This window comes from Myripristis murdjan, chromosome 10 (assembly GCF_902150065.1).
Source record: "Myripristis murdjan chromosome 10, fMyrMur1.1, whole genome shotgun sequence".
In the NCBI taxonomy this organism is placed as follows: domain Eukaryota; kingdom Metazoa; phylum Chordata; class Actinopteri; order Holocentriformes; family Holocentridae; genus Myripristis; species Myripristis murdjan.
This window is the reverse complement of record NC_043989.1, coordinates 7,113,786-7,217,745: the sequence shown is the minus strand read 5'-3', so window position 1 is coordinate 7,217,745 and position 103,960 is coordinate 7,113,786. Positions and strand designations below refer to the sequence as shown.

Sequence of the window (103,960 nt, the reverse complement as noted above, 5' to 3'; positions counted from 1 at the left end):
ACTCTGTTATAAGACAACACGACTGCCAGAATGGAGAAGAGAAAATTCAAAAATAAAGATGATGATGACATTCTTGAGGAGCAATGCTGTTAACAACAAACCCAGTAAAACTACTACTCATGTGAATTGGAGAAGCTGAAATGTTTACATTATTTTTGGGGCATTTCTGCTTTACACAACAGGCACAGTGGACAGAGACAGGAAAAGAGACAGGAAGCAAAGGCCTGGACCAGACTCAAACTGGATGGCTCTACACGGGGAGCCACCAGGTGCCTGAAGCATCGCTTTTAAAGGGGAAATACGTACGATTTCTGTTGCCCTGTGGCATAAAATGACCAAAATATTGTATGTATGTGTGGGAAGTGGGCAGGATTGTTGTTCAGTGCCAGTAACAGAATTCTAGTTTCCATAATTCACGTTGCAACCTGTGTTGTGTTTTGGGAGATATACCGCCTGCATACTGCAGTTGCAATAGTTCAGTGGTCCAAAAATAATCCAACAGACTATAATTCACTGTCGTCTTGCCATCTTGGACAGTGCCAGCTGAGACGGGATTGCAAAAATAGCGAAAAAAAAAGACTTCTGTTTGAACTTTTGCATCGATTCCAACTTTTCTCTCTGCAAGTCCAACAAGAGGCACAAAATGTCTCCTGATCTTGTCACGCACACTGAGGCCTGCGGACGGTTTGGACCTGAAGACCAAATGCACACTAGACACTAATAAGGCCAAATCACATTATTTTGCGTTTTGTCTGGCAGGATATTGCTATTTAAAGACATCGCGGCCTAATGCAATTACATCGCCATGCTTCTTTTTGACGTGCAGCAGCCTCCAGTGGCCTCATGCATGTCAAATTTCAAACATATATCACAGCGTTCAGTCCACTGTTCCATTACTCGTCCCAGCCCCCTCATTTGTTTGTGTGTGTGTGTGTGTGTGTGTGTGTGTGTGTGTGTGAATGATGCTTTGAGAGGAGATGGAAGGCAGCAGCTTCCCTCTTGTTGGTACAAATTATTATAGCATGTTTATTTCAGAATTTCAGCCCCATTGTCATCACTGTAACATAACATTTCAGACATAAAATCTAGGTAATACAGGCAAATAGGACATGAATAATAAATGATGTAATAAAAGAAAATAATCCATAAATAATAAATGATGTAATGATGTCTCTTGGGGTTTGCTCCATCACAATGTATGGGCCTGAAAGTGCGTGTGAAAGCCAGAAATCAGTAACTGTTTAGTGATTGTTATTGATCAAAAGCCTTTTTCAGCCCCTGCAGATTTAACATGGTCATTTTGTGCTGTGGGGTAAATAAAACATCACTTACCTTTAATTCAGATACAAAATTCTTTTTCCATTGCTGCAGCTGTGAGGGAGCAAAGGATGAAAACCAGGGTTACAGGTTTTCCCTCACAATGCTGCAGTGCCTATTGTTGTGTGCTTTCATCTCCATCCGAGTACTTTTGGTTCTGTGCAAATTATCAACTCTTCTTTATGCTTGAGCTTTACGGCGGCGGTTTTCATCACCGCTCTCTCTTTAAACTAAATCTCAAACTTAACTAAGTTTAATTAAAGCGAAACATGCCCTGATGAGTCATCAGGCTGGAAACGCTTCAGTAACAGCCTCTCAGCACAGCCCGGCCTCATTATACATGCACACTGCTTCATTTCATAATTTGGTGCTAATCTTGCACCGCACACCATAACTTTCCACTCGCCCGCTGATTGAAATCTCACAAGATGCTCTCAACTCTTTTGCAGCACAAGGTCACTGGAAGGCCTCTGGGTTGGAGTCTGAATTAAAGTGGAATTTGAAAAAAAGGAAAGAAAAAACAAAAAAGTCAATCAAATAAATAAATAAATACATAAGCTGTTATTCAACCGTGTATGGAAATTGCACTGTTGCAGCAGCAAATGTAACAGGATTCAGCAGGGAAACAGAAATCAAATGTATGCACTGAGGTGGAATATAACAATAGGCAATAAAAGCAGTAGGAAAAAATGAAATAATGCTAAAATAAAAGTAGGATATAAACAACAGTGAGGTTATTTAGTCATGCTGCTCAGGGTTTCAGCACATTAAGTCGACTGCAGAAAGCAAAGAATGGGAAAGAAATGGATTTCAGAACATTTTTACATTCACTGATGGATGTTACTAACAAACTTTACCGCTTAAACATGGAACATCTGAAGTACAGGTGAATATAAATAGATATGTGTATGTATAAACATATAAGTCTGCATAAACATAGGGTAATGAAAGCACTATGAAATATACATTTGTTTATGGTATAAAGTGATGCAACCATTATGAAAATTCACAATATGTAATACTGTATATAATTATAAATGAGTATACATTTGCTATACATAAATATGTTTAAGAGAATGATACGTGTCATAAAATATGAAAATAGACATAAAATGTGAAATATAGTGCACAAAATGGTGTAAAATGCATTCAGATGGAGTGAAAAAACAAATAATTTTCCATCTCATTACATGATGAAGCGGCCGATTGCAGCGACCGCGGCTCGGCGGATACGAGGCCATTAGCAGCCTCACACTCCAATTACACACACGATCTAATAGACTGCTAACATTAAGCTTTTTATCCAGCCAATCATCAGACCTGCCTACATATTTTACCCGCCGAGTATTTTCCAGAGGGAACGTGAAGTGTGATTCTGTGTCAGCGACCTTCGCCTGACCCCACAGATGAATTTTGCAGCGAGATGAGGGCACTAAGAAAGATTTGTGTCCTCAGAGGGAAAATGAACACCACACCCTCCAGGGGGAAAATAAATAAATAAATAATAAAACACTGCTACCCATCTTCCCGAAGTCAGTGTTTGAGGAAACATAAATGTTTTGACAACCATGCATTTTTAATCTAGGTTTTGAACAAAGCAATAATACCCGAGGGCGTTCTTGACTAGGATTAAGGGTGGAATTAGAAACGCACATATAATCAAATGTTTTTGTTTTTTTTTTCTATGCTATAAACAGACAACTGAAGTAAAAATCATCCTTAAAATAAAAGCTGCTGGTGACGTTTTCTAAGTCCATTGAGCTGTTTGTTTACTTGTTTATCTTCAAACTCCCATGGAAAACTGGCCAAACACAGACGATGTGATTTCTAAAGCAGCTTTTAATTGAAATTGATACACCATGAACTTGTGACTTAAAATATGCAGCTTCCTACTGAATAGCAGTGAGGATTTTGATGTAAAAATGAGAGAAATTAGTTGTCTTTTTTGCTATTTGTTCTTAAAGGTGCACTATACACAAGCGAGGGCTGACTGAGGTAAGGATTATTAGAGTCAGCTGATAAAAAAAATGGAATAAGCATGTCATGCAGTTTCACATCTTGTGCTATTATGTGAAAATTTCACATAAAAGGGCATTTTTGGGGGCAATTTTCATATTACAGTAATTTTAAGGGTGTGTTTACTCTTACATTCCTTTAAGTGCACTCCTATTCATTGTTTTCTGTGAATCAGTGGATTATCAGTGATCTATCCATCCATTTTTTCAAATACATCATAACTGAAGCTGCTTCTACTTTTGTGTGGGGAAAGTGGTGAGAATCGAGTAGTCTGCACTGATGTGACTGCAAAACAAAAAGCTTCATGATGTTCACCATGACCTAAACGATCACACTGGTCGTTTGTTCAGACCCTCTAATATGATCCTAAATTTGCGCCCCCTACCGACAGCAGGAGTTACGCCACAAGCTGTGGTGTACTTGCATTGAAAAGGTTGCAGTTTAGTTAAGTTTAGGCACGAAAAACATTTGGTTAAGGTTAGAGTAAGACGAAGGACCTTTGTTGTCATGGTAGCAATAATAAATATGCAGTAACGACACACCAGACTCGCTTCACATGGCAATCAAACTCCAGTCTCCTGGCTGAAAAACCTACTTAGGGGAGACCTAAACCAAAGTTACTATAGTGACCTAAAAGTAAACTAACTACTAAAACTAGGTGTGAAAAAAAACAAACATTTTAATTAACTAAAATAAAATTTTAAAAAACTCACCGGGACTATGTTGTGTTCTTACAAAACTAACTTTGAAATTAAAATATACACAAGGTGTCTTTAGTTTCAGTCTTTGGTCAAATTTACCAACAGCATGAGGAGGTGTTGCTGCTGATTTTTAGTGAGACACAGTGAAACTTAACTGAACTGAGCTCAAAAATTAAAAGTGAAATTTAAATAAAAACTACTGATGACAAATAGACAACTATAATAACTCTGTCCCAAACACTCCAAGTGCATGCGGACTTGTTATACTACGGCACGTCACTTCACTTTCCAACACGCCACATTGTTGTTATTTACACAAGCAGTAGAAGTCAAACATAACTATTGGTCATAATAATAAGCTGCTGGTATAAATGACCTGTGGGGTCATTTTTTGGATGGAGGAAAGTGTCGGGTTATCACAACCTGAATGTAAAAAGATGAGGCCGGCAGGTTGCCACCAGCAGTCCACACACTGCAGGGCTCCCCTCACATCTTTTGATGCCCCAGAGGAAACATCTGAGCCAAACAGCCGAGGGGAGCACCAGCTTCTCTGCACCGACGAGCGCGAAGATGAGACGCCGTATCAGCTGCTTTGTTGCATCATTCCTGCCTCAAAGCCAAACAGACAATTATTCTGGAGGTTCTCTACTCTCTTCTCTCCTTGCTGGGAGCTTACACATGCATATAGCGAGCATACAGGTGGCACTTTAAAAAAAAAAAAAAGAAAGAAAGAAAAAAGAAAAAGACATTGGGTTTACTGACGCCACCTCACAGGATTTCTGGGTAATGAAGTCCTCACGATTTAAGTTTCAAAGTAAAAGATTTGTTGCGTTCTTCCTCTGCATGTCATTGTTGCTGCTCTAAAATGCCTGTAATGCGCCTATTGCCTTGAATATTTCACTCTGGAGCAGAAGTTAAGATTGTTTTTGTCACGTTAAAGTTCGTTCAAGTGCAAACTGACCTCGCAGTGTTGTGAGCATGCCGGGCGGCTGTTTGGAGAATAAATGCAGCACCTGTCCTGTGTGTTTGCTCAGTGTATGTGTGTGTGTGTTCATGTGTTTGCTCAGTAATAAATGAGGCTGGTAATGACAGCTTAACAATGGCTGCATTAGTGTTACACCAGGCTTCATCAGAAACCCCCGGCTACACGACTCATTTGGTAAAAACACCATTAAGCATCTGAAGGACACAGACTGGCTGATACACCGCCATCTGCAAACAGCCACAGTACTTTTATTTATCACTACACACTCCCCTCTGATTGGCCAGCAAAGGCATCCTGATGCCGTTCATCTTTGCAGATCAAACTGCAAACTGTAGAATCAAAATTAACTATAGCTGTAGCTGTGGTTAGAAATGTACAATATTTGCAATAACGCTGCTTTATCGACTGAGAAAACCAAACTTGAGATTGTTGCTCAGAGGCTGGAGGCAAACTGGTTGAACTGGTTTCCACTTCTGCTCCGGTGTAGCCAGGGATGCTAACAGCAAACTTTTCTATTGCTATAGTTTTGCTTAAATATTGTTTATTGTAAGCTTGAATATGCTATAGTTTAAAACAAGAAAAAAAAAAAAGTTCTATAGGCTAATAATAAAACAAAGATGAAAGGTGTAAGTCAAAGCAACTTTATTTATTTGTAATGAGCAGAATAATGAATATCCTATGTGGGTTTAGACTGATCTATAGAAATTGAATTTAAAAAATCAGTTCAATTCTATGGATTCACTCTGTTTGGATTTATTAGGTGATGAAACCGAGTTTGCTGCACATTATGTATTCATAATGCACAGGAATAAATCAGCATGTCCTCGTCTAATCTTTCTAAAGTTGCTTAATGGATCATGTATAATACTATTAATATAGTATGAGTAAAATTTCTTCAGTTCTTCACTACACCACAGATACTGCATGGTACACACAGAAAGTGCTACAACAGCTCATTTGGCTCATTAACTGTTTTCTTTCTTTCTCTGAGGGTGTTTTTTTTTCAGCACCAGAAAGCTTGTTATGGTGCTGCTACCTGGAACCACGCTGATGGGAGATTTCCATTGGACCACACTTACAGATTTCCTGTGCTTATATAAAACGCTTTTTGTTTAGACTGTGTCGCCATGCTTGTCCTCCTTGCGTCTTGGAGGGGAAGGTAAGAGGAGCGGAGCGGCTGTGAGGTAATAGTGTGCAGGGGGGGCGGTAGAGAGACAAAGGGGGGAGAGAGAGAGAGAGAGAGAGAGAGAGAGAAAGAGAGAGAGAGTGTGTGTGAGAGAGAGAGAGAGAGACGGCGAGAGCATCAATCGGAGGTGGGCTGCAGACTGGTCGGGATCCGTTTCACCGCCTCGGTCGCTCCAGACGCATCAGGTCAGTAAAACCAAACGCACCATGCGCCAAAAGAAAAAAAAAAAAAAAAAAAAAAAAAAAAGACAGAAAACGCCTCGGGAAAAGGCGGCGGGGATGCTCGTTTTTGCCTGTTAGCCTGTCTTTTCTTGATCCTGAGGAGGGGAGGGTTGGTGGTGGTGTTGCTCGGATGGTGTGACTGGTGTGAAGATGGAGAGATGAGAGGAGGGAAGCGAGGATGAGGAAGATGAGGAGGGATGGGTGCGTACAGGTTGAGGCGTCAGCTGCGGGTTTCTGAGCAGGAGGAGACAAGAGAGATGCGGCTGCTGCTGAAGCTGCTGCTGCTGCTTTCCTCCAGCCAGCAGACGGTTCGCAGCCTGCAGGTATCAGTCAGCTCCACCTGGTAAAGTGGCTTAACGTGAGGAAGCGCGCAGGGGAGGGAAGGCACGGCTCCTCCAGCTCAGGGTTGCAGATTTTTTCCCCCCGTGGCTTCACGTGTCAAGGCAGACACCCCAATCCAAAATGAATGAGTGCAGATGCTTTTTCCCCCCCTCTCCACCTCACACAGGCCCACCTCTGTCCGTCCACTCCTCCGTTGCCTCTCCGTCCAGGTGATCAGCGCCTTGCCTGTTCCACCGCCATGGCGCGCTCCCGCCTGTAGGTGCGAAAGATGAGAGAAGCGTGTGAGCAGGAGGAGGAGGAGGAGGAGGAGGAGAGGAAGAGGAGGCAGTATATGTCGCGTTAGAAACCATTCACAGAAAGCAGCCCAGGGCTTTCAATGAAGTGCTGGATCACAATTATCCGGAACCCGTGTTTAATTTCTGTCTTATGCGGTGCCGCGCGTCCTTGTTGTGCATGTGTGTGTGTGTGTGTGTGTGTGTGTGTGTGTGTGTGTGTGTGTGCGTGCGCGTACGTGTTGCACGCGTGCTAAACAGGAGGATCTCACTGCCGATGGACGGCCTGAAATATTTATAGGTGCTAGTGCATTGATTAGCTTTATGGAGCCTAATACACGGGTGTGTATGTGTGTGCGCGTGCTTGTGCGTGAGAGTGTGTGTGCATGTGTCACAGAGCAGCAGTGTTTGAGACGTGATTGTGTGCGTGCGTGTATGTGTGTGTGTGTGTGTGTGTGTGTGTGATGCAAACAGCCCACTGTAGCCAATCCCATGCAGAGAAAAAGCTGTGCAGTTGTAACCTGTATAATAGTTAGACTAAAGGAAAATTCCCACTAAAACATTTTGTTCAGAACAGCTATTGGCAATGTGTATTGGGTTTCTGGGCCCATGTATCAGTGTATTTTTCTTGCCTTCCTGTGGCAAGCCGTAGGTAATGTTATGTCATGTCCACATATTGCCTGCAGTGGCGGTGCAGTTTGAGCTCAAAAAATGTTTCAGCGATCCAAAACAGCGATGTTAAATTTTACTGTCAATGCCCAGTGTTGTAGTGCTACTTTCAGAAGTGTGCGTGTGTGTGGTGGTGATGGTGTCGAGGTGCACTTCAGCTCATGTTTAATAATTCAAAATAAATGAGTATTTAATTATATTGTTGAACAACAATAGAGCACTACTTCATGACTTGCCTTTTTTGAGTTTCTTGAACCCTGCAGCTTTTCACTGGACAAAGCAAATATGAACATACTCTCATAAATTATCTACGACAGTGATGTCATACAGCACAATAATTTATGAAATCAGTTCAAGAAGAATAAAATGCAGTAGGTTAAGGAAAGCCTGTCGTATAAAAACTGACAAAGTGGGTCTGGGTTGTCTCGGCTATTCTAGTTTTTCTGCTTTCTGCTGAGCCAAGTTTTAACATACGGTTCAAAATGCCAGGACCTGAGTGCAGCTGTGTTACCTGATAAATATCGGACATGTGAAACATAAAGGTGTAAACGGAGGGACGTTGTGATGAGGTTTCACCGGGCTAAAGCCGCGCTCAAATTCTGCAGAGCTGCATGGAACGAGTAGATTACAGTTACAGTTGGCAAGCTGTCAATGTGTCAGCACATCAAATAAGCATTTTTTTTTTCTATTTCAACTTTTCTCTGCTCCCTTGCGCCCCCCTCCACCGACGTTCAACAAACATTCAGGGAGAAATCCAGCGCAGAAAATGCACAGAGATCAATTTGTTCGCCACAGGAGCGGCAGATAATCCAGAATGTAAAGCAGCAACAAGACAGGTTGGATAATTCGTAAGAAGACGGCTCGGTGTTTCTCGATTTGTTGAATTGTTGCCCTCTCGCTCTTACTACGCTCTTACTACGCTACTGCTGACTCACACCTGAATGCAACAAGTTCACACACCTCTGAGGTTGTTGAGAGCTGGGAAATCGGTAACTCAAGTAGAAGTGGACGAGGCAGGTTGTGTGAACGTAGCTACACACACACACACACACACACACACACACACACAAAAGTACAAGGTTATGAGAGCAGCAACCAGTGTTTGAGACATAGTGTGAAAAAAAAGACTGCTCACTAGACATTAACACCTGAAATACACTAGACATGGACACAGTGCATCACGTAGGCGGGGCAGAGTGTTTTTTTTTTTTTTTGTCTTGTTTTGTTTTGTTTTTTTATCTGCCACACCAACTGCATCTGTTTTGTGTGTGTGCTGTGTGCCAGCCGTTCTTTTCCCTGTCGGAGAGCCGCAAAGCCGCATGTAACTGCGCAAAAATGGCCATCCGCACTCTGTACTCAGTGTGTTCAGGGAACCCCTTCAACTCTGATTTTCCCTTAAACCTGCAACTAGCCGTTTCAAAATGTATTGACAATCCTGACACTAACCTGTGCTTTAAACCACTTCTAAGTTCATTTTTTGCTGTTTTCACTTCTTTTCTGTCTTTGCTGTCAAATTGTAGCCCCGCCCACTCCCCCCACCAACAAGATAGAACCAGCGCTCTCCCCCTCCCACTTTTGCCTCTTCAACTTCACTCAAAGCATCTCTGTAACCATACATTCTGCAGATAAACTCATCCAAATTTCACTTCTGATCATTCAAAGCGATCATTAACCTTGTCTCTGAAAGTTTGCTGCCTCACCGCATTTCCGAATTACAGGTCAGAGTCAAAATAATCCAAGTAAATGACCAAGACCGTTGTAAGAGTGAAACGTAGCCCCCAGTTCCATCCAAAAAATGTATTATTTTGCTTTTGTACAAGTGATCTACCTTGAACCTGGCCGCAGGACTAATGCTGCGTGTTTACAAACAGTTTGAGCTCTCAATACCCCCTAGTGGTCAGAAGTGATTACTGCAGCTTTAAATTTCTCCTTAAGGAGCAGCAAAGGTAGAAAAATACATTTATCCATGCTGTACCATAGTGACACTTATATAATCTATGTCTGCTTGATGCAACATTTCATTGAAGCTAAATCAAATACATGATAAGTTAAATATTCAGACCCAAGATGCCTTTGTTTTATGGCTCCACCATCAAACAGAAAATGATGTCTTGTCTACCACTTAATACACATTTCCCTGTTATTCAGCAGGACATATCTGATATCTTTCAAAACCTTGGGATCTCCACTAGATTTTAGAATAAACTGTTAGTTTGAGCAAAGCTTGCCCATGCAGCAATGGGAGTGGCAGAGTTGAAAAAGTTAGGACCACTTTAACTACAATTGCAATAATAAAGGTATATAGAATATACCATTATCAAGTGAATTTTGATAATGACTGCAGTTGCAGTTTTTCCAGCTTCTCTTATCTGCATTTTCATCACTTTCCTTCCCTGCAGCTTTACACCTGTGTCTTACCAGTCATCTGGAAAGACCCTCTGCGATCCTGAACAAATGCAGAAAGTCATTACATTTACATGCACACAAGAAATCAGACTGCTGAGAGGTATTGCAGGAAATCAACACATAAATACAGCACCAAAAGCCATTTACTCAAAACCCCGTATACATCTTCTTCCCAATGATCGTGTTTCCCCTCTGAGCCCCGATGATGCCCCTGCTGACAGAGAGAGAGCACCGGTCAGCCGGCCCCCGATGGGGACTTCCAGGAGCTTCGCTTCACTGCTCCAAAAGGTGGAGACAGGTGGCTGCAGATGTGGTTTTTGGTTTTTTTGGTATTCTTCAATGTATAGCATGTAGTTTTCACTCTCACCCCGATGTTGTACTGTGTGTACTTGTTTTGTTTATCCTGTCACTTTTCCTTATCCACTGACAAAACCTTTCAGAAATCGGTGTATCGGTTTACACGCCACAATAATCACGTTTCTCCCGGACAAATGTAGCTGCCTTACGCCCATTTCTATTAATCCTGTACCCTGATTATGGCAACCGTCTTTCTCGTTTACATGGCATTTGAGAAATCAGATAACTGCCGCATGAGGGCCAATAACCCAAATATTATGGTTCATGTAAACACAGTAAGTGAATCTCCAAACAGGATAACGGAAAAAGCACAAAGAAGGTCGGTACTGCCTGTGTGAGCAGCGCAACTGAGGTTAAAAGAGAGTTCAAAGTTCACGTCCTCTTCTGTTTAAAGTGTTGTTGACACAGAAGAGGCTGGTAAACATCAGCCGGCAGCGCTTATGGATGAAATTTTTGTTGACATTAAATCGACCCCCCCACTACGAGTCGAAGCCCTTTGCCTTTGTTTGCCTTCGTAAAGCAGAGATCACCGAGGCTCCTGTTATTATGGCGGAACTCGCAAAAAAAACGCTGTGATGTACCATTATAACTAATTACACTGCGATATTTCAACGTGCAAAAACCTGCACATCTTCACAGCAGATTATGAATATTATTAGGGTTGTGGCTGTCATCTCCGTATTGACTTCCTCCCATTGGTGCGAGAAAAAAAAAAAAATTAATTTCCATTGTCAGTGTTTATTCTCAGTAGAAAAATCTGGCATCTCTAAATGGATAAATGAATCCGCGGCATTGTGCTGGCGAACAATGAGCGTTTGAGTGACAGGAGCACAGAGAGACTCGGCCCATGTGTTGGCGTTCTCTGTCTGCCTGTCGCCCCACTGTTGCCACAAACAGACCGCTGTACTTGTGAGCAATCTCTCCACTGATATGCCATTAGTTCTCGTTAGTCATCCAATCTGCACACACTCACTCACAGCTGCTGTGTGTCAAGATGTTGCTCCCTGGCTCGCTCGTTATTCTGAAGAAATAAGTTGCAGGTTTGCAGGATCGGCGTGATGCAGGCCTTACCTCACAGTTTCTTGGGGCGGACTGAGGCCTGATGCAATGAAACGCAGGGTCATTCAAATTGACTGTAACTGTGCTGCATTTTGCTGAGCGGTTAGTCACATTTGGCCCCTTTTTTGTGTATCTGTCTGTGTACGCGTGTATTTGTTCGCAGCTAACCTCGCAGACCACTGGGCCTGTGAGACTGATATTTTTTGTGCATAGTTATGATTGTATGATTAAGGACCTCTCGTGCTTTTATATAGCAGCTGAGTGCTTTTGTGCTTTAGGAAACGCTCCTGTGGGTCGTATTAGAAGGTCGGAACAGACATAGATCTGCAGTGAGAATGTAATTCAATTCAGTTCAATTCAATTTTATTTATTTATATAGCCCAAAATCACAAATTACAAATTTGTCACAAAAGGCTTTACAAATGCATTATCCTCTGTCCTTAGACCCTCATATTGGATGAGGAACAACTTCCTAAAAAAACCCCTTTAACAGGGAGAAAAATAGGAGGAAACCTCAGGGGAGCAACAGAGGAGGGATCCCTCCCCAGGACGGATAGACGTGCAATGGATGTTGTAAGCACAGAAATCAAAACACAGACAACATAGGGCACGCACGGAAGCAGTATAACAAAAATTATAATATAAGAGAAGTAATGTAAACAACCAGCTAGGTGGGATTTGAACTGTTACTCATATACAGCTACTTCCTCAGGTGTTTTAAACCAGCATAAACACCAGAGAAGAAGAGACAGAATGCTAGTTTCAGTTACAGGAACTGGAATCAGATTTGTCTCATCTCCCCTGGTTCTCATCTCAGTTTTGGCTGGAGTGTATGACAGTAGCCTTGGTGTGTTGCTTGGCAAATGCATCCTGACGTTGTTATGAAGTAGCAGGCCTGCGTGGCGATAATATCGCACAAATTCAAACAACAGCAGCGCTGGAGGACACAGAGCTGCACACAAGCTCTGTTGTCTGCCAGTTAGGGAGGATGATGAATGGGCTCTCCAGTAGTTTGTTGAGACTGACAGGTGTGTGTGTGTGTGTGTGTGTGTGTTTGTGTTGGTGTGTATGTATGTTTGAAGGCCCCTCTCCCTGCATTTTGTTATGCTGCCACTCTGCAGGGACATGGCCACAGGGGCCGCCATACGCCAGAGAGAATTCATAAATTATGGATTATTTATAACTGCCTCTCCACCAGACGAACCTCAATCAAGCTGCTGGGAGACTTGCCCTTTCTATTTAGAATGAGTCCTGCTGTTTACATGCTGAGAGACTTCTTATTCTTATCACATTATTATTTTTTAAAGAGACTTACTCGGAGTCTTAGTTGGGGGGAAAACAACACGAGAAATGTCATTGTCTGTGTTGGAGGATTTATTCTGGTAGGCTCCTAGACTGCGCATGGCAATATAAAACATTCATAATCTCATAAATTATCTACAAATTGTGTCATGAGGAACTATAGGGTGCAGCGAGTTACTCAGGAAATGCTTAGCCTTATGGGAAAATGAGTCTAAGAAATCAAAGCAGGGTTCTTGTTTCTGAACATTTCAGTGCCAGTGTTTTGGCTGATGAGTATTTGATGATGAGGGTTGCTCAGGGTAACAGTGTCTACAGCAAAGCTGTCACCGTGTTAAATTTCACAGCTGTCAGGAAACACAAGAAGCTGCAGAGGGATTTTATATTCTACACAGCATGAGGACAGATGCAGAGGATCAGCAGACATAAAGGTGGGCGGTGCAGTTCAAAGATCTTGAAGAAATTATCACTGTTATCGATTATAGACTAGATCAGTATTGAGTATTGAGTCCAGAATAGAAATAACTACAAGACATACATAGTTTTCAGCTTAGCAGACACAGGCTGCAAGGCTGGGTGGTATTCAATGTGCAGAGTCAGAGTGACTTACACGAAATACAGGCAAAGCCCTGGGTTTCTTGTTTAACGCTGAGAAGCCACTCAGCTATGAAACAGTTTCTCAAAGTCCTTCAGAAAACTCAGACCTGTTGTTCCCCACCACTCACTGTGCAGAAGAGGAGGATGTAGCTGTTATGACAATACCCATTAATTTTCAAAGTTGCCTTCCTGAAGCCACGAGTTTCCCCGCATGGTCGTTACCACCTTGTAATTTCTTGACGCCGGAAAACATGCAGAAATCCCAAATTTGGACAGTAGGATGCAGGGATGGATAGATGTGTGTGTCTTTACTCTGCATGGTGCCATAATTTTCAAAATGAACATCAAAGAACATCTGAGAAGACCTGAAACTAGTTACTGAGACAATAATCACATTGGAAAAATGTTTATTGAGGGATTAAATAAAAAAGAAGTGTTCTTTTTTCCAGCCATGTAGACACCATATGGCGGCCGAATTGTACGTAAAGAGACTTTTGCATTGGCGACAACACTCTGCTCTGGTTTGTGACCAGCAAGTTGCAGCAACTAGATTGTAGTCCCATTCTTTCTTTCTTTTTTTTCCCCTTGAATTGACGTAAATACCACAACAGCGTCAGATTGGCAGCTTTGTAGCACCGAGACGCCTCTCTGTCATGTCTGCACCGCCGTGACCCTCGATCTGCTGCGGTTTCCTAAATCATGCTGTGTGACCTTATCAGCAGCGACTCTCAGACGACTTGCAGACATACTGACGGACTGAAAGACGCTTACAAAGACTGTGGCATTTGTGAATGTGCCGAAGCGTCGGTGGTCGGCACTTCCACTGATATTACAACATATCTCAATCTGCTGCAGATCCCAGAGCTTTTCGCTTCCATCCTTGGTGACATTAAAAAGTGACACTCGAAGGCCCTGTATCATTATTCATGTCTTGTGAATTTATTTTCAGATGTACTATGACTCAGGGTATGTGGATAAGTTTAGTTCAAAGTTGAACTGAAGTAGATAACAAATGTGAAGACGACCATCAATCCAATGGCCCATTTTCCCAAAAACAAATGCCAACTGCTCCCAAGTTAGGCTGAATTTTGCATCCCTGCTGAGAAATTTATTCCCCCCCGTTTACCCTAACCTTCACTTGAGGAAACCCCTGCCTAAACTTAACTAAATTTACAAAGCAGGCATTGGGGTTCCGTAATGATGGGCCTTTGGACCAATGAGCAGCCCCCGTTATAACAGGAAATACATTTCATGAGGCCTTCACGCACTCAAACGCAATCACAAATGTCTTCTCTGACCATGTATTTATATAAATGGAAGAAAATCTTAATTCCTCTGATGCAGGATCTTTGAAGACATCCAGTGACAGATTGATGGGCTGTGATTTCGGCTCCGTGGCATTTCTCAATCCGTGCTAGCCATGATGGACACTGGCTCCTCTGCTATATACCTCAATCTCTTCTCAGTAGCTTCTCCGGTCACACGGTGCGACCTTGCCGTCACTGACACTTGGGAAGACACGGAGACACACCGCCAGATCGAAAAGCTATTACAGAGCCTCGCTGCTAGCGGGGAATCAGTTCTGGCTACAACGGCTGTTACCTAATCCAGTGGCGCTGTTGTCAGAGGGGGCCGACAGTGGCCGGATGGAGTGTTTAATCTAGTTGAAATGCTATGCAGATAAAGCCGTGCGAGCTTCATGCCGGGCTGCGAGCAGGCTCAGCCCAGCCTTATCTACCCTCCGCAGACCGGCTCGGCTGGAACGGGCCTTAGCCGCCAGGAGTTGAGGCTGTTCAGGCTGAGCTCGCCCGCCCATGAGCGCGCACGAGGATGCTGTCACGTGAAGATCTGTGAGCATGAACATGTGATGCAAAAAGTGGAAAATATACTGTACATGCATATGCAGGGTAAAAAATGAAGACCAAGGGGGTATCTGTTGCCCCTTGATCTCTGTTTTAGGAGTTTTGGTCCTTTTCAGGGACAGTTATATTATATTATGAAAGACAACATTTGCTTTACATTTTGGCAAATAACTGTTCAGTTTGTACCTCTAAGATGTATTTTAACTTCTTTCTCACAGACCTAAGCTGGCCTGACAGAGGACTCAGTTCATCTTCACTGCTCCAATGTTCATTTTTTCCATTATTATTATTCTTTTTTAAACCATATTTGTGGCTCTTTTTTGTTGCTGCAGTGGTTTGTGCTGGTTGGCTTCTTGCCCTCCTTCTGTCTGTTTGGTGCCAACACTTCCTTCTGCTTCAGGCTGCACACTCGGTTGGTTTCTGATCACCAAACGCTGCATGTTTCTCAACCTCAACACACTGCAAAGACCTGGCCAGTTAGAGACTCCTGCACGTCACCTACGGTGCCCTGCAGGGCACAAGTAGTCACATTTACACAAATTACAACGTTACAACGTAGGGTAAAAAATGTGAACAGACTCAAAAGCAAAATTTTGCCTCAGATGACTTGAAAAAACAACAACTAAATTTGTGTAAATGGAATGACTCAACAGCTCAGTTTCAGGCTACAGGCACACACACACACACACACACACACATGCTTACAGTGCTGGGTGTTTAGGGTGAGGCTCCATAGTTATGACATAAGCTAATTAGGAGCCTGAGGAGAGAGGAGGAGGAGGAGGAGGAGGAGGAGGAGGAGGAGGAAGGGCAGAAAGGGCGTTCCAACTGACCTGCTGCTACTCAGTAAAATCATCAGCATGAAAAATCATTACAAATCAAAGAGCCTGAAAAATCTACACAACACCAGAGTCCCCATCAGTCTACAGGCATCACAGTTAAATTAGCACTTTTATCCAGTTTTGAGCAGCATGCAGCTCGGAGCCATTGCACTCTCCAATCAACACTGGTTGACTCCAAATAACTCTAAAATAAACACTTATGAACACTGGAAATTTTGCTGTGTGTATGACTTAGACTCACTGCAGCTGCAGTTTGGTATCATGATTGATTTTCAAGCTCGGGGAAAAAAAAAAAACCCACACTACTCAGCAGAAATTACCAGTGTTCACAAGTGTTGATTTAACACTAGAGTTAATTGGAGGGTTTGTTGTCCAATCATGGAGCTGAAATGGCTCTGAGGCAGCTGCTCCAAACTGTCGAAAAGTGTTAGAGGAGCTCTGATGGGTGTGGACCGACAGAAACACTGGTGTTGTGTTGATTTTAAACACTCGGTTAAATTGACGCTGCTGATTTTACTGTGTCGATTCACCCCAAAAGCATATATGTGCAAATGGAAGTAGTTGAAACAATGTTGTGGACAGTAAAGGCTGATTTATGTTACCAGCCTTTATGCTCCTTTTTTTGCTCCATTTTGTGTTCACGGTGCCGACGGTGTCTGCAAACAGAAGGCCATTCATGGTTCGTGCGGTTGAAATGACAACAAACCGCACATCAGCAGGTGCGTGGCGCGGCTACAGAGCCTTATTTTGACTACCGTGCAGACCTTAATTGTGTCCTTCTGCCGTTTGCACAGTTCACGCCTTGGACACCTAGGTCAGCGTAGTTCAGCCTTGGGAACGTTTGGTTGCTTTGCTGGATTCTGTCTGAATGAGCTCTAAGGGTGTCATGTGCAGGATGGGTGGAGAAATTTACCTTAAACTCCGATGAGCCAGGACGAAATTCCCAGCTCATAACAGCGCATGAAAATTCTTGCTGCAATCTTCCCATTATTCATGTCCATTCCTCTGCGTTTGAAAGGGTGAAGGGGTGTAATAAAAACCTCAGTAGTGTATGTTTATATGTAATTGCACTGAATAACTGAAATGTAGGTGCTGGATTTGTTACTCAACCCTTTGCTGAAAAAAGCAATCACACCTCTGTAAACCGTTACTACCCAAGGCTGATGACGGTTAACGAAGGCTGAGTGTTGTTTCCATCATGTTGAATGTGTAAAGACCAACAAGAAAACATTAGCAGCACCTTGAGCGGCCTGTGATTAATGCCATCTTTAACATCTTCAGAATTTTTTCCTCTGAAGAATTGCGCTCTGCCATTCAGTTTTATTTTCACCATTATTAGTGGGGTATCGTCTTATTTTTAAATTATTAATGGTTCATCTGTAGCACAGTTTGGCTTGAGAAAAATGTACAGTATTCATTTTTTTTTTCCAGTTTAAGAGGAGAAGGCAGTTGGCCTAAGCAGCATCATTCTGCACAAAAAAAAGAACCGATGAAAAAATACTGTCACTACAATTTAGTGACCTGATGATGCAGAGTCCTGTTACCCTTTTTAGTCAAGGGTAGCTGCCTTATGCTAATTAGCTTAAATGATGTACTGCGGCTTGCACTCTCTGACCTCTTAGAGAGTTTCGGTGCTGACTTCAAAAATTGCACTTTGTGCTTAAGGAAAACGCCTCCATGTGACCTCAGCCTAATGCAGCAGAAGCACCCTGATTTTTAATCTTCTCGCTTTTATCAAAGCTCTGATATCTCTATATATCTGTTCTGTGACTGATCCTTTACCCAGCACGACAGCCCCGATGCAGTCAACCCCGCCCGTCTGGTGCTCTCGGCGGAATAAAACAAACCTGTGTGTGACCCGGCTCTGCCCTCGGCTTGTGCCTTTACTAGTGAGCATGTTGTTGTTATTGCTGGTGTTGACGCTGAGACTTGAGCGCTCTCCTCCCCCAAGGCGTCTGCCTGCGTTATCGCTGCCACTGTAAGCACTCGACTGAGCCCCGAGAGAGAGAGAGAGGGAGAGAGAGAGAGAGAGAGAGAGAGAGAGAGAGGGCTTTTCTCATTTCTCTGTTTTGTGCCTCTTTGTCTCCTCTCTCCTCCTCCGTCCTCCTGCCTGTGACCCAGAAATCGATCTCAGCGCGACATCTTAAAAGGAAGTCTCCAATCCTAAAATGCATCTGGAGGAGAGAGGAGTGAGGAGTCATCAGTCATCTATCACTTTAATTTAAAAAAAAAAAAAAAAAAGATGACCGGTTCCAGACACTGGCCGATGTCTAGCCCTAATAGTAATAACTGTAATTGTACAGATTCGGTCAAACACAGTCATGCACACTTGTGAAATCTGATCAGAGTATTGAATTACAGTCAGGTTAAGGTCTTCCCATAAGCAAGCAATGTCATATTGATCCATTCTGCAATAGATATGTAATCAATCAAACAGCCTCATAGCCGTGATATTGAAGGTGGACAACGCTGATCTGATTTTGAATAAAAACAACATCTGGATGCCTGAGCAGCCTACATACCATGAACCTAATCGTCCTGTCCTTGTGCCGTCTCCTCTGCACAGCACACTGACACTAATTCCCACCAACTCTGCCTGATAAATCAATCGAGACTTGGATCCTGAGAGACAGAGAGGTGTGGAGTCGGGCAGAAATAGAGACCAAGAGGGAAAGGAAGGCGGAGTGAGAGAGAGAAAGCAATAGGGAGAGACAGCGAGGTGTCAAGGCAGATGCTGAGATCTAAATATATATATATATATATATATATATGTAGAGAGAGAGAGAGAAAGCGAGAGAGAGAGAGTGAGACAAGGTGAGAGGGATTGTAAGTGAGAGGCTGAAACTACGAGTGCAGAAGCCAGGGAGAGATAAATTAAGGGGAAAAAAAAAAAAAACTGAGAATGACAATATGTGACACACGTGTCCGAGAACGACACTTGGAGAAAATGTGGATGAGAAGCAGAAGTGAAGAAGCGACAGAGACGTGTCGCCCTCCACGAATGAGGCAGGCGCTCCTCAGCCCAGTCAGAAACACGATGCATCACAGACTGAACGTGCCATGCAACTCCGTGTGAGGTGAGCTTGGACAGGCGGCTTTCATTCGTTAGCATTTTGCTAGTGGAATCCAATGGAACCGCAGTTAGCATTATGTCGTAGCGTGAGAATACTATTTTCATGATGCAGCTAAAGAAATTGTCATGCACAGCGGAGCATTTTATATTCTCTGATAAGACTGAGTAACAGCAGTAATAGCTCAGTTTTGAAATTCAGTCAGACTCTTCCTATAAATGTTAAAGTGAACAGGCATTTGTCAATCAATATTTAATCCCTAATTGTTAATAAAAAAAAAAAAAATGGCAGCTTTAAGGGGGAAAAAAAGGGAATATGGTTCAATATTGAGCCACTACACTGGAGAACCCTATTTCTCTTCCTGTAGATAGGTAGATGCAAAAGTTTACAAGCGACGCACCGTGTAAGGACGTAGGAGCGACAATAAAAGGAGGAGTAAGAGAATGCCGGAGCAGAATAGAGGAGCTGTTTGCTGGCGTGCGAATAAGTGAGGGAACGACAGATAGAAAGAGCGAGAAAGAGAAGACAGATGTGCGGTGCTGAGTCATGGCATGTTGTCGCTGTCAGCGGGAAGCACGGAGCCGATGATGAAGCTGGAAGCAAGCCGGTCTGGAAGGAGGGACGGTGACGGAGACGTACAGCGCGTCTCCTGCCTTTTTCACATGGTTGTGTGTATTTATGTGTGTGTATGTGTGTGTAGGTTTGATCTGGAAACTGGCAGGGGATCTGAACGTCTCCATTGATATTTTCTAATCACGTCCTGCAATTCTACACAATACGACTGTAGTGTTTTTAGATATAATCAATGCATACATTTTTCTGGGTCATGCACCCTAATTTTGATGTCAACATTCATTCAGAAAACACATTTTGCTGACACTGTGCTGTTAGCCACACGAGCCTGAGATTTTGCTCGTTGCTTTCAGTGTCGTCACGTAAACTCCAGCACTGAACAGGAGGTTTCCCAAAACAGACAGTAGGTCCATTATTTTTGACTAAAATAATAAAGACTTGACTGAACCCAATTGTAATTTCTAAATGTTTCTCCTAACAGGCTGGGGTACCCACACTCTAACTCAGACTGGATTTGTCCTGATACAAGACAGGAGCAAGTTGCAGTACTGTAAAAAAATGAGTCTTGTTTAATTCCCTGTTAACCTCTTTAAATCAGTCGCTCTCCCGGGTGGGTTTATCATCAATGCATGGCTGAGTTTTGTTCAAACCCACAGAGAGGTAACACTTTACACTAAGAGTACAACAATTAGTTAGTTAATGCCATAATAAACATTAAGTAACAGGTAATAAACATTAAGTAACAGGTAATAAACATTAAGTAACAGTTAACTAACCGTTAACTAATGTGTCTAAGAATCATGTACTAATGCTGTTCATGCTAAGGTGTTATTTAAGGGTTATTGTAGATATTATTAACATTAGTAAATGCCATAATAATCATTAACTAATAGTTAGTTAACCATTGCGGCATTAACTAACGTTAACTAACGTTAATTGTTGTACTCTTATTGTAAAGTGTTACCGAACTTGATTTAAAGAGTGGCTCGACACTAGCAGAAAACTTGTGCCACATTGACTTCTAATGCTTTGCCATTCCAGCTGCTAAAAACACCCGCTGAAGCATCATCGTAAGGCTGTGGCCACAAGTGCAACATATGTGAAAGTTTCCACCCCTAGGGGACAGTGACAGATATGTGATTCAGTGATTTAGGGCTGAATCGCTTTTTAAATCCTAGTGGGTTCCAGAGAGGCCAAATATGACCTGCTGAATTACCGCGAAATGCGTATAAAATGATGCACAACACATCTAGATATTTTATGGCTGATGTAATGCTGCAGCCATAAAACAACGGTGTCATGGGTTTGAATATTTCACACAACATAAGTGTGATGTAGCTTCAGTATACTGAATATTTATATGTCATACAATATTGGAATAAAACATTCTCTAACCTTTAAGCTATGTAAGGGGAAAATTAAGGGAAATTCGAGTTCAAGGACTTACTTTCCTTAATCTCACCTTAGCCAGGCTGTTTTAGTCGGCTAACCTCAACCTTCGCTGCTTAAACACAGTTAATATGACGAGCGTTAATAATCGCCCTGGTTGCTCTTGGTTCTTGAATCAGTTCATGACAATAAAATGTCTAAAAGGACTGAGTTTGAAGAATCAGTCTTCCAACCTCTACAAACCTGTCTGTCTGCCTGTCTGTCTCTTGCCTCTCTTTTCCTGTTACCTACTATTTTTTAAATTTTTTCTGTCTACCTGCTCTTCACATAGTTCAACTATCTGTCTGTCTACCTATCAGTGCGTCTGTCTGCCGGTCCACCCGTCTCTCCATTGTTTCCGGCCGATGAGGCATCTCACGGATACGGCTGACGCAAAAGGTTCAACTCAGATTTTATGACCCATTACTCAAAATTACCCAGTCACCGACGCCGCATTAACTTATGATGCGTCTCCCTAACAGCAGTGTATTTCACTTTTGCTTCCCATTAGATGACTCACGGTGAAATGTTGTGACATTTATAGCGGTTGCATTGACTCCCTGGGCATTTAATGGACCGATAAAGGGCTAAAGTTCACCAGTGACGGAAAACACCTCAACCTGTTCACTCTCTGCTGCCTGTAGCCTGTAAAAACACAACTATCCATCCTGTTGCTTTCATTTTTAAACTAAAAGCTGCTTTTGGGTTTTAGATCCACAGACCACAGTGCAGCTCAAGCAATAATCAATATTAATTTTTAATCTTTTAAAGAAGTGCTACCAATTTCCATGAAACACAAAACCAGAATTGTAGCTCTCCTCATCTTCATTGTAGCGCCATTTGAGGGATTTACTTTACATCATTCAAAGACACGAATTTCACTCTTTGATAGATTAACACTCATCCAAAAAGGTTGTTCTCTACCGATAAATTAACTCCTTCAAGTGTGAATGTCAGTGTACCTTCGATGATCAATACACCTACCCAGTATCCAATTGGTTATATTGGAGCAAATTGTCCTCTGACCTCCCATTTGTCCTTCTCATTTATCCCTCAGTGCTTTAACAAATTGCTTAGAGCATAAATTGTCTCTTCAAGCTGCCATGCCAGTAGGGCGCAATCAATCACGTCGTTCATCACTGTCAGTGTAGTGGGGTATGAAAACTCTCAACAACCACCAGTAGAAACAGAAATGGCATTTTCAGGATTAATTTGTGCTTTTTCTCTTAAGAACATATGTTAGTTATATAATCCATCCAATGTTTTCATATCAGTGTATCTCATTATAGTTTATTTCAGCCTAAAAGCAATTCCTCAACTGTTTTCTGTACAAACAATCGTGAGTTCAGGTGGTTTTCCCCTTCGTAACATCCCTGCCGCCTCTGTTTATGAAATGCTCTTTCTCTCTCTCTTTTCTTGAGCTTTTCGGATGCAACACATTTGTGCTGTCGGCCCCGTCCTTCGCCTTTCTAAAGTCCTGCAGGGCCTCAGTTGCCACAGCAATGTCTTTTGGCACCAGTTGCCGCGGGTCAACAAGTTTGCGTCGGCCAACTGGACGCGGTTTGTCCGACTTTGGAGAGAAACAAGCCCGTGCAGCAGCAGGGATAGATGGAGCAGAGCTGAAAAGGAAACTGAAAGGGCATTTTATGAACAACATATTAACACTGCTATTCTGTATGGCCATATTTATTATTCATGTCCGGATTAGTGATGTGCTTTATACTTCTGGGTCCATTTAGTGGTTTGTTGCTGTGTTTTTCTTCTTTCTGTGTATAACTGGCCAAATGTAGACAAGGCTAGAAAATGTTTCTGCGATCTAAAACATTGAACAGGAAACAGGGTTTTGGTGTCTGTCCTCACAATCATCTCCCTTAAGCCGCCATTTTGCACCGGCATTCAACAAGCACACAGGGAGAAATCCGTCGTAGAGGAAGACGCACAGAGACCAATTTCTTCACCCCAGGAGCAGAAAATAGACCAGAATGCAATGCAGCATCAAGACAGGTTGGTTATGATTTGATGCTTCACGGGGAATTACGCCCGGACCCTGTGGCAAGAAAATGACCTCACCCCTACAGCATGTCCTTGTCTTGTCCTTTACATTATCCTGAACAAATGCCACTAATTTCTCGCAGCTTTGGTCAGTCTGAGATGCGGAGAAGGAGAGAGAGAATACACATGGTGAAGAGAGACAATATATAAGCAAAACAAATGAGATGGGAGATGCAAAAGAAAAAAGAAAGAACGCAAACAGACAGAAAAAGCCCAAGCACAGAAACTACACAGGAGATTTTATCTCGTGTTAGCAGTTTGCCTATACAATCCTATAACATTCTGAATTTTCATAAGCGTAAAAGTGAGACAGTGCTTCCATTTTGGCTTAATTACGTGTATCCTGCACAAATTGTAAGCTGTCTGAGTAACTGGGAGGTAAATAATTAGAGGGAACATAGCAGCAGTTGGTGTCCGGTCCTCTCAGCAGTGGGATCAGCAAGGCTAAATGAGATGACTCACATTTATTCAACTTCAAAATAGGTTAGTCTGTCAATAAGAGCAACAGCAACCTGCTCATTACTGAATCCAAACTGTCAGCTACATTAAAGTGTCTTCCCTCCCAGAAGCTCTTAGGCTCTTTGATTTAACCGCTGCCACGTGGCGTTTGCTTATCCAAGTCCTTGACAGCACTTAACAGTCTATATTTTAGCACGAGTGGCCGACACTAGGGGAACTGAACCTTTAACCCAGGTAGTGTTTGTACGTTGATTTACCCGTTGAGCTATGTAACACCATTTAAAATCAAAAGGATGCTGCCTTTAATGGTGCCTTGTTTGCTCCTGGGATTGAATGAATTTTTGTCAGAGTGGGACATAACGCAAGGAGGGACAAATCAAAAGTGTTAAACAATCAGAAAATCACTCATGCATAGTTTTAAGCTTCACAACTTCCTGATTCTTCAAAATGAATACATTGGTAACACTTTACAATAAGAGTACAACAATTAACGTTAGTTAATGCCGTAATCGTTAATTAACTTGTTAATGGTTATTATGGCATTTACTAATGTTAATAATATCTACAATAACCCTTAAATAACATATAAATTAATACCTTAACATGAACAGCATTAGTACATGATTCTTAGACACATTAGTTAACGGTTAGTTAACTGTTACTTAATGTTCATTACGGCATTAACGTTAATTGTTGTACTCTTATTGTAAAGTGTTACCAATACATTTAACTGCCTGGCCACATGTCTCCTGGTTTTCACCTCCACGCCATGACACAAAGCTGTGAAGTTTCAGGTTTTAGTAGATCGGCATGAAGCAACCACTAAAAAAAAACAAAAAAAAAAAACACTTTTCCAAGAATTTTGAAAAGTAGGATTTTGATATTGGCATTTATTGTTGAAGTGATGCTATATGTAATGACATGGAGAACAGGCCAACATGATCGCAAGAAAAAAATGACTTCCTTGTGACTCAAAGAGTCAATTAGTGCAGCATGTCAAACTGGAATAATAACAGCAATTAAGGGAAATTGTAGGGGACCAAAGACAGGTGAGCAATGTGATCTTTACCATCTGTTCCTAAACCTAAAAATATACACCTGTACGCAATATAGAAGTGTAATTTGTCCTTGTAATTCCATAACATGATGAAGCCGCGGTAGCCACACACAAAAAACACCCTCCTGAAAAAAGGCTTTGGCTGAGGCTCTTCACTTAGAGCCCGGCCTCACCAAGCCTCTTCATGTCACCCCCCAGAAAACACAGGGATTTATTGTTCAATCAGGCATGTAATGAATCCTACCATCCAGAATCTACAGCTAATTAACGGCACAGAAGGCTCCACAGCTAAGTTAAATAACTTGTGGCCGTTCCACACAATAGTTCCCCTTAAAGAGAGCCAATCCACTTAATTCCAGCTGAATACCTAAACATATTCAGAATTAAAAGAAAAAAAAAAAAAAAAAAAAGCAAAAAGCCAATTTCCGCTGAAACGGTACGTTAAGTTGTTCATTTGCGCAGTGAATTGGTAGGAGTCTCATCCCCTGCGCTCTTTTTCGCCGATGCATGTGTGGCTCTCTCTTTGTATGTCGCACAAAAGCACGAGTGCGGTCCGTTCAGGAACCAACGCTGCGTTGGTGCGCTGCCGCTGCAGCGAGGCCTGTGAAGTCCTGAGATTCACACCCAGCTGTCAAAGCGTTTCCCATCAGGCTCGTCAGGTTGTCGTTCAGTGACAGGAAATGGGGCAAATCTTGGCCTCGCTATACCGTTCTGCACAATGCTGGCAGTGTGCGTGAGTGTGACAGCGGCATCCCACTTCACTGTATGTGCCCTAAAACAGAAATGGGTCATGAAGTGGATTGCAGTCGGTAGTAGCTATATGTGTACATGAACTGTACAGCGGACTATTTACAGATGCAAGCATTGCATAAGACCCTCTTTTCAATGCGTGTTTGTTTGCATCACGGCTCTTCTTTGGCTTAATGCACAAGGATTGTTTGCATTATTTTATTTTTGGCTCTGTGGATGTTACAAGGAAAGGCCAGGCAGTTTGTTAACGGTATATTTAATTGGTTCTGTTGCACAAAACTGAAGAATTTTTGCTGTACAAATGAAAGGCAGGGCTTGGACAAAAACAAAGGAAATCTTATCCAGTCGCTCCCACTGGATTCATCCTCTAAAGTCATTTGTCAGGAGCTGAAAATCTAATAAACGACCGCAGACTGAAATGACTTGACTGTAGTACATTAGGAGTGACCAACATCTTTCGCTTGGTGCGTCCTCGGGTTCGCTCATAAACCAGGTTACTGGCTGTTCATGGGTGGTTCTGCCTACTGTCATTTGTTAGGTTGGCATGTTGCGGCCTTAAATGATGCAAAACAGTGTCACAGTGCCCGACACTAACACAGAGCAACAGCTTGTTGACTCTCAAGAGACTCCCAGAATTGCTGCCAGTGTAGAGTAGGTCTGACACTGTTGCAGATCCCAACTTTTTTCAGCATTTTACTTTCAAAACAATGTGAACAGATAACTCTTACTTTAACTTTTTAGACTAGTTTATATGATACTATCATGGGTAAAAGCTTCTCATGATAAATATAGCTACAATATTCAACTAATTTCCAGGAGGCAGTGAAGTGTATTGAAAGTCACTTCTCTCTCCTTCTCAATTACTCAAGTTTAGCCCCAACACTTTATTTTAATTATCTGACACTGCCATGTTACTGCATAGCTAAAACAAAAAGCTGGGTAGCACACTACCTGTGAACCAGCGAACAAACCACCTCTGCTGCCTCTCAGCCCTTTTGCCTCCTTTGTCTCAATGTTGATCTCCAGTGTTTTTGAGCAGTTCTCATGTATCGCACATTTAGATTTAAATGGTTATTTTCCTTCATTCTGGCTTGCCATGTCTTCGTGACACTCCTATTGCAAATGGAAAACAGCTACACGCCACAGACATCATTGAAAAGCCAGTTTCAAGTGAATAAGGCCATTAGGCATCCACATAAAAACTGGGGCTTTAGAATATGTCCTGCTTATGTGCTGTAAATATGAAAAAAGCAGTGTTCACATAAAGGCAAAAAATTTATACTAGAAATGTATTTATTCACATGAATACATTTACGATGCCATCCCATGACCATCTGAAGTGTCCCAACCCATAGGTCTAGCATTTCTCCGACAAATTAAATTTCCTTAACAAGAAATGCCAATTGAGTCAGTAAAACTAAATGCTGAGCCAATATCGCTGGTCAGATATAAAAAAAAATAATTTAAAAAAATGTTCTAGGAAGTGGAACCTGGATGATGGGGGTGTTAGTGAACAACCCTGTCAAAACTCTTTTTAGCCACAAGCTTCTGGTGTGCTTTCTTTTTTCAGCTCCGTCTATGTGCAGGACTTCCTGTAGTTTTGGGGCAGCTGGTGGGCGAGAACAAGCAGCAGAGCACTGTATTTATTTCTAATCATGCATTGGTCTTCCTGTCGGATCCACTTTGTCGAGGAGGAAGAGCTATATTGAGTGTAACTTGATTATACTTCCCCCTCCAGCACTTACCCCCCCCACCCCATAACTCCCCCAGCCCCTCCCCCCCAACCCCTTTCAGTTTAACAGAGATGTTGTGCAGACGCATGACTTTACATTTACACTCCATCCATTTAGCTGATGCTTGTGTCCGTGCCGTGTGGTGTGGTTATGTATGCAATAAGAAAAGTGAGAAGAATTGGTGTTTTTTCCAGAAATCTTTAACCTGCAGCTATATGTCTCCTTTCGAACCAATCAGTGACAGGATACGACATACCTACAGGTTTCATCAACACTGAACAAGTGGTGCAACAGTTATTAATTTTGATTTGAATATTTTACCTTAATCACAGCGCCCCCGCCTGGCCGAGCAACACCAAGACATATCACCCCCCCAAGGTTGGCCGAAATAACGTCCAATATAAAATATTATGATAAAATCTAATCTAAACCTGAGGCTGGTCATTGCAACTTGTTATGTGAACGAATGCACACAGCCCAGTTCATAGTTTTGTAGTTATATGTGCGTTAAACTACAGCTGTCCATTATTTAAAGTATTTAGTTCTGTTCATTAGCTGAAGGTGCCTCTATTTTTACATTTGTAGCTACAGTATGTGCCTAAACTGGTTTTCAATCAGGAAGAAAGATAATTACCTGTTTTTCTCTCTCATCGATTTTCTTATGTATTACATATTTTTTTAGACTTTTTATTTTCTTTTCCTTTTTAAACATTGCTGTACTGTAACTCTCCTAGTAAAAAATGAATGAACAGAAAAAGCGACGATAGCCAGCCTGGCTGAACAGACAAAGAAAAGACTGTCACCTGCAGAAATTCAAACTCCACCAACAGGAAATCCAAAGAGAGGCATCACAGTCCCGCCCATACTGTTTGATTGGCAGGTGATCAGATAGGGAAGGGCGGTATATGTACAGAAACACCGCAGCAATGAGCACTTGGCCCCAAAAAAGAGGGAAAAAAAGGCGTATTTTATCATTACAGCTCTGCAGAAAATGTCAGTCATCTTATTTTTCAATTCAGTCAATTCAGAACATTAACAGAAACTGACTTGCAGGTCACTTGATCTCAGCATTACATATGATGTTTGAATAATGAGTAAAAATACACCCTGAATCGATCGTGCTGAAAGTGACTTGACCTGGTGCGAGCAGCAGAGAACTTGCATGGCTGCTCTGATGTGCCTTTAACCCAGATCTGCCCACAGCGGAGCAGACGGTGTGGTCTGACTGAAAACAAGCCATCCAGCATGCCATGCATTATGCAGTCTTTGTCTCTCCTGGGGCCTCTAGGGCTGTAGAAACATGGGAAGAAGAATAGACGCTGTGCTGTATAGCTTGCTATTACTAATGCTGAGGACAGGCTTGCTTTTCCCTGGCAAAACATAATGTAACACGGACCATTTGGTGGGCGTTTTTTTTTTTTTTTCCTCCCAAAGTTTTTTCACAGTGCAGTACAGTACAATACTTGGCAAGAAACTTTTCCCAGATAACATTTTTTTTTTTTACCTCTGTGATTGGATTTGAGGGTTTAGGAACAGTGACAAATACGACACATGTTGACATGTTTTTCTTAAAATGGCACAGGCTTTCTGTATTCATGACAGTGCTGAGCCTACCATGTTTTCAGAGCCCAGGACAGCCAGGGAAGTTAAAGATGCATCACGCAGCATAGCATTTTAACATCAATTAATAATTACAACATTAAATTTGCAGCATTAACGTAGTTACCACAAACAAATGACGGCTGGATTTGCAGGGAAATCTGCTGGGTTGCTTTACGGCACAAAACAGGAGTAGGGCTCTGTTCTTTAGGGAGCAAAGGGAGCGTTTCTTTTTGTTTCTGCCAGCTTCTGGCAGATGGTGGAAGAAATGACAGGCCAATGGAAAAATCACTTCCAACACGTTGACCCTCCTCAGGGATGGGGAGGGCGGGCAGGAAGTAATGGGACTTGTGGGAAATGTGGTATTAATGTGGAGAAAAACGGATGCTAAGAATACAGTGGGTGTGAGATACAGGCTACCAAAAGTCATCACTGTGACCTCATTAGTTTAAAGTCATTATATGAGGGAAGCACAGTTACTTCTACATTGTAAAAATCTCCATTATAACAGGTCATTGTGTCATGTGAAGAAGCCATCTGCCAGTGGGAGGAGATGATCTCCTTTGTTTCCAGTACTAATAATCAATAATTTTCTTGGGTCAAGCATTATTTTCTTGATACTAGTGGGCTGAATTGTCTTTTTTTTTTTTTTTTTTTTTTTTTTTTGCCTTGTTTCATATTTATGCTTGCTCATAGAAAAAAAATGGAAAAAAACTGGACTATTTCTCCCCATAGGCAGATTTAATTTGATACAGAAATAAATATTATATTACAAATACAATTTTTAGCGCAATAGTGATCACATAACACTGGCATAGGCACAAGCAGAGCCCCCTCTAAAGATCAGTTTAGTGCTGCGAGCAAACGCTGCGGTGCCTGGAAGTCACTGAGGCTGGGAACAGATGTTTAGCCTCAGGGGTTTGAGCCGCCGACCAGACATATGAAGGTGGGATGGCTTTTTGGAGCTGTTAGCCGGTGACTGGCAGGGACAGCTAGAATTAAAACCTATGGCACCATCAAACTGTCAAAGTGCCCTCGAGCAAGTCAGTGGACCGTAAGGTACAACAGTGATAACACAGTGCACTTCATCATGCGCTCTGACATCTGTGATGACAGTTCCCCTGGTGTGGACCGCTTTTTGTATTTTGTGTGTGTGTGTGTGTGTGTCTGTGTGGATGGTGGTGTACAGAATTACCAAATAATAATTTACTGAATGTGCCGACTGAATTCCCAACCACAAATGATACTGAAACATTCCCAGGAAAGACAGTTTTACAGTTATGCTTCGGCATTAATTCTGATACTCATGCAGTGTGTTTGAGAGCTAGTAGATGTGAATGTTGCATCACATTCGCTACATCGTGTGTGTTGATATTAGCGAGGACACTCCGCCTGTTAACTGTCAGCTTTTTGCAGTCTGCGTTAGCTCTGCTTCCACTGGAATAGCTCAGTTTTCCTCTTTCAACGTGGACGCTTGGGATATGAAGATGCATATAAATGGCTTATCCCGGATATAATAAAATGGTCATGTGTGAGTGTGTGTGTGTGTGTGTGTGTGTGTGTGTGTGTGTATGTGAGAAAGAGAGGGCGAGAGAGCGAGAGAGATGTCTCAGGTGATATATAACACATTGCTGGTCTGAGTTGAATGAAACCTTTGAGAGATGATGATGCTTTGTGCTCCGGTGTGTCAAAAGCACTGATCGGCCCAATATGGGGGCTTTAAGCGAAAGCCTAGTATAAGTAACCTTAATGTACACTGTGAATTTATAAACCTCTGGATGCTGTTTACCACTCTGCCCACATATAGAAATGTGGGTTAGCCCTTTCACTCTCTCTGATAGATGACACCAGCGTTGGTATCTTTATATATCCACGGCAGTAATTGGTAATCTCCCTCCATACATCTCAGGTCTTCTGGTCTGTTTTACTGGACCTTATTCACTTCGTTCCACAAAGGACCTCAGGCTCACTTTGAATTTCGTCTCTTAAGTCTTAATATAACTATTTTAATTAGATTGCTCTTTGTGTGTTTGTATTTCAGCCCTTATACATTTTTATGATATTGTTAGTTTTCTCCCTTGTTTTTATTTATACGTCTTTTATGTTGTGTTTCCTCAACACCATTGAAAATTAATTTTTGTCTTCAGTTTGTTTGCGAGGTTAAATAAAGGTTAATGAGATGAGTGATGAATGATGTAAAAGGGTTAAACTGAGTGTTTGTGGGGTTTCTTGTCACTGCAGCCCTGCATTTATACCAACTCCTCGGTGCTTTTAAAGAAATGAAAACTGCCTCTTAAAACTCTGATGCATTTTCATTTCTTTCTCTGTCTCTCTCTAATTCAACTATCATTCATTCATTCCCTTCCTTTCACTCGTTCTGACCTCCATCTCTCCTTTCTGTCCATTCTGTCACTGGTTCCTTTTGTCCCCTTATTTGTGTTCCTTTTGATTCTGCATCATTCCCTGTTTCTCCCATTTCTGTTTTTTTCTCTCTCTCTCTTGCCTTTCCCTCTTTATCCTTCCTCCCTTCCCGTATCTCTCTGCTCCCCCACTCCTTGTTTTTTTTTCTTCCCCTGTCTCTTCTTAACCACCCAACCATGAGACAAATGCCTCGTTGGTGATATGTAGGCTACTGTCCCCTTCCAGCGCCTGGGGGAGGGGGCTTCTTCGGCTTTAAGTAAAGTAACATCAATACAGAGAAAGAGACTGTGTGTGCGTATGTGTGTGTGTGTGTGTGTGTGTGTGTCATATATGACCTCACCGGCTCCATTTCCATGCATTAGCATCATCTCACTCAAACGGGGAGTATCAGTAACAAACAGATTCTGTCATCTTTCCTGTGAGTTGTTTTAGTGTCACAGACTCTGGAGTTACAAATCCCACTACAATAAAATGGGGACAGTAGGTGCATGGATGGATGGATGGATGGATAGATGGATGGATAGATACAACTGATAGAGAAATGGGCAAGAGAATGGATTGATATATGAATGAAGTTGAATAACGGTGGATGGATGAGACTTGAGCAGAACAGATGATAGATTGGTGGTTGGATGCAGAGTTGGACGGTGGATGGATGGATGGATGGATGGATGGATGGATGGATGGATGGATGGATGGACAGATAAATGGATAGGCAAATAGGTAGGAGAAAAATGGATAAATGAAGTTGGATGATAATGGATGGATGGAAAGGGACATTATTGTTGTTAGAGCAATTGATGGTTAGATAATTGACGAGGAAATGGGCAAGAAAAGGGATGGATGAAAGAAGTATGATGGTGAATGGATGGATGGATGGTTGGATTGGATGGATGTAAATAGCAAAGATTATTTCTAGAGGAAGTGATGGATTGATAATGGGTGAGGAAAGTATGATGGTGGATGGATGATTAATAGATGGATAGATGGACGGATGGATGGACGGTTGAATGGATGGATGGATGGAAAGAGCAAAGTTGATTTCCAGAGGACCTGGTGGATTGATAATGGATGAGGAAATGGGCAAGAAAAGGGATGGATGAAAGAAGTATGATGGTAGATAGATGATGGATGGATGGATGGATGGTTGGATGGTTGGATGGATGGAAAGAGCAAAGTTAAATTCTAGAGGATGGATGGACGGACAAATGGATGGTTGCATGTCGAAATGGGTAGAGGAGAAGACAAAAGGATGGACTGGGTGGATGGACTGGTGGACAGACATGTATTAATGGAATGATAGTAGATATGAAGGTGGATGGAGAGATGATGAATGGAGATGAGAATGATAGATGGTTGAACTGAAGCTGTGGATGGACTGATGGAGAAGTGGACCGATGGACGACGGATGGAGAAACGGGTGGAACAACAGGCGATCGGCAGAGGGTTGATGGACGGATGAATGACATCATGGATCAGTGCAAATAGGAAAATATCACAGTGGATAATTAAATGTCATGGAAGCTCCTCCCTCTCCTTCTGTCTCTCCCTCGTTCCGCGAGGTGAACATCTCGAGGGCGTTCGTCGATCTATTGTCTGCTTTGTTTTCCGGCCTTTTGTCTGCAGGCTCGATGTGTGACTTCACTGTGAAAATGTCATTCTCTGCCACCGCCGGCTGCCTTTTTCGCAGTTTGGCTCCAGTTTGAATCCATCTTTGTTTGTCTTTGTTGTTTTTTGTTTGTTTTGTTTTTTTACATGCAGGTTAACTGAAATATTCAGCTCGTGAATCAGAAATCCTCCTGTGATGCTGCTCTCTGCTGTTAAATATCAATACATGACAGCAGTTCCTTTGTGGTGAAGGGTCATGTCTTTGCTTTTTTTTGGTGTCTCGTCTTCTTCTGCGTCACTTAGTAATTTCCTGTGTTACCCAGAATGCCTTTCAACAACCCTATAGAGAAGGGACAGGATCTTGGATTTTAATAGATAAAGCAGATTACTATTGCAAGTCACAAGGTTCAGTGCATGCAGTTTTTTTTTGTTTGTTTGTTTGTTTGTGCTTATTTGCATCAACGGGGAAATGTGAGAAACTGAGCAAATGAGCCAGATTTTCCAAAACCTGAAAACTATGAAGTACGGCTTTTATCAGCTTGGAACTAAATAAAAGCCAAATTAAAGCCATTTTTATCTCATAAGGACCTTGAAACTGTTATCCATTCACTTCTCGACTGGACTGCTTGTAACTCTGTATACTGAGCTGATCAATTCCACCCTTTCTCATTTACAGCTGATTCATAATGCAGCTGCCAGACTTTTAACCAGTCCTGGTTCATTAGCATTGAAATACAGAATTGATTGTTAAATTTTGTCATTGGTTTTTTAAGGCTCTACATGCATTAGCTCCACAATATGTTACAGATGTGCTAATTCCTTATTCCGCGCCCAGGTCGTTTAGGTCATCCTCCCTACAGCTCCTCTCAACTCCTGTTGTTTTTAAATGTGCTATATAAATAAAAATTGACGTGACCACAGCTGAGAATAAATGACAGTCAGAATGGATCCAGAAATGCAAGACTGGTCACTGCACTGTAGCAGTTTATGGGCAGTGTTGTTGTTTTTTTTATGGTGTGGATTATTCTTCAAACACGGATGTACCCCATTGCTCCCAGGGTGAACATGTGCCGGACCATGAATGTGAAGGAAGGTCAGTTTTGAAAGCGCTCATGCATGCCCAGTCAACCCTCCCTGGACAAACAAAGGTTAGAAAAAGGACAAAAAAAATCAGCTGTGATTGTGTGAATGAATCAATCACTTCTGTTTTGCGTGGATTCACATGAAAGAATTGCCGGGGTAATGGATGATGGCGTCTATAGGGGCCGAGTGCCGGGACACCAGCGCTGTATTGATTTAATTGTTTGTCGTCTGAACAGATGGCTGAATGAACACTCAGCACCGCAGTGTCTAATTGCTCCATTAATTACATAATATTCAACAGACTGCTTCCAGTGAATATCAGCTGTCTACTTAGCAACCAGCGAGCCAGCCGCTGGATATCTGCCTCTCTCTCTCTCTCCCTCTCTCTCTCTCTCTCTCCCTCTCTCTCTCTCTCACTCTCTGACAGTCACCACAATCCGTCTACCAATTAATTTTGTCATAGCATTCATGATATTAAAAGTATTTTTAACTTTGATATGACATATATAGTTTCCAGGTGCTTTAGCTCCATGTTGATGCATCTGTAAGTGTACCAGGTACATTAGCACCCCCAACTGGCCATTTGTTAGCATTGCCGCCCCTGACAGTTGCTGGGACTTCATTCACTGCCATTCATTTCTTGGATCTCATCTGAAGTAACAGTTGGGTAAAGCTTAGCAAAAAATTACAGTTAAACAGATATTTCTAAATAAAAGGTGTTTGTTTAGGTTTGATCTCTGAAATATATTTACTTTACGGAGCAACAGTTTGAGCTGAGGGAGAAAAAGAGAGAGAAAGAGAGAGACAGGGAGAGAGAGAGACTTTTCATTTTCTCCTTCTCTCTCCAGAAGCTTTTTATCCAAACTCCATGTGGTGAATGTAGCACAGATCAATAGCCACACCGAGGCTGAAGGGTTTGGTAAGATTTAACACTTCTTCACACGGCACTCGTGTGAGCTGGATTCACACCGTCAGCGCTCACCGGCTGTGAAAATTAAAACTGCGGATATGCCACATGGCTGTGGCCTGCTGTGCCCCTCACTAACAGCAGAGCACAGCGTGGCGTTCAGACCACCGTTCAGGTTTAGTGTCCTCAGGTAACTTGGCGGCTCTGAGGCCTGACCGATGCAGCCGAGGCGGTTTACACAGCCTTACCGCTCAAGTTGCTCGGCCTTTATTTATGCAGTTTTTTATGAGCATTTATGTTATTTTTCACCTTCACATAAAGTCTGACATTTTCACTCCGGGCTAACTAACTTTTTATGTTTTTACATTATTTTGTTCTATATATTTTACTATTTTTCAACTGTAATCTGTTGCTTCTTATCTTTGTTTTTTTCTTTCAACCTCCCAATTAACACATTAATAGAAATCTCTATAGCAATCTTTAATAATTAACCAGTGACACCCTAGCAACCACTAATAGGCACACACTAACCACCTAGTAACACCCTAGCAACCATTAGCAATCATCTCGTAACTCTAAAGTAACACCCTAGCAACACCCTAGCAACAACCTATCAACAGCCTAGCAACCACTTAGTAATCAGTGACACGCCAGCAACAACCTATCAAAAACCTGGCAACCAATTGATGATTAGTGATACCCTAGCAACAACCCATCAGCACCTTAGCAACCACGAGTCATTACCTAGCAACCAGTAGTAATCAGAAAGCTGGAGTAAGAGTAAGCTCCAATCGACTATATTTACAATGTGATGAGAATGAGACTCCAAAACGCGAAACTTCTGGCCACAGTCGGTCATTTTTAAGACAGTACCACCCCAACAAAACTGCATGAAGACTAACGAAGCACAAATTAAAACGAGCGGACGCCTTGACAGAACCCGTGCGCAAAGACCAGGCCTCGGTAAACAGACGAGCCTGCCCACTTTTAAAGAAGAAAATGAAAAGGAGTCATGTAACTCCAGTGTGCCTTCCAGGCTGTGCTGAGGGCATAATTTATCACCACAGAGTCTTATGAATAAATTATGTCGTTGAGCAGCGAAGTAGCTGGCACCGAGCAGGGATCCGAGAGCGGGGCCTGGTGTTAGCAGCTCATATTTAATTCATTTATTTTCGTCTCCAAGATTTATTTGCTGTCTATTGCCAGTATTGCATCAGGGAACGAGTTAGCTTGTACACTGTGCACTGGACAGGGCGTTTCATAAAATAATATGACTGTTTGTTTTCCGTTTTCTGCGTGTGTGTATGTGTGTGTGTGTGTTTTTGTATCCACTAACCTGAGTGTAGTAAAAGTGAATGCAATGTAGTTCTACATACAGTACACCACTGTGATCACATGTGTAGTTTCCTCACTTACAGGTAATGCAATTTTCTTTGATCTGAACCAGAATGAAAAGTGGACTCTGCTGTATTTTTGTATTTGGTTTGTTAAAAAATAACTTCAGTAGTTCTCATACCAAATAAGAACACATGAAGAAATAGCTGCGGTTCGTTTTGTTCTACTGGCTTTGCAGGCACATAGAAATTGGATCTGTCTCCTTCTACCCATAATCCCTTGCATTGTAAGGTGTTTTTATGGTAGTTAGTTGGATTACTTCCCCACCCCCCATGGTTCACAAGGGACATTTTCAAGTTATTTAGCGCCACCGGAGCTCAAATTACATTACTTTCATTATTCTGGGCAAAGGATCAGAGAAGTGTTGGTGAAGCCCTGCTGAATCTGAGGGTCTGGTGACACTAGACCTTTTCACATAGGATCGATATTATGTGTGAGCGCCATGTAATTAATGAATTACACCCTAACCTCTGCGATTCATGAAACACATCTTTACGAGGTTAATGAAATTTGCTGAAATCACCTGGGCCCTGAATACAGTGCAACGTTGATGTTTTACAACTAGCAAAATGTGAAGTTTCTGCCAAAATGTGTCTGTGTTCTCGCGACTGTGCACGTTTTGGTGACAGGAGGAAGGTAGAAATACACGTCGAAGAAGAAGAAGCGAAAGAAATTCTGCAACAAAGATGTGCTCCGATAGAGATGAAATTATAGAGAGCTGGATTCACCCGGGATTAGTATTATCATGAGCAGTATGTTGTGATCCAGTCATTTTCAGATGGTATTTCCAGCAAAATAGCCAAAGAAAATGCCTTTAATGTCCGCTTTAAGTGGCTCCAGCTGGTTTAAATGTCACCATATATGTGTCTTAAAAGCAGAGGCCTCAAGGAAAAATGGTTAGGAACGACTCTTATGTAACGCAGGCTGCTGTTGAACGTGGACAGCCGGTGTTTCCTATTCCTAGGTGTGTGAGTCACAATGTTAAATGTCACTCAAGTAAGACTCCTTTATACATCAAACATCCAATAAACCACCTTCTAAGTTCCTATTTGTGTCAAACCGGACCAAAAAAAAATCAGTGGCAGGATGGCGATAAAATGTGCTGATGCATCCTATACGAAATCAGACTTAAATGATAAAGGCAAAGTCAAATAATGCTCAAAATTTAACAGTCTGAAGTAGAGATGCACCATCATTGAAAGCTCTAAGTACATTTTTACCATGGAGTCACCACTGCTGGTTTTCTCTGAGTGCTGCCATCCACAGAGCGAGCAGCCCAGCGGAGTCATTCTAAGCCAGGCCAAAACAGCACATGATGGGCATCCATCTTGATCCATTTATCTCGCCCTGGCTATTGATTTTCCCATTTAGGTCCTGCTGAGCGTCCCCTGAGGTCAGCTCATCAAGCAGAGGGTGAAAGGCTATCTGAGACTGCCGACCACAAAAAAATGACTTTTCATGCATCTGTCCTTGAAACTTGTTAAAGGGGAAAGGGGCATTTCACCAATAATATGTAGCAGTTCTGTTTTGTCCCAGGTTTTGCTTTGACTTAGTTTGACTCTCTAAGAAAGATTTTTTTTTTTGCTTATTAGATATTTTGTTAGCAATCCTGACTTTTGGTTTGAATTCCTACAATGCCACTTTGAGTCTTAGATATCTGATAAAGATACACTTTGACCCCATGAGTTGACCACACGAGGAGGCATTATGTGCCTTACCTTGCACCATTCATGGGGAACAGTATCTCCCATCGATAAATCAACAGATATGATTTGTTGAGGGTTTTTACAGATATTATGTGCCAAGAAAACATGTCCCCATAATTGTATTCAACACCGGGTGGAAAAGTCTCTGAAACCATACTGAAACCATCACAGGACACTAAAACTCTCCATTCTAATCAAGACTAATAAAATCTCTGTTCAGCAGCTCTTTTAGGGGTGATACCTGCCGTACACACTCACCTGTACCTATTCAATTGTAGGGAAACTCTGGTCTTTGAATGAAGAATTGTTTTTGAAAGAAGAATAGAGTCAGCGAGTCTGGAGAAAGATAACTGATATTTGAAGCGAAGATCAGCGAATATCTCCTCACGGTCCCCTCACTGTCGGGAAATAAACAAAGTGGCTCAGACCGGGCCACACAACACTGCTGGAGCCAGTCAGCAACAGGGGGCGGTCGTGCTCATGCACAGGACAGGGGGAAGGGGAGGGGGAGGGGACATGGGGGAAAGGAGGCATTGTGAGCACCAGGGACCGTAAATCTTCCTGTTGATATTAACAAATTTTCTCCAGAATGGCTGACTCCACCTTTAAGTTTTTTTCCCAGGTTGTGTTTCTGAGGCTGTAGTCAGGAGGACCCTGCCTCAACATCACTGTAACCCCCCTGCAGACCACCACATACAGCCCTAATACAGGACAGATGCATGTGGGTAGACCTCTATAATGGCTGCACTGCTACAATGACCAGACCATTACATATGCCGCTAAAGCAGGACTGATGTATGTGTGTGTGTGTGTGTGTGTGTATTACACAGTATACCACTAATGCAGGGTGGTTGCAGAATGTGGGACTCCTGCAATGGATGCCATTGGGCTGAAAGCTAAAATGGCCACTGTTATGTATCACTGCTGAGGGGCGAAAACCTCCGATATCCAAAATATCAGCTTTTCAGGAGCTAAGAAAAAAAAAAAAGAAAAACAAAAAGCAGCCTTTTTTTTTTTTTTACCTTAAAGGAAGTACATTTCTGAGTTTTTAAAGAGTTTTATGGGTCAAATGAGGTTTTTTTTTCACCCACAAAGGAAATTGTAATTGAGGCAAAACACGACAAACGTCAAAACCGGAGTTGTGAGGTTTCCACTTGACAGCAGAGATAAGCGGTCTGCATTTTTCATCAGTTCTGCGTTTGTTGCTCATTTCGAATAGGTACCGATACGCCTCTCTCCACAGCTGTACCTCCTGTAATAGGGCTGTCATTGTTACCTAGCAATCACACACAAACACACTCACACACACACACACACACACTGACAGGTCTCTGTCTCCTTTCTCTATCTCTATTTCCGTTGTCTCCTCACTCTCTCTATCTGCTCCTTGAGCACTTCCTTTTCCAGCCTGTCATTAAAAACATTACGTTGAAAGACTGGTGCCGTGCCCTCCTTCCCTCTCTCTTTCTCCCCCCTCTGTGACGGGCCGCCGTGGAAGCCGTGCGGCTCAGAAACAACTTCCAATTAACTGGATAGGATCTGTGGGGCGTCCTGCCCGGCCCAGATAACATTATCCTACGTCACGCACTGCTGCCGACGCCGAGAGTCTCAGTCGAGCTGGATTGTGGAGGGGAAAAAAAAGAAAAAAGAAAAAGAAAAAAAAAAAAGAGTCGGGTGGGAAGATGGAGGGGTGTGGGTGTACGCCCTTGAGTGCTGTTTTCGTTCAGTGTACGGTGCACTTGGCCCTGTGTGAAAGGGAAGGTTATGTAAGGTTTTAAACCCCCCGCTTCCCCCCTCCTGCCTCCTCTGCTGCAAGAGAATGGACAAGTTCAGTATGCTGCAGAGCTGCATTAGCTAACCGCCCACTGATAAGGAGTTATGTAACGGGGCGCGCTTGAGTTTTCCGGGCGCTGCGTGCCGTGGGGACGGGTGCGGCGCGTGGACGCGGGGTGACGATACACCGTTTGTTTCACCATCTTGACACGATGCGCCACCAGGAAAGGGTTAACGCGCGGTGACACTTTGCTTCACAGTTGCCTCATATTGCAGAAAATTGACCAGTGAGTGCATAACATTACTGTGTAGGTACTTGCACTGTTGTAAGTGTGGTGTGTGTGACGGAGACCTTCATTACGTACCTACACGGTGAGATTAGGTACTTGCATTACTGCACCTACTCAATACTTTCCATACATTTCCATAGGTTAATGCACGGGTTAATACACTGGGGGGGAAAGGTCATTGTAAAGGCAAAGTGTCACCAACCACTTCTCCAAGATTATTTTAGGCTATTTCTGCTCCATCAGATAGGTTGCAGTTGAGGGTGATGGGAAGGACAAAAGAGAGAGAGAGAGGAAAAGAGAGAGAGAGAGGAAAGACCCTTCAGTGGAGGGAGATTAGTGCCAGCAGAGATTTGCCTCTGAATTGCATTGATTTTAATTCGTCATGCTCATGCTGAACTGAATTTAAAAAAAAAAAATAATAAAAAAATTGAATAAATGTCAGGGAAGAAAAGACACTTGTGGTCGGATGTGCATCGTGGACGGTTTGATCTGAATTTAAAGAAAAACAGAAGGAAAGAAAGAAAAAACTGAATCGGAATTTGGAAAATTGCATTTGAAAATATGTTTGAAAGTTTAATTCCATAACAGTTGCACCTGATTTCAAGCTGAACCTTACAAATCAAATGTCTGTATCGGCAAACTTGCTTGAATTCAACAATCTGATATTAGCATGAAAAACTCAAACGAAGGCAACTCAGATCATCTCTGCTGGCATTAATCTCACTATGTAACTCCCCCTTTTTTTTTTTTTTTTTTTTTTTTTAATAAACCTTTTTTTTTTGCCATGTGTGATGAGGATGAACACTATATGTGCTGTGTATATCCTGCACTTTGTGTTATAAATCTGAGTTATTTGTCACTTCAAACCCTCCGCGAAGACGATTTTATTCCATAATCTCCTCGGTGGGATTGCTGTTGAGTTTGACTGGAAAGAAGAAAAACTAAATGTTGACCGCGTCATAAGACGGGCTCTGTCATATTCAGATGTGACGCTTTGATGTCAAGGCCGAACGTTTGATAGGATTTATAGGAGTGAGCCCCGTTTAAAACATATGGAGTCATCACACTTATCTTGACCAAAATGTCTTAATGATTTAATCAACTCGAGGTAACAAAGTGTGTCTCATGCACACAAATGAATCAAAATGATGAACAAAGTGTGTCTCGTGCACACAAACCACGGCATCTACTTTTTTTTTTTTTTTTTTTTTATTGCACTTCCTTGGCTCTGTAGGAAATAGTTAAGATTTTTATACAGACGTTAGTTCAGAACTTTTTATTTTTGTAGGTATAGGTAGATAACAGTGAGAACAATGAAGATGTGTGCACACTGTATATGGCACACACACACACACACACACACATACACACAGATGTAATTCAGCTTCCTTTACATGTCCTTGGTGTTCACACCTGGCTTGACCTATTAGAAAACGGAACCAGGAGCATCAATTAGTTAATCAAGTGTGTGTGTGTGTGTGTGGGTGTGGGTGTGTGTGTGTGGGTGTGACGGACAGAGATTGATTGACTGACCGGTGAAAGAGCTAGATAGAGGCGGGGGGATGGTGTGTGTGTGTGTGTGTGTGTGTGTGTGTTTGTGTGTGTGTAAGGGAGATTGATTGACTGAGTAGTGAAAGAGCTAGATAGAGATTGGGGGTTGGTGTGCGTGTGTGTGTGTGTGTGTGTGTGTGTGTGTGTGCCGGGGGTCGTGTGTGGGTGTTTTTTGAGAGAGAGAGAGAGAGAGAGAGAGAGAGAGAGAGAGCGAGAAGGTGAGAAAGAGACTGTCAGAGAGAGAGAGAGAGAGAGAGAGAGAGAGAGAGAGAGAGAGAGAGAGAGAGAGAGCTAAAAAGATGTCAGGATCTCGGTATCAGTGACTGCCAGGTTTGTTTAAGAGCAGAAGTGAAGCGCAGCGGCTCGGTGGATCTCCAGCTCTTGTCAGACGGTAAGTCATCCTGTTAATGCTTCTCTGCCAGGGATCTCCACCTTTGCAGCTTAAAAAAAAAAAAACCTCCAGAAATGAAGCGGTGCATGTTTGTGACCCCTTAAATACAGGAAACGGTGAATATTGACACCAAAACCTGTTTTTTAGGCAGTTTTATTGGATTGATTACTGGAAGAAGCATAGAGGCTGCAAATATTGACCAGCATACAATAAAAAAAAAACATGTTTCACAAAGACAGCATAGCAAATTTTGACATTATATAGATATATTCCATCTATCTCACTTTCCAACTGCAGGTTTATCAAACAATTTTTATTTTAAAATTTGCTTTCAATGTAAATTTTAGATTGTCAAGGTGGTAAATTGTGTATGAAACAAAAGTAATCCCTAGAAAACGCAGAATGAATTTTGTCCGCTTTAGAAAGTTATGAGTAACAGATTGAATTTTAGAGGATTTCTGTCATCTCACTCTGGTTTTGATGGGATATCGGACACCGTTAGGATCTGTGGGATGGGCTGCTATCGTTCCTCACGTATGTTTGATACAATATGAAGTCCTGCCTCCTGGATTTTGTGTGTTATTTTCTCGTGTTAATCATATATTCATATATTCTGTCCCTTTGAAGATAGTGTTCTTGTCTTCAGAGCCGTGACTCACTACTTAATAACAGCATTATCTCTGGAGGAATATTAAAGATCTGAGATAGAGGTGGATGTGTGTGTGAGTCTGAGTGTGTGTGTGTGTGTGTGTACTCCTTGCATCATTAAGAGCCCAGTGTCAGATAATGACTTGTGTTCGTTTAGTATTAGCTCCAGATTAAGGTGAAGACGTTGAGCGTGTAGTAGTGATGGTTAAAGTGTCGATCCATGTGACGTTGTGCTCTTAAAATTGTGTCTCAAATCTTTGCGGCGGTGTTTCTGCACGGCACCTCCCAGAGATCACCTGTCCGTCATACAGCGAGGGCGGGACTGTGACGTCTTTCCCCTCGTATTTTCGGTCGCAGAGTTTTGTTTCTCTCTTTTGACGGCTGTTGCTGCTCATGCCAACTACCCAGCTCTTCCTCTTCTGTTTCATTCAAACGAACAAACAAACAAATATAAAAACTTTCCGGAAATGGATTTAGGAAGTGAATGCATAATTTAGCAAAAACCCTTCCACTGGTTCACTTGTGGCTAAGTGGCCAACACAATTTTCCATTCTGGTAGACAAATCTTATATATGAACACAAACAAAGCGCAAGGAATAAGTCCTCTTTATTCATATCGACATAGTTTCATAAGTTTTGCGTCGGAAGTTCCCCGCTGGGTATCTGGAACGATCCCAAACCGGGAGGTTGTGCCTTGTTTGATCAAACAAATACTGAGGAGTGTAGTGTTATAAATGTAAATGCACTTAATCATAATCTCCACTCACTGAAATCAGGCTAAAGAGTAAATATCACGTCTGTGTGTAACATATGTCAGAATGGGTACTATGCCATTTGTAGTTTGTTGATATCACGTAAGCTGAAATGTAATGGAATAGTCCGGTGTAAACTTCCTATACGGCAGGTGGAATCACTATTTTGTATTAGTAATTGGTGATAAAAGATATCAAAGAGGGCATTTTGTTATATGGAAATTTAGATTATTAAGGGTGTGGGTTAGGGAATCAGTGTAGTCAGTGAAGGTCCTCACAGGTGTGGTAATACTGAAGCGTGCACGTGTCAATAAGACCTTTGCTTTAGATTAATGCATCACGAGTGTGTTTCAGTAACGATAAGGCTTCAGGCTGCACACACACAAGCCAGTGGTGACATCAGCGTCTCTACTGTACCGTCATATTGACTTTGGCGCCAACACCCACCGAGGTATCACAGTTTTAAAAATAAAGCGAAACCCATGTGAAAAAAATGAGATACTACAAATGAAGCTATATTAGGTAACACAAAGGAAGTACGGGAAGACTAAAATAAGCCTGTCACAGGATGTATTATCAGAGTGCATGATGATCATAAATTATCCGGGGAATTTGGGAGATTTCCTGATAACAATGTAAAGCCAACACAATCTGTGGGTAAACACACAAGGTTTTACACCTATTTACATTCGTTAATGAGCATTTTTTTGCAAGCAGACGACAGCAGCCGACTTGTGATGAGAAACTTTGCAAGACTGAGCCAGTTTTGAAGAACCTTACATTTGTGCCTTTCCTCTGATACTTTCTCAGTAAAGGCACTGCATGCAGGACGAACCTCAGGGTAATTTTCCTGTCATGCTGATAAGAAAAGCGCTACTTTGTGAAAGTTTTGTTTGTTTCTGACAAAGCAAACAACTTTTTCTCCGTTTTCTGCCTTTTTATTCTCCTATTGTAAACTAAAAGATAGTATATAGTATATAGACTATAGTAGCGTGTTGTGTGGTCAAACGTAATCTTTGACCTGAAGAAATTAATAGAAGTACAGGGATGTATTCTGAGCGATTATCACCAGCGTTAATATCAGACAATGCTGATTTCATCAAAATGAAATCAGCTGTTGCATTTCCTTTCTGTGAAAACAAACAAAAAAAATGTATTAATTTTGTTTTTGCGTGAACCCTGTGTTCACTCTGCAAATGATTTTAAATGCCTGCATGTCCTAAATATAGGTCACATTGTGCAGACTTTTAGTCATAAAATCGTGCACAAATAAATCATGTTTTTCTCTCTCTCTCTCTCTGCTTTGGCATCGCCTTTTACAATGTTACATTGTTCTTGATGAGCCCCAGCAGCTAGCTAGCACACGCTAATCAAGCAATCAAGTGAATCAGAAGTGAATAAAATTACTTGAGTGTTTACTGTGAGCCCAGTCGCTCACAGTAAAATGTTGCCATTTCTTGTTTCTGCAAAACAACAAATACGTTTAAATGTCAACACTTCTGGACCAACAAAACATTGAAACTTGAAAACTTGACATTTCAACAGATCCTTGGTTTGCAGAAAGAGAGTTTTTGTCCTGGGCTGCCAGTCCCGATGCTCGGCACAGGAATTGTTTTTGACACATTTATTTCTGTTTGTTTATCAGGATACTTCAAAATTAAAGTTTTAGAGACTGGGAAGCTTTGGGTGACTTGAATCAACTTCAGCTCCTATTCTGCTCCTGCAAAGCGAAACGTGTTCATAACATGAGATCACGCTGGTTTGGAAACAAGGCAGCTCAAATCTGGTTTTCTAACAGCCTTTGAGTGTGGTGGCCAACATGTTGAGCATCCACACATCGCTCAGCTCTGTGGAGTTTAACGAATGACGTCTGGTGACTTGTTGATCATGTGTACAAAACATCATAAATGTACAAATGATAATTTTAGTGACTGGCAAAGAGAGTGCAGTTTGGGCTTTGGGCATTGCAGGACCGACTGCAGGTTACGTTGAGGATTTAGGGGATTCAGCTTCACATCGAAGAAACTGCAACTTTTCTCCTGTCGTGTATCATCAAGTGGCAATCGTGCAAACAGCAGTGACACAAATGAATGTTCAACGTTACAAGAAGCATTTCGAACGCACTGTGCCGGTACGGTGGTGTGTTCATCACTCCACAGTGAGCGCTCTCCAAAAAAAGACCCCCCTCCTCACACCGGACGAAAAAAGAATTATTCTTGCTATTTGAGGCTCCAGTTTTTACTTATTAATGACTTCATTTCCAAATTTATTCTGCTCATTTCCTCCTTACAAAGATAGCAGAGCTCGAGTTAAGGCTGGAGTGTTACACACATGCACACACACACACACACACACACACACACACACACACACACACAGTCACACTTACTGCTTTTCTCATCTCCCTAAGCCTCTTGAAGAGAGCTGTGCGTGTGTGTGTGTGTGTGTGTGTGTGTGTGTGTGTGTGCGTGTGTGTGTGTGTGTGTGTGTGTGTGTGTGTGTGTGCTACATGTTAGTGTGTATGTGTTTCTCTGTTGGATAATGATTTAATTTTTAAAATCATTCCATTCATCTTCCTCTTACAGGGCGTCTCAGATTAAGGATGTACGGTTGTAAACACACAAGCACACACACACACACACACACACACACACAAGCTTACACTTGTGTGTATATACAAATATATACAAATATACACACATTTATACATGGAGACGCAACACAAATATACCTTCCTCTCCTCATGTCTTGAAATCTTGTCTTAAGGGTGTGTGTGTGTGTGTGAGAGAGAGAGAGAGAGAGAGAGAGAGAGCACTAAAGGTGTGTGCATCTAATTTCAGTGTGCACATGCTTACACACCACGCTTACAGTACGAGCGCGTACATTTGTGGTCTTGTTTATGTAATTGCACATGCGTTCGTCCTTGGTGTTGTGTTTAGTATGCGCTTATGTGTGAGAGTGTGTGTGTTTATGCAAATGAGGTGCTTCACCCCCTGAAGCACTCAGTCACAGTTACAAATGGATTCTCATCCTGCTTGGCCTCGTCTCCCCTGTTGCCACCCAGAATAAGCTGCACGGCTCTGCCATCGCGGCTCTGCCATCGCGGCTCCGCTCGGCTCGGCTCGGGCAAATATTGTCGCAGTGGAGCGACGCTGTGCAGGAAGATTTGCTTTAAAATAGAAAAAATGCCTTTCCTTTGTCAGCGGCAAAAGAATGTAAAGAAATTGATAAGTGACAGTGATGCATGATACAGTTTATCAAGACAAGGTAGCGGCATGTAATAAACAGTCACATGCTACTGGAAATATCCAGGATATGAAATAAAAATAGATTATAGACAAAACGTATGTGTATATATAGAGAGAGAGAGAGAGAGAAACCACAGACATGCAATAGCTTCAGTGAGACAAAAAAAAACAAAAAACAGAAGGGTGCAGTACAGTCTTCTGAGCATCGGGGGCAGTGCTAAGCGTTTGCTAAACAGAGTAGAGCTGTTGGTGCTGAAACAATCATTACAGCTGATTTCAAAGCCAAGCAGGTCCAACTGGACCATTACCGGCATTGTTACACAGCCCAATATTTATAATGAAGGCATAATTATGAGCCGACGTGCAGTCAGCGGCTAGAAAATGATAACACTGTTGAAACATTTCCAGTCGGGAGACTGGCTGCAAAACCAGAGGATCCACATTTCATAAGCACAAAGAAACCTGTAAACCTTTTAACCACCATCCAATAATTTCCTGCACTTCACAATAAAAGCATATATATATTATACAGTTGATTTTGTTAAATCTCCCACTACTCTGTACTCATTTTTCTCTGTCTGTCAGTGGTGAAATGATCAGTTCCCAGTGAAAAGAGATAAACCAGGTCTGTTTAGTCACACAGACGAATTTTATAGTTAACCCTTTATCGGGCAAGGGACTATTTTTGGTAATTTCAGAAATTTTACATATCACGCCCATCCCCTGTCTCAGTTAGTTCAATAATCATTTGGTCTTCACCCAGCCAATCAGCAAAGATCGCTCTACATCCCAGGTCACATGATTGTGGCATTTGACCAATCTCATTGGCTTTGATTTTCTACAGGAAAATGAATTTTTTTGAAACATATTATAAAAGTAATAAAGTCCTGTCATGTTCACTAATAACAGTCTAGGGTTGTTGTTTTTTTTATTTCAAAGTATTTCAATGAGTGCCCTATAAAGGGTTAAAGACAATCTGAGTTGCTGGCTAACAGAGGGTGCTCTGCATCATGTGAAAGCCCTCATCTATTGTTTACATTAAGACTAATATATCAGTTTACATTTTAACCACACAAATACAGTTTAGTTTGCAAAGGAGATAGAGCCTTGTTTTTTCCCTTTTGAAATTGTATATATAACTCCAGTGTCATTAAACGCACAATCACAGGAGTCTCCTTGGCTCTTTTGGTGGCAACTTAGCAACTGCTTTCACTTTACATTTCTCACCACAGTAAAAAAAAAAGAACATCAACACCTAAAACAACCACAGGAAAAGTCATTGGTACGATCACATTTCCCGTAGCCCCTGTGGCGGGAAAGTGATCAGTTCTTCACATAGCACCGTCAGCTGGAGAACAGTCCGCCCTTCGACATGTTTTCATAGTCATCGCACATTTCTGTAATAATGTATAATTTATGAGAGAGTAGCAACACAATTTGAAGCTCAGTGACTGCCTGTTTCTTGATTTAGCGCTTTTATGGGATTCCTAGTTGGTTTATCTCCTAACATTCTTTGCACTGTCTTGTACTTTTGAGTATTTTGCAGTGAACCTGGATTATTTCAACACCTTTCTCATTTGTTTGTCCTGATGATTTCACTGGGAATTTGGAAACGCCCAAATGGCCGTTCACATGACACACTTGCATCTGAGAAAATGAATTTCTTTTTTCGTGCTTTTTGAGCCTTGGCAGCCTAATATACCCCTTTGCAATTCAAAACCTCTAGATGCAGATTATACATCTTGCTATTTTCAGCATACACACAATCAGCATCATATTACGACAGTGTGCTATACAATGCTTCACAGCGAGGCGAGAGTCCTGTTGCAGGCTACTATGGAACAACGTAGTGCATCAAGCATTTGGATTACTGGCGAGGAATGTGTGTGAATGTACAGTGCGAAGTCTGAGTCATAGCCTGAAAAAAATATTGTTTATAAAATATGGATGTTAGCCTCTATTATTGCATAGAGGATTTCCCCAGCCGTTAGTGTGCGTACGCGTGGGATGTTGCCTCTTTATGCACGCAGAATGAGTATGAGCAAAGTGTGACAGATGGATCTATACAGAAACAGCCACATCGTTTTGTTTAGCATGAAATATTTATGACCAGTTAGCGAGAAAAGCTGACTAATCCACCGCTATTGTATTGCAGATAGATAAGCAGATACAGTGACTTGGAGGAAAAAGCCTCCGTATTGATCTCTGATGCTGCTTAAAATGGCAAGACTGTCACAGGGGAACAAGTGCTTAGAAAATCCCATTATCTGTTGTATTTACATCATTGTGATCCGCTGTTGTACACGGTCCGACATGTATAGGAGATGTGAAGTGCACTGGGGCTGCAGCGGCATTGTAAATGTGGCAATCAGCTTAAATCTCTTCTCCATCTGCAACCCAGCACCACGTTCTTCAAATATGATCTTCAAATGACTTCAAATCGCCAGATGTTAAAACTAAAAACACTATCGCAAACAACTCAACATCAATGCCATTAACATAAAGAACTTTCCATTCAACTCTGCAGCTCTGACAAATAACATAAAAACTGTGCAATGACTTTTTCTGACAATTTATATCTTAAAATGTGCAGAATTATCTTTAATTAGTAAAGGTATTTCTTTCAACCTGGATCTTACATGAACTGGGAGGATCACTGTTGGGTTATAGTGGTCGGTCATCATTTACATGAAAAGTGTCGAGCGTTTTTGGTTGATAATCTCTCCTTTTTCCGCTCTCAGGTCCAGTACAGAGTCACAGAGGACGCTCAGCGCCAAGGCACAGGAAGAGAAGACAGAGAAAGATCCAGAAACCCGGAGATCCCAAGCTTGGGTGGCTACATGCTCACTTTTCTGTGGCTTTGAGAAGAAGAAGTGTAAGAATCAGCAGGAACCATGGATTTTGTAATGAAACAAGCCTTAGGTGGTAAGTACCCAACTACACCGTGCGTTGTTGCGTTTTCCATTAAAACGTACGAGGCGCTTTGCTTCCGAATGAGACGCTCGCCATTTTCTCACAAGAGACACCATTTGCAAAACGATTAGAAACACAACACAAGCTCAGCTCGCTGGTGACAGGTAGCAGACCTGCCACCCATGCTTTTTGTGTCTTTTGCCTGCATCTTGACTTTTCACACATTTCCACTGCTCAACTGACTTATAGTCAATACAGGAAAAGCAATTAATGAGATCAAAACAAATAAGCCTGCCATACAGATAAATACTGTGGACATTTTTTATTTGCAAATTGCATTATACTGTAGATCCATTGTTATTAGAGGAGTACCGTATTTCCCCAATTAATCGCCCAGGCGTTTAATACGCAAAATCAACTTGGACCCCAGGCATTTAAAAGACCTAGGCGGCTATTCGCTGCAGGCCTTTATTTATTTTTGCACAGACCTGCACCAGGCCATTACTGTGATGACAGTTACTGTCCAACATATTTTCAGTCTGTCGATTTAAGATTACGGTACACTCTTTTTTCTAACGTTAGCTAGCTCTCTTATTTTGACAGAAAACGGAAGTGCTGCACAGTTATTGTGCGGCTAACTGTTTACTTCTGCAAAAATAAGGTGAATAGCCTTATTTTGGGTTTACCTCAATATAATGCAAATAATCGCCCCGGCGGTTATTCGGGTGGGCGTTTAATACGCAAAATGGGTGCAGACCCCAGGCATTTAAAAGAACCAGGCGGCTATTTGCGGCCGTGTGATTAATTGGGGAAATACGGTAATTTAAAATTTTAGAATTTAGGCTGGAATTCAAGAAGGATGAGTTTGATTACACAAAGGTTGATGGATGGATGATGGGTTACCAAAATGATGTCCAGTAAACAAGCTACATGACAGTTGTGTGACCTTCAGTCAGTATGAGTCTAAACTAACCAATTACAAATATGCATTAAAGTCGGCCATGGTGATCGTGGAAGCCAGTTCACAGAGGTGCGAGCTGAGTGACGTTTGCGGTGACTGATGGTGGACGCGGTCGGTCAGAGCAACATGAAAGCCTGTGTGGATTCACTTGTAACTGAAGTGGGGGTGAACACCTGCTTAAATCAGCCCGATGACCACGGGGAGTAATAAAAAGTGATTTATTCCTTTACAGCTCTGTCTCCCTCCCCTCGTGTCCTCTTCATCTCCTCCTCTCTCTCTCTTTCTTTTTCCTCCCCCCACCCTCTTCCTGAGCCTCCTCTTGTCTCCTCTTCCTCCCATTTCCTCGGTTAAATTCCCACATCTTTTCTTCCACCTTGGTCTCTCACAAAATCCTTTCCTTTACCTCCTTAAATCTCCCTCCATCTCCTCCTCGTAATTCCTACTCCTCCTCATCTCCCGTTCTTCTTGCAGCTCCATCTCCTCTTTTTTTCTGTCCTTCCTCTCCTCCCCTCCATCCTTTCATCAATCCCTCTCCTGCCTCCATCCCTCTCTCTGTGACTAGTTGAAGCAGGTCATAAAACACCTCTACCTGCCTGTCGTCTGTCCCCCTTTTCCATCCATCCTTTGCTTCCGTGCATTTGTTTTCCTTTCACCGTCCTCACCTTCCTCCCTCTATGACTCTATTAAGCAGGGCTGGTGCATTTTTCCCCCTCTCCCCACCCCTCGGTCCCTCTCTCCTTCCTAATCCATTTGTCTCTGGCTCCTGCAGGCTTGTTGCACTCCATCCATCCATCCCTAAGTCCCTCCCTGTGTGACCGCTGCAGGCTTGGTCGCGGCAGTTTTTCTCATCGTGTACACTCTCTCCATTTCTCTTCCCACTGTGTCCACACATTATACTGACTGGCCTGATGTGGGAGCTATAATTAAAGAGCCAAATTTATGTCGTCCAGAACCCATATCTGCTTGAGTCCAAGTCTAACGAGAGAGAAAACAGCAGACATTCATGTGGAGCTGGGTTTACTGTATATTCCAATTGCCCATATACACCAGGTAGCCACAGTTGAAATTTTAAAATTTAAAAATCATGTTTGATACATATACAGTGGTCCCTTGTTAATCGCGGGAGTTACGTTCTAAAAATAACCCGCAATAGGCGAAATCCGTGAAGTAGTCAGCTTTATCTTTTACAGTTATTATAGATGTTTTAAGGCTGTAAAACCCCTCACTACACACTTTATACACTTTTCTCACACAGGCATTAACATTTTCTCACTTTTCTCTCTCGTTTAAACACTCTCAAAGTTCAAACCTTAGTAGAAAAATAAGTCCAGTAAAAAAAAAAAAAGCATGCAAAATTGCACTAAAACAAATCCGCGAAACTGCGAGGCCGCGAAAGGTGAACCGCGTTATAGCGAGGGACAGCTGTAGTCCCCAGATACTTTGCTTCCTGCTGTAGTTTTTGTAAACCAGTGGAAAAACTAGCCTTGTTGTCTCTTGCTTAACCAAAAAAAATGACAACAACATTTCTGCGTCTGAGTTCAGAAGCTCATAAATGCAGCTGGATTATTACGTCTAACTTTGCAAACCCAGAAACAGGAAGATTTTCAACCATGCCATGAATCTGACAAGGCTGCGAATGCATAAAAGCCCAAGAGCTACTAAAGGGACCTGCGAGCACTAGCAAAATTATGGCAAAAATTAAAATCACGATTATGTTGGGCGAATACTGAGACCACAATAAACACAATACGATAAATGAAAAAGTCACATACCGTATTTCACCAATTAATCGCCCGGCCGCAAATAGCCGCCTGGTTCTTATAAACGCCTGGGGTCTGCACGCATTTTGCGTATTAAACGCCCACCCGAATAACTGCCGGGGCGATTATTTGCATTATATGTAGGTAACCCAAAGTAAGGCTATTCACCTTATTTTTGCAGAAGTAAACAGTTAGCCGCACAATAACAGTGCGGCACCTCCGTTTTCTGTCAAAATAAGAGCGCTAGCTAACGTTAGAACAAAAGGGTGTACCGTAATATTAAATCGACCGACTGAAAATATGTTGGACAGTAGCTGTCATCACGATAATGACCTGGTGCAAAAATAAATAAAGGCCTGCAGCGAATAGCCGCCTGGTTCTTTTAAACGCCCGGGGTCCAAGTCGATTTTGCATATTAAACGCCCGGGCGATTAATTGGTGAAATACGGTAGATTAATTGTGTTTCCTCGGAGCGCAGACACAACCAAGTTTTTTCTTGTTTAGCATCGGAGTCTTTGAAATTGTATTACTTTTTTTGTGGACCAGGCATTCTCCCTCTGCCATATATCAGCTTGAACTGAAAGATAGAGAAGTAAATGACGTATGTGGTCATGACCAATAAAGCCAGGGCAAAATGGTTAAAGTTAAAGGTTTGTGTCCATGTGCCAAAACTGTCAAATATGCAACAAGAGAAAAGAAAAATCAATACAATCACAAACACAATAATATCTATAAGAAATTAACCCCTTTTTGTTTTGGTAGTTTAGTTTGAAACCAGCAATAAAGGTCACAAATCTAAACTTTGACGCTGCTGATTTTGATGAAACTCGTGCCCTCCATCCCTCCATTGCAAAACACCTCTCATCCCTCTCTCTGCTCTTTCTCTCCATCCTCCCTTGTTCCTTCCCTCTGTGAGCAGTGAAGGCTTTGTTCCAGTGGTTCATCTTTCTCTTTCTTTCTCTCTTTCCCTCTATCTCCATCCCTCCGTTTTTACCGGTTTTCCCCAGGTCCGCATCCCTCCTGTCACGCTCTTTCTCCTTGCTCCCTCTCCGTCATCCCTCGTTCCCTCCCGCTGTGATTGCTGCAGGCTCGGGGCGTCACAGTTCACTTTTCCCTTCGCCTTTATCCCTTCCCTCCCTCCATCTCTACCTCCGTCCCTCCATGTGTGCCTCTTTCTGATACTGGAATACACTTTTGGCACTGTTCTCCCTCTATTCTTCCATCCAACCATCCTTGCATCCCTCGATCTGTCCATCCTTCTTTCCTGTTGCTTCGGTGGAGCAATTCACCTCTGTTACCTCAAACTTTTACCACCGTCTCTCTCTTCTGTCTCTCTCTCTTTCTCTTTCCCCCATCCCTCGTTCTGTGACTGTTCTAGGCTAGTTTATAGCACGAGCGCCTTTTTCCATCTGTCATCCCTCCATCCCAGACGTGCTGTAATTTACCTCCCATGGAGGCGCTGGCTACTGCTGTGACCTTTTGTCCTGGAACCTCAGCTCAGACTGGCATTTATTTCATTGGGATGCAGCTGGCCACCAGTGAATATATGCAATAAATGACGCACACACACACACACACACACACACACACACACACACACAAATACAGCAAACACACAAATTCACACATGCATACATACATGGTGACGTCAAAGCAGGTACAAAATGCACACGTAAAACAAAGAAGCACACAAACTGCACAAATGAGGTTGTCTGTGGCGTTTATAGTCCCGCGGGAATCGTTTTGAGATGGAGTGCCGTCCAGCCAATGGGAGCGCGGCGTTCAGGTGGGTGTGTCAGAGCATCAATCTGACAGCGAGCCTGATTGGATTTAGTCCAGCTTGTCCCTCGTCGGCGTTTCATCTCCGCGTTTCAGCCGCCGTTGATGTAAATGCAAATGTAAAGGCGATGTGAATGTGGGCCCACATGGGAACTGGCACTTCAAAACCAAGTGGTGTGTTTTGCATCGCACGCGTCACACGTCGGGATATCATAAAATCTGCCTCGCTCTCCCCGCTTCTCTGTATTTCACACACTCTCTCACACACACACACAAGCTCTTTCCTGCTCTTTCTCCCGCTCGCCGTCCATTGTAGCTTCTGTAATAAAGCAGCAGAAATGCCATGAAGATAACCTCGGCCAGACCACAATGCTCTTTCATTTCCTGTCCGCCCGGATGAGGAAGAGCAGGAGAGGAGGGGTGTCGTACCTGCCGTCCCGTGTAAAATGAAGGAACTGCTTGATTTGCCCCCTCAACGGAGTCGCAATAACCGGTTTCGCCTCGTCCGTCTGATTTCATCCACACCGTCTCTCAAGATCAAAATTTCAGCGCCCAATATTGTGATTTTGATATCTTTCCCACGGCGCCAGACGTCAGCCACGTTCAGGTCAGGCAGGCGGTTATCGCACCAAATGACGCTCTCTCACCTCATTCCCAGTGATGCTCCCTCGCCCCGTCTTGCCAATGTGTGAGGCGCTGAAGATTTTTGAGATGTGAGCCGTTTACAAAAATCATAAATGACACACTCCACGCGCCTCTATGGACGTCTGCCATAAAATTTAAGCGTAATGGTGTGGTATTGAAAAATAGTGACGTTTGCTTTTTGAGGGAAGACTTGTCTATGGCTTTCAAATATGGACGGATCAATTTTAGTTCTCCAAAATTTCTCCAAAATGGATATATAGAGTTTTTGTTTGTTTGTTTGTTTGTCTAGAATAGGACCTTCCAGTGGCTAATCTATTTGTGGCAGTTTTATTTTATTATTTCCCTCTGGTACAACCAGGCTAAGATATCATAGCATGCTTTTTATTTTAATCTATGCTCATAAAATATTCCTATAATGTTGACAGATCTACTGTCTAGTGCAAATGTGCATCACTCCATTGTTGGTGCATCCACATTAGCAGATTTACAGAGCGTACAACATGTGCAGATGTACATTACTGACTACTGAGATGTGCAGTTGGCTGTATAATTACTTACAGATGAAATCAAAAAATGAAGGTGTGATTTTTATTGTAACAGTAATGAGGTATATGTTTTTATTTTCTGCTTATTTCAATGGGACTTTCAGTTTGAGACTTTATACTACACGACAAACACTAATTTGTAGTGTAAGATAAATTATTTGTAGTGTTTCTAGCAGCCAAAAACAGATATCAAAGATTGTTTTCCCATGATTTCAAAGTACAACTTCTGTTCTTACCTCATTGCTTATTAATATTCTTGTTTTCTCCCTGTTACACAAAGTTTTGCATGTGTTTGCATTGATTTAATATAATTAGGAATCTACTGCACTATTGAAACACCCTGTTCTCACTGTCAGGGCTTTTATTTGTCCTTCATCATGTAAAGAAAGCATGTTTTTGCCACCTTCAGAGAAAAGTGACATTCAGAATAGATTTATACTTTATTATTTTAGGCAACATTTTAGATGAAGTTCTTCTCCTGAAGACGAGTTGGAGGAGGAAAGTTTTCACTTTTGCTCAGGGGACGCATTGAGAGGACATCACATCTTTTGGTGTTGATCGAACTTCCAGATACGCGGCGTCCCGCCTGACCACAAGGCCTCCGCCTCGGGAGACGCTCTAACCAGCGTGCTGCGCTCTCCCGTGACTTACGAGGGCGTAATTCGCCAACGGAGGTCATCCGTTATTCAAATGAGCTCCATTCGTCAAAGTTCCCCACGCTTAACAAATGATCCTGCAGCACCGCCATCCATCTGACAGGCTGGAGGAGCGAGTCAATGGTCCATGTCCTTTCTCTCTCTCTCTCTCTCTCTCTCTCTCTCTCTCTTTCTCTCTCTCTCTCTCAGCGATTTCCTTCTGTTCGCCTAACCGGCCCGGTTTTCTGTCTTCCACCTCTCCCCCGGCTCTCTTTTCTCTCCTCTGTCTCTGCTTCCTCCTCTGCTTTCGCTTTCCATTTCTCTTTGTTTGACACTCCTGAGGTCATTTCTGTTAAAATCTCTGACACTCTCTCCCATCTTTTTTTTGCGGTTCATTCACCCCGTGGCTTCAACTATGGGGCATTTAAGAAATATTGGAAAAGAAAACTTCTCAAACAAATGAAACCATGAATCAGGTGTGTTTCCTTTAGCTGGGTTATAGATAGACTTCCTAAATATGGGGCAGAGCTGCATCAAAAAAAAAAAAAATTGTTGGGGAATTTTACAGATTCACTTCAGCCTCAAATATCACTCCATCATTAATTTCTTTATCGCCAAAAATCTAATTCTTACTCAAGATTTGCCTTTCACATTTAGCTTTTTTCAGTATCGTTTTTTTGTGCAGAAATACATGGATGACAACCAAGCTTCTGTTTTTGCTGTTTCTCAAGTCTTTCTCTTGCTCTTGCATGATCTTCATCCCTCTCTCACTCTCTCTCTCTCCCCCTCTCTCTCTCTCTCCTGCTGACCAGACAGGGTGAATCAGCCTCCCTGTAGCGAGGATTGGATGGCTCGCCACAGCCGTTCAGATACACTGAAGTCCAGTTTGCACTTTCAGATAAATAATATATGACATCCTCCGGTTGAAGAGATGCTGTCCTTGCTCAGTGGCTTCAGTTCATGATCACATGGTTAGGTTTTTTTTTTTTTTTTTTCAAAGGTTACTGACCCAGGGATTTTTTTTCTCTTGTCCTGCTTCATATTCATTTTACTGACACACATTTGTACCTGCTTACAGCCCAGGCCAGCTACAGTACACAGAAAGAAAACAACAATTTCTATCATACTCGCACTATCTTTTAATTTATAAGAAATGATCCTGATTAGAGAACATAGTGTTTAAGAATGAGTGTTTCTACTGCATCTTCAGCTCTCATAATCTCTCTAGACCGATGTCTCACCTAGCTCCCACAGTTTCCAAATACTTCCATCTACCTGTCTGCATTTTTGCTGCATGAAGCTGATATAGAAAAGTGAAGTTATCCGGTTATTCCTGCACACCTGTCCAACTGCATTTGTGTCCAGTTTGCACCCTAGTCCTACTGGAAACCACTCCTTGATGTCTTGCTTGACCAGCTTTATTGTCATCAGCCTCCAGTCTTACTCCTTAGTTTTGCTTCCGAGGAGAATCCATTTTCAGGAACAGTGTGATGATAGATGTGACTCTTCATCATTTGAAGATTGTAGAAGAGAAGAGAGAGGCTGGATTGAGTTGCTAGTTCTCACACAGCCTGGGATGTTTTTGGCTATGTACAGCTCAGTTTTAGACAAAGAAGTAAATACATGATTACACAATTAAACAATGCACAGTTTTAACTGTTAAAACTGTGCAAGACAGCCCACATTTACAAGTTCATTCTTGGATAGAAAAATGGACACAGACGATTAAACAAACTTTGATTTTTACACAGACACAAAACATTTAGCTGTCTTTTAAAGCATTTTATTAATGTAAAATTGCTCAGTGGGTTCTGCTATTAGGTTTCATGCTCTCTGCTATTTCTACACACACAGCATAGATAGACAGTCATACACTTCAGTTTTACATCAGAGGCGGCTCAATCTTATCTACCAGGACTCTGTGTTCGGGCAGTCCGGCTCTAACCATCAGGCTCCTCTTCACATTGCGAGCTTTCGTGCACAGAAATCCCCAACAGCACAAAGACGAGGCCCCCGGAAAGACTCAATGAAGTAATGAGTGAATGAATGCACAATATGAGCAAGGCCGTTCGAGCACTTAGCCTGGAATTGCCTACCTTTGTCTGCAAATGCAATCTCTGACCTGGCCTCTAATGGACTGATGGAGGAGGAGGGAGGAAGAGGCGAGGAAATCAAAAGAAAGAAAAGATTGGTCCTGACAATGATGATGCGAGTGCTGCAACACTGCTGTGATTGTTGTGTGTTGACAGAATCGAATACAGAAATGAAACTGTAGGTAAATAATGGGAGGAAGGGAAAGGATGCAGAGAAGAGTGGGAGTCGAGGAAAGGAAATGAAAGGCTGGGGGAGGGAGAGAGGGAGACCAGTAGAGGACAAAAGAGACAGAAGGGGGAGGAGAATGAAGGGAACATATGAAGGGTAAAGACACCGATGGGTCAAAGGGAAAATGCTTCTGTGGCTCTGTGGTCCAATCAGACTCACTGTCCCATTTCGCCCTCTGTCTCTCGCCGCCGCTCCCTCTGATTGGCTTACCAAGACAAGATGTTCATTTGTGTCCCCGTGAGGCCCCATAAATAATAATTCATGCAAGACACAGGTGCTAATGTAGGTTTGCAGTGCACACAGTCTGCCTGCTAAGATAGCCAAGGGTGAAAGAAACTAATGACATTTACTCCCGTTACTGTAACAGGGCAGCTTTTTGTATATGAATAACACTAAATTTTCATAAGAATAAAATTTTAAAATACCTCAGGAGTTCAGGAAAACTCTTTTGCCCCATCATAACCCAAATTATAAGAGCATTTCACTCCATCATTTTACATTTGACATCAAAATATTAGCTTCAAGACAGGCATTTAAAAGTGTTATATCTGTGGGTTATGAGTCTTTACATGAATATGAGGGGTCAGTTCATCGTAAATATCAGAAACTGGACTCTCCATGTGCCACTTTATTGTGAATTTAGAAAATGCGACTACTAAGGTCTACTTTTACACTCCCTCAGAGGAAAAGTTGATAGGAACGTGGTCCAGTGCGTTCCTTAAATATGCTGCAAGTGTAAGATGCAGTGTATTATTCTCTTGTGTTCCCCAGGTGAGATTCAATGCATCTAAATATCTGCACACCTTAGGTTTCCTCTCAGCCGATGCAAAACTTAAACCTACAAAGAAGAAACTCCATACACCCTGCTCCATAATACACCGCACTTAATTTTGCTATGCTGCGCTTTCAGCCCAAACCCAGAATTGAGGGGTAAAAATTAAATGTCCAATACTTTTGGACGTCAGCATCACGTCAGTGCCAGCACCGTGCTCACACAAGCATTTTGATACGACGTATAAACAATGTCCCGTGTATTTTAATGAGAGCTGACAGCGTGTAGATAACAGATTTCATCAGCCAGTGAAATCTGCACTGAGGCGGTCTGCAATGCCCTGCTGAGGTAAATATGCTGCCCTCATTATTTTGGCAAAAAGTCTTTTGTTTTTTATTGTTATGTTGTTGTATTCGAGTGTGAGCAGAACTGAAGTGTACACCGGGAAATAGTTCCTGTTGCCCGTGTCGCCTTACAAATGCTGTTGTCATATGAATCAAGTTTTCATTCATGGCAAGATCGTTAAACTGACAAAAAAAAACATGAAAATGTGGAAATATCTAATTATATATATGTGTTTGTGTGTGTATATATATAATGAGAGGTGTCACTCATAGAATAGTAAACAGGCTATAAGTCAATATTAGACTGCACTTCTCCTTTAAGAAATGAATGGGCCCACCTGCAGCAGACCAGCATGGCTGATTAATCTCTCCTCCCCAGAGCTGAGAGCTCTCCTTTGTGTAGAAGGAAGGGCGTTCATTTCTTTCTTTCCTTTTTTTTTTGTTTTTTATAAATACCACACACTGAGTCCCTCTGCACCTTTAAATCATTAGATTCATCTCCTTAAATCTCACTGCGACCTTGGTGAGCGTCACAGGGTTTTTAGTATCAGTTTACAGGAACAACTGCAAAGCAAAACTAGTAGTTTTTTTTTTTTAAGTATTATTATTTTGGATGTATTTTTGGTCAATGTGATGTATTACAGTTCACATCGCCATTGGCTGTTGTTTTGTTTGCACATATTTATTTTTTTTCCCTCCTTCTTGTTCTGGCAACTCAAAGAAAAATCACCCCCTTGGATCATCTTACACTGTTAGATCTCAGCAGTCTGTGATGCTCATTCCAGGGGTTATTTTGTGATGAAGCATTGCATTTTTTTTTTTTTTTTTTTTTTTTGGTACATATCCACTTTCCCTCAACCTGCTTTGTCTACTTCCACTTACATAATGTTTTACAATTCCCAGTATGCCCTTCAGCAAGCCAGGGTGAAGTAGCTTCTGTGGGCTGTAGACCTGCGGGTGTTACTGACGGTGTAGTGAGCTTTGAGAGAAAAGAAAAAGTGAGTAGAAACAAGTTTAAATTTCAAAAATACCGAACAACAAGCATTACACCAATAGCTGTTGTTAAATGTGCTTTGTGAGGATTTTTCCTTTAAAGGGACTTTAAAAGAAAAACTGTTTGTAGCTTGGGATGACACAGACCCACTCATCTATGTTATCCTCAAAGACTGACTGGTTAGTACAACCCAAAAAACACTGCACGCTTGTAATAGAGTCCTCTGACCGCTGGTTGATGCTGTGCGTCGTTGGCTTACGTCCTTTAAGCTGCTGCTTGCAACGAGGAAACAGTGACGGGATGTTGTGGAGGAGCTATAGTGTCATATAAAACAGAAATGTTACGACAGCACAGGTCGATTGTCCTTTTGAGTCTGGTAGTGACATTTATTGTTTCAACGATGGCAGCACCTTGTCCAGATCACAGCTGATAAAGTCCTCCATTACAAAGACAGGGGCATCCGGGTACATCTGATCATACCCTGGGTGTCCTGTGCCACCGGCTCAGCTGCTGCACTGGTGTTGGCCTTGGGCGGGATGTAAACACAGGCAGCAACTCAGGAGGTAAAAGGGGACACACAACGTGAGCAGCTCAAGGACGTCACTGTGCACGTTGATGTTGGTGCGCCATCGATTGCTGAATTCGTCCCCAGCCTCCTTACCAGCGGCATCCATCCGGTCTGATTCTCCTGTGTCATATTTTCTACATCTGTGTTCCCTGCCTGATTCCTAATTACCCAGTTCCTCTTCATCTGGAAATGTAAAACTAGACACTTGAAATGTAAAATGCATCAGTATGACAGCATTACTAGACACAGAGGTTTTAAAACAGCCAATGGAAAATGTTTTATGAATGAGAAATAGGTTAGTACCCTATTTTTGAGACATTTATTCCTAAAAAAAAAATGTTACTGTAGTATTCATTTACTCATGAATTTCCCTTGAGATTGTTTCAAGGGAGATTTGGCAGGAAAGGCACACCAAAACAATGTGTTTGTCCTATGCGTGAGAGCGTGTATGCAAACATGTTTGTATGCACTCTACCTTCACACACAATAGATGTTTGCACACACACAGTTCCGGTACACATGGTTTGTATCTCTGTGTGCTGTGAAGCAATGAGGCGCCCGTGGCGGACAGCCTGACCTTACCCCGGCACCCCAGTGGGTCCCGAGGACCATTTCATTGCCTACCTCCACCTCCACCTCCAGCTGGGTGCTAATTTGTCATCGTGAGGTTTGCTGCCACACAGCGCTGCGGGGCAATTAGGACCTCCGTGTGAGTCCACTGCAGCCCAACAGGAGCAGTCACAAACCTAGATGACTTTAAAATTAGACGACAGAACAACCACTCAATAGCAATATCCGTCATTAGTCTTACATTCCTTTTTTATTCTCAGAAAATATGTTTAGCCCATTTACACTTATAAGTTTAAAAGGGTAATAAGGAAGGTTTTCTCTGCCCAATAGCACAAAAATGGCTATTGCTGCACAGAACTAATGACTGAAATGACTGAGATTACTGTCTTTCAAAACCCATTTTCTGGCCCACTCTTTTGGGGAAATCACCTCTCTCCATCCTGCAGGTTCAAGCCAATCAGCCAGACACTGCAGAAGCCCCACTTTATGCATTTATCTTTCATCTATGAGCAAAAGCACCCATGTTAAAAAGAATCACTATCACACTATTTCTATCAGTCCACAACCATCAGAGTTAATTTTACACTTCTACTACAGTTTTGAACAGCTGCCTGAGAGCCGTTTCAGCTTTGAGTGGACAAACCACTTGATTGAATGATACACAGAGGAACTAGATAAATACACGGTAATGACTTTCATCTGTAAATCAAAGTATACCAGTGTCCTGTTCTACCAAATAAACTGCATCCAAATTCAGAAAATATATTTCATTAATACAGTGCAAATTCTCAGAAGTCTATTTCCGTTTTACACCATTACCTTTGATTTCAAATTCAACAAATCAGTGTAAGGAAGAAAAAAAACTCATTAGCATGTATTCTACACTAAAGTCAATTACCGAATCAAGCTTGGCCGCAGTTAATGATGGGCTATACATTTACTTATTTACTTATTCTGCATGTGCTCATGTTAACAAACTTAGTGCCCCATTAAACCGCTAATGGCTTTTCAATGGATACAGTAGCAGGATACAAATGACTCAGGGTGAGTTTTCGTGTTTCAAGACATTTACATCTGGGGATACCTTGCAGAAAACACACAGTTTTGCATTAGTTAGACCCTTGCTTTTCGTTCAAGCAGTCCCTTCAATGGTGAAACCCCTTTTTTTCCATTCTGACTGTGGCTTAAGAAAAGCACAAGATGGCAAACCGGGCCGCCAGCCAGGCTCTTCTTTCTCCAGCGCCCGAGAGGCAGATCAATACCCAGATGAAGTTTTCTCTCTGCTGGAGGATCCATAATTCATACACTCTGAGGTGGTCCTGTATTTACTATCGATCAGACCAAGGTAACAACAGCAATATCAATAGGCCAGAGAGAGTCGCTTTCACATGTAGAAAGCAGCTTCTGTCACAAGTACAGGGGAGAACCTGATTTAAGAACAGAGGCAGAGGGCAGTAAGTGTTGAGAAATGTTCTCCCTTCCTGAACAGTTACTGCTCAGGTGTCTTTGTGCAAGGCAGCAATAGCATGGCACAAAGAAAAAAGGCTCTTTTCAGTGAGGGCCAACCATACCACTGGCATGTAAGTGAATGTTCATATTCCCTGATTTTTTTTTTTTTGAGCTATTCTGCTGTAGGATGTAGGCAGATGTAGTTTGTTCAGCTGATCAATAAAAAGGAACAAGAATGAGGACAAGAACAAGAACGCTCTCAGAATGAGACCACCTGAGAGAGATGGGAGAAATGGGAGCTTGATGAAAGCAAAGGGAGGTGTAAGCAAACACCAAAGTGACTGAAGAGGCAGCAGACAGACGATCTTTCTCGGTTTGATTTGGCCATTTTTGCCAGCTGAATCGAACTCACTCACTTCGGCTTTTTTTTTTCCTCATTTTGACTCACAATTTGTTGGTGAATCAGCCTTTGCTACTTTGACTCAAAATGTAAACCTGCAGTGTAGAGACTGGCGGTCCTTCCAGCAGTACTCTTGTTTGTTGCTGAATGAATGCGGTAATGGTTTCCTGATGTGAAAGTGCTGCTCATAGCACCCTCTGATCTTTGATTAATCATGCAGATAGGATTTGGAGTCAGGGTTAAATTCTGGATGAGGAGGCACAGGTAAGGCAGACAGATGGCCGACACCGGACGGAGGAGTGTGCATGTCTTCCTCTGTCTCAGCGAGTCTTTGAGCCTTTTCCAGCTGGCTCTTCCTCTCTTACGTTGTCTTCCAAGACACTGCCACTGCCTCAAGGATCTTCAGGGAGCCCTGCTGTCACATAATCCTCAGATCTGCTAACGCACCGTGTTTACATCTTACAATATGACGGAGCTGGGTGCCATTGGATGTGTCGTTTATCGTGACATCTTTGCATTCACATGGCACTGTCTGTCACATGAAATGCAGTCAATGATATAAAGCTTTAGCTGCAGTAAAACAATGGAAATAGTTTTTCAGTTTTGCATTCGTAAATATTCATCCTATATTACATGTTTAAAAAGTGGAACAAAGTTGGAGACAGGAGTTAAAATTGCACTTGAAAGAAATTAGCATGCCCTTACCACAGCATGGGTGTTGTGTTTGCAGTGCCAAGGCCTCATTCTGGTGCCATTAGATGGAAAAATCCTTTTATGCCAAACTATGTTGTGTTTCGCCCACAAGTTTCTTCTTGTTTAGTTGGAAAAGCCCCTGAAACAAAATTTGGACTGTCATTGGATACTAAGACTCTCCACTGAAACCCAGAGTGATGAAATTCTTCTTGATTGGTAAATCTTAAAAAATGAGTAAAATGTGCTAAGAAAATCAGATTTTCCTGAATGCTTTTCAATAGCATTTTTGACCCAATATATCAATGTAGACCCTGTTGAGATTAGCAAATTTGCTCATATTAGTAGATGGACATTGTTTTGCAGTCAAAGAGAATAACATCAGTGCAACTTAAAATGTGCAAAAATTCCTATTTAAAATTGGGAGTGAATTTAGTAATAATTTAGCTGGTCCCCTTGCATTAACAGTCGTCAGTCTGCAGTCAAATCAGCTCCTGCTTGACTCTAGTATCTGTGGCTTTTATTTGCAGGAGCCACCAAAGACATGGGTAAGATGCTGGGCGGGGAGGAGGAGAAGGACCCAGATGCGGCCAAGAAGGAGGAGGAGCGGCAGGAGGCGCTGAGGCAGCAGGAGGAGGAGAGGAAGGCCAAGCACGCCCGCATGGAGGCGGAAAGGGAAAAAGTACGGCAGACCATCAGGGACAAGGTAAGGAAGCAGCCCTGTGGCTTGACTACTGCCTGTTTCACAGCACGGCGCTGTCGCTTATCCGCCCCTCGGTTGTGCGTAGGTGTGAAAAGCATGCAGTGCTTTTGTTTTGTGGTCAGCTTTTTCTTTAATCATACCCTGGATTTTCCACTTTCAAGTGCATTCTCCAGTGAAAGGGGAGGCGAGTCTGATTACAGCTCCTGTAACTTCAGCTAAGCATGACGGACTTGTCTGTGCTTTCTGCTGTAATATTTGTGCCAGTTAGGAAGACATGAGGAAATACCTGGATCTGCGGCGCCCTGGTGGTTCAGTTGGCAAAAGAGCAGCCTCCTGAGTTTCAGGGCAGCCCAGCATCTTCGTCATGTCATCTCCCTCTTTTCCATTTTTCCTGTCCAAAGCAGAAATTGCAAATAATAATCTTTTAAAAAAGGACATTTCTGCATGTGAGTATTCTGCTAAGCTTTCTAAGCATGAGGAATTATCTCCGTCTACTCATTCTTTCTGGAGTGTTGAGGCGGTTTCCTGTAGTTGGATGGATTACATTCTCTTGTTAGAAGTTATTTGATGCCAACAGGGTTCAAAAGAAATTGTCCTCACGTGCACAAACAAACTGAATTGAAGCAGGAAACGCTGCAGAATTTAGAGTGCTACAAACACGCTTAGTGTGAATGTACCTCAGTGAACACCAAATGCCACCTTTTGAATTAATTTACTTTCCAGTTTAGTAATCATACTGATCCAGTCTCATGGGAATATTATCAGGCAAAAAGACAAAAATGTGAATGAACTGCTTAATCAGATTCATATGAGCTGTTTTTCTCTTTAGAGTCCTTTTTATCTCAATTTATACAAGACTTCAGCAACTAGAATAGACAATGCAACTTGTTTGTACTTTGCAAATGTGGATAAGGTCATAGTCTCTTTTAATACAAGTAAAGCTGAGGAAATTAAAATTACACTGCATATTCTGACATAATTGTCACAACATAATCACTGTTTTCCATTCCCATGCCTCAAAATTACAAGTATCAAATGTCTCCCTGTAAATTTCTTTCTTGTCAAGGTGGAAAAGCCTTTGAAATAGAGTTTAGATCATAATGTGACAATAAAACTGAAACTCAGACTGAAAGCAATTTAACAACTCTAACTACAGCTTTAACAACTTGCAGAGAGACACCTATTTGATGGTACGAGGGAGTATGAGATAAATTACCGCCCCTTAGATAAAGAATAAAGAAATCCTTTATTCTTTATCTAAGAAAGATCCTTTCCTCTTGTTCCTCTTAACTCTGCTTCTCCTTTTTTCTGTCTCCGTTTAGTATGGACTGAAGAAGAAAGAGGAAAAGGAGGCGGAGGAGAAAGCGGCCATGGAGCAGGCGTGCGAAGGTTCACTGACACGTCCAAAGAAGGCGATCCCGGCCGGCTGCGGAGACGACGACGAGGACGACGAAGAGAGCATCCTAGACACTGTCCTCAAGTTCCTCCCAGGACCTCTACAGGACATGTTCAAGAAGTAAATAAAAAAAACAACAAAAAAACAAACATGAACCCCAAAACCAGGGTCCAGTCCGGCCTGGGCCAGGCTGTGGGGGGAAAGGGAGGAGGGGAACTTTGTGTTGGGGACTTTGGGTTCAAAGGGTTGAGCAAGCTAGAGGTTTTCAAGTTTGGGGAAAAGAATTGAGGAACTTGAATGGGTTTGGGGATTTGTGTATGGGTTTCGGGAACAAGGATTCGGGAGGGGGTTTTGCCAAACTGTTAGAGGCTACTCACTGCCTTTCTAGAACACGTTTACTTTTTTCTTTTCTACTCCTAGACGACAGTGTCATTCGATCCCCTTTTTTGCCGTAATTGCGGTTCAGCATTCCAGCTGGCACTCAGCACGTTTCTTAAAACTACTACCGTCTTACGTCTTTGGTTTCGTTCCCACTGAAACATTCCAGATTATGATACCACACTGCTGTCAGGATCAGACATTTTAATGGTTGACCATCATCTGCTGCCCAAAGCAATGGTGTGATCAATGAAGAACAGTATTCCCTGAAAGAAGGGCAGTGGACACCCCTGTGTCCTTTTGCTTCTGTGGTTTTTAAACGACACTGCCACAACTTTTTCCACTAGATGGAGCATTTTTTTTTAAATGGCTACTTTCTATTTTTATGAACCTGACGTAGGTCTTTTTATTGGAAATCAGCTTTTGAGTTTCTAGGACATGTGCCTTCATATCATCTCCTCTAGTTGGGGAATTGTAAATGAGGGTGTCATTTTAAGTCAAACAGTTGTACAGTTTGTGGGTAGCATGTAGGCACGTATTCATGGATTCAACATAGGCCTCTTTTGGAATAGCGTATATGATGTTACGTTGGCTGGTAGGCATGTTCTGGGGTTTCCAAAAGCCGCTGTTCAAAGAGCGTGTTATCGCCGAGGTTCTTTTGGAAATCCCAGACAGCCCCATGGAAAGCCCTCTAATCTAAGAAGCAGCAATTAACATATTGCAAGATAAGCTGCAGTCACTGCAAGTTCACCAAACTAAAAGAAGAATTACACATTGCTTACAAGGCCACAAGCTTTCGAGGAGCTGTTTGCTGAAGACAGCACACAAGTTTTATTTCCCCTCAAATGGCCACCTCTAAGCCTGTCAGCTAGGTAGACTGCCATTTTGCCAGACACACACAAAAAAAAGAAAAAAAAAAAGAAAAAAAAAGAAAAAAACACATTAGCTCTTAATTGTGTTGTCTGAAAACAAGTTGATATTTAAACTATCAATCAACAGGATTCATGGGGTCACATCATCACAGAACAGATTTCAGTTCATGTTGCTTACAGGTATTATCCTGGCAAGCAAACAAGACTCTTGTTACCTTGTTTTAATCTCATTTTCAAAATGTAATTGCCCCTTTTTGTGTTGACTGCTGCAGGTTTAAACATAATTACTCACCATTCCATTAAGTAGTGTGGTCCCCATAGACAATCAAAACATTGACCGCTGGGATACAGTGGGGGTAGCCGATGCTGTACATGATGTCATTTCCTGTCACACCATCCATGATAAGACGAAAATGGGTTAAACAAGCACTTGATTAACTGATTGTTGTTAAGTGTAATTATGTGCATTCCATTTTTGTAAGTTTTTTTTTTTTTTTTTTTTTTTTTTTTTAGATATTTACACATGAATGCAAATCCCAGATAATGTCTGTGTGACTCAGCAGTTAATTTGAAGTCTCACAAATTTGTTGCAAGGGAACAGAAATTGATTTACGCTGCAGCCGAGCTAACATTTCCCCTCAGCTTAGAGTGAGTAATCGTCAAGCTAAACTAAAGTGAGGTTTGAATTCATCCACACTTAGACCAAAGAAATACTGGAGAGACCTTACTATTTCTTTCGTCACCATGGAAACAAACACATGCACACGGAGGCTGGCTCGTGCGGCGTGCACAGACATCCCAAAGACCAACACAAAACAAAAGGATTTCGCTAATTTCTTAAAAAGGTATTCCATGGCAAAAATAAATAAGTAAATGATTTTAGACTGAGCTCGAGAAAAACAGTCCGCGGGGCGTAGAACCTCTAGCAGATGCTGGCTATCTATCACCTGGTGAAATCTATTAGAGATTAATATATTCTGCATCTTGCGTCTTGAATCTCTTAATCCAATGAAATATCATAGTGAATCGTCATATAGCATTTAAGTAGACGTACTGTAAATGAGAACGATCTATATTTAGTGAAGCTACTTTAATATATGGACATTTATCGATAAGACAAAGCATGTTGGTTATCACCCGAAGCCATTTTGGACAAGCGATAGTTACGTTCAAAATCCGGTGGCTTTTCCGTGGCTAGTTGTGTGGCGATGTATGACTAATACATTGTTCCCATGAATATGTAACATAGAATAACCTTAAGGATTAATAAGATTAATGATGAAGTCATCATGAGCACTACAAAAACCTTTTCTTTTCTTGTTTTTTTTTCCATTTTCTCGCTCAGATAGGATTTTTCACTAGACAAAGCCATATTGTTTAGATTGCAATAATTACTCAAAATGATAAAAAAGAGGGTATTTCAACATTGAAAGTTAACTGTCTCATGTTTGTTTTCTGTATAAAAATTAGAAAAAAAGATATTTACATATCTGTTTGTAAATCCTCACCATTCTTGTATCTTTAAATGTGTATACTAATGTATACGCAAGGCAAAGGCGTGTAGAAAAAAAAAGACCAAGCCATTGTTATAACTGTCTTAATGTACCACATGTGTACTGTGTGTAAGTGTGTGTGTTTATATATGTGTGTCTTTCTATGTGTCTGTGGTGTAAGACCATGTCGTTGATTCATATAGTCCTGGTTTAAACTACGTAAATGTGTCTTTAAACTATTTTGTGCACAGACTTAAGCTGGGGTGGCTCCCTAGTTGTGCCATGTCTAGAAAATAATACTTAACACATTCCTTTTGAATCTTAAGCATGCAAATGTTAGGTGAGGAGAATACACCAAATGCCAAAATACAAAAAAAAAAGAAAGAAAAGGGAAAAAAAAAAATCGCTGTTTCTATAGGAGTCTCCAGGCAACAGAATCTGTGCATTGGATCCAGAAAGATTGGCTCTGCGTTCAGCTTCGATGAGTGTTTGATGTTCTTTGTCGTCTTCGTGGAGGGGGTCTCGGTGATGCTTTAGGCCGTGATCAGAGCTTTTTCTTTTTCTTTTTTTTCCCAGGAGCTTTTTTTTTTTCTCCTGCTCAAACACAACAGAGAGCAAGAGGTAAAAAGGCACAAGGCGCATTGCCTCGTTGTTGCTGTCATGCAACATTTGATAATGATTTGCAAGGTACCTATTAATATTATTATGATATTAGCCATAATATTACAGTCAGATGTTTGCCAACAGTCGTGACTGTGCTAAACACAAACCATTATGTAAAATTTCCAGAAAACAGTAACACTTTACTTAGATATACCATGTTGTGACATTAAGCACCTGTCCTATTGATTATGTGACGCACTGGGAAACTTTGTCAGGGAAACATTGGGAAAGGCCAGTAGTCCTATTTTGACACAGATTGGGATTCCATCTTGTGACAACAGAGGATGGATACTGCTCTGAACAGCAGGACAGGTGTGACGCTGTTTGCTCGATATATCTTAACAAGGTGTAAAAAGGATACTTACTTTCATCAACAAGAGGGCGTAATGCACCACATGGCAAAAGTTGAGATATTTTCAAATTGGAGCCGGAAAACGCACTGCAAAGCAAACATTGGGTGTTTGTAGGAGAGACGTGTTGATCAATCCACGATCAAACCATTGAAAATACCAAAAATAAATAAATAAATAAAGGCATAGGCACGCTGACAAAAAAAAAAAATCACCCGATATGATCACGGCCTAAGACATCACCTTTGATATGAATCTAAACTTGTGTAGTTTTGGGATGGGACGGTGTGATTAAGTGGAATGCCAACTGGCATCAAGTCTTTTTAAAAGAGACTGGGAGACGTGCAATTAAAAAAAAAAAAGAAGATACTGTAATGAATATATTTGCTTTTTGATAACCTTGGTGTAGTACTAATACATTTTTGTCACTTTGATTTCTACGTGCAACACATCATGCAAAAATGTCATGTCTCCATACTTGAGGCCGACCTGCAGAGAGCTTTATTTTAATGCAGTCTCAAAGCTCATCGTTAGCTAACCACCTATGTTGGAGAAACATCAGCCACGTAGCACAGCAGTACCATTATAGCACAGTTATGCAGACTTCTTCAAGAGCAGTATGCGCTGTTGGAGGCATTCATCATGAAATTAGTGGCTGAGGGGAAGCACCTTGAGTTATTTGCTCTTTTAATTTAATATAGGTATTCTCACAATTCCTTTTGAACCCAAGAGCCAGGCCAGTTTCACCTACAGCACATGGATTAAGTTCACTCTAGCATTAGGGTTTTCCTCCCCAGTGGACTGGGAAAGTAACAAAAGTCGTCCTGGACTAGGATTAATTCACAGGTTCAGGAGCTACAGCCATACGTCCTCTGTATGTAAAATAGACTCTCAGCGGGACTCGTCATGAGGCGTCACAGCTTGTGAGCCGCCTTCGCAAAAGGGCTAATACCATGTCATCTTTTCGTGCGGTTACCGGTAACTCATCTGTCACATCTGTGCTTGTCCTTGCGTGACGTGTTGTTGTTTTGATCCATTCTGGTTGCATGAGATAGTGTGGAAAACAGTGTTTGTGGAGAGATGTGTTGATCTAGGCGTCAGAGGCCTCGCGGCTATTTAGTTTAGCTAAAATCTTTAGGTAGTAAAATAGTGTAAAATCAAGGAGACGTTCCATCAAATTTGAGTTGGGGTTAGAAAACAAACTAGCTAATGATTTTAAATGATATATTTATATTTTCCTAACACTTGAATTGTCTTTAGATTTGGTTGAGTGCAAGAGATGAAAGCTGTAAGTGTAGATTTTAAGACGAGAGGCCTCAAAGACATTAAAGCACGGTATTAAATCTTGGCTGGCGTTCTCTGAAACCCCTCCGCACTGAGGCTGTCTTGGCTCCATTGTCAGCCAGTGGGACAATGACGGATCTTGTTGCCAGGATGGTTTAAGGGAGATCCAGTCCAAAGAAATGAGTAAACTGGATTATCAAGGCATCTTCTGTTGTCAGGAACTCAGAAACCTTCAGAAAACGTAGAAACTCTTCGGTTTGGGACCATACAAAATCACAAGCCCCCCCCCTCACCTACAAAAACAGGCAGAATTCTCCAATGGGTTTGGTGATATTTCTCATGATTATTAATATACAATATATCAACACAAAAGAGTTTATATAGGCAGTGTGCAGAAGACATGCTGTAGATGTTTACTTCTTAAATGTCATTTTATGAAATGCAATGGCGCAGAGGAAATTCCTGAGGAGGAGTGATCGCGACGGAGATCACGATGCACGTTTTAGAGAAAAAACGGATTCTAGTTTCCTTTCAACTCTATCGCTCGTCCAACTCCAAACACGGCTGGACTTTACCAGACAGCGCTCATTTGACTGAACACTGTGGTGTCTTAACACTTTGTCTATCGCCTAACATTTTTACGTATTTACTTGTTGATTTTTCTGTAGTCTGCTGACTCCTGCCAATAGATTTAGTAGTGTGAGTTAACACGTCGCGCTCGGTAATGCTTTTACCGAGGCCGGCTCATTTAAGCAGCTCAGTGATTTTGTTTAACTGTGACTGTGAAGATAGAACTAAACTCTTTGAATACGTTTTAATTTTTTGGCATTTGCACTAGAATACGTTTAAATGTTAGGTTGACAACAGTTACGGGATCGAAGGAGTCACCACTATCAACTACCTGTACAGTTTCCTGTTGTCCAACTGGCCTTCCAAACAAGACAACGATAAAGCTGAAAGGTATAAATTATAGAAAAAAGGGAAAAGATTAAAAAAAAAAGTTCTTATAATTGAATCGAAGGTCTTTCTTTTTAATTCAGGGTGAAAATAATTTCAGGGTGCAGAGGTTGAGAATGTAAAATATGAGTTCTTATGCTATTTTTTCCTTAACTGCATGTCATATACTCTATGTGGAGCCCAATCACTGTAGAATTGTCTCATCAATGGAACTGAATCATACTTTTTGGAAATTAAATGCATAACACAAATAAAATATGTTTATAAAAAGCTTTCACCTGCCTTTTCACTGGAGTTTACGTTTGGTTCTTTGTTGAATTCAGATGTATTTCTCATTATTATTTTTTCCCAACAAGCATTACTTCTGTTAAATGAGTTCAGTGCATTTAGTAGTTCAGTTAAAGGGACTCAGGATCGATTGAAGTGGGGATACTTGACCAGAAACCATGGTCTAAGCCTGTAATTTAGTGGCTGACTCTAAATGGTTCCTATTGGCTCAATTACTCCACATTTTTGTCAGATGAGTCTAAAAGGTCCTCACTTCAGTCACCTCTCAGCAGTTTTGCACACTGCACCTTATAAATTTATTTGCAAAGAGTACAACATAGAAAGAAAGAATAAAACCATATAAAAGTGGAACTGGAAGTTATAAAAATGGAGGTTATATTGAATTTGGTTATGGCAATAATGCCTACTTCTGAAGAAACTGAAATCATAAATGTTACAACCACCTTAAAGTGCAGTTGACCAAATGTTTTTACATTCCATGAAATATACAAAATACAAAAATAAATAAATCTCATCTATAGCCATGGCTAGGAATGGGTAATGGGAAACAAATATTCAAACTCAAAGTTTTGGCATGAAATCCTGCAAATAAAATGCCAATCATTTATTATGAGAAAAACATTGTACAAGCCATTTTAACAATATATGTTGCTACTGAAGCACAGTACAAAAGTGATGCTTGTATAGAAAGAGTCACAAAGCCAGTATATAATAGAAATTACACTATATGAACAAAAGTATTGGGCTACCTTCACATTACACCTCCAGGAGCTTTTCTGACATCCCATTGTAAATCCATAGGTATTATGAAGTTGGCAATCTCCGGTCTAGTTCATCCCAAAGGTGTTGGATGGGGTTCAGGTCAAGTTCTTCCACACCAAACTCTGCCAGCCATGCCTTTATGTAGCTGCTTTGTGCACTAAAGGGCCAAGGTCAACCCCAGAAAAACAAGCCCACAGCATTATCCCTCCTCCACCAAACTTTACAGTCGGCACAATGCAGTCAAGCAGGGAACGTTCTCCTGGCATTCACCAAATCCAGACTCGTCCATCAGACCACCAGATAGAGAAGCGTGATTGGCCGTTCCACAGAACACGTTTCCACCACTCCAGAGTCCAGTGGCGGTGTGCTTTACACCGCTCCACCGCAAATTCAGTGAGCTCTATAGAAGGACCCATTATTTCACAAATGTTTGTAAAGGCAGACTGCATGGCTAGGTGCTTGATTTTATTCACCTGTGGCATTGGGACTGAATGAAACACCTGAATTCAGTGATTAAGAGCAGTGGCCCGATACTTTTGTCCATGTAGTTCATGTACAAACAGGTGCTATCTCACTTAGCTCACTAACAGCAACACAATGGAATATGAGCATCAGTTCAGATTTCATTTTGTCCTGCTTGGTTTTCCAACCATGCACAGCTGCTTGCTATCAGATGTAAACATCAGTCTCCCTCTACCCACAATCCCTTGTGTTTTGGAGAGGTTTTCTATAGTTGGCTGGATTACCCTCTTGCGGCAGTTCTCTTGCTTGAGGACTGAAACATTTTCAGGTTATTGAGTGCCACCGCGGTTCAAATGGCATTGTTCTCACCTGGAGTTTGAATAAACTGCTCTGAGCACTCTGAATGTGAATGCAGCCTAAATGGCTTGTATAAGGGTGTTATTTTCCTGGTGAAGAACCACGGCAAAACGGCACTGAGTACTCATTTTAAACCAAGGATATTTCTATACTTGTCAGAAACACACAATACTAGGAAATTACTGTAGTAATTTAGTGTAAGCAAATTCTTCCTGCTCAGTTTCTGCGTGTAATAATAACATTTGTGCCTTCTGATCTTGGTGTTTTATGTCAAATAAATCTACCTATCCTGATATATATATATATATATATATATATAGTCTAGATATCCATGTACTGTATAATCTAAAATATATCCTAACTTATAACCTTCAGCTACACTATATTACCAAAAGTATTCGCTCACCCATTCAAATGATCAGAATCAGATGTCCTAATCACTTGGCCTGGCCACAGGTGTATAAAATCAAGCACTCAGGCATGCAGACTGTGAAACAAGACATTTGTGAAAGAATGGGCCGCTCTCAGGAGCTCAGTGAATTCCAGCGTGGAACTGTCATAGGATGCCACCTGTGCAACAAATCCAGTCGTGAAATTTCCTCGCTCCTAAATATTCCACAGTCAACTGTCAGCTCTATTATAACAAAATGGAAGCGTTTGGGAACAACAGCAACTCAGCCACGAAGTGGTAGGCCACGTAAAGTGACGGAGAGGGGTCAGCGGATGCTGAAGCGCATAGTGCAAAGAGGTCGCCGACTTTCTGCACAGTCAATTGCTACAGAGCTACAAACTTCATGTGACCTTCAGATTAGCCCAAGTACAGTACGCAGAGAGCTTCATGGAATGGGTTTCCATGGCCGAGCAGCTGCAGCCAAGCCACACATCACCAAGTGCAATGCAAAGCGTCGGATGCAATGGTGTAAAGCACGCCGCCACTGGCCTCTAGAGCAGTGGAGACGCGTTCTCTGGAGTGATGAATCACGCTTTTCCATCTGGCAATCTGATGGACGAGTCTGGGTTTGGAGGTTGCCAGGAGAACGGTACATTTCAGACTGCATTGTGCCGACTGTGAAATTTGGTGGAGGAGGAATTATGGTGTGGGGTTGTTTTTCAGGAGCTGGGCTTGGCCCCTTAGTTCCAGTGAAAGGAACTTTGAATGCTTCAGGATACCAAAACATTTTGGACAATTCCATGCTCCCAACCTTGTGGGAACAGTTTGGAGCGGGCCCCTTCCTCTTCCAACATGACTGTGCACCAGTGCACAAAACAAGGTCCATAAAGACATGGATGACAGAGTCTGGTGTGGATGAACTTGACTGGCCTGCACAGAGTCCTGACCTGAACCCGATAGAACACCTTTGGGATGAATTAGAGCGGAGACTGAGAGCCAGGCCTTCTCGACCAACATCAGTGTGTGACCTCACCAATGCGCTTTTGGAAGAATGGTCAAAAATTCCTATAAACACTCTCCTCAACCTTGTGGACAGTCTTCCCAGAAGAGTTGAAGCTGTAATAGCTGCAAAAGGTGGACCGACATCATATTGAACTCTATGGGTTAGGAATGGGATGGCACTTCAGTTCATAGTATGAGTAAAGGCAGGTGAGCGAATACTTTTGGTAATATAGTGTATATAGTACTGTTCTATGTGAAACTGTCATTTCTGTATTCCAATCATTTCTATTTTTTTTTTTTTTTTCATATTGACCATTGATCATTTTTTGCAAACTGGATGTGGAAACTGTAAATTGGAAGCATTTTTGGGTAAAATGCAATAACAGAATTACTATTGTCAAAATGAATCAGAACTTCAAGCACTCAGCAGAGAAAACTGTTTGGCCTCCCTCTGTTTTGTATTCCCTCAGTGACTGACCCCCTTAATTAAAGACATCTCTTCTATAATTAAATACTTTGCTGGTCGTATTCCCTGGCATTGATAAAGCTCCTTATGAATGCATTAATCACCAAATGCACGGCCAACAAACGTTTACAAATCCCACAAACAAAGCCTGGAGGAGCGAGAGGATGTGTGTTAAGCCTCTGAGACGCACAGGACCAGCAGGGTCCACTTAGAGAGCAAAACGCTCTGGGTATTCATCATGAAAATTTTATAGGTCAAGAGTTAAGGGACACACAAGTAGCATTTTGGGTTTTCCACTTAGCTCTCTGCGCTAGATTTGCTCATTTACAGTCTATTTGCAGAGCTGAAATTATGAGGAGGACAGAGTCTGATATTTATCCCTTGCAATTTGCCTACAGGCCACACAGAGGGGTTGAGGATGCCACTGTCACCCTTACAAATATGATACTCAAACATGTAGAGGGGAAAGGCACACATGTTAGGCTTTTATTTATTGATTTTACATCTGCTTTTAATACAATTCAACCCCATGTCCTAACGGATAGGCTCATGGAACATTTTAATATAAGTAATAACCTTGTGGGCTGGATCCTAAATTTTCTAACTAACAGGACACAGAGAGTACGGGTCAATGGCACTTTATCTGACCAGAGCTGTACCTCTACGGGCTCCCCCCAGGGGTGCGTATTGTCCCCTCTTCTGTTCATTTTATACACAAACATGTGTCGCAGCAGCAGGGCGGACAGATTCATCCTGAAGTACGCTGACGATTCCGTCATTGTAAGTCTTCTTCAAGGTAATGAAGTATGTCATGGCCCGATAGTCCAGGAGTTCACAGACTGGTGTGACAAATCATTCTTGCAGATGAATGTGACAAAAACTAAAGACATGCACATTGATTTTAGAAAACAGTCCCAGGTCCAGACGCCCACAGAAATAAAGGGTCAGATAGTGGAGTTTGTGGAAAAATACAAATATCTTGGCACAATCATTGACAACAAGCTTACATTTGAGGCAAACTGTGAAGCTGTGTTTAAAAAGGGAAACCAGCGTTTGTATTGTTTGAGGAAATTGTCTTCTTTTCATGTTGATAGAACCCTACTGACTCTTTTTTATCGTGCTTTTATCGAAGCCATACTATCATTCTGCCTGGTGTGTTGGTATGGCAATCTGTCTCTTAAAAATAAGAACTCCCTCAGTCAGATAGTAAGGTGGTCCAGTAGGCTGACTGGTGAGCCACAGCTTTACCCTGAATCCCTCTACACTAGGCAGCTACAGAGGAAGGCTGCTTCCATTCTGCTAGATGGCTCCCACCCTCTGCACAATGAATTTCAGCCCCTTCCATCAGGGCGCAGATATAAACTGCCAGCCTGTAAGACAAAGAGATATAGAGAGAGTTTTGTCCCCTCAGCAATTAGATATACCAACAAACAGTTGCCAAACCAAACTGAATAAATGACAACTGTATGTGTGTAAATGTATGTATGCGGCTGGCAATCTTTTAATGCCTCAACTTTGAATTTTGAATTTTATTTATACACTCACATATTAATTTATTTCATGTCCTTTGATCACACACAGCGCTGCACTTTTATCTGTCATTGTTTTTAATCAGGAGTACTAGTAGTTCTATGTGCTGATGTAGTGCTATGTTTTGTTTTTGTTTTTTTTTTTGTCTCTTGTCTCTTGTCTGGGGGGGGGGGGGGGGGGGCCTTCTCACTGGCTGCAACCCAAATCTACCTCCGGGTATAAATAAAGTTACCTTGACCTTTGTAAACCAGGCAGAAATGGCTTTACAGTGACTGTGCAGAGTAAAGCAGTGGTAGTTTGGACTCAGTTTGCTTTGAGAGGCAAAAAAAATGTAGGAAAGTATTAAAAACCAAGCAAACACATTATCCCAAACCAACGATGCAAGCACTGCTCGAGCCCATCAGCATTAAGACGCATCATTCCTCTGACTGTCAAAATGTAACCAATAGAATATGAGTGCAGCCTTTGAAATTTTGATTTAAAGATACAAATGATACCTATGAAGGCTGTTTGAAATCCCAGAACGCAATGCAAATCAGCAAGACAATATATAAATGAAGCTTATGTTCCTCCATCTTGAAAGAATTATGAAACAATCACAGGAAATGTACATGCCACTCACACAGTGAGTCATTTTTCAAAAGTTTAAACCAGAAGAGAAAGAAAGGTAGAAAAAGGAAGTTGATCGTCTTTATTCCCTCTCAAATTATGTTTGATGGCTACTTACTATCGGAACAGTCAGAAATCTGCCTCGCCTTTGATAAGCATTTTGCTGCCAGATAACTTTTGGAGAAAGAGTATACTAATCCCCCCCCTCAACAGCAGACATACTGACTATGTGTTTTCTCTGGACACAGCTCTTCACTTCACTATTCATAATTTCTCTCTTAGTGCTGTCACGGAAGTCTTACCATATATTGATTTTTTTTTTTTTTTTTTTTAATGACTGGTAGGAACAATCCCGATCTGTTCTTCTTAAAACTGTCTGTAAAATATTAGAATTATTAGTAAATAATCAGTGCAAATCATTTCTTTCAAATTTGGTCCTGCATTATTTGACCTAATTTCCCCTCAGGGATCAATAAAGTAGTTCTGATTCTGATTCTGCCGTTACGGCCACCATCTGTGTAAGGCACGTACTATTTATTGCATGTGTGTACAGAACAAAAGATGCCTCTGCATCAGCTGCTACCGATGGTGCTCAAAACTCAAGATAAAAGTAGGCTGGTAGTAGACGGACCGGCGCTTTCTACTGCCAAACAATTCAGTGAAGTTTCATTTTACAGTATGAGGAACAGGGGGAAGCAGCCGCCTAGCTTTCAGTCCCCTGCACCAACAACATGTGATCACACTTACAGCAGGATAACACACCTAACAGGTCAATAAAACCAACTATTAGCAAGGCGGGCTACTTGTAAAGGCCTGTGCCTGGCCTCCAGTTTGTTAGTGCCCAGGAACAGACCTGAGGGCTTTTAATCTGAGCTGGATAAAACATGACTGCCTTATATATTTGCATTTATTCTATTTAATCTACCTGCCTTATATTGTACAGTGTGTTTTTGATGCTGCTGTAACATAATAATTTCCCAGTTTGGGATCAATAAGGTAAATCTATCTATCTATCTATCTATCTATCTATCTATCTATCTATCTATCTATCTACCTTTGGAAAACATACAACAGACAGAATAAGCCATGATCATGATCATGATGCATGACGCTCATGACGATATTCCTCATTGTAAACGAGGAATATCCTTGAATAATTATCAGGTATAAACAGGTTGATTGATTGACTGACTAACTAACTGACTGATCAATTGAATGATTGGGAGGATTGGTTGAAATTTTGGTTGAGCTTGTTTGAAATTTTTGTTCACACCTACTAGTTCCTTACGCAACCTTTGAAGACACACTCCTCTGGGAAGAAATAATGACATTTTGATTCAAGAGTAGAAAAAAAAACAAACAAACTAAATTTAGTCTAGATTCTTTTGAATTTAATCTTAAATTGGTGAATATTCTGGCATGGACAACACGTTGAAAAATCAAAATCACAAAGGTAGTGTCTGAGATCTGACATTTGAGTGTAAAATTTTGACTTTTAACAGTAATTTGTGAGATGGTTAAGTTCCAAGTCTGCAAGCACTAACACAGACCGTTACAGCTCAGACTTCCTTCAGCCATAAATTATGAAACACTTTCAAAGTTTTACAGATCTTTTTTTTTTTTTCCAGAGGACCATTTGGCCAGCAACACCCTGCCTGCTTCACACTCATTATATTTACATACATTTACACTTGGGCACAGTCGGTCCTCTGCTGCTGCTGGTACAGCTCATTCAAACCTTCTGGCCACAAACCTGCTTCTCTACCTTCATCGATGTAACTGATGAATTAACCACCATGATGTTTTTGTTTTGTTTTACCTTCTTCTTAATCCTGAATGAAAGGCTCCCTGACGGATTAGTGTGTGGGTTGTCTGTAATTTCCAGAGACCAATAGACTTTCTCGTTAAGGGGCTTTCAGTGACGGACGGCTCAAAAGTGGCTTAGTGTATTCCTGTCTCCCATGGAAAACTGCAGCTATGTGTGAATGTGGAGGGAGACACGGTGAGAGAGAGGGAGAGAGATTAGCTATTTATTTCAGCTTATTCTGGCATTTTAACAGGGGCCACTGTAAATGCCAAGAACATTGAGGTTGTGTAAGTGTGTGTGGGTGTGTGTGTGTGTGTGTGTCTGTGTGTAATTGCCTGCTATTTCACTGTCTCACTCTCTTTTTTTCTGAACCCTAGCTTATATACCATGGAGCTTGCAGTAGGTATAGATTTGCTGAAGGTATTTATTATGCTCAAAGGCACAAAACACAAAACGTGCTCACAGGAAAAATCACCTTTTTAAAATTTATTTATTTCTGCTGTTGAAATTAATGCTACAGAATATAAGGTTAGCAGAGTGCAGTGCTGTTGGTTATAATGTGTGTACAAACCTCAAATATTTGATAAAACTGTAAAATTAATTGCAGAAACACTGTCCTGGGGAAAAACAAATGGTAACACCTTTTTTTCCACAATGGCCTTGCAGTGTGTTAACATATGTAAAGTATCGTACATACACAACAGCACTGTTCCAGTACGCCATTAAATATTCATATAGCATGATGTGTTTACAATGCAATGCATCAACAACTACATTTGCACACTTTGTACTCCTATTATGTCAGTACATCTTTTTAAATATAGCTCGACTCATACTGCTTCTAAAAGGTCAACACTGTGCTGACAGCAGATATTTTCTACTTGCAGGCCTATTCCAAAACAACTTTTTTTATGTTTCCAAGTCAGATTTATTCAGTGTTTCCTCCTGAATTTGTTTTCCTACTAGTTTTAGAAATCCTGTCGGACTGCACGTTGACTGTCATGGAACACCACACCACTGAAATGAATGAAATTACGCATAATTGGTGTTATAAGCTCTGTACAACAGGAAGAGTTAATTAATGAAAACATTACGGAGCAATCAAAGCAATAATTAAAATGTAAAGAGAATCATGTCGTGTCAGTTTGTTGTGTAGCTGTGGTACACCATAGCAGCTGCCCACAGACATCATAGTGGCCACTCAAAAGATGATAACAACTGCCTGGAAACAACCGGACCACAGTAAATGCCTACCAGTCCCCTAACAACAGCAACAGTTTAGCAAAATAACTAAAAAAACAAACACAACGTACAAACGGCATAGGGCTGGCAGTTCACCACATGGCCACGCGGTCGGTAATGGTGGCAAGCACATTTTTTCTTCAGGACTTTAGCAAAGTCTAGTTTATTTTAATATCATTATTATCCTTCTATTTCATTTTTCATTTTTTTATTATTTGTGTTTTAATCCACTTTAATCCCTCTTCTACTGTGCTTCACTTGTCTCTAGTCCATCATGTTTCTTATTTAATCATTCCTTATTCATGGTTGGATCTTCATCATATTATTATGTAGTCCTTAAATTGTGAAGCACCTTGTATTTCAATTTTGCACAAAAGGTCCAGTACAATTAAAGTGTGATTTGATTTGATTTGATTCTAGTTGGTCATAAACGATGACTGAGAGGGATTGTTTTTGTATGAATCTATGCATTGTTTTTCAGGAAAATCCTACTCATTCTGCCTTTATTTTTTTAATTTTTTTTTTTTTTTTTTGCAAAATGGCAAAGTATTGTGAAACTGAAAGTCATTAGAATGCATTATTAAATAAACTAAAATATTAACGTTCTCTGATCTCTATTCACATGCAAATATTCCTTTATGTAGAAATGCCTCAGGTCTGGACTCACTTCCTGCCATTTCATAGTGCACTTTCTGGATAAAGCCCCGTGCAGGAGCACACTGCTTAGGGTAGTTGATATCAAAGATATGAAAAAGCCTTGAAGCACACATCAGCTGCCCCAAGCAGTGAGCTTTGCTCCAAAGCCTGAACCGCCAGAGGAGGGCTACTTGTCATGTCCCAGTGTCAGGATGCAGGGGTACGGCCTCGCCACCTCAGCTTGCTGGACGTGTTCCACCATGTTTGTTCCAACCTAAGACAGAAAGAAAGCAAGCAGAGAAAGACAAATAAAATAAAATAAAGGTTTTGTTGAAAAGCAAAGAATAAGCATGATAATAGTGTTAAGTCACCAAGCTGGGGTGGAACAGTATTGATAGTGAATAAAAAAGGAAGCCAAGAGAAATACAGTCAAGAGCAACAATCCTCCTTTTTAAAACCAGTGGTATAGCAACATTTTCATATGAAGCTAAAATTGTGAATGTTGACAACAACAACAACAACAACAACGGTGCGCCATCTGTGCCACTCAATACTGTAAACACACTGAACTGGCCATACGTATTTGGAACAGCAGTTTTCCACAGAATATTAAAAAGCTGTCACGTGTTTAACCAAACCTGGAGCCCTGTTCTGAACCGGATTGTCTGCACAGGACAGATGATTTTCAAAGGAGCCTCTTGACCTCTGACCTCAAGATGTCTGAATCAAAATGGGGTCTGTGGGTACACATGGGTCTGTCATTTGCAGACAAGCCCACCTTCTTCTAATCCCATGCAGTTTGGGGCACAAACCATGCAGGTTTTAGCATGCAGTACAAATATGATATTTTAACCTTTTGCAAAATGGTGTATTTCAGCACACTGGGGCCTAAACAGTTTTGGAGTTGCATGAATTGAGTTTGACTGGAAAGCTGAGACCCCTGTGGATTCAGTGAGCCCAATTTTATTCATATGAGATGATGTTAGCCCCAGTAGTAGCCATTTCATTGTAGTGAGACATTTTTTTGCCATTGTGACCTTCAGGATAATCAGCCTAATGAAACTTTGCATCAACAAACTAGAGCATAACTGAAAATCATTCAGTCACAATACATATCAAATCAGCACCCAGGTATTATGATAGTATCAAATGAAGAGACCAGCATACTGCCCTAATCAGCAGCTTCACTTCCTGACCTGAGCAGCCTGTGCTTTCTGTCTACCTGTCAGCTGACACTTTAGCTTGCCAACACACCTCTTGCAGCTGTTCAGACCTTCACTGCACCAGGATCTCCCTCTGCTGCTCCACATGCACTGTTTGTGTGGTGCGGCTTCAGTCTCACACCGCTGATCGCACGACAGACATCAAGTTTCTGTTGCGCTCTTGAATAAAGACAAGTTGCGACCGTATGATATGTCTTCCTTTGCGTGCTATTTCTGCAAAACACACAGACGCTGCAAGCCAACCATCGCTTCACATTCCTGTCCATAATTTCTACTGGCACTGTAGTACGATGTATGTCTATTCATCTAAAACAGCAGTTAAAAACTGCGTTCACCGTCACACAAAGTCCTACTGCTACTCACCGTTTCATTACGACCGTGTTCGCGGCTGAGAACAGCACACGCGTTAACTTAGCCGCTAACATTACATTGATAAAAATAAGTGGAACAATTTACACGACGGGAATTAAGGGCCAGCCTCCCCACTATGTTTATAATCCCCTGGCGTAAGCTATGCGTTGTTTGTTTGACTGATTACTCATTTTATACCGGCTTACCTGCACAATACACGGACATTACAAGCCATCCATTGTTACACGCTGCTGTCCAACCTTCCTCTTCGCTCTGCACTAGGATACATGTACCATGCCGTTGTTTACCACTGACAGAAGCGCTGACTGAAGCTTATCGCCCGCTGGTGACGTCATGAGTCAACACCTTTGTGCCCGCTGGTGACGCCATGAGTCAACACCTTTGTGCCCTACCTGTATAGACCCCTTTCCAGCCTACGTCATCACAGGATGCGCACGCATTATTGACCCAAAACAGCCGAAGACAAAACGAAGAGCAGATGAAGATTTCTGGGTTTTAGTTTAAAATTAGGATTTAGAATTTAGAATTTAGAATTTAGTGTGCAACAACTTTTTTTTTCACACATGAATTGTTAACATTATGAATACGAATTATTGAATTACGGACACATCTTTCTGACAGCTGTCTTACACCATATGTATTTCCCCTCTGGTGATGTCATGAGTTGACACCTTTGTGTCGATGTGTGCTGTACCTGCCTGCAGGAGATCAGATCACGGTAATAAAATAAAATGAAAATAAATCAAATTCTTCTGTTCTCGCAATAACATTAATTTTATGAATGAAACGCACAGGAATGTCAGGCAGCCAAGTACAGGGCAGACATCAGCTGATTCTGAGTGGAAGGGGGCGGGGCTACGAGGGCGTGATGTCATGTGGCGCGTGATGTCATAAGTCAGAGCGTTATCATGGGTCAGAAATCTATAAAATGCCCGTTCGGACAGCCCACAACTGCCCCCTAACCATAACCTTGGAAATGACTTCGAGAAACAAAACCTGCAGTGATCCCATGGAGTCGCTGAAAAGGCAACTCAATGGGTTGATTTTAAAATACCAGGCCTCTGAGCAGGAGAGGGAGAAGCAGACCACCAAGGCGAAGGCTGATGAGGCAAAGATCACAGCCCTCCGCCAACAGGTGGATGCCCTCCTGTGGCTTCATGACAAGTGCTCCTGCCCAGAAAGAAAAAGCCTGTTCAAAGAAAGTATCAAAATTGATCAAGAAACAGAGGAGCTCATGCTCCAGAAAAATAAGGCCCAGAAGGCTGAGGAGGCCCCCTGGCAAAACCTGGAGGTGCTGAAAAGCCTCAAAAAAGACCTGACCTTGGCTGGTTTCTCAAGGTCAGCTCGTTTTTTTGACAAGAAGCTGAAGGCAGAGGAGGAGAAGAAATACACTGTGGAAAAACAGAGGCAAGAGAATCACCAAGAAATGGAAAAGCCAAAAAAGGTTCTGGCAGAAACAACAAAGAGCAACAAGGAGCTCAGTGTCAACCTCAAGGAAGAGACAGCCAAGAACCAGGCCCTTCAGGCTAAAATCTTTGCACTGGAGGAGAAGGTACAGAAGGACAGAAGGAAGAATGAAGAGCAGAAACAGACTGGGGACTTCATTGACATGCCCCAAAAGAAGAGTGATGAGGTGGATAAGCTCCAGGAACTTGACAACAAGCTCAAAGCAGAGATGGAGGAGAAACAAGCGCTCCACCAAGAACTGGAGAAGGTAAAAACAATTCTGGCAGAGACAACCCAGAACAACAAGACGCTCAGTGTCAACCTCAGATTGGCGACAGAAGAGAATGCAGCCCTGCAGAAAGAGATGGAAGAGCTCACTGATACTCTCCAAAAAGAGAGGGACAGGAGCAAGAACCAACAGGCTGCGATGCACATGGCATTGGAGAAAGAGGTGGCAAATTGTAAAGAGACAGAGGAGCAGAAAAAACTCATTAAAGAAAAGGATTTGAGAATTGAGGAGCTGACATCAAAGCTCAACACCGAGACAGCTGAGAAGGAGGCCCTTGGCCAAGTGAAGGCGGCCCTCTGCAAACAAATAGATGATCAAGCCAACAGGCTGAAGACATCTGAAATGGAGAGGGAAGCTCTCAGGCAACAGGTGGATGAGCTCCAGGAAACTGACATTAAGCTCAAGGCAGAAATGGAGGAAAAACAGGCTCTGGAACAACAGAGGCAAGCGCTCCAACAAGAACTGGAGAAGGTACAAAAGATTGTGGCGGGCACAACCCAGAGCAACAAGATGCTCAGTGTCAACCTCAGATTGGAGAAGGAAGAAAACGCAGCCTTGCAAAAAAAGATGGAAAAGCTCACTGACACTCTTCAAAAAGAGAGGGACAGGATCAAGAAAGAGCAGGCTTCGATGCGCATGGCACTGGATAAGGAGGTGGCATATTGTAAAGAGATAGAGTACCAGAAAAAACTTGTTAAAGATAAAGATTTGAGAATTGAGGAGCTGATATCAAAGCTCAACACTGAGACAGCTGAGAAGGAGGCCCTTGGCCAAGTGAAGGCAGCCCTCTGCAAACAAATAGATGATCAAGCCAACAGGCTGAAGACATCTGAAATGGAGAGGGAAGCTCTCAGGCAACAGGTGGATGAGCTCCAGGAAACTGACATTAAGCTCAAGGCAGAAATGAAGGAAAAACAGGCTCTGGAACAAGAGAGGCAAGCGCTCCACCAAGAAATGGAGATGCTAAAAAAGACTCTGACAGAGACAACTGAGAGCAAGAAGGAGCTCAATCTTCAATTCGAAGCAGAGATGAAGCACAAGCAGGCCCTAGAACAGGAAAATAAAGTACTGTATGAGAAGATACGGGACCTGAAATTGCTCCAGGATTTGCTCAAAGAGAGAAACATGGAGCTCAGCGACTCACTTAAATTACAGATGGACGAGAAGGCAGCACTGCAGAGAGAAATGCTGCAAAAAGAAACTGCCATCCGCAAGGAGGAGCAGGCTGTGAAGCTCAGAGAACTGGAGGTCATTGAAGAGGACAACAGTAAACAGGAAGAGGTGCCAGACTCTGGAAAAAAGGATGATGAAGATGGAGATATCCAGAAAAAGTCAAAGAGACCATCCTTCTTCAGAAGATGCATCAAGGCCTTGACTTCACGAAGAAAGAAAAAATCAGAAGAAAAAAAAGAAAAAAGGACTCCACAATAGAAAAAAATCCCTTACCCCATCTCTCACTCCCTTGCCCAATCTCTCACTCCCTTACCCCATCTCTCACTCCCTCTGTCTCACTTCTGGTTTTCTTCAATACAAAATATACCCTCAAAATAACACACTGCCTGTTGTTCTATGTCTGTGTCACTGCATTCAACACATTTCAGACAGAAGCAAAGAGTTTTGTAAAAAAAAAATGTTGAAGCTGTCTTAGATCCATTGTTTTTTCCAACTTTTTTTTTCAGAGGAAACATTTGTGTGGTTTTTGAATTAAATGCTGCTCTCAGCAGCAGAAATGGAATGGTCACTGAAATTGTTGGCAGTAATGCTTTTACATGGTAGATAACTTTAAGATAGATCATTTTAGATAAGAACTTTTAAATAAGTTAGATAACTTTTCCCAGCAGTAAAATAGCAAAAGGGATCATGTTTTATATGATGATTTACAGCCCTAAAAAACTTTACTGTTACTTTACTGCATGTGTTATTGTGTGTTACCCTGTCGTACTATTGTATAAAAAAAAAGATGTGAACTATGGAACCTCCAAATATCATAGTATAAAGATGACTGTTGCGTAAAGAATATTAATAATAATCATAATTGTCACATCACAACAACAACAACAACAGCAGTAATAGTAATAACAATATAATAATATATTATTATTATTATTATTATTATTAACAATAACAACATAACAACAATAAAATATATTATTATTATTATTATTATTATTGTTGTTGTTGTTGTTGTTGTCATAAAAACGATTATAATGAATATAATAACAATAATAATAATACCAGGCCGTTCACAGGAGATTTTCTGAACATCACTAGGTCCTGAAAGGTCCCAGTAACATTGCCCAGTAGCATAAAGCCACTATTTCACAGGGGATTTGTTAGTACATATAGTTCTTGTTCTGTGCTTTTATTTTGAACATGTCACTGCCTTCCCTCAGGTGTTATCCTGGCAATGTGAGACCAGCTTGACGCAGCTTTTTACTCCCTGTCACCCAAACACTCAAAACCAGGATCAAGCGTAGCTGACATCACAAACACCCACAGCAGGGAGGGGACAGGCGAGCAAAGTGCGCTGTGATTGGCTGGGAGCTACAAATCCACTGCCCAAAGGCTGATGCCCAGAAATGTCCCAAGCTGAGCAAAACAAGAACATCCAGGCAGAAGGAAGGGTCTCTGCAGCCACACACACCGAACCCAGTCGACATCATGATCGACTGCATCTGATACAGTTTGTAGAACACTACTTCTGTCTCAGGGCAGACAGTGACAGACCTGCCTGTCATTGACTAGATGACCCTTCCAGTTGCATTTAAGGTTTCTGTAATTTTGGTTTCTGTGTTCTTTTTGTGCTATGCGGATATTTGGATGCTAGATATTTCTACAGTGCAGAGGTATGACTTTTACTTAAGCAGAAAATCAAGGTCTTTCATCACAGACCATGAAACTTACATTCATCAGTGTCTATAAATATTCACTTTTCAGTGTAAATTTCAAAGCAATTTCCATTTGACTCTAGAATTCCTAAACGTCCCTGAATGCCTCTTTTATTCTGCTGTTCTGTCTCAGTGGCCACTAGCACTGCTGCCACTACATCCCAGCCTGTGCCCCAAAAACCAAAGCAAGTCCCTACCTATCACCCTAAACACCCTACACAGTAAATTTCTCAGTGTCAAATATCAAGTGTCAAAGGTCATTGACTCTTTCAGAATTATTACAACACCAGCTTGAGTAGAATGGCCTCTAGTGTTGGTGGAAATTTGTGGAGTAAAATGAGTGAGTGAAAGAATGACTCTGGAACGCCGCACCCACCTCGTTCAAAAACAGAAAGAAAATCGAGAATTTTTTTTCAATACGCCATTTTCTGCTTTTCCTCAAGTGCCGCAAGTTTCTTGTAAAAACCCATTATTTTACATTTCAGTGGTATGTTAGCAGCATTTTAGACTAACGTTATTTTGTTGTTCCCCATATTGCAGCTAGTTTCATATTTTAATCACCAAATTCCAAGGGGTAACATGACTGACCGAGTTCATGGTTAGCTTAAAGTGTGCGAAAAATGTGCGCGTGTCAAAGGAGGAATATGTAAGATGCAATTCAGGTTAGCTTAACTTCAATGCAAATTGAGTGGTTGCACAAGATTAACGTCAGTAATTAATTAAACTAAGTGTAATTAACGTTAGGCATATGGCGCAACCGTTATTCTGCCCTTAGTGTCTTATATTGGGCTACTCTTTCATTTAACGTGAACGTAACGTTACTCGGTTTGTTTCAGTGCAGGAGCCAACATGGCATCACAAATGGATACCAAGCGAGATCATCGGTGCTGCAGAAACTGAAAAGGAAATGCAGTTACATTCCACCCTACATAAAGACCCAATTGAAAATGCTCAAATGACACTATATTGTGACGGACATAGTCATCACTCACCCACTGGCGCGTTAGTGACGTCATATGCTGTTGTGGAAGAAACATCAGCTGGATTAGAGACAAGACAGGCGCAGGTAGTCCCTCAACCAGCATCAGCTCAAATGGCGGAATTAGTCGCGATAACATAAGCACGTAAACTAGCGAAAGGGACAACTGCCACTATTCACACTGACTCGGCCTATGCAGTTCAAGCGGTACACGTGGACGTGTCACTGGAGAAGGAAAGGTTTTGTGACCTCAGCTGGCACTCCTGTTAAACACTTAAATCAGCTACTTGATCTCTATTATGACCCTACAATGGGGATGCCACCAATGTCTCAAAAGAAAATTGATGATAAACCACATAGGGACTAATGTGTACAGAATATTAAAGAACTGCAAGAGGCAGCTGCTCCGACTGAAAAGCAAGCGTGGATAGAAAAAGAAGCCACAAAAGATTGTAAAAGACTGGAGAAATCATGAGGGCAAAATCGTAGCCCCAGCAGGACTACTGAGCCTGTTTTGTCAAGAAACGCACAGTCGAGGTCACTGTGCTAGCTCTAAAGTAACAGCCTTCATCTCACAACATCGGTGGTATCCCCATTTAAAGGATATCACTAAATATTTTGTACAGCCATGTGAGATATGTAATCACTTTAATCCAAAGGTCTCACTAAAAGCAGGGCTGGGGAATTTTCCTGTGCCAGATGCTCCCTGGAAGGAAATGGTGATTGACTTTACAGATATGGGAGCTCAACACAGAACTGAAGGCAAGAGATACCTTCTTGTCTGTGTTGATCCATTTTCTAGGTGGGTCGAAGCTACGCCCACCAAAACTGAAAAAGGAAAAGAGGTAATTAAATGGTTGACAAGAGAAATTATACCCAGATTTGGAGTACCAGAAGTAATAAGATCTGACAATGGTCCCTGTTTCACTAGGGAGGGAGCGAGAGGGGGCAGCGAGATCGTGCTTTCCGTGTCTGCTTAGTGGACTGACAGCCAGCTGTGCTGTTACAACGATAACAACAAGCCCTCGGATTTCATACACACCTCTAGATTAGTGTTAGCTCGCTATAGTGATCGAAGTCATTCCCTGTAGCTAGTTTTTCAAGGTACATTCTCGATGTCTTACACCGGCATTGTCTTTTCCAGGCCTGCTTTCCATGCTAGCAAGGTTTCACTCAGAAAAATCACCATTCTCGGACAATGAGACTTATTGCATGATGCATTTACATACCACTGAAAATCCCGAAGCAACATGTAAACATTTGAAGACAACTTTTCCATTAGCCCCACCGAAGGCGTTTCCACCAATTTTTCCACCTGTTAGGAACAACCACACTTGTCTGACTATATTTAATACGTCTGGTTCGAACGTAGGTGACATACTGGACTGGTGCGTAACCACTATTAATGTTACTGACTGGACAAACGCGACCACACTCACTCACTCTCGTTCAGACGTTTATTGGTATTGTGGTGGGAACCACCTCAGAAATACGCTCCGTCCCAACTGGTCAGGAACGTGTACTGTATTATCCCTGATCGCACCAATCAAATTAATAAAGGCTTCAGCAGCTGAAATAGTTTCATGGCATGACAATGTTCACTCTTACTGCCACCAAATTACGGAGGTAAAAAAGAGGTGCATTTGACCTCTACCAAAATATGGCTTTCAAGAATTCAAGAATCGGGCTTTCTGTCATGCCTTTAACGGTTAAGTGCTCCGGTGTAACGTTAGCTAGCGGTGGTCACCTAACTGTTGGCTAGAGTTGAAAGCTAACGTGGGTGCTAACATTAGCATGGCGATCACAAGCTTGCACTTGTATCACAAACACACAGGGAGCCTCGGAAGCTAGTCGGTTATAGTTAGCGTCATTAGTTAATGGGACCAACACGTGGGTAAACACATAGATATAGAAATGTAGATGCCGTGTTCGCTATCTGGCGATGCGTCAGCAGGGCCGCCATATTGCCAGGGGCAACAGAGTAGGAGTGCCCGGGAGTGAGACAGCAGACCGCAGAGAAAATGCCAACAGTGGAAAATCGACAACGTGGGATAACCTTTCACAGGTATAAGTGGCAATTTCATTGTATTGAACTGTTTAGAGTTAATAATAATGAAATATTGCTTCAAACTGTCATGAAAATGGCCCGACACTGTGGTGGTGATCTAACGTTAGTAACCTCACATCACCAGCCTCTAACTCCAGGTTAGCTAGCTTACTGAGTATCTGACTAAAGTAAAGTTATCTTTCTTATCTATCTTTTTGCATAATTTATTTAATAAAAATGTTCCACTGAGAGTGTTTACGTTAGCTACGTCTAGTAAGCTATGTTTACGCTGTTAATTTTGGCTGAATGCACTAGCTGCATCATTCAGCTACCGTTAACGTTACGGCTTGCTGATGGCTTTGTTTTTTGTCAAAGGTTCCCGAAAGATCGTGAAACTAGGAAAGCTTGGGCCATAGCTGTCAAGAAGAAGGATTTGAAGCCCACTGAGACCACGGTTCTCTGTAGCTGTCATTTCAAGGCAGAGGACTTTGACAGAACCGGGCAAACCGTGCGTCTCAAGGACTGCGTCATCCCTTCAGAACAGAACAGTCTGCACGTTCAGTTAGTGCTGTAGTTCTGGCCGAGAGGTACAGCTAAGATCAAATTTTGGGATTAACATATTTTAACCTAATGGCCCTGTTTCCTATAAGTTAAATAAGACTACCAAATAGGAAGGGGATGAATGTCAATCCCTGTCATTGAAAACAAGTAATGTGGAAATAGGATTACTCTAATAAAAAAGTTTTATTTTTTCAGGTGTAATTTTGTTACATTTATAAATAAACAAATATTACATATAGTACGGCACAATTATTTGGTTAACAAAGCTGAATTCAGCATCACTGCAGTTTTCAGTGGGAGCAAGTGTAATTTATTTGCTCTTGTGATAGCAAAATGTGACTTTAAATCTTTTTGTGTTACTAAACACCTTTATAAACATTGGTGAAGAAAATTGTTGGTTAGGAATTTATTCCAAGATTTTCATAATATTCCCTGACATTTTTATTGTGTTGCTTTTGTGTTATTTTATCATGCTGTTATTATGTGGCATTGTGTGTTATTATGTGGTATTATTTTAATCATTCTCAACTTAATATTTTACATTTTATATTGAGGTCTCCTGAAAATAAGATCTTGATCTCAATGGGACTTACCAGTACCTGATTAAATAAAGGTTGAATGAATGTGTATATTATAATTAGTTTTGTATTCTATGTCTGAATTAATGAAGATGAAAATGATGTTCTGTGTAGGCCTAGTCAAGATAGTGCTAAAAAACAAATGATTCCTACAGGTGACGATGTGGACAAGCTTAAGTGTGGTGTGGAAAGGGAACAACAAACTTCGCATGTTGTGAAGATGGAAAAAATAGGATTTATCATGGGGTGTGAAGAAAAAGACAAAAAAAAAACTGCGAGAGGGACGTGGGAAAAAATGTTGTAGGGTAAAAAAAAAAAGTGGGGTGGGAAAAAGAAGACAAAATTTATTTATTTATTTATTTTAACTCTTTCTATAAAAGTTTTGCGAGATCTCGCTCATTAAGAGCATGTTCTTCCGGGAAACACAACAGACACAACAATGGAGTGGCATGGAGTTAGGAGTGGGAGAGGGAAGTTTATTTAAGCAATAAGCCCCGAGACGGTGCCAGATCCCCTGGTCTGTTCGACGGTCACGTCAGGTGCATGTATGTAAAACACACAAACTCGGAGGGGCACTCTGCTGCACGTCGTGCCTTAGAAAGCCCCTCAGCCGTTGTAAAATCACTGTAACCCACGGCTTCAAGGGGCTTATTGCTTTTATAAAACGGTTACCCTACATAGAGCCCATAAAATAAACACACAAGGAAAAAAATCAACAATTTATTGGTAATAATGCAACAATAAAATTGAGAACTATTCATTCTTCCACCAAGCAAGATAGAGTGGACAGAATGGTTGCCAAGCAACACAGACCCTAAGATTGACGGGAGTGTCATTGAGGACGGCTGTGGACCGTTTCCTTCTTCCCTTCCTGTCCCCTTTCCTGGCCCCAGCCTTGGGGAAAGGGCAGAGTGCTTCAGGGCTGAAGTCCTCTGCAGATGCCTCACCGGTGGAAGGAGACATCAGCAGCCCACTGGTGGAGGATGTCTGTGCTAGAGCTGGGTGAGGGACAGGTGGAGAAGGCCCCTCTCCACCTGGATCAGGACGGTCTGTCACATATGCAGGTGAGAAATCCGTGTCACTGAAGGTGTTTGGATTAAATGGCCAGATTCCAGTACACTTGAAGCCTGCAATGATGTTTGCCGGTGTTGCTGCAGATGGAAGTGCAGTGGCTACAATCGATGGAAGATCATAGATGGACATCGTTTTTGCAGGATGGTTAATCATCCAGTGGTCCATGGCCGTATTCATGTACCGCTTCAGGGGACCAAACACGCTGCGGTCCAGTGGCTGGAGCCTGTGGGAGCAGTGAGGAGGAAAGGAGAGAAGCACCACACCCTTTTCCCTGCAGTATTCGATGCCATCAAGAGACAGGTGAGAGGCATGGTTGTCGAGCACAAGACGCACTTTTGATTCAGGAGATGGCTTGGCATGATTCAGAAAGTGCTTGAGGAAAATCAGAAAGTCTGCCTCTTGCATCCACCGTGACCCACTGCAAGAGCCAATGCAACCAGCAGGTCCATCACGCACAAAGTGGTCATGAAATTTCTTTCTTGGAAAGACAAAGTGAGGCGGAATGTGGTCGCCTTGTGCATTAACTGCTAATGTGACTAATGAACCTCTCTCTGCAGATGTGATTGCTCCCACCTGCTTCCGACCACGGCTTGTGATAACTTTGTCTGGGACCTGAACAGTGAGTGCTGGTCTCATCAACATTCCAGATATCTTTGGCCTGGATGTGGTGCTGCTGGAGAAGAAAGGACAGGTTGGAGAAGAATAATCCCACATTGGTGGGATTAAAGCTGGTTGCCCTTGAGAGGCTTGTGGCCTGGGGCCAGCGAATGGCCAGACTTTGGCTCCGGTCCATGAAATTGGCAAACCAGTCCTTTCCTGCCATTTGGTAGTCATCCCAGCTTGGTGGATATTTAAAGCCATGCCGCCTGGTCAGCTGGTAGGCAAGGCTTCGTACCTGTAGATGACAAAACAGCACCATGTATTATAGTTTTTAACTCAATGAATTTTAATTGTTGTATAGCCTTTTTATTAACATTATTTATTGTATACATTTTTTGAAGGGCATTTCCAGTCATAATCAATGTTTACGTCAGATATCAGGCCACCTATGATCAGTTCATTTCATACCATCCATACTCCCAACTGCAGCGTGTGGACGTTTATATTCAGTTTTGTTCAAGAATCTATCATTTTGATAATGTGCACATATGGGCTCCGGGATAATTTTAAAATTGTTCTGTGGTTGCGAGTTACGTCCTTTTGACCATCATTTGAATCTTAAAATTCGCTTTAGAAAGATAACTTTAATTAAAATCGGACTTACCACAACGTCCGCATCGTTCATTTCCGGGTCATCGAGCACCATACTCGATGGCTGGATAGAGGCTTCATGTGACCCTAAATCATAGGTGACCTGATATGAGGTAAACATTGATTATAACTGGAAATGCCCTTTAACATTATTTATTGTGTAGTCTTTTTAACATTTAGTGTATAGCCTTTTTTTTTTTTTTTTTTTACTATTTATTGTAGTATAGCTTTTTTAACATGAATTATCATATAGTCTTTACCATGAATTGTAAAAGTTTTTACTTAGTTTTTTTTAATATAGTTTTTATTTATTGTAGGCTTATTTTTATTGTATTTATATTAACCATAAACTCATATGCATTCTGTGTTAAAATGATTAACTTTAATAGTTATGAACTTTGTATTTAAGTTATTGTGGGCTATTTATTAAATGTTATTTATTTCATCTGTCATCCATAGCCTGTTGTATATTCTATATTGTAAATGGCTAGATTATTTGTGAATCTGGCCTCACCTCTTTAGGACTCACACCAAAAAATATATCTGCTGCTTGGATCAGATACTGCTTCAGCCTAGCCTCTTGCTGAACACCTTGTTGTGTGCTATGTACCCTGGCGGAGGTGCTGCGCTGTCACTTCTCTTTCTCCTAACAGCGCAGTAGGGTGACGTTACAGAGACCATAAATTCAGTCGGTCTTCCTCACCCTAATCCTCGGCATATCCTGTAAGCACAACATCAAGGAAATGCATAGGTAAGGCTCTGCTACAACTGTCCCTCCTCGCTCTCCCTACATTTAAGAGGACATAGCAGAAAAGCTAAGCTAACATGCTACATGAAACGACCGCTAATGTTTAGTCTACCGATAGGTCTAACAGACCATATAGGTTTGTTGTATTAAATATACAAGCTCTATGACAAAATCGAAAAACACTTGAGGTACAAGGGTACCTCATCAAGCTGTGGAGGAGACCAGCCCATATTTCATTCTTTATTTTATCCACAGAACCCTGATTGTTCAAAATTGCCCCCCCTATAATAGTTCTGTAAAGTTTTGCATTTATTCGCCGTCAGTTTTCCAAGATCCTTACCCCCCCCCCCTTTTGCGCTCTGCACTTAGTTTACGAAGCGCTGTGCCCATCCGCTTATGGGCATGGTTGAGGCATTCCAACTTCACGACCTCATGCCCAGGGTATGGGTTGAGGGAGAAAACCTCCTTAAAGCAGCACTGTCCCCATCTGACAGCATCTCTGTGTATTGGAGCTGGTGGCGACTCACAGATCTGGCCCACATCCTCTTTGCTGCCTCCTGCTCCATAGCCTTACTTGAGCCCCTAAAATTTTGAGCACAGTCATGCTTTTCCCTCCAGCTCTCAGTCTCCTTCTCTGTGACCTTCCCCTCCTTTCTGGCAGCTTCTTTGAGGACACACCCATGGCAGTAAGTGGATAGGACTTCAAAGTCTATCACTAGTCCAGTGAAGACGTCAATACAGACACCGATGCCGTAATAAGAGGTGAAGCCTCTTTTCTGCCAGGTGCCATCAAAAGAGACACTGATATTTATCACTGCATCTGCATCCTCCCTCAGCAACTCTGCCACATCAGCATCGACATCTGCATATGCTTGCCTGACCTGCTCCCTGGTCCTGTGCAATGACTCCAAAGGTCTCTCAATTTCTGACGCTGAAACAATATGTATTTTTTATTTTAACTGTTCATTTGGTTTGGTTTTATTGATTCATTTTTTCCCTTCATTTGTGGCGAAAACTTCAAATTTGTTTTTATGTTCCTTTAGTAATTTCTATTGTGTGGAAAAAAATTCTTATAAATGCATATTTATTCCATCCATACACAACAGATAATGTTACAGTAATGTCATAATATTACAAGGTGGGGCTACTTCTGTCTCCCTGTCTCCATACCTGTCACTCTCTTGCCATGCCTCTGATATGTTTTAAGGTGAAGGGCAGGGATCCCCAACACCTTACTTTTTTTTTTTTTTTTTTTTTTTGGCGCAGCATACCCCAGACCTAACTCGTGGGCCAAGAGGACCATCCTCACATTCAAATCAAACGTGACATCACTCTGGGACTCATCCTGAAGATGCGTCAATCTGTCACACAGACGGCACTCCAGCAACAGGCTGCTGCAAAACCCCTGATTTTGTTTATCTATAGCTATTGTCAGCCCTGACCCATATTGAAAATGACTTGGGTGGAAAGCCACTGAGTTCCAGCAATTTTTGTTATAAACTGGTCCTGTGGTACTCTATAATGTACTGGCTTCACCAGTGTATAGTAATGTCATGCTGTTGTCAGTTGCTACGTATATTCTTCTAAGTACTGTTGGGTGATTCTCATGAACATGGTACAGTTTATAGCAAAAATCAAAAACCATTGTATACACACACACAAACACACCCTTTTTATAAAATAGGATCTAATTTTGATTTTCAATATGAAATTATAGCCTATATGCACATTTTTTAGGTATTTTCAGACATTTTTATTCTCAAACTGAAAAAATAATTATATAAATATTCATATTTCTTAATTAAAAATGTTACAGTAATGAATCTGTAACATTTTTAATTAAGAAATATGAAACCACAAAACCTTTTTTTCCACCTTTTTTTGCACATCAAGGACTTCAATGTGCACAAAGAAACATTATTATTATAAACATTACAAAATTATTATTTTAATGCAAACAATTATTTCATCACCGTAACATTAAAACAGTTTTTTACATGAATTTTGATTGTGTTTTTGTGTCAAATCATTAAATTGAAAAAACAACACAACCACAGTATAAAGGGTCTGACACATTTCATGAAGGGATTAAAAATTAAGACTAATTAATCTAATTTCAATAAATTATCAAATACTCAACATAGCGGTACTAAAAAAAGTATATTTGTAGTGAATAACAATGTTTCAGTAGTGAACACTTCATAACTACAATATATTAACTACACATAAACAATAAAGTGCCATCTACTCCTGGGGCGGGGATGCGGACCCGAACAATCTTAGGAATAGACAGTTTTGAAAAACACTTATAGCCTAGATTCTAGCTTTGCTCATCCTTCTCATGTAATAACACTGTCAGGTGACAATTTATTTAGTTTTCTTTTTGTACTTGGCCCAGATCTCTGGCACCACACATAAGTGTCTCGCAGATGAAGAGGAAGGCAGTGGTTCGGGGATAATTGCTTTGATGTCCTCCAAATAATACCAAACCCTCTCACCAGCAAATCTTATTGATGGGATGTAGAAGCGGTTGTCACCAGCACAGCTCATTGTATCAACCTCGTACTGATCACTAGCAATCCGGATTAATGAATAAAAAAAGATACATTAAAACAGGAAAAAACTGAACATCAACAGCATTAAGTGTAACAACTTGTCCAACACATTTTGTTTTGATTATTACGTGACTATGACCTCCACCTTTGTTATGATTGCTTTGACAGATTCTCCAACAGAGCAGCAGCATTTGGGATGTCTGTGCCATAGGCCACCAAACGATCTGCAAGGTTTTTAAGAGCACCTCCTACTCGGTCAGGAGCTCCCTTCCCATGAGAGGCCTCAGTGAAGTTCCATGTCACAGTCTTAATATAAATAGCAGTATATAGTATTACTACACATACACACACACATATATATATATATATATATATGTGTGTGTGTGTGTGTGTGTGTGTGTGTATATATATATGTATATTTATATATATAAATCTGTGTGTGTGTGTGTATAGTAACCTTTTAATCCACTGTTATATAGTAACCTTTTAATTCACTTTCCTTTCCTTTAATTCAATTCAATAATGTGTGATATGCATGTGTAAACAGAATAATTCAAAGAACTTGTAATTGACTTTTTTTCTTGTCTTGGTGTGTGTAATCAACTTGGGACTTTTTATAATGATATCTGAAAGTAAATTTTTGAACCCCTTTCACCTGTGTGTTAAAAAGAGCGTTTTTTTGGTAATATGTGGTCATATACAGGTGATTTTCAAAACTTTCCACGAATGGGATTCCTTGGAACTTTTTTTTCCCTCACTCAGGACAAACTGAGGTTAAAAAATCAGTTGAGTTTGCTTCTCTTGCAATTTGTCCTAGGTTTTTTCATAAAATGACTGGACTATAAGTTTACTTGAAAAAATCATTGAACAAAGGGGAGCGGAGGATGTGGATCAGGTTGGTCAGTGTGGGTCTAAGCAGTGTGGATCCAAGCAGATCGACAGACTGGTTACCAACATGGTAACGAAGGACATGTTGCCGCTGAGTTTCGTGGAGGGAAAGGGGTTCCGGAAACGTATGGCTTTTATAGAGCCAGAGTACAAAGTGCCCTCATATAAGACCCAGACGACTAGAGTCGAGACGGCCTATAAGACCATGGCTGCAAACCTCAAGTCAGACCTCCAGAATGCGGAGAAAATAGCCATCACAACGGACTGCTGGACGGCACTGACCACAGAGTCTACATGACAATAACGTGCCACTACACTGTCACTCCTACCAAAAAAATAACCATCTACCCTAACAATAAAAAATGGTTCAACAAAGACATGAAACTCTGCCTAACCCAGAAGAAAAGAGCATTTCTTCAGGGGGACAAGCAGAAGGTGAAAGAGCTGGAGAAGGAGTTCAGGAGGCAATCTGCCCTTGCAAAAAACAACTACAGGAAAAAAGTAGAGGAGAAATTAACATCGGGGAATGTGAGGGAGGCATGGCAGGGACTAAACATCATGATGGGCCGTGCCACCAAATCAACTGCAACTGGTTGCACAGACCCTGCCTCCTTTGCAGAAGAACTGAACATCTTCTTCAGTAGGTTCAACCAAAACAACACATCAGAACACTTTAGTTTTAACTGTCAGACCGACGTTGAAGACATCACTGTGGATGAGCAGTTTGTGACCTCCATCCTACAGAGAGTAAATCCTCACAAAGCCCCTGGCCCTGACAGGCTCAGGGGCAGGGTGCTCAAGAGCTGTGCTGTACAGTTGGGGCCAGTCTTCACCAGACTGTTCCAGCATCTTCTGGACGTTGGCTGTGCTCCCAACCTGTGGAAGGAGTCCATAATCATCCCCATCCCAAAAAAGGCACGGGCTAAGGACACAAAAGACTACAGGCCTGTGGCCCTAACATCAGTCCTATGTAAATGCATGGAGAGAATGGTGTGTGACCTAATGTCACACATACTGTCTGACAAACTGGATCCTCTCCAATTCGCTTACAGAGCAAAACGGGGTGTAGAGGATGCAAGCCTGACTCTTTTAAATACAGTTGTGGAAAACATGGACTCGGCACAACCACACACTCGGATTTTATTTATGGATTTCTCCTCAGCTTTTAACACCGTAAACACTGACAAACTGCTGCACTGCCTCCTGAACCTACAGATCCACCCAACTTTGATGTTATGGATCAAAGACTTTTTAATGGCAAGACCACAGCAAGTGCTTTTAAACGGTGTTAAATCCAGTAAACTGGTTTTAAACACAGGGCTCCCACAAGGTTGTGTTCTATCACCCATTCTGTTCTCTGCATACACGAATGACATCACCTGCAGCAGGGAGGGAATGAGTCTTTTTAAATATGCTGATGACATGGCCCTGGTAGCCCACATGGACAGTATGGTGGCTCCCATCCAGTACCAACTGACAGTCAACGACCTGGTCGCAACTTTTAGTGAGAAATCACTGGAACTTAACATCCAAAAGACCAAGGAACTGTGCTGCTGTGTGAGCAAGGACAGGCCAGCAATTACCCCTCAGCTTTTTAAACCTCTGACTGTCCAGGGAGAAGAGGTTGAACAAGTGGACTGTTTTAAGTATCTGGGTACACAGATGGATACCCGCCTGTCATTTCAAACACACTCCGACACCATCTACAGCAAAGCCCTCCAGCGTCTCCATCTTCTCCGGAAGCTGAGGCACTTCAACATCAGCAAAAAGACTCTAACAATGGTTTACCGGTCACTCATAGAATCCATTCTCACCTTCAATATCACATCTTGGTACAGCTTCCTCACCAGCAAACAGAAAATAAAACTCTCACGCATCACTGACCAAGCCAGCAAAATAATTGGATCACTACAAACCCCACTGTCCCATCTGTATGAGCGCTCTGTGTTGAGGAAAGCCACCCTGATCACAGAGGAAAGCTCCCATCCGCTCCATCACTCATTCACCCTCCTCCCATCAGGCAGAAGATACATAGTTCCACGGGCCAGGAAAACGATCTACAAAAAATCATTCATTCCATCTGCAGTCACAGCCCTCAACAGCTCAAAGGCTTAACTTGGAGCCGGTCCTTTCCCTTCTCCCTGCTTTTAAGAAATAGTGTGTTTGTGTGTTTGTGTGTGTCTTTTATTTATGAATACTGTGTGTGTGTGTGTGTGTGTGAGTGTATGTGTGTGTGTGTGTGTGTATACATTTAAGACTTTTTGAGCCTTGTCAAAGAAAAATTTCTGGCACCTTCTGGGTCAGACAATAAATTCTATCTATTCTATTCTATAGACAAAGATGGGAAGAAAATGCGCAGTGCTGTGCTGTCATTTGTTAGAAAACCATGTGGTTCATCAGAAGAGTAGGCTAAAGATGATCAAACCGGGCTGTCACCCTTGTGTCCCATATTGCTATAGTGAAGATATTTCAGGTAATGAATACAACGGGAGGGTTGGCACTTAGCACAGCTTAGCACTAAAATTCTGCTTTTGTTTTTATCTCTGTGCAACCAGGCACCTCAGTGAAAACGCCCTCAATTCAGTCAAAGTGGCTGAATTCAAGAGGACGGTCGAAGCATCCCTTCGGAGACGAGTTCCCCCAGCTCCTAAGATGGCTGAGAAAGTGGCCCTTATAGCTTCAGCTCTGGACCCACGTCACAAAAGCCTGCGCTTCATCGACGTTCCAACCAGAGAGGCAGTGAGGGAGTACCTGGCTCTGAAGTTGGCTGACGCAGGGGGGAAGAAGATGATGGAGGAGATGGCGATGCAGATGATGAAGATGGTTCTGAGACCGAGAGGGATGGGCCTTCCACTCCACCACCCTCAGCAAAGATGAAGAAAGACGACGCTGGCCTGAGTTCATTCTTCGGGGAGGATTATGCAGCAGATCCCACGACCATTGAGGATGAGCTGGTCCGATACGGCTTAGAGGCCTGCATCCCTCTCAACAGCAACCCACTTGTGTGGTGGGAGGAGAAGTCGCAGCTGTACCCGAAGCTGACCAAACTTGCCATGCACTACCTCTGTGTCCCAGCTACTTTGGTCCCTGCAGAGAGAGTCTTCTCAGTTGTTGCCACTTGCCCCAATGTCTGGCATTCCATCTATTGGCAAGATTGCACAGGTGTACAGCTCAAAGTTGTAGTCGAGACCATTGTTGTCTGTCAAGACAAAGATTTTGTAACCCCAGCGCTTTGGTTTTTTAGGGTTATACTGTTTGAGGCTGCTCTTCCCCTTGAATGGCACGACCTGCTCATCGATGCACAGCCTCTCATCCATTGGGATTGCTTTGAAGCTTTCCAGCAGTGATGAAAGCAGGGGACATACCTTGAACAGCTTGTCATAGCCAGGCTGTCCTTGTGGGATTTGCTCCATGTTGTTTGCAATATGGAGGTTACATTTTATCGCCTCCCAGCAGTGCATGGTCATCGTATTTGCAACACATTCCACCCTTGTGGCTGCACTCCAGTACATCCGGGATTCTGGCATCCCAAAAATAGACATGTAGAAGCAGATTCCCAAAAACTGCTCCATTTCCTCACAGACAGTGGCTTCTCTGGGTCTTGCTGGCAGGCAAAGAGGTTGGACTGCTCCACCATGTTCTCAGTGCAAGCCTTACTAAGCAGGCCCCTGAAATACTCAATGGGAGACTTCACGCCTGTGGCTTGGTGTAGACTGCGTTTCCATTGAGGGACTGGAAAGATGCTCCTGATCTTCTTCCACACCAGCCCTTTCGCCTTTTTTGGTGCTTCCTGTGGAGGAGGTGGACCTAGTCAAGCAAACAAATATCCTTAGTATGTTATAAATCTACCAATTAAATGAAATACAAAAATAAAATTCAATTTAATGTATTTGTATAGCATCAAAGACAAAGCATTTGTCATGGCGCTTTACAGGGATAGAGAGCATACACATAGGGCATTCACAAAGAACATAGGTCACCAAAGAGCAGCAATGCATTTTACACTCTCTTTTACCGTTATTATCTGTCACTGCACTTTCACCCTCACTGTCCTCACTGTCTCCACTGTCCATGCTGTCTCCATTAAGGCTGAGCAATTTTATCGATTCTGCAATACATGTCAATATTTTGTTTCCCCAGAAAGTATACATTTTTCAGCCACGAGTATCGATACGCTAAGCCCCATTCAAATCCCCCGTGTTCTGTCTGGCACTCTGCTCGCCGCCCATTTCCCCCGTTCACGTTGCAGGATGAGCGATTAGGTCAGCCAGCCGCTAGTGTCGCTGTAGAGCATTTCTAGCAAGTTACCCGTCTAGATACTCTCTTTACACAGACGTCGACGTCTTTCTCTTCCTGTTTACGCAGTCAGAGCTAAGAGATTCAGGAGAATGGCGGCGAATATAAATCCAGCACCTTGATATTTAAAAACAGATGTGTGGGAGCACTTTGGGTTTAAATAGAAGAAGGAAAGCGATGATTTAGATAAAAGTCTGGCAGTTTGCAAGCTGTGTCACACAAACGTGAAATACTCTGGAAATACTACCAACCTACGAGCCCACCTAAAACGTCACCACCCAGACAAGGTAATGCTAACTGAGGAGCCTAAGAAGCTGTGGTGTGACTCAAAACAAACCACGCTGGACAGTGATGGCGGTTGTTCCCTCAAGTTCCCATCTACTTCGCTGAGGTCGCAGAAAATTACATAGTCCATTGCCTACTTTATTTGTCAGGATTTGAGATCTTATTCAGTGGTGGAAAACGCAGGCTTTAGACGCATGGTGAACGCAATGGAGCCCCACTATCCTATTGCAACCGGCGAACACCTCACCAAGGTTTGTTTATTTTTACTCTCCTGGTGGCGACTGGCTACCTCGTGTCAGTTTTACTCACTTGTGATACTGCACTTTTCAAAGGCTTGGTACAATTTTAAGTTGGCTTTAATGTTGCTCCTATGGACTTGAATTATTGGCTGCCATGGTTTATTTTTACTCTCCTGGTGGCGACTGGCTACCTCATGCGTCAGTTCAGTGTTCACCTGTGATACTGCACTTTTCAAAGGCTTGTAAGTCACAGTTTGCACTGTTTCAATAAATCAAACAAATCAAACACATCTTTGACTCATTTTGTCCAGCATTTGCAAGCTGTAGACTCTCTGTCCAGTCAGAGCCATATGAATTGAATTGAACTGAATTTTTATTAAAGTGTCGTGCACTCAAGGTGCCCAACCCGCATGGGCTTATAAGACACTAAACATGACAAACAGCATTGCATAGTGAGTAACCAGATAAACAAAACAACAACAGATAAACAAAAATAAAGAAAAACATACATACACTTATACCTACACATATGGACTACATACTGGATATATTACCAAATTCAAATCAAATGTACAGCAGATTTTTTCTCTTTTCCCACACATTACAAATAAAGTTAGCTG

At 41.9% G+C, this 103,960-nt stretch overlaps 1 protein-coding gene across 1 annotated transcript; it reads left to right on the top strand.

The window, feature by feature from the left end:
• The first annotated feature begins 6,320 nt into the window (after positions 1–6,320).
• On the top strand, positions 6,321–67,352 carry cplx2b (complexin 2b). Its single transcript, XM_030062073.1, has 4 exons — positions 6,321–6,390; positions 49,368–49,551; positions 64,504–64,679; positions 65,999–67,352. The coding sequence occupies exons 2-4, from the start codon at positions 49,521–49,523 to the stop codon at positions 66,194–66,196; spliced, it is 405 nt and encodes a 134-aa protein (XP_029917933.1). The 5' UTR covers positions 6,321–6,390; positions 49,368–49,520; the 3' UTR covers positions 66,197–67,352.
• The last annotated feature ends 36,608 nt before the right edge of the window (positions 67,353–103,960 follow it).

Bases quoted from the DNA above. Each gene is read 5' to 3' on its own strand.
- cplx2b (XM_030062073.1), top strand. From the start codon at position 49,521: ATGGATTTTGTAATGAAACAAGCCTTAGGTG. The intron at 49,552-64,503 runs GTAAGTACCCAA...TTTTATTTGCAG, and splicing joins AATGAAACAAGCCTTAGGTG to GAGCCACCAAAGACATGGGT. The intron at 64,680-65,998 runs GTAAGGAAGCAG...GTCTCCGTTTAG, and splicing joins GGCAGACCATCAGGGACAAG to TATGGACTGAAGAAGAAAGA.